Below are 144,179 nucleotides of genomic sequence, written 5' to 3' on the forward strand. Positions count from 1 at the left end.
GTCTGAGAGACATAGGGAAATAGGAGAAACTATCCAAGAACTGCACCAAGTGCGTATTGCACCTTTCATCCATAGTGCTTTCAACATCCCAGTATAGCCAGTAAAAAGCAGATGGCTCTTGGCAGATGGCTACAGACTACTGATCATTGAACAAGGTAGTGCCCTCCATTGGTGCAGCTGTGCCAGCATTGCCGCCATCTTAGATACCTTGGTCTTGGTTCTAGGAGTGCACCAAGCCGTATTGGACTTAGGAAATGCTTTTTCAGTACAGTATACCCCTGGCTGCTGAGTCACAAGATGAATTTGCCTTCATGTGGGACGGGCAGCAATGGACCTTTCAAGTGCTTCCCCAAGGCCATCTACACAGCCCCGTGATAGAGCATGTGATGGTAGCCTGAGAACTGTCCCTGTTCTCTTTCCCCACATCAGTAAAATGGGCCCATTACATTGATGACATAATGTTTAATGTTGACATGGGAAAACTTGCCTCTGCTGCAGGCCACTCTGTAGATTTTGCTGGAACATCTGTGAGCAAATGGATGGGCAATGAACCTGCAGAAAATTCAAGGCCCAGATACTGCTGTAAAGTTTTTGGGAGTCATATGGGTGCGTGACACAAGTGTTGTCCCAGAGGCTGTTACCAACAATGTGCAGGCCTATCCAAACCCTAAGAATGTGGAGGAAGTGCAAACTTTTGAGGGATTTGGGTTTGGGAGGACTTTTATTCCTCACATGGCACAGTGCATTTGTCCATTATACTGCCTACTGCCTGGTAAAGAAAGGGCACATAGGGGATCAGAGCAACAAGCTGCCTTTGAGAAAGCAAAAGTACTAGTGAAGAAGATTAAAGCTCTGGGCATCTCCAAAGCGGGGCTACAATTTGAGTTAAATGTGCCCATGACTCCGGAAAGTGTAGGTTGGGCACTTTGGCAGAAACAACAGAAAGAGAGAGAATCCCTAGGATTTTGGTCCCAGCTCTGGAAGGGGGCAGAAAACTGGTATATTCCTGTAGAACAACTGTTCTTGTCAGTGTACACAGCACCCCTCCAGGTAGAGCCTCTTATGAAGGAACAGCATATCATGGTAAGAATGTCCCTTCCTATCAAGAGGTGGATGGAGAATATGTTCCATCAACCCATCTCTACCAAGGCTCAACTTGTCACTTTGACTAAGTAGCATGCCTCTTTGCATCAGAGGAGTATCCTGTCTGCCAGCCAACTGTCTCTAGAAATGCAGGTTGTACTAGGCCCTGTAGAATATGTATCAGTAGATCCTTCAAATGCCCCCACCTCCTATGGCAGCCTTTGTGGCTTGTAGAGAGGGAAGGGGGGAAATTCCCACTGATGCCTGGCATACAAGTGGGTCTAGTCAGGGCAGACCACCCACATGGACTGCAGTCACTGTTCAGCCCAACACTGACACCATCTGGATGAAAAGAGGAAAGAACTGAATCAGCCAGTGGGCTGAACTCAGAGACATTTGGCTGGTGATCATCACTCATGAGCCTTGGCCATTAAACCTTTGCACTGACAGTTGGGCTGTTCTAAAGGGGTTAACCCTATGGCTTAGACAATGGGAAGAGGAGGTGTGGGTGATCACCAAGGTGTGAATAAACCCTTATGGGGTCAGGATATGTGGAAAGACATTTGGGTTTGCCTGCAAGAGCCTGAGGCAGTCCTCACTCTCTTCCAACTCCCAGCTCATAAGGTGCTGACACCCCTTGGCAATCAGGAAGTTAGTGCCCTAGCCCAGGTGTGATCCTAGCAACGGACCCTTCAGTAGACACAGCAGACTGGGTGCATAGGAAGAGCGGCCACCATAGTACCTGGGTGGGATGGTGTATTGCTGAGGATGCCAGATTGCTCTTGAAATACAGTGACTTCATTAATGCAGTAACAGCATGTCCTGGGTATTCTAAACAGTGCCCAAGGCAATTGCCATAGGAGTCTTGGGGCCATCCACCAGAATTCCCAACCAATGAGAGATTGACAAATTGATTATATTGGTCCCCTCCTTTTGAGTGAGGGTCCTAAATATGCCTTGGCTTGTGTGAACACTGCGCCTGGCCTAACCCAAGCTTTCCCCATCACCATGCAAACCAGGCTGCCACCATTAGGGGATTAGAGAAGCTGAGTACCATGTAGAGATACCCTCATCCAGTAGACAGTCATTGGGGATCATATTTCAAAGGTCACAATATACAAGACTGGGCAAAAGAGCATGACATTGAATGGAGGTTCCATTTCCCTTGTAACCTATAAGTAGCAGGGTTGGTAGAAAGGAAGAATGGAAAATTAAATCCGCAAATTAAATAACTAGCTGGTAAAACCACCTTGGCCAGGGGGACTAAAGTACTATCCCAGGCTTTAATACATTTGAATGATCAACCAGTAAGGCCTGTTGCCCCATATGTCAGACTAGGGACCCCTACACCCAACACCATAAAGATATGGAGTCTTGGGAGATGGTCATTGTCCCAACTCTCACCATGGATCACTGTGCTGTGCTACTGAGAATACTCAACTCCACCACGCCTGGCAAAGGTAATCTACTGGAATTTGCAGTGGGTGAGTTACACCCTTGGGTGAGCGGGAACTACTCAATATCCACTTGGATCCCATTGTCCTGCTGCAAGCTGGACTTGTTGAAATGCACAGTACCTAGAATGGAACATACACTACTGAAAGAGGGGAGAAAGTGAGGGCGCCTGTCTGGAGCATCCCACACCCAGTCCATCTCCATGCCTGAAGTGCTGCTTCCCCAGCCAACACGTATGGTATGCACAACCAATTCCTAAAGCTGCTGCCATACTAACATCTAAGGACTGGGCCACAAGTGTAATTATTATAGAAGGGGAAGACCTTCCCATACAAGTTCCTATTAAATATCTATCTTTTTGACCTTAGACTCCCTCTGCTGCTGTGGCATCCAGTCATGGAATGGGCACCTAATGATAATACCTTTCTACAGTGGGCCTCCTCTTAGTAAGCCTGGCAAAGGAATCCATCCAACTGTTGAGTATGTGGTCAGTTGCCCCTCTCTAGCTCATCAGGATTGCCATGGAGGGTATCACCACTCCAGGAAGGGGACTGGAAGACACTAGAGCAATAAATTAATAATAAGCTAGGATTAGGACTCTCAATTAATCTGATATTACCAATACTGATCCAGAAGCCTGGCCTGTGTCACGCACTATTAATAAGGCTAGGTATGGGTATTCTTTTTCTGTCGATCAAGCTACCTAGGCAGCCCATCAAACTGCTGACCAGAAGGTCCTAAAAATACCACCATCAGAGTCATGGGTGGCTACACTCATATTTGGGATGGATTCATGTGGCTTACCCTGGGTTCTGGACATTTGTACACTAGTGCACCCCTATGTTGGGGACAGAAAAATCACTCTAAACAGAACCAATCCAAGGGTACCAGGGATATGAGCTAGATATCACCAGAACTGTGTAGTCATTCTGTGACATGAAAGAATGGTGACTGGTTTGGCACTGACTGGTTGCACTAGCCAGGTATTTATTGGGTAGCCCTGAATGGGATCCAGTAGTTGTGTGGCAGAAATCTCTGGGCTGCTGCACCCTGGGTTTTCCCTGGACATAGGGGACAATCTGCCCCATGGTAACAAAAGTTGCAAACCACCATCTCCTCAAGGCCAGGTGGGCATGTTCTGTTTCCTACTGGAATGATCGTTTGGCCACCATCTCTGTTCCCTCCGTTGGCCTAAAGGACATTAATAGCACTCATAGAAGGCCTTACTAAATTCACCCAGAAAGTCTTAAATGATAGATGACAAAGTCTGTTCTTACTGAACACTGAAGTGTCTCTAATGAGAAAATCTGTCCTCCGAAATAGGATGGGCTTGGACATTATTACTGCCTCTCAAGGAGGCATCTGTGCCATTATCCAAACAGAATGTTGTGTATTCATACCTGATGAGTCCGCTAATACATCACCTTTATTAAATCACATGAGAACACAAGTGAACACCATGAGTGACCTGACCCCCAGCCTAGGGGACCTAATAAATCAGTGGTTCAGATCCTGGGGTGGAAAAAATTATTACTTATTTTGGGAATTATTATCTTAATCTGGTTTTTCTCTTGCATGTGCCTGTACTGTTGCTGTGATATCTGCCTGCAGGACAACCAGATAGCTACCAAATGAGCCACCTCCATGGTAGTAAAACCTGCTGACTGCTCAGGGCACAGTATGCTGGGGGCGGGGGGTCGGGGCTTGTAAGGCCAACAGCTGGTTGATCTTCTAGCCGGACCTGGGCAATTGGAGGCTCCTTACCCGCTCCTCTGTCCTTAAAATGTACGTTCTGCACTAGGAGCTGCTTCAAGGACGCAGCCTTGAGACAGTCTGTGTTACTGAGACCATCTGGACTGTATACAAGACTGAACACTGTTAAGGCCTCTATATAAGCTCTTAAGATTCTGTTGGGCAGGTGCAGAGACCTACTCATCTTACAGCCACCTGCCTACCAATCTGGAGTGGCCCTCCTCTTTCTCCAGTCTCTCCTTGCCTTTCACATACATGGGCTAGTTGTGAATTTCACCCGGAAAATCCCAGGCTTGCAAACCCCACCAGGTCAAAGTTGTACATGTCTCCCTTCACTTCCTCACCCTGATGATGTTGTAAACATAAAGAAGCACCTTGAATAGAATATTGTAAACAGCATTGCATCAATGGCCCCTGTAGTCATGGCCTTCATATTGGAAAGCATCTGCATTTTTAGCCTTGCTTCAATAATCTTTGTCAGCGTCACAATCTCCCAGAAAACCGCTGCATCCAAGGACTATTTTGTTTGTTAATTTGTAACATTTGGGGCTGTCACAGGTGTGAATTGAGAACCCAGTCAGTCAGTATCAGAAGCAACAATTGAAAATCTTCCCCAGCAATTGCCAATACAGTAACTCCATTGAAAACGCAGGGTGAAATGCGCAGTTGCAAGGGGCCTGCGGGCCTGTGAGACTCTAAGGAGGAGCGCGGATCTGCGCACAGGGAGGGCAACAGTGGCCAGGCTCCTGCTTCCTGCTCTGGCTCCTGGTCCTGTGGTCTGGTTAGAGCCCGACTCGGAGCTACTTTTGACTTCTTTCGGATCATAACCTTCTCTGGGGAATCTGAATTGCCTCAAACAGCAATTCCCCAAATTTCCATTTGGTATTCTCCAATGCAAATGCCCATTCACCAGGATTTAGAGGTTAAGTCATGCATGTGTTTTCAGAATTTCAGTCAATATTTTGGTGGCATTCTTTTATTTAAGGGAAGCCTCTGCTGTAAAGGTTAGTTCCAGCACGCCTAGAGTGTTTTGGAAAAGTAAGAGGTGTACCAAGACAGTGTTGACTCCTAGTCAAGGCATGAATTGTACTGATTAATAGTGTTGCTTTTCAACCGAGGGGCCATGATGAGTTTCTGGTGGTTTGTAGTGGCTTGTGAGGTGGTGTTTATCGATAACAGTGAGAGGCTGGTTTACACCTGCTTTAAGTGAGACCCCCGAAGGGTTCTTCCACTGGGGCTGGTTACTTCACAAGAATATGCCTAGATTAGGTCCCCTGGTTTTTATATGTTCTGTGTCTACCTTGGTGGTTTCCAATTTGAGAAAGTACATCGACTGCAGTCCTGCAGATGGAGGACAATCAGAGGTAGCTCTTGGCTTCTCCTGATCTATGCTATGAGGTGGCCTTTCCTTGAGATTCATTTCCTTACTTCAATGCCGCTGCTATTTTGTATTCTTTTCTGGCTATAACCTTTAGATTCTTAAGCATTATCATTGCGAGTCCTGTGAGAGTTCTTCAGAGACTGAAACTTGTCTGATTGCCACCGTTAGTGAAGCCTCCAACAAGAAAAACAAAGAACAAAAATAAATAAACCAAAAAAGACAGAAGAAACTGAGGGAGTGCAAGGAAGAGAAAAAGCAACAAAAATAAGGCAAAAAATCTCTTAACTCATATCCTCAAGAAGAAAAGGTGTTTGTTTATTCTGTCCAAAACAACAGACTTAGAGGTTATTTGAAAAAAAAAAATTGTAGAAAGTTTGGGAGATAGAGGAAATCTAAAAAGGAGGAAAAAAGGCAAAGCAATGGAAAACAGTGAAGAAAAGATACATATGTTTAAAAGTTCTAGAATATCAGAGAAGATGGGGTGGGAAAATTGACAAAGAAATAATTCATGAGAGTCCCTAGAACAGAAAAAAAAATTACTCCATATTGAAAAATTATTAACTGAGTACCAGCCCCATGAATTAAAATGTTCCCAACCAAGATATACCATTATCATGCAATTTTGTAATACCAGAAATAGGAGAAAAGTTTTCAGAGGGAAAAAAGAAAACACACCAAAACACAGGATTATGTGATTATAGTATTCTAGCAATACAGAGAAAACTCTAAAATATTTCTGAAGAAATTTTTAAAAAGTTATTTACAAAGAATGACTTAAAATTACAAAAATTTCAAAACATGTCTATATTTGTAAGTCTTGAGCATAGGCATATGCCTCCAAAAATGTATCAGGATTCTTTTTCATGATATGAAGCAAGGTGTTATGCAGTTGTTTTAGCGTGTGTGTGTGTGTGTGTGTGTGTGTGTGTGTGTGTGTGTGTGTGTAAAATGCTTCATGAAATTGCATGTCGTCTTTGTGCAGGGGGCATGCTAACCTCTGTATCATTCCAATTTTAATATATGTGCTGCTGAAGCAAATATTTAGGATTTTGATTAATATAAATACTAATAACTAAAATAATCAGAAAAACTATTTTAAGTGTTGCAAATAGGGATCACATATTACTGCAATAGGAGAGACAGTAAATCTTTCTAAATCACTAACTACCCTGTGCTGGACCTAAGGACACTAGAAAGTAAAATGTTGATGTACTGACACCTATTTAAGTGTTAGATGTTTAGAAAATATTAAACATTTTAATTTAAAAAAAGGTAAATTGTGGAAATTTACTATTTTGATCACTGCAACACATGATAGTGACTGGATATCATCCCTGATAATTAAGGGTTTCTATATAACAGTGAAATGTAATCACAAAGAACAGCCATCACAGGAAGCAGAACTTGAAAAAAGGTATTTATCATTATATCACTTGATTCATTCCTATGTTATGCAATCTTGGTACCCGTGTGCCAGAGAATTTAGCGTCTACATTTCCAAAAAATATTTTGAAAGTCACTACGAATATTCTGGGTTTTATTCCCTCTCAAAGAAAGTCATCTCTTTCCTTTTCCTCTTTTTTATATTGCATGATATGCACCTTGGTAGCAGGGAATAGAGAGGAGAAATATGTTTCTTTGCTGTTAAAATAGAGACTCTCATAAACAATGTGTTTCTATGGCCATAGTGCCTGTGCATGTGCCAGTATATGTGTGTTAACCTCATCAGCGTTTAATCCTTATCTGTACTGTAGGAGATTACTTAGTACAGGATTTCTTTTTATAACCTCATAGAAGTGAGTTTTGAAGGAGGAATAATTTTTTTGTGTTATTTACTGCATGCGGTGCAGCTCAGTAAATAAATTGTACACAGATATAGTTTATTATATAAAGGAGAACTCTATCCACAGCAAAGATGACTACACTGGCGTGCTCCGCACTAATCCCTCATGATTTTTGTATTTGTGCCAAAGTACTTTTGGTAATATTTATTGAGAGGGAACCACATGGTATTTTAAATAGAGTCATGGGAATTTGTCCCATTATACAGCTGAGTGACTGTACAAAACATCTATCAGTAGTGACCACAACATAGAATATTGCATTATGGCATCAACCCAAGACATTACATTTACCTAATCATTGACTTCACATTTATCTCAATCTATTTCAAGACAAGAAATGAAATGTTTGCTGCAAAATTACATTTCCTGCAATTTCTGATAAAGGAAGGAGATGAACTTTGGAGCAGTTGTTTTCTAAATGCATTTTTAAGACATGCTATATTGGGTCTTGAGTTCACTGATTTGTATTGGACCAAAAGGCACAGGTTGAAAGGGGACAACTCTCCAGTAGAAGAGAGAGTTGGAAGGAGATTGCTTGTTCCCTGAATCAGAGACCTCAAGCCAAATTTAAAAACCTGCTCAGAGAGCAAATTTCTTTTGATTCCTTAAAATAAAATTTCAAAACCCTATAAGGGAAGTGACATCTTATATCTTTTGGGACATTTTAAAGAGGAAAATACATTACTTCAGTAGATAGCTCAAAGAACTGGAAATGGGATATAGGACCTTTTACCCCGGGTTACCATATGATGAATGCCACCCAGGTTTAAAATGATCATAATTCTTTCCGTTGTGTTGCACTGTGGTCATTTAAGGAGTAGTCATAAGATTTCATCAAGATAGAAACCCTTGGATTCCTGGATAGGAGGCTATCATAGATCATTTATTTTGATTTCCGAACCTGAAAAAAAACTATGCTAGTTGTTTGTGAGAATATATTGACTTATCGTAAAGCAGAATAAAAGGCAAAACTCTCCCCAGCTTAGCATTTACATTTTATTAATGAAGCATGCAAACATAAAGCCTTTAATTGTTTTATCCCCAGCTAAAATAACTACACATTCTCTTTCCATTCACTAAATCAAATCCATTTTTTAATTCCATTAAACTATTTACTTCAGTATTATCCTGTGGAAATAAAATGCATTAATAAAAACAAAGTTTAATTCTTGTCTCTTAATACCATTAACTGTTTTTCTCATCCTTTTAGCAGATAAAATGTAGATAAGAAGGCAAATAATAATATACAGATAGCATTTTCTCTTCCCTTTTCATAATTTTGGTAGTTATATTTCTCCACCATTAACGACAATGAGTTTCCTGTTTTTTGGTTTTGGTTCAGTGCTTCCCTTTGGAATTCAATTTTAAAACATTTATCAACATAAAGCATCCATACAAATGGGTTGCATGGAAATTCCAAGCTATTTTGAAGAGAACCTGAGAGGTTCTTGTGCAGTCAGTAACCAGTCTTATCCCTATCTTGCTTTCAAGCTATTGAATTCAGGGAATGGTTGTGTCCCAGGAATCTCTCATCAAGGGATCTTGGTTTTAAGAGCATCTGATGGGACTAATCAGTTATTCTGTGGACGCCTTCTATTCAAAGAATCAGGTCACGCACTACTCTGGCACAGAGAGTTGCTTATTTTTCTGGAGAAAGAATGTTAGAAAAGAAGTGGTAAAAGAAGAAAAAGAAAGAAAGAAAAACAGAAACACACATACACAAACAAAACAAAAACCTTACAATGTTCTCCTTTTGAATAAATCCAGGGTTATTCATTTGATTTTGAATTCAAGATGCCATGGTTCAAAAAGTGTTTATTTTTAAATTTTTTTCCATTTCTCTCTCCAAATTTTAGAGAAAATAACTGGCTTTAAAATGGAAAATAAATTGTTATTGGCCATGTCAGACTTGTAAATAATCTACTCAAAGGCTTACAAATGGATGGAATGCAAATTCCAAGCTATTTCAAAGAGAACCTGAGAGGTGTTATTTTAATGATTTATAAAGGAAACTGGTGTGATGATATATTCAAAATGCATCTGAGCCTCTCATTTCTTCAGTCTCCAATATTCAGACCTTCTTTCCCTCCTTATCTTTCTTATTCTCTTTCTTCCCTCTCTCCCTCTCTCTCATTCTCTCTTTAATGCTCTGAAAGGAAATCAGCATGTTTCTGACTTTCCCATTATTGCTTCAGTTTTGGGAGGAGACTAGATGATAGATATCCTACTGATTGTAAAAATAGAGTTTAAATATGTAGAGTTACAAGCAGGTTGATATCAATAAATTATATTCCTGAAGAGCCTAAGCACATAGCAAACTAGAGTGCTGAACAAATTTTAGGTGATGGTGTTGAATTTCATATTTAATGGTGGAGTCATGAGTTTGAAGCTGGTAAAATTTATAAAGATCATACTCTAATTGAATGTGATGATTTCAATGTGTAATTCATCATTTCACATCAAATCTGCATCCCAGAAGACAGTCTATATCTATGGAAAAACATTATTAATGGGTAAATATGAGATTAGATGATCAGAGACTACATTGTACCACATGAAGCTATCATAAGTGATAACTAATAATGTACTATATGCACTATACTTTCTTCTTCAGTTTTTTAAAAAATTTTTATTTATTTTATTTATATTTATTTTTGGCTGTGTTGGGTCTTCGTTTCTGTGTGAGGGGTCTCTCTAGTTGTGGCGAGCGGGGGCCACTCTTCATCGCGGTGTGCGGGCCTCTCACTGTCGCGGCCTCTCTTGCTGTGGAGCACAAGCTCCAGAGGCGCAGGCTCAGTAGTTGTGGCTCACGGGCCTAGTTGCTCCATGGCATGTGGGATCTTCCCAGACCAGGGCTCGAACCCGTGTCCCCTGCATTGGCAGGCAGATTCTCAACCACTATGCCACCAGGGAAGCCCCTCTTCTTCAGTTTTGACTGAGATTATGTAGGATGTGTAAAGATATTAATGTCATCTACAAATAAACGTATGGAAATACTTCTTTTTAGCATGTTCCATATGTGGAGTTACTTTTGCGGTGGTTTTTGTTTTGATATTTTGTTTTCATTTAAATGAGTTTAGCTCTTAACCTATTGGCACTCTACCTTAAATTATCCATGATATTGACTCAAATCCACATTTTACATTGTGTAAAACAAATCAATGACAATCTACACCCCCCCACCTCTGCCTCAAGATTAGGGTAATTCCCTTTGTGGCTTACATCATCATAATCCTCTCTGGCTCAGAGCTTCTTCTTCAACACATTAACTTCATGGATCAACTCAGTATCCTATCCATGCTTCCTATTCCACACACACTTGGATGTAAACTGTCCACTCGTGAAACTACACACACAATCTCATGAGGTATTTGTGTGTGCTGCATAGTTTACTGATCAATTTAGGAAATGGTAACAACATCCCCCACATTGTCTATTTCTGACTAAATAATAGCATTTGTTCTAAAAGTAGGTTTTTTTCCTCCCCAAGTTTTCACTGGTAATTATTCATTTGCCATGCTGCTCAAATAATGTCTGTCCTCATGATACCTTTTTGATTGTTTTTCCTTCCTTTACTCTTCTCCCTTTTCACGGTGGAGAAATCATTAGAGAAGCAAACAAAAGATTCTATTTATTTCTCATGCAAAGGAATTTAGTACTCCCTCATTTTCCTCTGTCCATCTAGACTGTGACAATGACCCTTTTCTCCATCAAAGATGTTTCTAAGCAAGGACAGTTAACCCTCAGGACAATTTCTTATTCTGTTTTTTCAATATTGTAAGTATTTATATAGATAAAATGTGAGACAATGGAATCTGTTACCCATATACAGTCCAGTTTGTCAAGATCATATCTTCTTCCAAGAATATAAGAACCTGGTAATCACACTCAGCAATTTGTCACTGGTTGGTCTCTCACCAAATAACATGCAGTTAATTATTATCCTGAAATCAATTTTCTTCCAATCCCAAGTATATGGGAACACCACCAACGGAATTTTTGCTAAATTCACATGTTAGGATGCTGATGACTTCAGTGGTACATTTTTTAAAAATTTAACTCCTATTATGTGCCTACCAAAATATGAGACACTGAGATTATAGCAGTGTAGACAAAATCACAGAACATCTCTCATAGAGCTCACTAACAGAAAAGTTAGATCTTTCTCAAAGCTGTATCCTTCTGGTGATTTAGCTCCCAGTGTCCTAAAAATTGATGATTTCAGGGCCAGGGAGCTTCAATTTGAAATCTTGATATAGCTTTTGAATATTTCCCAGCACTAGTTGAATATAAATAAATAATAATACTGCTAAATACACCACTGGTATCAGTACATTACCTGTATGATGAGATCCCCAAAAGATCACTAGAAAAATATATTGAAGTATATCTAAGTTTATTACACTTTCTGCAGTAAGACAGAACATTTTGAGATAGTTTTAGTAGTGTCTCAGGAGAGGGTATGTATAGGATTTTTAAAGCCTGGGCTAGGTGACTACATGGTGACTCTTCTAAATTGAGAAACTGGTTGGTGTTGATAGAGTTTGTGAGATAATTGCTTTGGATTGGAGAGCAAGTGTCTTTGAGCAAGACTTGAAAAGTCACTTTTTATAAGTAAGTTATTTTAGTTGCTTCATAGTTTTCCAGGAGTATATATTTCATGGAGCAGGTAACTAAGTTATTTTTGTTTATTTTCAATATTATTTAGCCTAGGAAAAGTAGTGTATGCCCAATATCAGCCTTGTATAATACAGGACTCAAATTATGTTGTTTCAGGTTTTGGCTCACTTAGGAAAATAACATATTAGAAAGGTCTTAGAACATTTTTAGACATTTTTAGTGAGGCATATTCGTGAAACTTTTAATTATGATAGATTTTGCCTTTGAGACTTTATTTTGCTATATACTTTAGTGATATAGGACCTAAAGTCAACACCATTTACTTCAGTTGGAAAAAAAAAAAAAAATATATATATATACACACACACACACACACACGCATACATATATAATATTGCATAATACATAATATATAAATATTTATGTATAACATTTATGTATTAAACATATATGATTTTCCTTTCTTGTTTTATTTCTTTGGGGGGGAGGATCTTTCCACAGTATTGTACCAAAGATCCTGCAGCCCTACTACTATCAAATTCTTTTCTTTATAATTAATCCTGCATGTTTCATCTATGGCGAGTCATTTCGGAAAAATAAACTCAACATTATTGAATACATTTTTACCTATGTTTTTCCCTCTTCATGAAGTGCCCTTCTTTCTCTGTGTGCCTAGTTAACATTTTGTTATCCTTCAAGACTTACTACAAGCATTTCATTCTTAGGGAAAATTTTTCTAATGACTTAAGACAGAATGAATTTTCCCTAATCAAATAGTGCATTATAAATAGTTTTGGAAAATTCATAGTTTCCTAAGGAAAAAAATACCTTAACTAAATGATCAATAAACATGAGATACATTTGTTGGTAATACAAATAATGGCAAAAAAAAAGTTTTTAAAAATTCATTTGTCACAGATAAAGCAAAGAAGGGACGAGATGGTCTCATAGAAACCAAAGGTAGAAAGCTGCACTGGGATAAATGAAACTAAAAGAAAACCTGTTTCAAAGTGTCAAAAAATGCAGGATAGAAAAGTACAATGACAGTGAATTGAACATAAAGTTTAGAAGTTTGAGGTAATAACAAGTTTGTCAAAGTAGCTTAAATGTAAGGGTGGAGATAAAAATAGGATTTAAGGGGGCCAAGGTGTAATTGAGAAGAGAGGAACAATTATAGACCACACTCAAAAGGTTGGGTGTGACAGTGGAGAGAAATTATGTAGAAGGACCCATAGTTAGGGCTGGGAGCTCTTTTGCTTTGCAGGATGGGAAAACAACAGATGGAATATTTATAACTTGGGAGGGAAAGAAAGAAGGTAAAATAGTTGTATCAAAATTCAAGAAGATGTAAAATGAGGTAGTAATGAGGTAAAACATGAGTAGTAGTATTATTCTTGAACTGGAAAAGTGGCATAGGTTACAGAGATGGGGAGAAAGAGGGAAAGAACGGCTGCAGATGTAAGTAAGTGCCTGAATCAAGATTAATATATATGTGAAGATGGATGTAAGGCAATCTGAGAAAGAAGTGTGTGCTGGCTGAGTAGGAGACTTAAGGGAAGGAGGTCTGGAATAGCAATTGCAATAATAAAAGTTGCTCATCAAGGATAATTAAAAAGATTGGTAAATTGCTTTGAGAGGTCAACTAAGTTCAGAAACTGAGAATTTATAATGGCAACAAAGTACACATTTCTGTAATTTTTATCAGAAGCTCTTAGAATATGAATTGATTTCAGTTAGAGAAAACAATATTTTAGGATGGAGATCTTTTTGAGGACATTTTTGCATGTGAGACACAAAATCAAGGGCGGAAGAGAGTTAGGATGTTGGTGAAATATACTCAGCCAAAGGGGCTAAATTTGGGTACGTGAGTCAGCTCTCCCTGTGGTAACAAACAGCCCCAAAATCTTAGTGGATAGTGGCAACAAGCTTTTAAGATTTGCTGACAGATCTGCGGGTCAGCCTTGGTTAGGCTCTGTTCTACTCTTTATCTTCTTAAAAGAATCTTCTCTAACATGGCATTTGTCATGGCCAGTGACATCTCATTGGCCAAAGCAAGCCATTTCACATGGTCAAGCCTGACCATGGGATAGGTTAATACACACATCCTATAGGGAGGCCTGGAAAATGTAAGATATATAAAACTGTTCAGGGAAGGGAGTGGATAATTGGGAAGAATAATAAAATGTATCACATTGAACAGGAGCGATGTGAGGCTTAGTGGTAATTTATGGGTTAAAATAAAATGAAGTGGAAGGGGACTGAAGATTAAAACAATAATGAGTTTAAAGAGAAGAAAGGACTGAGGCAGCTCAGAGATTTATATTGGATGGTAGCTAAAGTTTCTGACGTAGACAACATTCTAGACCTTTCCACTGATGCTAAGTGGTCTACCTCAGAAACATTAGCTACCATCCAATGAAAGGTCTAGATTGAGGTCTTGATAAAACGTTGCTGAGGTAGTAAAATGGTGGTGGATTTTATTAGGGGTAATTGTGTGACTAGAATTTAGGGTTGTCACCATATGAATGTTGAAAATATCTAATTTAATAACAAAAGCAGTAGGGGAAAATAAGTCAGTGAAGTTCCTGAACCTCCAGGAAAATGGAGGAGTAGCCTGGAGGGGTAAATAAACATCTACATGTAGAGCAGGTGTTGAAGACTTCCAGTTTTCATTTTCTGCAAGTAAGGAGCTTCAAAGTCTCTACTCTGTCCTAACAACAAATAAAAAGCTAAACAGATTGAAAAATTAACAACTTTTCTTGGATCCTTAAGAGAGGGGAGGACACAGGGCAAACCACTGCCCTGAGAATGGAAAGACAGACCTGCAAATACAGCAGGTCTCACCTTACCAGGGCAGAGACTCATGAGCAGAAACTGCTGTGGGAACCAGCACCAGGAACCAGTACCTGGGTGAGGACACCAGAACTGTAATTGATGAATTGCTGGAAGCTAGGTGTGGACAAATCTGAGAGTTAAAAAATTCATGAGCTAGTGGCATAGTCTTTATTTAAACGATAGTATAGCTATATTTCTCCTTTCTTGAATTGTCTGTATCTCATTATATTTAAGGATGGCAAAATATTTAAGAATTTTATACAGTAAGCTCAATAAATACTTGCTATCAAACAATAAAAAAACAAAATCATGAGGACCCACTGATCACCAACCCCCACAGTCTTGTGAGGTTTACCACTAGGAGCTCAACGAGATTCCCACAATAAATATCAGAGAAAAATCCCCTCAAACCGCCTGCTGGAGGAGGCGAAAAGGAACCATTTTGAAATAAGCCAGAGCCCTCGGCTCTTCTCAAAAAGGCTTGCCCTCAGGGGAAACTTGTTAACCAGAGCCTAAATGGCTAGGATATGATCTGAGACTGACTTAGCCGGGGAAGGAAAGTACCCAACTCCAGGCCATTCTAGCCATCCTCTCTCACCTAAGGGGAGAGAAAAAAAAAAAAATTAAACACTTGTGAAGTTCAAAGTCCAGAGGCATAGGCTCACTAAGAGAATGAGACCTAATCATAGGACTATAGGACCCTTCCTCTCCCCCCACACATCACCACCATATTACTAAAAAGCTATTTATAACAGTTCCTTTTACCCAGTACATCATGTCTGGCTATCAAGTAAAACTTTACAAAACGTACGGAAAGGCAAAAAAACACAATGTGAAGAGACAGAGCAAGCATCAGAACCAGATGTAGCAGGGATGTTGGAATTATTAGACTAGGAATGCAAAACAACTCTGATTAATATGATAAGGGCTCTAATGGATAAAGTAGCATGCAAGAACAGATGAGTAGTATAAGCAGAAAGATGGGAAATCCTAAAAAAGAACAAAAAAGAAATGCTAGAAGAAATCCTAGTATTGTAGGATATGTAAGGGTCAAAAAAGAAAGATAATAATTTGGGAAATTGTTACACACACACACACACATATATGTGTATATATATATATATATGTACACATATATATATCATATGGATAGAAAACAACTCAAATGTTAAAGTAAGAGGTAGCAAAACCTATTAATTCAGTTTCTTATTTATATTAAATTTGGGTCAAGTCTAGATTTAGTTCCCCTTTACTTTCTGGTTGGCCTAAAATATATGTAAATGGACATGCTGGAAGGAAATAGTCATAAAAGTGGGTCTGAGAGAGGACATGTGCTATTTCAAATAGGATGCACAAGGGATGTACAAGGTTAACACAAGGGAGATTAATACAAATGATCACTATAGAGCCAGTCTAAGCCAAGTCTCTCCACTGGAAGAAAACCTGCCTCAGAGAGATATTATTGTTTGAAGTTATTCATAGCAACTTTGAATGTACTCAGGAAATCAAGGCAAGTTTTAGAGTTTTTCTCAATATTTTTACTAACATTCTAAGGTTATTTTATATCAAAACGAGTTTCAGCTCTCAGTGTTCTTTTATAAGTTAAGCAAACACTGTAATGTGTATCTTGGAAAACTTTGAAAATCCTTGTCCAAGCTTACAGCTGTCTAGGCAGACTGTGAGCTTTTAACATCACAAATTACGTAACTTATTTTGTTTTAGAAAAAAGATCTTAATAGTATTACAATTCATGGGTACTGGCTTGGTTCCATTAAGTTTTTACAAAACTTCTTCAAATACTTACTAGTCACATACTCATTAAAAAATCAGTTCCAAACAAGCATCCAACATAAAAGACACAATAGATATCTGTTGCTGCTTAACAAATCACACCAAAAATTAATGGCTTAAAAAACTTTTTATTATATCATAGTTTCTGTGATTCAGGCATCTAGGCATGGCTTACGTGAGTTCTTTGCTGTAGTCTCTCACAAAGTTGCAACCAAGGCCAAAGTCTATGGTTTTATCTGATGACTCAACTAGAAAATGGTCTAATTTCAAGCTCCCACGGTAGTTCTTGGCAGCATTCAGTTCCTAAGGGTTGTTGGACTAAGGACCTCAGTTCCTCAATGGCTGTTGGTCAAAGGCCCTTGTAGTTCATTGCCATGTGGGCACTTCCTGCATGGTAGTTTGCTTCATCAACCCTGTAAACCAAGAAGGTAATGGAGAAAGTCTGCTAGCAATACAGAAGTAACAATCTTTTATAATACAATCACAGAAATGAGATCCTTCTCCTTTGTCATAGTCTATCGGTGAAAAACAAGTCATATGTTTCACCAACACTCAGCACATGAGTGTTGGTAAGGACATAAGTACTGGGAGGTAGAAATCATTAGGGACCATTTCAGATGTCTGCTTATCACATACCTTTCCTTAATTTTATTTATTTTTTACTTTCTATTTTTATTTTTTTCCAGCTTTATTGAGATATAATTGACATATAACATTGTGCAAATTCAAAGTATACAATGTAATGACTTGATATGTGTGTATATTGTGAAATGTTTACCACAATAAAGTTGGTTAATACATCCATTGCCTCACATAGTTACAATATTTTTTCTTGTGAGAACATTTTAAGATCTACTCTCTTAGCAACTTTCAAGTGTGCAATACAGTATTATTAACTAACTCATCATGCTGTACATCATATCCACATAACTTATTCATCTAATAACTGGAAGTTTGTACCCTTTGACCACTTTCACCCATTTATCACCCAACCCCCCCAATCCGCACACACACACCCCTGGCATTTACCAGTCTGCTCTCAGTTTCTATAAATTTAGGATTTTTTTTTTAAGATTCCGCATATAAATGAAATCATACAGTATTTGTCTTTCTCTGACTTATTTCACTTAGTGTTATGCCCTCAAGGCAATCCATGTTATGGAAAATGGCAGGACTTCCTTCTTTTTGTGGTTGAATAATATTCCATTGTATATATACCACATTTTCTTTATCCATTCATCTGTCTGACACTTTGGTTGTTTCCATGTCTTGGCTATTGTGAATAATGCTGCAATGAACACGGGAGTATGGATATCTTTTTGAGATAACGGTTTTGTTTCCTTTGGATGTATACCCAAAAGTGGAATTGCTAGCTCATATGGTAGTTCTATATTTAATTTTTTGAGGAATCTCCATACTGTTTTCCATAATGGCTGCACCAATTTACATTCACACCAATGAACAAAGGTTTCCTTTTCTCTACATCCTCACTAGCACTGGTTATCTCTTGACTTTTTGGTAATAGCTATTGTGACATGTGTGGGGTGATATCTCATTGGGGTTTTGATTTGCATTTCCCTGATGATTAATGATGTTGAGCATCTTTTTGTGTACCTGTTGGCCATCTGTACGTCTTTGGAAAAAAGTCTATTCAGATCTTTCACTCATTTTTTAATTGGATTGTTTTTGTTTATTTGTTTTATTTTGGTATTGAGTGGTATGAGTTTCTTATGTATTTTGGAGATTAACACCTTATCAGCCATGTGATTTGCAAATATTTTTTCCCATTTCATAGGTTACATTTTAACTTTATTGCTCATTTATTTTGCTGTGTAAAAGTTTTTTAGTTTGATGTAGCCCTACTTGTTTATTTTTGCTCTTGTTGTTTGTTCTTCGGGTGCCATACCCATAAAATCATTGCCAAGACCAATGTCAAAGAGCTTGTCCCCTCTGTTTTCTTCTGGGAGTTATGTGGTTTCAGGTCTTACATTTCAGTCTTTAATCCATTTCATATTTATTTTTGTGAGTGGTCTAAGATAGGGGTCTAGTTTCATTCTCTTGTGTGTGAATATCCATTTTTCCCAATACCATTTATTGAAAAGACTATCCTTTTCTCACTGGGTATTCTTGACACCCTTGCCGAAAATCGGTTGACTGTACATGCATGGGTTTATTTCTGGGCTCTATATTTCTTTCACTGATTAATATGTATGTTTTCATGCCGGTACTAAACTGTTTTGAATACTGTAGCTTGTAATATATTTTGAAATCAGGAAGTGTGATGCCTATAGGCTTAGTGTAATGCATATAGGTTTATCACCATGATTTTTGTTCAACATATGATGTTATTTAACATTGGCTATGAATAGATCCAATTTATTAGTACATTTAAAGCAGTCTGTCTTTGGGTTATATATCCTGTATTCCAGAAAAGGTAAATGCAGAGAATAATTACAATGAAGTACCTTTGTAAAGCACCATACGTATGAATAGCTCAAAGCACTTTTTATTGCATTACCTGATTAATCTTTGTGGTATCCTACTGAGTGAGGGTGGCAGGAATTTTATTTCTCTTTTATGGATTTTTTAAAAAGTGAAACAAGAACTTTAACTTCCAGGTGCTTTCTCCATAGCATATCTATGACTGCTTGAACTAAAAAGTGGTAGGCAAGCTTAGATCTCCTATACAAAATACTTCATTAACTTATTAAATCATACTTTCAGCTAATAGTTTTGAGTGCAAATGTACATTATATGATTATTAAAATGAAGGATCTGAAAGAAACCTACAATCTAACAGAGAAAGGTCTTAAATATTTGGCTAAGTGGGCTTAAATTGGGGCTGACATAATAAAAGCTGCAACCTAACATTTTATTTTATTTTTTATTTTTTTTATAGATCTCTACTGGAGTATAATGCTTCACAATACTGTGTTAGTTTCTGTTCTACAACAAAGTGAATCAGCCATATGCATACATATATCCCCATATCCCCTCCCTCTTGAGCTTCCCTCCCACCCTCCTTATCCCATCCCTCTAGGTCATCACAAAGCACAGAGCTGATCTCCCTGTGCTATGCTGCTGCTTCCCACTAGTTAACTATTTTACATTTGGTAGTGTATATATGTTGCTGCTACTCTCACTTCACCCCAGCTTCCCCCTCCCCCGCCGTGTCCTTAGGTCCATTTTCTATGTCTATGTCTTTATTCCTGCCCTGCCACTAGGTTCATCAGTACCTTTTTTTTTTTTTTTTAGATTCCATATATATGCGTTAGCATATGGTATTTGTTTTTCTGTTTCTGACTTACTTCACTCTATAGGACAGACTCTAAGTCCATCCACCTCACTACAAATAACTCAATTTCGTTTCTTTTTATGGCTGAGTAATATTCCATTGTATATATGTGCCACATCTTCTTTATCCATTCATCTGTCTATTGACATTTAGGTTGCTTCCATGTCCTGGGCTATTGTAAATAGTGCTACAGTGAACATGTGGTACATGTCTCTTTTTGAATTATGGTTTTCTCAGGGTATATGCCCAGTAGTGGGATTGCTGGGTCGTATGGTAGTTCTATTTTTAGTTTTTTAAGGAACCTTCATAGTGTTCTCCATAATGGTTGTATCAATTTACATTCCCACCAACAGTGCAGGAGGGTTCCCTTTTCACCGCACCCTTTCCAGCATTTATTGTTTCTAGATTTTTTGATAATGGCCATTCTGACTGACATGAGGTGATACCTCACTGTAGTTTTAATTTGCATTTCTCTAATAATTAGTGATGTTGAGCATCTTTTCATGTGCCTCTTGGCCATCTGTATGTCTTCTTTGGTGAACTGTCTATTTAAGTCTTCTGCCCATTTATTAATTGGGTTGTTTGCTTTTTTGATATTGAGCTTCATGAGCTGTTTGCATATTTTGGAGATTCTTTGTTATTTCATTTGCAAATATTTTTTGCCATTCTGAGGATTGTCTTTTCATCTTGTTTATGGTTTCCTTTGCTGTACAAAAGCTTTTAAGTTTAATTAGGTCCCATTTGTTTATTTTTGTTTTTATTTTCATTACTCTAGGAGGTGAGTCAAAAAAGATCTTGCTATGGTTTATGTCAAACAGTGTTTTTCCTATATTTTCCTCTGAGCGTTTTATAGTGTCTGGTCTTACATTTCGGTCTTTAATCCATTTGGAGTTTATTTTTGTGTATGGTGTTAGGTAGTGTTCTAATTTCATTCTTTTACATGTAGCTGTCTGGTTTTCCCAGCACCACTTATTGAAAAGGCTGTCTTTTCCCCATTGTATGTTCTTGCCTCTTTTGTCATAAATTAGGTGACCATATGTGTGTGGGTCTATCTTTGGGCTTTCTATCCTTTACCATTGATCTATATTTCTGTCTTTGTGCCAGTACCATACTGTCTTGATTACTGTAGCTTTGTAGTATAGTTTGAAGCTGGGAAGCCTGATTCCTCCAGCGCCGTTTTAATTTCTCAAGATCGCTTTGGCTATTCGGGGTCTTTTCTGTTTCCATACAAACTGTAAAATTTTTTGTTCTAATTCTGTGAAGAATGCCATTGGTAGTTTGATAGGGCTTGCATTGAATCTGTAGATTGCTTTGGGTAGTATAGTCATTTTCACATTATTGATTCTTCCAATCCAAGAACATGGTATATCTCTCCATCTGTTTATCTTTGATTTTTTTCATCAGTGTTTTATAGTTTTCTGAGTACAAGTCTTTTGCCTCTTTAGGTAGGTTTATTCCTAGGTATTTTATTCTTTTTCTTGAGATGGTAAATGGGATTGTTTCCTTAATTTCTCTTGCTGATTTTTCGGTGTTAGTGTATAGGAATGCCAGAGATTTCTGTGCTTTAATTTTGTATCCTGCAACCTTACCAAATTCATTGATTAGTTCTAGTAGCTTTCTGGTGACATCTTTAGGATTTTCTATGTATAGTATCATGTCATCTGCAAACAGTGACAGTCTTACTTCTTCTTTTCCAATTTGTTTTCCTTTTATTTCTTTTTCTTCTCCGATTGCCATGGCTAGGACTTCCAAAACTATGTTGAATAAGAATGGCGAGAGTGGACATCCTTGTCTTGTTCCTAATCTTAGTGGAAATGCTTTCAGTTTTTCACCATTGAGTATGATGTTTGCTGTGGGTTTGTCATATATGGCCTTTATTATGTTGAGGTAAGTTCCCTCTATGCTCACTTTCTTTTTTTTTTTTTTTAATTAATTAATTTATTTTATTTATTGGTTTTTGGCTGTGTTGGGTCTTCCCCGCTGCGCGTGTGCTCTCTCTAGTTGCAGTGAGCGGGGGCTACTCTACATTGTGGTGCGCAGGCCTCTCACTGTGCTGGCCTCTCCTGTTGCGGAGCACAGGCTCTAGGCACATGGGCTTCCGTAGTTGTGGCTCGCGGGCTCTAGAGCACAGGCCCAGCAGTTGTGGCGCACGGGCTCCATTGCTTCGCGGCACATGGGAACCTGCTGGATCAGGGCTTGAACCCCTGTCCCCTGCATTGGCAGGCAGACTCCCAACCACCGCGCCACCAGGGAAGCCCTATGCCCACTTTTTGGAGAGTTTTTATCATAAATGTGTGTTGAATTTTGTCAAAAGCTTTCTCTGCATCTACTGAGATGATCATATGGTTTTTATTCTTCAATTTGTTAATATGGTGTATCACATTGATTGATTTACATATATTGAAGAATCCTTGCATCCCTGGGATAAATCCCACTTGGTCATTGTGTATGATGCTTTTAATATGTGGTTGGATTTTGTTTGCTAGTATTTTGTTCAGGATTTTTGTATCTATGTTCATCAGTGACATTGGTCTATAATTTTCTTTCTTTGTGACATCTCTGTCTGGTTTTGGTATCAGTGCAATGGTGGCTTTGTAGAATGAATCTGGGAGTGTTCTTCCCTCTACAAATTTTTGGAAGAGTTTGAGAAGGATGGGTGTTAGCTCTTCTCTAAATGTTTGGTAGAATTCACCTGTGAAGCCATCTGGTCCTGGACTTTTGTTTGTTGGAAGATTTTTAATTACAGTTTCAATTTCATTACTTGTGATAGGTCTGTTTATATTTTCTAATTCTTCCTGGTTCAGTCTTGGAAAATTGTACCTTTCCAGGAATTTGTCCATTTCTTCCAGGTTGTCCATTTTATTGGCATATTCTTGTTTGTAGTAGTCTCTTATAATCCTTTGTATTTCTGCAGTGTCAGTTGTGATTTCTCCTTTTTCATTTCTAATTTTATTGATTTGTGTCCTCTCCATTTTTTTCTTGATGTGTCTGGCTAAGGGTTTATCAATTTTGTTTATCTTCTCAAAGAACCAGTTTTAGTTTCATTGATCTTTGCTATTGTTTTCTTTGTTTCTATTTCATTTATTTCTGCTCTGATCTTTGTGACTTCTTTCCTTCTACTGACTTTGGGTTTTCTTTGTTCTTCTTTCTCTAGTTGCTTTAGGTGTAGGGTTGGATTGTTTATTTGAGATTTTTCTTCTTTCTTGAGGTGACTTGTATTGCTATAAACTTCCCTCTTAGAACTGCTTTTGCTGCATCCCATAGGTTTTGGGTCATCTTGTTTTCATTGTCATTTGTCTCTAGGTACTTTTTTATTTCTTCTTTGATTTCTTCAGTGATCTCTTGGTTATTTAGTAGCACACTGTTTAGCCTCCATGTGTTTGTGTTTTTTACAGTTTTTTTCCTGTAATTGATTTCCAATCTCATAGCATTGTGGTCAGAAAAGATGTTTGATATGATTTCAATTTTCTTAAATTTTCCGATGCTTGATTTGTGACCCAAGATGTGATCTTTCCTGGAGAATGTTCCGTGTGCACTTGTGAAGAAAGTGTATTCTCATTTTTGGGTGGAATGTTCTATAAATATCAATTAAATCTATCTGGTCTATTGTGTCATTTAAAACTTTTGTTTCCTTATTTATTTTCTGTTTGGATGATCTGTCCATTGGTGTAATTGGGGTGTTAAAGTTTCCTACTATTATTGTGTTACTGTCGATTTCTCATTTCATTGTTGTTAGCATTTGCCTTATGTATTGAGGTGCTCCTATGTTAGGTGCATAAACAATTATAATTGTTATATCATCTTCTTGGATTTATCCCTTGATCATTATGTAGTGTCCTTTTGAAATGTTCATTTTTATGAAGTAAATAGGGAGGGAATCTCTGAAGAGCTTTGTGAAAAAGCACTCCCTGGAACTTTGTCTTAACAACCTCTATCCAAGATTTTTTATCTAGACAAGGCTTAAGGAGATTTGGTCTGTCGTCTTAATTCAAGATATATTTAGCAAGCCCCTATAGCGGCCAAGCTGCTGAATATAGAAGTAAGTGAGACTGTCTGTTCCTAGAAAATATTCAGTCCCATAGGGAGAATGAAACAAGTACTTAAACATCTGTAGTATGTGACACATAATAAACATCATTAGAGAGGTGAAACAAGGTGCTCTTGAGGTATAAAGGAGAAAGAAAAGTCATGTATTGGCTGCAAATCAAGAGATATTTCAGAAAGCTAACTCTTCCTGAATGACAGGTACACCCGTGAATGAAGCCATTTGTCTGTGTTATACCCATGGTGATTTGAATAAACAGAATTTCAGCATGCTCATATGAGATGGATGTGAGAGGGCATTCCCCCAAAGGAAAACATTTTTTTTAAAAGGCAAGAATAAACATTTACTATGCAACAATTACTAGTCATGTAATTTACCTTGAGAGCAAATACATGGAAAGAATCTATCACCATCAGGAAAAGATGATTTTGAAGGACTTGTAATACCAGATTTACTTCTGCTGCATTATATATGTATATATGTATATGTGGTTCATCACAAAGCAATTTATAACTAATATGTTAAATAATATTATTTTTTATAATGATCCCTTCATAGTATCTAATTGCTTTATTTTATATTGCATTTTCAGTCTTTGTTATCCTAATGATCTTCTAACACCTCACCTTTACTATCAAGACACTATTTCTTCTGCTTTCAGTTTCACTGTTTACTCTGGAGGCTTGGTGCATAACTTTCATTGTGCACTTCTCTTCAGTGCCCTCCTGGCTAGTATTTACTTTTCCCTGGGTACCCCATCTTCTTCCTTTTGATTTACTCTTTCAGTTTGCTTTTGTACATCTGCAAGTAACTTCCCAGTTAAAGATGGATAGCAGATAAGATTTCTTATGTTTAATCCTGAACTCATACTTTAAAATTTTATTTTAGTGGACATATAACTCATAGGGAAAATTACTTACGTTTAAAGCTTTAGAGTCGTTTTCCATTTTCTATTGTCTTTTAGTATGCAGTTTTTCTCAGGCAAACTGATGCCATTCTTACTTTTGTTCAGTTTTTGTTTTCTATCTCGGTATTTATTTTTGTGGTTGTTTTTTCTTTCCTTTCTGTAAGCTATTTGTTATTTTTTTCATCCCTGGTATATGGAAAAAAAAATCACTGAGATTTTAGTTGAAGTCATTCTGTCCATGTGTTGTGTGTATGCGTGTGTATACTTAATCCTTTTCTGTGCTTAGTGGTCCTGTCAATTTTAAGGCTCCTGTCACTTTTTGTTACTGTAAAATTTTCTGCTATTAGTTTCTTATAATCTGTACTATATTTTCTCTTTTCAGGAATTCCATTATTTGTCTATTTGACAACATGGAGTATACCTTTATGTCTCCCACATTTTCAGTTTCTTGTTTTGCTCTAAATTCTACAAGGTTTCCTTAATTCTTCTGTCACTTTTTCAGCTCTCCTAATTTTGAAGGGGTATTTCTTTTTTTTGTAATTTTTTTTCCTGACTTTTCATAGAACCCCATTCTATTTTTTATGAATACAAAATCTAGAATTGTTCTAAGGATACCAATTAGATATAGTTTTTTTTTTTCTCTCCAATGTTTGAAATATCATTCTTTCATCTGGGATCAGAGGTTAGCTTTCTTATTTGTGTTGAAAGCTTTTTTCACATGTTTGGTGATCCTGGCAGACTTCAGCTAGTAATATGCTGGCAGGAATTTAGCTATTATGTAGGTATCCCCAAACGCATAACATGAAACATGCATGGAGACTCTATAACTGTGACAGGTATCCCATCATTCTGTTTCTTCTAAGACTATTTGTTCAAACTCTTTAGAGATGACTTATTTTGGATCTGTATGGTTTTCCTTGTAATTGGACTAGAAAGACTAGGTCAAGAGTGGGTGGACCATTGCACTTACATGCACTCAGTCCCTCAAGTTCCCACCCCCTCTTCTCATACCTACCTCTGCCGTCGCTATATTTCTGGAGTCCAGCATTTCTTGATATTCTTCAGGGCCATTCTACTATATCCTCTGCTACTGTTAACATTGTTTAAACCTTTGTTTTTATCAGTCCACTCATCTCTGTCTATTTTTTGTCTTCCAGAGAAGTTTTAGAGTTTCTTACCCACATCCTACATATTACATTCTGTTTATTGATGTATATACTTTTCTATTTTCTACTTCACCCTTATTATAGTGTATTCTTAAGTGGGACAGATTATAAGCATATGTTCTTGATTTACCTTCTTAAATCATAAGTTGACACCATTGTTTTTCTTTTTTAATCAGGGAAGTGATTATTATCTGAGATGTGTTTTAGAAAAATAACATAGTAGTGTGCAATATGGATTGGAGTGGGTACAGGGAATATAGATTTTGAAGTTGAGTCTACTCAGTGTGTCAAAAGAGATATAATAAGGATGGGAACAGGGGAAATGGAAAGGTAGAGCTTTTTAGATTTGAATTTATGGAATCTATCAACTTTACCAATGTGCTTTGGACCATATTTTGCTGGTCTATAAGTGCTGGAAGTTAAAGAAAAAACAACATATCAAATACCATATAAGACAAAATAGAAAAAAAGCTACATGATTAAAAGTCTGATTTTTTTAAAACCATTTTATTGTGAAAAAATATAATATATATTGAAAACTTTATGAACCTGTTAGTACAGTTTAACAAATTGTTATAAACTGACCGCTTGTTCTAATTACCATGAAAACATAACAAATAAACCTAAAACTTGCAGTCTAAAATATCCGTTATTATGCTTATGAATTCTGTGAGCAAGGAATGTAGACAGGGGCACCAGGAGTTGGCTTTTCTCTGTTATACTGTGTCTGACTTCAGCTAAAAGGCTTGAAGGCTTATTCACTCATGAGCTTGGTGATTAATGTTGGCAGTTGGCTGGATGCCTCAGTTCCTTTCCAATAAGACCTCTCCATGTAGTCTCTCCATGAGGTCCCTTTTCATGGGCTAATTTGAACTTCCTCACACCATAGTAATTGGATTCCAAAGGCAAGTATCCTGACAGAGAGCAAGGCAGAAGTTTTATCCTATTCATGACTTAACTCACTCCGTATACTACTTGTCTAAGCAGTCACAAACACCCGTTTTCTATTAGAGGTGTTAGTCACAATGGAAGGTCATAGAGGTTAGTGTTGCCATCTGTGGAAAATATCACCCAGATCAAGAATTAAAACATTGCTAACAGGGTATAATCTACTTCTTTATCTTTCTTGATACCAAATTTTTGCATTGCCTTAGAGGTAATGACTGTCTTGATTTTTATAGTACTTATTTACATTTCTTTAAAATTTTGCTACCTTTATGTTTATCAATAAATAAATACTTTACTTTTGGCTAGCTTTTAGACACTATGTGTATAAAATCATATTGCAGTTATTCTTTTGTATCTTGTCTTTTTAAATCAACATTATGTATGTGAGAGCCACGTTGTTGCATGGAGGTCATTCTGAAGGTTACTGTGTATTAGAGTACATTCAGCTCCAGTATTAACCATAGCTGTCACCTTTTGTTTACTTCTGGGGTACCAGCTAATAATGAGCTCAACATGAGGCATCTGATGGCCCCCAACGGCCCTCATCTGGATGTGATCTTGGCCTGTGTCCTATGCGCAGGGTGTAGGAGACACCTAGCCAAACAGGACTGTATCCCTGAGGCCTCTGCTGGAGCAGGTGGGGCACTAGAAATGGTAGGGGTGGTAGGGACTGGCAGGTCTGAATTGTTGTTCTAGTTGTAAGGTTTTCCATAGGCCAACCAACACAGCATTGGGTTGCTAGTTTATCTTTTTAGCTTGGGTTCCAGTAGCAATGAAGTCAAACCACATTTGCTTCCTGGTTACCTTTACTGGACCCTTTACAGCAGATTGGGATAGGCTTTTGGCTTCTTAAGCTCCCTCTGTCTCAGGTCTTTCCCACAGCCACCTGTACCTATTCCGGGGATTTGTCAGTTTCCCCCAGATCAGCAATGAATTGTTGCACCATGTATATCTTGTTCCACAACTGAGCTCAGCATGGATATCAGCATCCCATACCAGCTACTGACGGTGGACTGGAGTAATTTGGCTTTCATTCCTATAGTGAATGTGGCCCAATCAGGGCCTTCAAAGACAGGGGTATGGATGGTCTGTCTCATTCCCAATGCCCTTAGAGTTTGTCATACCTCATCTATAGATTTCGGGGGTCCCACATGCCTGGAAAGATCCCGGTCATTGGGCCAGGCTGCCTTGCAGGCTAGAATGATACAATCTATAAGGGAGAGAGTCCCTTGAACTCCCTAAATGCCATCCAGGTGCTGCTGGAGGGCAGGGTGTGTGGTGATGTTGCTCCTCCTCTGTCTTCTGCCTGGTCAGAGAAATGCCGCAGCTCCCTGTATCCCACAGGATATCCCATATCCCCAGGTATGCACTAGCCGTACCTGGTACTTTCCCTGGTCTTTTGTTGGAACTTGGCAGCTATATCAGTAAGCTCAGCAAGTATATATTTTCTCATCATGAATGTTTCCTGACTCTTAGGCTGCCCTGCTGGCTGGGGTTGTTGTCTCTGGGCTTTTGCTTTCCTTCGTATTAGGGATCAGATGGCAGGGGGTGCTCCATTTGTTTCACTGTCGATTACCACAGCATCCTTCTCTTTGTTCTTCTGACTTTCCCAGAGATTCCACCTCTTAGCATCCCAATCAGGCTTTGTAACAAATGCTCAGATCTTAATCCAAGGCAGTTTGTATCCCCCTAATTTTGCAAACGACACACTTATTATCCTACTCTCCCACTTTGTCTGCCAGCCCTGAAGCTGGCAGAGTAGTGGACAACTTCAAGTCCTTCTCTAACTTCACCTCTTCCAACTTTCTAACTTGAGCTTTAGCCTCTCATTGGGCATCGGGTGTCCAGCTGAACTGCCCATGGTGAAGGCCAGCCCACTGTTGCAGCCATTGGTTTCCCTTCTCTGCTATAGTGTGCTATGTGCAGTTCCTCAAACAAGTGTATTAAACCAGCTGGCATTTTGGGGGCATCCCCGAATTCACATGGTGACTCATGAGCATCTAACATTCAGGCCACCTCTCCCCACATAGAGGTCAATGGCCAACTCAGGATTTCACTCCTCAGATGCCTCTTTCCCAAGACCCATTTCTTCAGTCTCCTGGCTGGCTTACCAATTGTTGGTTCACAACCTCACAAGTTCCCTGGGGGAAATTCAACAATGGCGTTCATATACGAAGAGACCAAAGGAAGAGGCAGACTGCTCCAGATTGATAGGGTGCAGTTTTATTAAGCAAGGGAACTTACATATGAGACTTGTCTTGGATGGCTGCAAGATGAATTGATCTCTGCACCCACTCGCCAGATTCTTATGAGTTTTATACAGAGGCCTTAATGAGATTAAGTCACATACGTGGGCCAGATGGTCTTAATAACACAGTACTTCCTCAAGGCTGTGTCCTTGAAGTAGCTCCTAGCACAGGAACAATGTGCAGACTATACACTCCAAGGACAGGGGAAGGGGCAAGGTGCCTCTGTTTGCCCAAGACCAGCTAGAAGGTCATCTGGCAGTCATATCCTCTTGAAGATCTCGATGACCTCCTTCAACAGGATCCTAGCAGAGAGATTCCTTCAAGTCTGGAGGCTCAGCAAATACCACACTACTGCTTCTGCTTGACAACCAGGTTGGTTTTAAGAACACACAGAATGTGGAGTGTATCCCACTGTCCTTAGAGCCATGTGGCTGGTGAGAAACATTTTCATTTCTGCAACTGAGTGGGATGTGTACACCAGAGACTCACTTAGGATCTGCACTCTGACCAAAGAGAGCATCAGGAAGGAGACTGTTCCCCTGAGGAAGGATTGATTTGTGTGCTGTTATCAATCAGTTCAAAACTGGTTAAGGACTAATTTGTTTTATTAAAAAATAAAATCTGAAATACTCATTTTGTCACAAACAAACAGAATATATATATATATATATATATATATAAATATCTCCCTACCTAGGAATATATTAGCTTGGATTGGTGTTTTCAGCAGAGGACAGGGAGAGGGATTTGGAAACTCACTGTATAGTGTGTAGAATTGTACTTTATCCCCCTATTTTCAGTGCCCCTTTGTTGCTTTCATCCCTCTTTTTGGTAAACCTCAGTTTGGGTCCCTCTAGTTCATTTCTTTAGACCGAGGGTTGGCAAACTTTCTTCTGTACAGGGACAGATAGTAAATATTTTTGACCTTGTGGAACATACGGTCTCTGTTACAACTACAGTTGACCCTTGAACAATATGGGTTTGAAATGCAGTGGTCCACTTGTACAAGGATTTTTTTTTTCAATAGTAAATAACACAGTACTACACGATCCATGGTTGGTTGACGTGGATCTGTGGATACAGAGGAACTGTGGATACAGAGGGTCAACTATATGTTATATGTGGATTTTTGACGGCACAGAATGTCAGCACCCCAACCCCTGCATTGTTCAAGGGTCAACTGTACTCAATTCCACAGATAAGCAGCCATAGACAATATGTAAAAGAATAGGTGTAGCTATGTTTCATTAGTTATTTACAAAATCAGTGCAGGATAGGTATGACCAGCAGGTTGTAGTTCTCTGACTTGTGATCTACAGTATAAAACTCAAATTTTCTGCATGATGAGAGAGAAATAGTGTATGGAATGTAGATGGAAGGTTAACTTCTTTTCCACATCCCACTCAAAATCTGAATTTTAACCTCAAACTCACTACCACTTTCCTACACTTCCTAAGCCTCTCTGAGGTTCTGCAAGAAAATTTGTTTACGTCCTATCAGTTTATGCCCATGTAGGAACTTACGTATTCTCAGAAGTTCTCGGAAGTTATTTGTTGTGAAAAGTCAGTAATTTCTCATATACCTGTTTTCAGTCTTTGCAAAAGGTAAAGGATACAAAACAGACTACTTTTATTGACTCTTTTTTATTTTATCTCTTGCGTTTACCCTTTTGAGTTTGCACTATATACCTGTGCTGTATTTTATTAGAGTAATCAGAAAGAAGTAGAAGGAAGAGCACGTCTTGTCTTCTGCCAGAAGCTGACCTCCTCCTCTCTGAATCCAGATTTCTACTGGATAACTTCCGCAACTTTCAAGTGTTAATTTTAGTATAGTAATAGCTATTCAATGATAATCTAATCTCTTTATGAAGCTCTTTTTTTAAAAAGTGAAATTGTATTGAATGCATGGTGAGCGTGACATTCTGCAACTATTTATTTGTTGTAACTGAATCATGAATGTTGACATTGCCCCTTATCCAGAAGATTTTCTTAATCTTTTCTTCTTTTAGAATGGAATAAATATAGCAAACATGAATAATAACTAGAGATTGAGGCCTGTGTGGCTTTTTTTCTACCTAGTTAAAGAAGATAAATTATTATAGCTACACTAGATTTTGCAAAGGCGTGTGTTAATAATCAAACCAATTTGACTCAATTTGATAACTACTACTGTAATAAACAATGGACTGTTCCAATTTATTTATTATTATTATTTTTTTTGGTATCGCTTACACCATGATATTTTTTGACTTAATTTTTAAAATAAAATATTTCAGATTGTTCACCTTGGTTATCATCTGGATATAATCTAAGTTTATATAATGAAGATTGTGTATTAATTCTACTATAATTATCAGTTGTTTAATTTTTCAATATCTTTACATCTTATAATTTTGCCAATAGGCTTCTTACCACCAAAGAATATTAAAGAGAAACTAAGACTGAAAATAAGATCCTCTAATTTTTTTTACTTTCCTCTAATAAGAACAGTAGGATGATATTTCAGAATATGAACAAGTACCAAAGTTTAACTGTCCACAGGAGTTTATGTACATCTTGAGGGTTTGTTTTTCCATTTTAGAGCAATAAGATAATTGTATAAATCAAGTTTAATCCAGTCTATTTCCCATCTTTACTGGTGTAAACTAGGGTGACATAATGTGTCTAGTTTTATTCTATCCATTTTATTCTGCTATATGGGGAAAAAACCTTACATTAAGGTATATTTATGATCTAAAAGGAACTTTTCCATCTCAGCAAGCTGTAGGGGCTGATAAGTCCTTCAGCTGGTCACCCATAAACCATCGTGCAGTGACAAGTTTTCTCTCACTGAGATATTCTGTAGCAATCTGCACAGAAGCCAGTGCACTATAGAAAGACCTGAGAAATGGTAAGCTCAATCATAAGACCAATTGCTCTCATGGTAAGAATCTGAATAGAGACCCTAAGTCTAAAATCATTGAATTTTATCTTGGCAGCACACACATACATTGATGGATGATTTACTGACCTGCAGTATAAACTAGACATTATACCATATTCTTATTTTTCTTATGAAGAGCCTAGGGCCCAGTAAATCTCCTGAGTTATTATACACATTTCTAAGAAATGTGTTCATTGTTTTCTGTAAAACTAAGCCTATAGTGTAGGCAGAAGATAATTGTATCCCATACAATATTACTCCCAACCAAAGAGGTAATCTTAAATGAAAAATATTAAGGTAATTAGTTCACTCTCTAAGTTTCAGAGGTTTTACCACTGTGTATCCATCCTATCAAGCAGAAATGGTTGACCTTATAGAATGGTGGATTGACCTACTAAAAGTTATATTGGGTGGGCCAAAAGTTTGTTCATTTTTTTCTGTAAGATGGCTCTAGTAGCACTTAGTTGTCTTTAACTTCATTCGAAAAAATTTTGTTAGAGTGTATGTGGCAGCTGTCATATCAGCGTGCATTTAAAAAAAGGCTTATCAAAATTGGTGAATTTTTGTGTAGCCATTTTAATATTGAAGATGGAAGAAAAAAAGCAACATTTTTGGCATATTATGCTTTATTATTTCAAGAAAGGTAAAAACACAACTGAAGTACAAAAAAAATTTGTACAGTGTATGGAGAAGGTGCTGTGACTGATTGAACGTGTCAAAAGTGGTTTGCGACATTTCATGCTGGAGATTTCTTGCTGGACGATGCTCCATGGTCAGGTAGACCAGTTGAAGTTGATAGTGATCAAATCGAGACATTAATTGAGAACAATCAACGTTATACCATGTGGCGGGAGATAGCCGATGTACTCAAAATATCCAAATCAAGCATTGAAAATCATTTGCACCAGCTTGGCTGTGTTAATCTCTTTGATGTTTTGGCTCCACATAAGTTAAGCAAAAAAAAACCTTCCTGACTGTATTTCCTCATGCGATTCTCTACTTAAACATAACGAAAACGTTCTGTTTTTAAAACAAATTGTGATGGGTGATGAAAAGTGGATACTGTACAATGTGGAACAGAAGAGATCGTGGGCCAAGCTAAATGAACCACCACCAAGCACACCAAAGGCCGGTCTTCATCCAAAGAACGTGATGTTGTGTATATGGTGGGATTGGAAGGGAGTCCTCTATTATGAGCTCCTTCCGGAAAACCAAATGATTAAGTCCAACAAGTACTGCTCCCAATTAGACCAAGTGAAAGCAGCCCTCAGCGAAAAGCATCCGGAATTAGTCAACAGAAAACGCATAATCTTCCATCAGGATAACTCAAGACCGCATGCTTCTTTGATGACCAGGCAAGAACTGTTACAGCTTGGCTGGGAAGTTCTGATTCATCCGCCTCATTCACCAGACATTGCACCTTCAGATTTCCATTTATTTCAGTCTTTACAAAATTCTCTTAATGGAAAAAATTTCAGTTCCCTGGAAGACCGTAAAAGGCACCTGGAACAGTTCTTTTCTCAAAAAGATAAAAAGTTTTGGGAAGATGGAATTATGAAGTTGCCTGAAAAATGGCAGAAGGTAGTGGAGCAAAAGGATGGCTATGTTGTTCAATAAACTTCTTGGTGAAAATGAAAAATGTGTATTTTATTTTTACTTAAAAACCAAAGGCACTTTTTGGCCAACCCAATATTAATATGCTTACTGAGGGTGGACGAATGTCCTACAAATTCAGTATATGCTTTGAGCTAGCAACCAGTAAATAGTTTTCTTTCTCCTCTTAGTGTAAAATATGAGTCCAGAAACCAAGGGTAAATGTGGGAGTGGCTCTCTATTGATTCTAATTATCACCAATGTTGCTTTCCATCTTCACAGGGTTAAATACTGTTGGTCTAAAAATTTTACTTTTCAAAGAATAATATATCCACTAATATAAACAGTGTTTTCACCAGACTGCATACTGAGACGACCACCTGATCCCTTATGACATTGAACTAATGCAGAGGTACAATGTACTGCAATATTCCTATCAGTGATTAACATTAGTTTAGTTTATTTTAAAGCATATCTTCATTTACCCCTCCTGATCTACTCTTCAATATCCCTACTCTTCACTCTGTTCTGGGATGCTGAATGGTATAAACCACATCAATAATCTCTGATTTCAGGTTGGTTTCAGCCAATGGAAGAGTCCTGGCAGAAGATCCCAAGGTTGGGTATTTGTGTCCCAGAACTCTCCCTTTAAGATTGCCTCATGCTAGCTACTCCCCTGTACTAAAGGTCACTACTTCTTTGGAGGCAGGTGATCTTACAGATCCTTTTCAGTTTATATTCATTACATTCCTTTGTCCTCTTGACATGAGCATGGTAATAGCTCAATTGCAATTGAACCACAGGTTAATGTACTATTTTACTTGGAGTTGTCAAGCAAGGGTAAGCATGTCTTCATTTGTTTAAGTATATTTTGTTGAAACGTGGTTACATCATATTGAAGAATGCTGATACTGTAATTGTTATTTGGAAGGTAATGTTATTTGGGATGTAAATATGGATAGAAGGAGCTGTAGGGATGCTTGTAGCCAAGGAGGTAGAATGTGCCTGATTGTCTCTTGGCAGCTGGGCAGCAAAGTCCCTCTTCTGCACTCTCTACATTATCACAAAAAATGAAAGATTGGGAATTATGTTCTCAGAGCCCTTGCTAGCAAGAATCTAGGTTAGATTCTGCAAGATATTCATTTGAGATTTGGAAGGCAGGAAAGAAGCAAAAACCATGTAAGAGTAACCTCTAGCAGTGGCAAGCATGGTCCCGAGCACTGGTGGACGACGTGCATCTTATGGGAGCTTCCTGGAGATTACCTGCTTTAGTTCTGCGAGTTGCTCTGACCTAACTGTTGGTTTTCTTGTGGTTACTAAAACTCCCCAATTTCATCAAAACCAGCTGGATCAACCTTCTTGATCATCATTTTCTGGTCCTTCCAACATTTTTGGAAGCATCTAATTCTCTCCATTATATTTTTTTCTGTGTGGAAGGCATAGAGTAGTTTCTATTTTCCTGAATATTCCTGATTAATACAGCTGATATATATTTCCTTTTACTATGTATACACATATATTTATACATACGTGTATGTGTGTGTGTGTGTGTGTGTGTATATATATATATATATAACCAGAATAAAGGCACTAAGGAAGATGAATTATTTATACTTTCAATTAATTCATGGTATGCTGTGAATAGAGAAATAAATTATAATGCCATGTTAGAAGTATGCCTAGGCTCTGTGACTGACTAGAAGATAAGACCAGTGTCAACTGAAAAAAATGCACTATGTGAGAGTTGTGAGTTAAGTTTTATTTGGGGCAAAATGAGGGCTATAGCCCAGGTGATAGCATTTCAGATAGCTCTGAGAAACTGCTCCTGGGCAATAGTCCTCATTTTGTCCCAAATAAAAATTAACTCACAACTCTTACATTGTGCATTTTTTTTAGTCGACGACACCAGTTAGAATACTCCAGTTAAGAAGTATCAGGGAGGGTTCACTCCAGGTGAGTTTAAGCTAAGTCTTACTGTATGACTAAGAATTAATCAATTGAACAAGAACTAAAGAGAGCCTCAGTAGAGGAAGACTATGAGAAGTGTGACATTGAAGGAACAGGAGCCTAATGTGTGAGAACTACATGCATTTTGATGTTGCAGGAACATTTTAGAGTGGTGAGAGATGATGCTGGGCCTAGGTCATGTAAAGATGTGTTGCCATTTTAAAGCTCTTGGAGTTTGTCCTATATGTAATGTGAAACTAAAACTGGAAGTTTTCCAGCTGGAAATGAAATAGATGGATTCAAGGCTCATGAATTAAGCATCATCACAGGTTTTTCTTATAAGCGTGTCAGCAAATTGTATCTTGCTATTGTTATATTTATTTTATAAAAAAAAAAAATCACTACCTACAGGACATGTTGATTGTCCCTTAAAATATTGCAGATTAATTTATATATGAGTAAAGGGCTCCTTCCCTAACTATACTATAAATTAGGAACTGACTGTAGTTATGAAATATGATGGCAGCACTTAGACTTTTCATTGGCTAATTAAATTTAAGTTCTGTTTTTGAACTTTTGCTCTACTTGGCCATTCATCACAATTATAGCAAAACATTCAGAAGGGAAACAGTTCTAACTTGAAAGCTCTCACAGGATACTAAGTTACACTTCTAGACATTCAATCTAATTTGTACATGAAGTCATTGTGAAGACTTTCTTAATCATTTAAATATTTATATATCATAAACAAACATTATTCTTTGATTTTTCTTCTTTTCACTCATGCAGACAGAAGTAATCTGTTTTTCACAGAATATCTAAGAGGTAAAATAAAATCTTAAGGCTTTAATTTTTTTTTTTTGAAAATTTGTACATGAGTGGGTAGAAACACATCGTTGATTTTTCCATTAATTTTTTAAGTTGAATAATAAGCACATAGGTTTAAAGGAAGAATATTTAAAATACTGATATCAAATCCCCAAATTACATTTCTACACTAAAACTTATTTAAAAATCACTGGCTATTGTTATCTGGTTACTTAGAAAGTGATCTATGAATATTTCATAAATACTATTTAGTTTAGTTTTATTACTTACCCCATTCATAAAGTTTCATTTCCAAAAGAGATATATAATTTAGTGTTTATGCAAATTCGTACTGATCCAATTTTTATTAGTTGGAGAGGTTTCATATTAAATTCTACTTAGTTTTCTGTAATAACCATATAACTCATTAAATTTATTTATTTGGATAGCTGGTTCAAGGTGTTAGCAAAAGGCATATGGGAGGCATTTGACACCTAGTGTCATGTATGAGAGGTTGTTAATTAAGTCATGTCAAAAATACAAACATGATTTTAATTTTGAAGAATCTGGTGTTATATTCTCTTTGGAATCAATTTATGCATTAACCTACTAGAAAAATAATTGCATTGTGTAGATTAAGAGATTGAAGCAAAAATCATCCATATGAAAATATTTTCAGGATAAGCATTATAATTCTTCTGTTTGACAACATAAAGATTAGGCCAAAACTTGGCCATCATCCTGCTAATATGTCTCACTATAATTTATAGCTCTGTCTAGGCCAGTGAGTTGAATAGGTAGATGTCATCTATCTGGTAAAACAGAGTCAGCATTAAGAACACTGTTATATTTGGAATACTATTTTCAAAATTAAATTTTCTATACTCATTCTTGGCAAGCCCTTACTTTTCTTGGAAGCAGGCAAAAGTGGTTATGTATTAGCATGAGAGTGAAAGTGGAATGCAGAAATGAAGGTCTTTGCAGAGAACAATCAATAGAAATGAGGTAACTGAATGAAAATCAAGGGTTTAAGCTATCAATTCATCAGTAGATTTCCCTTGGTAGTCATGGAATTTAAAGTTTTGACCTTCAATATAAATTGTTCCAAATTGAGAGTTAACTGAGATCCTATTAGGAAAAAGTTCATTATACTGTCTCTGTGTATATTAAAAACATACACATGCACAAACTAACAATATCTTAATAACCTAGTTACATGAACAACTAACACAACTAACTTGGATATAATATTATGTAATTTTGTTTTATCAATAAAATAAAGGACCAAAATTGATATAAGGAAAAACACAAATCAAACTTTAGATTTGTTTTTATGTGGAGTAATAATATAACTCCCTTTGCCTTCCAAGCCAGTGCAATATCATCTTTAACTTTATAAGGAAAATGTTTGATTTTCTACAAATATTTTCTACAATTGAGTCAAACTACCTTTTCAATTTACTTTTTTATATCTTATCCTAGTTTATCTCATGTTACTTACAGAACATTCTTAGAAGAGTTTCTCTAATTAAATAAATCTTATTGAAATAACTTCATTTGGGGGAATAGGCCCTTCCTTCTTCCTGAAAGCACTGTATTTACTCAAATATCTAATGTGCATCTAATTTGTGGAATGAAATATAAGATGATATTTCTGCCACACAAATATTTCTCTAATCTGGCTGTCATAGTCAGATATAGCAGTTCTGAAATCTAAAGATTTAGAAGCAGCAATTTAAGAGGTGCAAACTGATGAATTAAATGTCCACATTACTATGTTTTGCACATATTTAACTATTTTGTCAAGATCTTAGAAATATCACTACAAAAATATATCATCGATAGGATTTCTGGTAAATGGTCAATCTGACCTACATGTTAGCACTCATGGCTCAGGTATTTCCTAGCCCAATTTATCAGGAAACACATGTAGATAAAATAAAACTATGCTATAAAATTGGGCATATTCAGTCAATATTTTTAAGCATCCAACTATGTATCTTATTATAATTAATACTCAGTTACTTTCACAAATTTTGAGAGTCAAATGTTATCTGGTGACTCAAAGCACAAGTATAATATTTTTGAACACAGAGATGAAAACACAAAGAAGTTAGTAGAAAATTTTTAAAAAGTAACATTTCTGGAGCTGATAATATTTACTGTGGTAGAGGCTTTCACATGATACACCTGACACGTAATTATAAAGAAAATTCCATACAACATAAAGAAATGCGGTTGAAAGTCAAATTTTTTAAGAGTTTGATGGCTCAAACTATAATATAGAACAATAATAAATACATATGTTTCTATATATTTGACATAACCATAATTATGTTTAAAAACTGAAAATGATAGACAGATTCTGATGTGAATTTCTAGTTTTCTGTCATTTTACATAAATTATTTAAAACACTCACATAGGAATAGCGAGGAAATGGCATTTCTTCAGTTTAGGTCTTCTGTGTTCTGCTCATCAACTTCTGATAGTCCTGAACTGTTGTGTATAGTATTCTTCATACATGTCTGGTTCATTGTTGAGTCCTCAGGATTTGATAGGAAACCTGGAATATAGACTGCACTTAATAAATATGGTTGAGTGACAAATTCAAATTTGGAAGTGGGTGCCACTTTTCATGTTGAAAGTAGCATAGTCTCAGTCATTAGATCCATAATTATTCAAAATGTATTAAATAACTTGGTTTTTATATCTGATATTTCTAAGGAATTTTAGTTAATCTCTGCAAAATGCATGTCACTACCTACTCAATATATAGGTTATGATTGTATTTTCTATCTTTTTGCAAGGAATTAAGGTAAATGAGTTTAAATATGTGATATTCTTTGGCCAGAGCTTGGCAAATATTTTAATTGCTGCTTTTTACTAATTACCTTTGACCTGAGCATGCTGGATCCTATGTTTGTGCACAGTGATGAAGGAGCAGAGAGTTGCTTTATTTTTTGTTTGTTTGTTTTGGTAAGAAAGAGTAAGTTCCTGAATGGGGTCTTAGCAGAAAATGGATCGACTACTCGGTAAAAACATGGATTCTATGAAACTTTTATTTTGCTCATTGAAGTCAATATTTTTGTTTTTGCTTTTGCTTTTCAGTGTAAAAATGGTTGCTGCTGCTTTGTATTGAGCAACTGGTGCATTAAATCACACCAGTGATGGGCATCTTGTATAGAATGAAGACTTACCTCCCCAGGAAGGGATTCTTATACTAACCAATTATTCATGTCATGGCATCAATTACCAATTCATTCTCTAACAGCATTATAGTGCAGGACTCAGGGTAGCAGTCCATATTATAACCTTTTTGGTTACTTTGAAATACTCTTATCTGCTTCAGATAAATTAGTCTTGATTCTATTTGGAGGAAAAAAATGGAATTTATGGAATCTCAAGCTCATTCCCATCTTGTCATTCTATGATAAATCATGTTGGTTACAAAGCCAATTGTCCTCAGGGGGCAAATATAAAATTGCTCTACAAATATATCTGAACCATGCATCTCTTGCTTCCAATAAATGTTTGCTTTTTAAACTCAGTCTCAATGTAGATGTTTTTCAGAGATGCAAAGCAACCTATATGTGTTTGTTAGTTTTGTAAAAACTACCTCTATTCCTTATTCCTTTAGTAATATACTTATACATCAAGTGGTATAACTAGGGCATTAAAAAAAAAAACCTTCATATTCTTTCTTAATCAGAGCCTTCAGTCTTAACCAATATATTTGGAATTGAACCCTGTAAATTTTTTCAAACCCTGTATTTTTAACCTGTTTCTTTTATCTCTATCCTAACTGCTTTAGAAGAAAATGAGACTCTTGCTCTGACAACCACCTTACCAAATTAAAACAACAACAAGAACAACAGACCTCAGGCTTTGATTCTCTTTACGTAAATAAGAACACCAATTAGTAACTTTAACTGATATGGCTCAGTTGTAAGCCATGGCTAATGTGCTCTAAAATTACCATAGTTGGAGTTAAAGATATTGTAATTCTATAAATAAAAAAGAAATAGTCTTACCTATGCTGATTTTCTAATATCCATGTAGGCAGTGCTTTGGTTTGGGACTGACAGATATATATATTTCTACCCTAGTTTCAATACCCTGGATGTGTGATTTATAATAATTTTTGTGGGAATTAACTTAAAATACTCTAATTTGCCTGGCATACATTTTTTTATATTTTACTCAGAAAACCATAGTTGTTATTGTTGTTCCCAATTATTGAAGCCATTCTCTTCCACTATAGCCACAATGATTGCAACAAGAAACTATTAAAATGACATGTGTTTTCTATTTTTGCAGTGGAACAACTGTCACTAAGAATAATGTCTATGAAATACAAAGTACAGTCAATGCTCTCAATAAATCTATAATCCAGTCATGACACAAGTAAATATCTGTATGTCAAGTGACACAGGAAACCACCAACACAGAGATTAAGAGACGGGAGTAGATCTTTGTGAACCTGAAGAGTAAGATAATAATACTAGCTAACATTGAGGACTCTCTCTATATTACCATACTTTAAAGACCCAAAGAAATAAAGCTGAAATATTAGTTCTCAATTTACAGAAATGGAAATTGAGGCTTAGGAAAGCTAATTGTCTTATCCAGAATCCCTCAGTTACTGAGCAAGATTTGGAATACAGGGAGTCCAATTTAAGAGCTTAGGTTCTTAATAATCACAAAATAGAACTTTTTTTTGGTTCAAGATTTTTAGGCAACAAAGGCGGCTTCAAGAGCCAGAACAAAGCAATAGTATGCTTGAACATGTGGTATTGTGGGAACAGTGAAGTCTCATCCAGTGACAGGGGAGATTTTAGATTGGGTTACTCAAGATGGGAATGGTAGAAATAGCCTGAAGACACGTTTGAATTCAGACAACAGAAGAATTTTTTCTAGCCTCAGCCAAAAATATGCACACAAGTATATACAGTTTCAGAAATTCTAATTGAAAGTATACAGAATTATTTTGTTTATCTAGTACTTTGACATCATCTTTCTGTTACTCAAAATTAGCTGAAAATATCCATCATTCACTGTTATTCATTCAATATTGCCATAATAGTGCTAGAGCTTACTTATATAGAACCTAGATTCAGTAAAAACTGACCTATTATATTGATAACTGATAATCATAATGATTACTCTGAGGCAAAGTAATATCATAAACCTGTGGAAAAGATTTTATAACTTAGCAATGTGCTATTTTTAAAAAAACTGGTTTCTATTGGTAGCATATTGCATACAACTTGTAATAACACCATTTAAAATTGATATTCTAAACATACCATTTCCAGGCATGTTAACTATAGTTTTTGTTGTTGTTGGGATGATAAGAGAGTTTGAGTGGAGAAGGAAGGTCCTTCATATTACTATTATTTTCTTGATATCATACAGTATAGTGGGTGGTGTTAATGTAAATAGTATATATGTGGAAAGTTCAGACAGGGGTTTTCAAAGAAATAATAACCTTGAGTTACACTCTGGATGCCCTCAAGATTTAATACAACCATATGTAAGTTGAAAATATATTAACTGTATATTTTAAGTGTAAAGTGATTTCATTTTCATGAACTATTCTTGTATTGCCTTCATTGTATACCATCAGTGATTTTGGTTGTATATAATCAACAATACACTCAGCTAGTCTATTGTGCAGGCAACAGAGAGAGGGAGGGGGAGGGAGAGGGAGGGAGGGAGGACTGACTTCATAGGATTCAGTTTTATCCAAATAAGTTCTTTCCCTTTTTAATGTATGATTATCGAGATTCTTAGCACTTATTAATGCCTATGGTTTTATCATATCATGTACTCTTGGTTTTTAAATGATAAATCTATAAAATTCAATAAAGCTTCCTTAGAGTCCTTCTATGCAACACCTGTTATTTTTGATACTTGTATGGAGTTTTATATTTTCTGTAAATTATCAAGCCAAATTACTTAAGCACATCTGCTCATCTAAGATATTTCATAAACAATAAAGATGGTTACAGTAGGATGGCTAATTTCCCAACATTAACTGCAGGATAGTCTCTGATTTTAGAGCACAAGAGCAAGATTATACTTTCCAGTAGGAAATAATTTGAAGGTATTTGCAGAACAGCTTTACTCTTTGTTTCAGTCTTTTAACAGCAATATATTAGATTATAACTGATTCTTAATGCAAAAGCAAAATATGAAAATCTAATTTACATGTCAAAGCAAAGACAAGATGGGAAGAGAGGTTAAGAGGCTAAATTAATCATTTTATATTTATAATTAGAATGTGTCTGTACCTATAATACATGACAATATACATACTTTTATATGAAAATAGTGATTATATCAGATCATGAGTTTGCTTTTCTTCCAGTGAAGGGGCTTCCCCTCATTGGCTTCATGTTATTTTCACTAATGAAGGAAGACATTATTGATGTCTTCAGAGAAACTTTCTTCAAAACCAACTCCTTGAAATTTGAAACTTATCTAATCAAAATATTCCACTTTAGAAGCAGTACCCACTCATTTTATTACTATAAGCTTAATGGTTCTAGAGGAATTGCATTTAATATTCCCTTTGAATCTGATTTTTCAAAATCAATTAATTCTTAATTCTAATTTCAGTTTTTCTGGGCCATTGATTCTTTTCCTCATTAGGCTCTTTTAATCACTTGACTTCCTCAAAAAGCAACAGTTGAAGTTTCTTAGAGAAAAGTTTCCTATGAAAAAAATTTAAATGAATATGAATGTATCAACCTAAATATGCCTTCACAACTAACACTTTTTTCTCTGCATTTTTCGTGCAAAGAAGTGTACACCAGACAAACATAATGAGTAACATCTCAAATTCCTTCTGCACATATCTCTCCAACCATCACTAGCACTCTTGGAGCCACCTGGCATTTTATAAGAATATTAAATGCAATGTTAATTTTGTACTGTGTCCTGCAGTGGATGTGGTAATTTTTTCAAAACATTGAAACAGACTAGAAAAAAATTATTTTCATATACTGTCAAATGCGTGAATAACTATTTTCTTAAATGTTTGTAGTCCTTTACTTAATTTGGATAGAGTGTGTGTGTGTGTGTGTGTGTGTTTATAAATTTTTTTTACTATCTTTTTGGGACTTATACTTACCCTTCTGATTTTTGCTATATTTCTCAAAAAAATTTCTATCTTCACAAATGTTCCTATTTTGAGAACATTATTTTACAAAGTTGTTTCTAGAGCCAGTGTTCCAGAGTCTATCAAATTTAATCCAATAATCCATAAATTCACAAAACTGCCTGAGATTTGGGGACAAATAATTATTTGTCAGGCTTGAGGAGACTGACAAAGTCATTGCTAGGTGACTCAGAACACTCATTTACTCACTGATTCATTCTTTCAAAAGTTTGAGCATCTGCTATGAATTGAGCAAGTGGTTTGGATCTTTGCATGATCTTGTGGAGTCAATTATCCGTGTTAATGACATTCAGAATCTGGAGCAGCCAAAACAATATTTCTCTTCCCATCCTTCTTTCTTACCCCCTTCTTCTCCCCATAAGCACTTTCTTTTCTTATGTGTTGAGTCATAAAAAGAAATGGAAGTTTATTTGTTCGGGACTTATTCCTTTAACTGATGAATGTCATTATCAATTTTTCTTTCTTCTCTCATAGTATATTGCTGATACCTCTATTAGAGTGTTGGTTCTTAGTCCCTCTATTCTCATCATATTTTTGTTACTAATTAGTTTTATATTGGCCCTCTCCCACCAATTATAGTGAAAGCTCTCTGAAGGCAGGGTATTTTTCAAATCCAATTTAGTTTTGGTACTTGGTGCTACACAAGGGTCTCAGATGAAATGGAGGCTTGCCAAAAAAGAGTCAAAGACATAACGAGAATGAATAATACCAAAAATGTTCAAATCACTTCAAGAACACTTTCTTTGGAGGCCAAATTTCTATAACTATCATTTAAAAAATAAATATAACACTTGCCTTTTTCTAAGTCATTTCTCTGCTTTAGTATCATTTCAATCTCTGTTGCCAGGAGGCTGGTGCCCAATATTTTTTCTCTCAAGGACTGTTCTCAAGATAGAATCCCACAGATGTAGAGAACAAATGTATGGACACCAAGGGCGGGAAAGTGGCGGGGGGGGGGGGGTGGTGGTGGTGGGTGGGATGAATTGGGAGATTGGGATTGACATATATAGACTAATATGTATAAAATAGATAACTAATAAGAACCTGCTGTATAAAAAAATAAATAAAATAAAATTCAAAAATTCAAAAAAAAAAAGAATCCCGCAGAGAACATGGAGGCACTGTTGGAAGGGAATACACTCTTGATAAGGATAATGTGTCACCATTCTAAAGTAGATGTGAAACTCAAGCAGGGGGTATATCCTTAGCTATAAGAACAGGCCTCCAATTTTGTAAGTTTCAGCATTGACAAACTAGTGTGAAATGTATTCTTGAGTCATAATACCAATTTGGTACCCTCAATTTTATATGAATTACCTAATTTTTTTGAGCAACTTTTAGATAATGTGATTATTGCTTTACATAAATTATTTCATGAAATCCTCAAGCAATACTGTAAGAAAGGGATTATCTCAAGTTTCTAGAAGAAACTGACATCAAAGAGATTAAGGAATTTGCCTGAGGCCACACAGTAAGTAAGTGAAGGACTCATATTAGCGCATAGTTTTTGTTTTGTTTTGTTTTTACTCCAAATCTATGTTCTTTCTACTGATTTGCATGCTTTCTGGATTCAGACAATTTCTTTCTAAAAGTTAGTTAGATGATAGGCTAGAAGTAAAGAGGAGTTGTTGGTGTTTATACCTATATTATTATTATTGTTGTTATTGTCACTATTATTATCATTTATTTTAAAAACATATACTCTATCTATCTATCTATCTAAAATATTTAATTCCCAGGATTGAGAACCACTGCATATGTAATACAAATGTGCACACAATGTAATGTGTAAAGAACCTTTTATAAAAATTCTTGATGTGGTCTATTTTCAGAGTAGTTTTTCCAAAAAGTTGCTTAGTTATCTGTAAGCACCGTAAATATGAACAGCATTTGTTAACTCTCCCTATGGTCTGAAAGCTCAGAACCTAACTATATCAGAGTAGGCTAGGATATTCTGCAGTAACAAACAACCTCAACATCTAAGCAGCTGCACACAGCAGTTCATTTCTCACAGGTGCAAAATCCACTGTGATTCCCAATACCATTCCAAGATTTTATATAGTGACAAAATGATCCTCATTGCTTCTTGTTGCCTTTTTTAGTCACTGTGACGAGGGAAGAAATCACAAGGAGAGCTCAGCTCCACTATTTGTCAGAATGGATGTGTATTAATCAAAGGCCATTTGTTAGAACTATTCACAAGTCCTCACATAATTTCAGGGAGGCTGGGTAATGCAGTGAAGCACATAGACTATGTGGTTGACAGTACTATCTCTGCCACAGTAACTGAACTAAAGGGACAGGTTCATTTGAGTTTAATTAGAGAGAATATGCAGGAGGGGAGTTGAGGTGCTGGAAGGCTGTGTATAGTAGTACAAGCAGTAGAATTTGAAATGTCCTATATAGCTTCACTCTCCTGAAGATACAGGTTTTCAGAAGATGCTTTTTTTCCTTCCCCCCTGAATGGGCTGCTATTTCTGTTCCTGTTTTCTTTCTTGAAAAATTATGTCTTGAAAATTTTGGAGTTGTATCTATATTAGAATGAAATGAAAGCAAGCAATTTCCTCCTTGCATTGGCAATATAGCCCAAGAAACACAGCGTGCGTCAAATGGCAAGAACAGTGTATGTCAGACACGTGGGGATGAAAGTCAGGTTGTTTGACATTATTTCAATGTGACTGCCTATGATAAAAAAAGATGAGTTAATTTGGATCTCCTATATAGTACCCATTAGATGAAAGTAATCTTACGATAAAAAGCTCTGAATGCATGGAACGTTTGTGTTTTTTCCTATCCTGGTTACTTTGGCACATACCTATGAAAATATACAGAAGCACATGATTCATCTAGGGAATTTGTTGTTAAGAGCAACAGCTCTAGGTAGTTTCCAGTATATAATGGTTAATGACAGTTTATAACTTTTCCTGAGAGTCACATGTGGAGAATCTTTGGCTAGTTTAAGGAGGAGCACCATTTTGAGCAACAAGAGGAAGCACATAATTTTTTTCAGTGTCAGGTACTAAAAATCGGTTGTTTTATCTACTAGCAATTAGTTTTCTCTGCTAAAGTTAGGTGTGTTTTATGGACTAGTCTATTCTAGGGGTTGTTCTCTTTTTACAAAGTCTTGCCTTACATTTATTCCTTATTTTGCTTTTCTCTTGGTCCTGTATCCAAATTCTAATGTCCGTCCAAATTGTTCAACCTAATTCTTAAGCAATTATTCAATTCAGGTAGCTATTGAGTTATACAAAGCTTAACCAAAGAGGCCTCCTCACCTTGATGGCTGATAATCAATTGATGAAGAAAGCCAATATTTGTGTCATATAAGAATATAAATATCATATATAGTAACATAGAGGCTGAGAAAACACATTTGATAGGAGCTGTTAAGTGATTGAAAGGCATAGTGGCACGTAAACGGAACTGTAAAGGATGGTGAGATTTTTCACAACCGGAGGTGGGAGCAAGGAGAATTTTTTAGAGCAGTAACAAGGTAAGTAATTGTATAGATATGGGGAAATGTTTAGAGTGTGGGGAAGATTTTGATCTAATATAGGTCAACAAAGTCTGCATAAGAAGGCAAATTTTCTGGAAAGTATATGTTACAGCCTGTTCAGGAAGGATCTACAATTTTCATTCTAAAGGGTAAGCTCAGCCTGTAAGCAGTCAATGATTCTTGGACTATGGGTGATATGATCATGCCAGGCTCTGTGGAAATGAATTAAATGGAAAAGAAATTTAATAAGGAAAACATTTAAGAGGTTATTGAAATTTCTTGTGAGAAATGATGAGAGGTGAAATCAAATCAATAACATAAAGGAAAGGGGATGAATGTCAAAGATGTTTGTGGGTAGATGTCCTTTCTGTTTACCATAGAAGGATGTGAAGAATTAAAAGAATTGTCGATTTAAGGATAAATAATTGGGCATTTTTGGTGGCTTTGTCAAAGACAAAGCTAAAAGCACAAATAGACTACATTTTGTGGATGAATATAATGAATTTAACTTTATGTATTTCAGAATATGGGTTTGGAAAAGAGAATTACTTCAATTTAGCAAGTAGACTGGACTTTGCTTTACCTGATTAGCCATACTCAGTGAATCCTATTCCAGCAGGATGTAGTAAAAATTGTGTACATGTATGAGGTCAGATTTTTCTTGAACCAGAGGTCATCTAATCTCCTGTGTGCTAGATCTGATTCTCTTGTCCAAAACCTTATCTGACTGACCAAATTGATCTCCATTTTAGGCATACTTCTTCATATCTGAATGTTAGATGGTTTTTGAGCAATATTTCCTTCTTGACCTCTATTTTTTTCAAACTTCCTAATCTGTACCACTCTACTGACTTGCCATTTATTACCACCTCTCCACTATATCTGTCTTGATTGTTTTGGTTCTGGATTTCATCCTTTTACCCTTTACTTACCACTGCCTCTGACCCAGAAATAGGGCTTATACCTCACTCTTAGATAATATGATACATAATAAAAAAGCATAAAAGTAGAATTAAGATAGAAACAGCCATTCTGGATAAGTCTATAAGACCAATTCACTTCTTGGTAACTTTTTTTGTGTAAGTGGAAGTTATGAGTGAACATTTGGGGAGGGAATTGTCCAAAAGTCAGGGACTCATTTAGTGCTTAGTGTATAGATCAGGCATAAGAGCGAGCATCAGGGGAAGCTTAGTTATATGAAAGTAACAACTCTTCTAGTTCTCGTCAATGCCCTAGCCAGTCATTAAAGGCAACTAGTATTAATAGTCAAGGGAAAACTTAAAAGCACCATTTGTTACAATTATTGGAAATCACTGTATACCAGGATACCTAGACTCATGGCATATTAAAGTTGGTACTTATGTGTGATATTATCCTGTAATTTACTTGCAGATAGGATGGCCAATTTTAGTTTGTCGTTCTGCTGCATTATGTCTACTGCTCTATATACAATGAACAATAAGGGATGGGGTCATAAGTGTGACTTGTATTGATGAAATAAATATAGTATTTCAGCCTGAATATCAGACTTTTTTCCCTATTCTTATTTTATGATGAATTTAAAACAAACTGAATCATTTTGAGAGAGAGCGTTTCACTCCATATAGCGCATACAGTTCTCAGAGGATGGTATTTATGTTTCTTTGAATGGCAGTCAACACTGTAGAAATTTAGTTAGAAGAATTTTAGGTCAAGGATCTTGGATGTGAATGACATTGGCAGCATAAAGAAATGATCAGGGGATAAGTTTTCTTGAACTTTGCCAGTCAATTTTTAAAAGTCAGAAATCTTACAAAGAACCCTAAAGAAAGGTTTGTCAAATGCAGTTATATTCTAGAAAAATGGATGTAATATAAAACAAGACAGAAAGCAAAAGACAAGTAAGCTGAACTTCAGGTCACAATTAGTGATAAGTTTATGTTTTTGTTTTTTTACTTTCTATTTTGAAATAATTTTAGATTTACTGAAGAGTTGCCAAAATAGTACAGAGAGGTCCTGTATGCTCTTCATCCAAACATCCCTAATGTTCATGGCTCTTATGATCTGGTATATTTATCAAAACTAAGAAATTAACATTGATGCAATGCTATTAGCTAACTACAAACTTGTATTTCACAAGTATTTTCAGTAATATCCTTTTTCTGACCCAGGATTCAGTACAGGATACCATGATTCACTTGGTCATCATTCTCAGTCTCCTTCAATCTGTGATTGTTTTTCAGTCTTTCCTTGTTTTTATTTTTATTTATTTATTTATTTATTTTTGCCTTGTCACTTTTAAGGCATACTGGTATGGTAGAATGTCTCAGTGTGGGTTTATCTACTGTGTCTCATAATTAGACTGGGCTTATGGATTTTGAGGAAGGATACCACAGAGACTAGTGACCTTCTTATATCATAATATCTACATGAACTGTTACTGTTAATTTTAGCCTTTATCACTTGGTTAAGATGGTATTTCCAGGTTTCTCCATAATAGGTTTTACATTCCTGGTATTACCTTTGAAATCTTTTTAAAGATAAGTTGTGTATGTCCAGATCTTTGGCTGGTGATGCTTTGCAGGTATATATGGTCTAGAAATGCATTTTACCAGACAACGAGGACTAGACTGGTCACAGTGTTGCATTCTTTTTCATGCCAGAACTTATGTTTCAGTGATGTTTCACTGATTGAAATAATAATGGTTACCATTCATTGGTCATCTAACTAACTTTAATATGCCAAGCAACCCCAGAAGGTACACAACATTACCATCATTTTACTATGAGATATATGACCTTCAGAACCGTTTGAAATTAATGACTTAAAGTACCACTGGTAAATCTAAGCTCAACATCTGATGCTTCCATAATTTCTCACCTTTTCTCATGACGCAGTATTCATTTATTTATTTCAACGTTTAAAAAAATTTACTTTATTGAAATTCAGTTGATATATAATGTTTTGTTAATTTCTTCAGTATAGCAAAGTTATTTATGTGAGACAGTAACACTGACCAGGATTGTTAGAGAAGAGAGGGGATTAGACTCCACATTTCCACTCTCCTTGTAGGGTGTTGTTCTTTACTAAACAAAAAGTAGAGAGCCAATGCTACATTCCATGGACTTTATTGCAACATGGGTTTAGATGTAAATTGGTTCCACCCTTTAAATGGACTCATATAAGGTTTGGTATTCTTCAGCTTATTGAGAGTCAAGAGCCATTTGCAGTGGAGGCAATAATTGCATTGGCTTGATTATGGATTCTTGACACTTTAATTAGTTTAAGAACTAAACTAATTCTTAAGGACTACTCTTAAGCTCTTCTTTCCAGGACAGTAGCTTTCCTAATGGGTTGATTCTGTTTTGTTCTGGGAGGTTTTCCTCCATGGCCACATTTTGAAACTCCTGCCCTTACAATTACTTTTGCTGATACTTAATCTCTTCTTGATGTAGTTACCTAGGGAGCTTCCTGTTATTAACAATAAACCTTGGTAGCTATGGTTAATTAATAAGGAGTCAACTTGATGGCATTTTAGACAGTGGAAAAAATAAGTGCAAAGGCCCAGAAGCAAAAAAGAACACAGCTTGTGTTGGAAACAAATAAACAATGCCTGTGTTGCTAGAGGGCAGAGAGATAAGTGAAGGGTACTGTTCCAGGAGATGAATGAGGAAAGCTTGGATGTGATTGTCCAGGGTTGTATTTTGATCCTTATGTCAAGGGCAGTGTCAGACATAAAAGTTAAGCCTGGGAATAATGTGTGTGTGTGTGTGTGTGTGTGTGTGTTTTAAGGATCATTCTAACGCTTATGTAAAAAATGAATTTTCAGTTTTTAGAATAGTGCTGGGACTTGAGTTGAGTCTTTTGCAGATAAACACTGAGGAAATAATGGCACATGGACTAGTATATTAGCAATAAAGGTCGAAAAAACTCTATGGATTAAAGAGATAATTAAGATTTGAAGTTCCTAGGACTGTTAGTCAAATAGCCGTGGGAATTGAAGGGAAATGGGGTTAAAACATGATTTCAAGTTTCTAGTTGGTAAAATGGAATGGAAGGTAATGACTTTAATGGGGACATGGATTGCTGAAGTACAAGGATTCTTAAGGAAGATTAAAAACTCATATTTAAACATGTTGAATTTGAGTTGCCTTTGGGAAATTTAAGAAAGAGGATGAATTTGACTTGTTACATTTACAAGTCAAAGCAATGGAGATAAATGGTGGAAAAACATAGACTTAAATAACTGTCATCTTAATTAGGTTATTATGTATTAATCATAAATAGTAAAATCAAATTAAAACCTTAGAATTCTAAATTCTGTATTTTAGGTATCAGAAGGTAAAAATCTAGGTAAAATAAAATTATTAAACCAAAATTTAAAAAATTATGAACCAGATTAATAGCTGATTTTTAATATCTTCTGTGAAACAATGCAGTGTTTCTCAGAAAATAGTGAAATTTACACATCAGTTTTAGTCTAGGAATATTTGTGCCCTGAAAAAGGAAAAACACGTGCAGAATTCAAGTGTCTAAAAATAGAACAATATAAGATATTTTTAGGATTATAATTAAACAATAAGGGACACAAGTTCATTTGGATTAATAGCTAACTAGATAGAAAATAGATATTTGGCTATTTGATTATAAATTAAAGAAATAGTCTTTCATAAAAACTAAAACTGAATCTTAGTACAAAAACATATGATTAAGGCAAAAATTTAAAACTACTAAAAGGAATAAAGGTAAACATAAGTTAATTCTTAAAGGGACGCAAAGATAATTTCTTTTCATTAGTTTGCTCATATTTGGCCTTTTTATATCTTTCATTCTCTTGACAGCACAATGAAATGCCTTGACATCCTCTGGGCTTAATAAGATGTATACATCAAAACCCACATTGCCAGTAATATTTCTCATATTTCATAATGCAGTGTTTTAATCATAAAGGAATAATAGAATGAAGGAAAGTATGCTCTTATATAGGATGTGATGACTCATTAATTCCAACATACCAATGATTTGTATAAATCAAGGTGAATGAATATAAACTACATAAAATAACAGAGGTTAAAGAGAATTTACAGTAACTCACTTGGTGTCTAATGAATTTTTAATTCATGCAAGTTTTTTAAAAATTTTTTTATACAGCAGGTTCTTATTAGTTATCTATTTTATAGCAAGTTTTAATAGAAGGAAAATAGCAAAGGCATTTCAAAATTTATGTTGAGATACACTCAATTTAAATTAATTCATTGCACCACTGGAGCAGAAAACAGTAGGCTTTATGAATATTAGGAATATTGTCTGATTGGGTAGTATCATATATGCTACATTGTGTAGCAGGATGGAAATAAAATGAATTCAGATCCTACATAAAATGACTGTAACTATATATACAATGGCTGTTTTGATGTAACTTAAAGTGAAGCACTGTATTTTGTCTGATGATATCTTAATTTGTGTCGTAGTTTGTTTTGCTCTATGCTAAAATTCATTTGAAATAAAAGAAATAATTGGGTATCTTATACAAACATGAATATAAAGTTGAGAAAAAGATATTTTTTCTTAACAAATTATTGGCATTAGTTTGGATATTTTAAATACTATGTAAATAATGAGCATTTTAACCTATTTATTGATGTTGGTTTGCATATTTTATATACTTTCTGTACTAATACTGATTGTTTTGTAATAGAAATATTTGAGACTGTACTTCAATAATATTTGTTAAATTAAATTGAATTGCTATTGCCATAGATGTGAAATAGGTTTTGCCAAAAACACTGGCTTTTCATTGGTTATATTTCATAAATTCTACTCATTAAGTTGTGATAATGTAAGGATTATTCTACTTTTGAGGAAAATTGCACAAATGCATTTGTTTTTAGATATTTTAAAGGAATAGCTAAGAATACTAATTAAGAAGGAAAGCTAGATTTTTTCCTTCTTTTTCTTTAATATTGGTAATTATTTCTTTCCTTCTGTGTATGCGTATTCTATATTCATCTTTAAATTCATGATATTGACTGAATACCTGCTAGGTTAACATCACTTGTTTAGGTGAAAAAAAAAAAAAAAAGATTTGTAAAGTATGGAAAATTATTTACCTGCCCTTATGCACTCAATTTGCAAGGTCGTATCTTATAAACCGTAAATCTTACTATTCATTTCTTTATTCCTTCATTGTGTGCTGAATGAACAAGCAGGGCCAAAAATGGAGCTAACTTCTGAAGAAGTTTATGTATTTCTTTTTCCCATACACTGTTTCATTTTGTAGCCCCTCCTCTATCAAATCGTACAACCGTTCTCTAGTACCTATTTCCTTTTAGGTCTCAAATATCACTACATATTTGTCCCACTCAAATTACCTTTCCAAGCTTATTTCTAATACTCTTTTAAATAGAAATATTTTTCATCAAAATTTGTGACCCTGCTTAGATTTAAAATGTGCCTGTCCATGGGCAATGGCTCTCAGAGCCCTTTAAGACCCACATCATTGAAGTAATCTTCCCATCGAGAAGTCATCTCCTCCGTCTCTGAACTGCCTCAGTTCTTCCAGGCTGTCGTCTTAAGATGCTTGAACTACAACTATTCATGTACTTAGACTCATAGAAAATCAGAGTTTACAGAAATATTAGAGACTTTCTGGTGCAATACCCTCACTTTGCAGATGTGAAAACTTACATTTGCAGAGGAAGAGTGACTTTGAAATAGTAGGTTAGAAATTTGCTTTATCTAACCATCTATGTAAAGAATAAAACCTTTAAACTCAAGGCAAGTTTGCTGCCGATACCTGACATCTGTTAGTGACACAGGGCTTCATCAACTCTCAAAATGGTCCCACGTTACAAGGACAGTAGTGGGGCCACACCTTCTCAGTCAGTTCATGTTTGCATTTCTTTGAGACACAATGCATTTTAACATTATTAATCAGAGAAGATTTCTTACTTCCTTTGCAAAGTGAGAGAATAATGCCACATTTCTCTCAAAGCTCAATGTAAATGTGTATGGTTCTCTTACTCTAAGATAAAAGCCCTAAAAGCATGAGTTTTATGGATAGTACATATAAGTACATTAATTCTTCTTAACACCAGGAGATTTTTAAGGCACTACAAATACGACATTACTCTATTAAACAACTCATTCATGCTTTACCTTAGAAACCAGAATCCCTGGTTGATGAATCCATTTTAACTTCTAATGTATATGCTCCCTCTGTGTAAGGGAATGTTATATTCATTTTTAAATCCTCAATTTAATTGTAACACTATTGCTTTTAAAAAGTCAGATATCAGTAAGTTGTGTAGTAAATATGCATTAGATGACATAGGACAACAAATTGAATATTAAAAGGGATAATATATAATTTTTAGATCTATACATACACATAATACAGTATAGTATGCAATGACTATGCACAATGACTGATTTTGAGTGGATAGATGTATCCTCATGAGATACTGTAAATTATTGGAAGAACTGATCAGCTTTCATTTAATTAAATACTCTTATAAACAATAAAATATTTCAGTAACTCTGAAAGGCGTAGAACACTATTTCCATGTTCCAGGAATGTAGGGGGACCATGAAGTGTTGAAAGATGTGACTAAGAGTGTTATAGGAGGCCAGGAAATGAATGGTGAATGTATATACTTGGCTGGTATGAGAGTGTGCAGATCTGTAGATTGTGTTTATGAAATCACAGATGTTTGGAGCTGAAAGGCTTTCAGCTTTTCACCAATAAGTATGATGTTAACTGTGGGTTTGTTGTAAATAGCCCTTATTATGTTATGGTACGTTCCCTGTCTACACACTTTGAGAGTTTTTATCATGAGCATGTGTTGAATTTTCTCAGTGCTTTTTCTGCATCTATTGAGATGATCTTGTAATTTTTCTTATCCTTCATTTTGTTAATGTAGCGTATCACATTGATTTGTGAGTGTTGAATAATCCCTGGAATAAATCCAACTTGATCATGGTGTATGATCCTTTTTATGTATTGTTGCATTCAGTTTGCTATTTTGTTGAGGATTTTTGCGTCTATATTCATTAAAGATATTGGCCTGTAATTTTCTTTATTTGTAGTGCCTTTGTCTGGTTTTGGTGTCAGGGTAATTGTGGCCTCATGGAATTAATTTGAGAGTGTTCCATCCTCTTCAATTTGGGGGGAATATTTTGAAAAGAATAGGTATTAGTTCTTTTTTATATGTTTGGTAGAATTCCCCTGTGAAGCCATCTGGTCCTGGACTTATGTTTGTTGAGAGGTTTTTTTTTAATTACAAATTTAATTTCACTGCTAGTAATCAGTCTGTTCAAATTATCTGTTTCTTCTTGATTCAGTATTGGCAAGTTGTATGTTTCTAGAAATTTGTCCATTGCTTCTAGGTTGTCCGTTTTGTTAGGATAAAATTTCATAGTATTCGCTTATGATTTTTTTGTATCTCTGTGGTATCAGTTGCTATTTCTCCTCTTTCATTCCTTATTTTGTTTATTTGGGTCCTCTTTTTTTTCTTGGTGAGCCTGAGTAAAGGTTTATTAATTTTATTTATTTTTTCAAAAATCCAGCTCTTGGTTTCATTGATCTTTTCTATTGTTTTTTGATCTCTATTTTATTTCTTTCCTCTCTGAACTTTATTATTCCCTTCCATCTGCTGACTTTGGGCTATGTTTGTTCTTCTTTTTCTAATTCCTTTAGGACATAGGTTAGGTTGTTTGAGATTTTTCTCGTTTCTTGAGGAAGGCCTTTATCACTATGAAGTTCTTTCTTTGAACTGCTTTTGCTGCATCCCATAGATTTTGGAGTGTTTTGTTTCCAGTTTTGGTTGTTTAGAGGTATTTTCTGATTTCCTCTTTGATTACTTCTTTGACCCATTTGTTCTTTAGTAGCATGTTGTTTAGTCTCCACATGTTTGTTATTTTCCCATTTTTCTTTCTGTAGTTGATTTCTAGCTTCATACTTTTGTAGTCAGAAAAAAATGCTTGATATAATTTCTATCTTTTTAAATTTGTTGAGACTTACTTTGTGGCCCATCAAGCGATCTATCCTGGAGAATGTTCCATGTGCACTTGAAACAAATGTGTATTCTGTTGTTTTTGAATGGAATGTCCTATAGATATCTATTAGGTCCAACTGGTCTATTGTGTCATTTAAGACCACTGTTGCCTTATTGATTTTCTGTCTGGATGATGTGTTTATTGATGTAACTGGGCTGTTAAAGTCCCTTACTATTATTGTATTATCATCAATTTCTCCTGTTATGTCTGTTAGTATTCACTCTATATATTTAGATGCTCCGGTATTGGGTGCATATATATTAACAAGTGTAATATCCTCCTCTTGTACTAAGCTCTCTATTATTGTATAATGCCCTTCTTTATCTTTGACTTTACTTTAAAGTCTATTTTGTCTTATATGAGTATTGCTACCCCCACTTTCTTGTTGTTTCCCTTTGCATAAAATATCTTTTTCCCTCCCCTCACTTTCAGTCTGTGTGTGTCTTTAGCACTGAAGTGAGTCTCTTGTAAGCAGCATATAGAGGGGTCTTGTGTGTGTGTTTTTTTTAATCCAATCTGCCACCCTATGTTTTTTGATTGGAACATTTTGTTCATTGACATTTAAAGTAATCATTGGTAGTTATGTACTTATTGCCATTTTATTACTTTTTTTCTGGTTGTTTCTGTAGTTCTTTCCTGTTCTTCTTTTTTGTTTTTTCTTTGTAGTTTGATTCTGTGGTAGTGTGCTTGTGATCCTTTCTTTTTAGTTTTTGTGAATCTATTATAGGTCTTTGATTTGTGGATACCATGGGGTTCATGTATGTTGACCTATAACTACATCTACTTGTTTTAAACTGGTAGACATTTAAGTTCAAACACATTCTAAAAGATCTATATTTTTTACTTCCCTCCCCCACATTCTGTGTTTTTGATGTCATATTTTACATCTTCATGCTTATATTTTACTGTTTATTTTAGTTATAGTTGCTTTTACAATTTTTTTTTAATCTATGTACTGGCTTATTTAAATGATCTTCAATCTTTACTATATAATAGCCTCTCCTGTTGGAATTTTCCCTTTCCTATACGTTCTTGCTTCTTTTCTATTTAGAGAAGTACCTTTGATACTTCTTTCAGGGTAGGTTTATTATTGCTGAGTTCTTTTAGTTTTTGCTTGTCTGATAAACTGTTTATCTCTCCTCCTATTCTAAATGATAATCTTGCTGGGTAGATTGTCCTAGGTTGCAGATTTTTCTCTTCCAGGACTTTAAATATATCCTGCCACTCCCTTCTGACCTGTAAAGTTTCTGCAGAGAAATCAGTTGATAACCTTATGGGGTCCCCTTGTATATGACTCTTTGTTTCTCTTTTGCTGCCTGTAGAATTCTCTCCTTGTCTTTAACTTTTGCTATTTTAATTATATGTCTTGGTGTGGGTTTCTTTGTGTTCATCTTGTTTGGTACTCTCTGTGCTTGCTATACCTGGATATCTGTGTCTTCCTTCAAGTTTTATAAGTTTAGCCATAATTTCCTCAAATACATTTTCAATCCCCTTCTCTTTCTCTTCTCCTTCTGGGACTCCTATAAGTGAATGTTGGTATGCTGACTTTTATCCCAGAGATCTCTTAGGCGGTTGTCATTTTTCAGAATTTGCTTTTCTTTTTGCTGTTCTGATTGGGTGATCCATTATCCTATCTTCCAGACACTTAATGCATTCTCCTGTATCACTTAGTGTGCTTTTCATTCCTTCTAGTATGTTTTTTATTTCTGCTATTGAATTATTCATTTCTGATTGGGTCTTCTTTAATATTTTCTATTTCCTTGTTAACGTGTTCACTGTGTACATCAATTCTTTTCCCTAATTCAGTTAAACATTTTTGTTACCAATGCTTTGAATTCTTTATCTGGTAAATTGTTTATTTCTGTTTCATTATTTTTTAGGGGTTTTCTCTTGCTCTTTCAATTGAGAGTTGTTTCTCTGCCTTTTCATCTTGCTTAACTTTCTCTGCCTCTGTGAATTTAGGTGAAACATTTGATCTTGTGATCTTGAAGGGGTGATCTTATGTGGGCACATCCTAATACAGACTTCATGTTTCTAATGCCTTTGGAGGGGAAGCTGGATTTGTTATGGATACAAGTCACTTCTTTCCTCAGAGTGTGCTGACAGCTCTCACCTTGGTAGAGGGTGGGGCTGCAGATGGAGGGACTAGGGCTGATGCTTGGTGTGAGGCAGGACTGCTCAGTGGCCATCACTGCCCTATAGTGGGTGGGGTCTGATCCCAAGTTGCTGGAGCAGAAACCCTGAGAGTCAGGCCTAAGCTGGCTCTGTCCCTTTAAGTGTGTGTGTTTTCCCCTTCCCCACAGATCTTTGATCCAAAGAGCGGGAGTGCTGATGCAAGTGGGGCTTGGTGTGGGCTCTGGGCTTGTGTCCACTGCAGACAGTTCTGATGAACTGCCTGTGCAGGCATCCACAACTCTGCACAGATGCAACCTCTGGTGTAAGTCCCCTTCATTCCTCATAGCTGATCACTACCTTCAGCCTCTGCTGCCCCCATCCTGGTGTGGAATCTCTGCAGTGCAGGTGGCCTGTTGCAATGTTATCAGGGGTGTGCTGTATCAGGTGTGTGTCTAGTATCAGAAATCTGGGCTGCTTCACTGGAGCTGTTACCTGAAAAGTGGGTTTGCCTCTTGATGGGTGTCAAGCCAAAAGACACAACCAAGCCAAAGATTGGGAGAAGGAAGGATTTATTACTTGCAGCAAGTAAGGAGAACACCGGGGGTCTTTCCCAAGGCAGTGTCTCCCAAACAGCACAATCTGGGTAGTTTTAAGCTAAGGTCATATTCATGAAGTGGCTCGGGTGGTTGACAGAGTCCAAGCTTTAGGTGATTGAAGTCACAAGGGTCAGAAAAGGTCGACATCATCCCTTAGGTTCCAGTTGATCTGCTGGTTGAGCACTTCAGGCTAATCTTTACCACTGAAAGAGAACTGGAAGTTTTTACAACTGATATTTTTATCTTTGCTATTGTTATTTCTCTTGCCTGATAATCGTAATTTGTTTCTACATTTTTTTGTTTCCTTAAGATCATTTATTATTGAGACCTGTTCAAGGGTAAGCATTGTGGCTAGGCTTAGATCACAAAATGGCTTAGGCCAAAAATGGCTTCTCTTATGTCAAGAGAGTCATGTCTGTTTTTTTTCTCCAGAGACCCCCCCCGCCACTGCCCTATCAGCTTACAGAGCTGCTTGAGTAAGGGCCAATGATAGCTGCTGCCCCACCCCCCAGGATCTGCCCCAGAACTGGGTTGCCTCTGTGTCCCACAGTCGAGTGTTTTCCCTGGTCTTGGCTGCCCCAGATCCAGTCCCTCACTGTGACACAGAGTGAGCAGGTCTAGAGCATTTGCTTGGCTTGGGCTGGGGCAAGCCAGGAGGCAGTCACAGGAAACCCTGCCACCACTAGAGCAGATCTCTCTCCACCTGGCCTCAGGGGCAAGTCTGTGTGTGTGTACTCATGAGCAGAGTCCAGGCTTCCCCTTCTATTAGCCCCAGTGATCCTCTAACCAGACAAGGGGGCTGTCTCCCCCACATAGGACGCTGTGTTTGGAGTGCCCAATCTTTGGCTTGAACTGCTCACTTCCCAGGTAGGTGTCCACCCCTGTAATCTCCCTCTTCCTCTGAGTCCCCACCCAGGGGCACAGTTCCTGACCCGATGGCTTTTCTTCTCTTCCTACCCAACTACGTGTGCATCTTTCTTATAGCCTTGGTTGTGCAGGGGTCCTTCTGCCAGTTTGTTTTCAGTGAGAATTGTTCCATATGTAGATGTATTTTGATGTGTTCGGGGGGTGGAGGTTGAGGTGAGTTCCATGTCCTCTAACTCTGCCATCTTGATCTGTAACCGACAGGTATTGTTATTTTCCAACTCACTCTACAAGTTTTACCTAAACATTTAGCCTGTTTGCATTTAACCCAATTACTTATTAATTTGGGTTTATATCTAGTATCTTAGGATTTGTTTTTTCTTCGTCCCACTGGGTTTTTTTCCCCTTTTTCTCTCTGTGTTGTCTTCTCCATGGATTGTGAATTTTAATCTTCATCTTGTTACTATTTTTTTCATAGTTGTGAGTACTGAGTTAACAAAACTTTCTTTTTATATGGGAAATTGACCTTGAGGTAACTTTCACTTAGCTGTTTTTTCACTTAGCAGAGCCCTGTGATAGCAGTATTTCAGTTGTCAGACTAGTAAACCTCCGGCAGCTGGACTGGGGTTTGGGGAAGATGGATTAATTTATAAATATCAGGTTGGAAGACACAGGTTCGATTTTCCTTGTGTGTTGAATTACTTGTAAAGAGGGTTTTTTGTTTGCTTTGCTTTGTTTTGTTTTGTTTTGTGCTTTTGCAGGGATATGGAATTGTGCCCAAGGCTTCTTATATGGAGCCTACAGCCTCTGAGATAAAGTTGTTTCCATACTCCAATGTGTTGCCTCAAACCTAAGTCTTCACTTAGAATTGTCCCTGAATTTTTGCAAAAATTCCCACCAAAGAGGCACTACTGATGCTGCCCATTGGTATCCTTAGTCTTCTGTCATCTATCTTCCTTTACAGCTGAGTAAACTGAGCTAGGGTAGTCTATTCACATCTAGAGTGTAAGAGGTCTCGCTAATGGTATTCTAGCAGAATGCATACTGTTGTAGTTACCCCATATATTATAATATGCATCCTTGACTTATAATAATGTAATGACACCATTTATCAGATGGCCTTGGAGCATTTTAACTCCGTTTACCCTTTCTCTTTTTGCTATTTTTGCCATGCATTAAATTATGCATATATTTTAAACATTGTTATATTTGTTATTTATAGTATTTTCTTTGCTCTTTATTTACTTTCCTGCATTTGTATACCTCACTCTGGGATCATTGCTCATCTGTGTGAAGACATTGATTTAGTATTTGTGTAGTATCAGGTTTCTGGTAGTGAATTATCTCAGTTTTTAATCATGTAAAAATATTTTTATTTAGTTTTTACTTTTCAAGGATATTTTTACTGGCTGTGAATTCCATACTTGCAGTGATTTTATTTCAGCGTTACAAAGCTGTTACTCCATTGTTTACTGATTTGATTATTACTCTTAAAAGTCTATTTTTGCAAGATAGTTAGTACGGTGTTGGTCTGAAGCAAGATAATTCTTCATTAACCATACGTGAAAGCAGAAATCTGTACTCAATGATATGTGACTTTTAAGCAAAGTCATTTTTTTTTTCTTTACTTTGCCACTTAAGTTTATAGTTGGCTGCAAAAGTCCCTGACTAAGGGGGAAACAAAAGGGGCCACTAGCATATTCTTTGCCTTGCTACAGCTGCTATTTCAAATAATGGGAATTTGTGCTAAATCATTTGTATTAGGTCTTTTATGGCTCTAAACTGCCAAATTTATACATTGGGTCTATCACTTATTAGTTCTATGACACTGATCAACTTGCTAAATGTCTCTATGTCTCAGTTTACTCTTATATTAATTAGGGATAATAATAGTTTTTACATCTTGTTGTTTTTATGATAAATGATTCAATCTATGTTAACTATTTTGATGATGATGATGTTATTATAACTAAAGTATTAACTGCTGTTGATATTATATATAGAAAACTAAAGTTAATATTATCCTGTAGAAGATAGTTATATATTGTTATATAGTTATATATCCCTATACTAAGTGCAGGTGTTAATACTAGCACAGGTGTTATAGCAGCTAATTTCTGTAGATAATTTTTCTAATACACTCATACATATAATATATACTTTCACCCTAACCAAAGTTTTATGTTAATATTTCCATTTATCATTTAATAGTTTATACCTATTTCTGGTCTGGTACAGGACTACTTTTTAAAAATATTACTGTTGTATTAATTATTGATTCTATATATCTAGGAGAAGAAACCTTATGCACTTGAAATTTTTATCATAAATTAAAAACACCTAGTTTTGCATTCTTTGTATATATTCCTAACAACATTTCTGTTATCTTGTTCAGCTGTTTTCTTCATTCAGTAGTAGTTGTTTAAGAAGTACTAAGTTATGAATTACATTCTTTGATATCTTTGTGAAGTTCTGTGGTATGAGAATATCAATTCACTGCAGTAGTTATGCAATTTCTATGCATTGAGCATGAAGTAGCAGCTTTCATTAGCAGATTTTCACAGTCAAAACTGTTATTTCTCTACCGACATCTCTAATTCAAAATGCAAGCTGCTTGTTTGCAAACAGAGAAATTGGAACTTGCCAATTATGTTAATCATCAGTTATAAAAATCTCTTGAATGTCTCACGTACTAAAGAACAATTGAAAATTCACTTTTTTATGTGCACAACTATTTTTATGTGTACAACTATTTATCACATTTCCAATCATTTTGATTGAATTACAAAGGCATTTTTTAAAAAGCCATTCTTTTCAGTCAATTAATATATATTATTAATTTTTAAGAGATTTAGCTGGGTTTTGCCCCGAGTCAAATTACTTTAAGATTCCTGTAGATGTATAGAAATTATGGATTATTCTACAGAAGCTTAGATTACTCTTTGCCATCCACTATCTATAATGTCTGGCCTAAAAATATGACAGTCATAACTTAAACCTTTAAGATGTTTTAAGTCACTAATTTAGTGCAATATTGTGAAAGTTTTAGATTGTTATTCTTTCTTTAAAATTTTATTTATATATTTATTCATTTATCTATATTTATTTGGCTGCGTCTGGTCTTAGTTGCGGCATGCAGGCTCTTTGTTGCAGCGTGCAGGCTCCAGGGAGCCGGGGCTCAGTAGCTGGGGCGCTCAGGCTCTCTAGTTGTGGCACGCGGGCTCTAGCGCATGCAGGCTTAATTGCCCTGTGGCATGTGGGATCTTAGTTCCCAGACCAGGGATCGAACCTGCGTCCCATGCATTGGAAGGCAGATTTTTAACCACTGGACCACAAGAGAAGTCCAGATTGTTATTCTTTTCTAAAAGGCCAGAATAACATAATAATCTATTAATTGTCAGCACTAATGATATTACCTTAATATTTGTTACACATTAAATATCAATGGAAAATAGATTACCTTTGTTTTCTCATTATACCAAATTAGTTTTATAGCTGTCTTATTGTCTATCTTTTAAAAAGTATCTTTGACAAACAAAGGAAAATATATACATGCAGTACAATGTGACTTTTTATTAGCACAATGCCAGTGTTAATTCTTTAAATCAAAGTAAGTTATTAAATGTATGAATGCTATGGATATTCTCCTCTTTTTCAGTATTTGCTGCTTTCCTAAAAGGAAACATACTTAGAAAAATAATGCAAGTTTGAAATGAAACATTTTATATATTTCTTCCTATTTCTTTCTTTAAAAATACTTTTTTCTACCTTTCAGAAATTTCTATAATCATTGCATTACTCTGAGTAATCTTTAAGTGCTAATATCAATAAAGTAAGCTTATTGTATAGAACTTTAAATTATATATCATTCATACCATTTTCAGGGAAATTCAGGAAGCTAGTATATCATTCAGTGTATGCTGTGAAAGGATATTAGTATTATAATAGTAATAATTTCATGCTACCCATAACATAAATGAAGTAATGTATGCTGGTTTCAATGTATTATGTATTTGCTACAATAGAGATAAAACTAGTCCTTAGTACATTTAGAATTCTGATTTACAGACCCATGGAAAATGCAATATTATTTTCCTCTTCTTAAAGTAGTACTAATCAGCCCTATGCCCCATCACTTGTGAAAAACTCAGAAGGGAGTTTAGAAACTGGTGTACATTTTAGTGAAGAGACATGTGGATCTACAATCCTTTTATCTGGAGATCTCAGAGAGTTTGACCTCAGTTTTGCAGTTTCTGTACATCTAGAATGGTATCCCTCAAAAAGGCTCTAAGGTCATTGCAAACATGATTCACTGTGAATGACAATAAGTAAAGCCAAAGGCTGACTATTATTTGCAGAACTTATGGCAAGAAAAATAAGCAAGGATTGTAGGTTAGTTAAAATTCCAAAGAAATAGCAGGTCTAGGAGTATAAAACGTGACAATTCCTTATTATCTATTAAGGCATTTCCAAAATAATTCTATAGGTTGAGAACTAGGTAGAGGTTGAAAAACTAAAGTTAGATATATCATTCTAGAAATTAGAGAATATACTTCTAGAACTCTATGATTTTGATAAACTATAACCTTGGAGTAACACAAATAAATATGTTACTCTTGTACTATTGGCATATTGTCAACCCTAAAAGGTTCGTCAATTCTACTGTGCCTCAGTTTCTCCATTTGTAAAATGTCAGTCTCTCATGTAACTGTAAAACACACCCACTGCGTGACACAGTTTGTAGTAGACATATAAACGTAGATAAATAGTAAAGAAAAATCAGATCTTAAGAAGTGAGAAAAAAAGTTTGGGTCTCTTGAGGGTTTCTGTGTGTGTATTAAGCAAAGGAAGTTCAGGAAGAAATGTAAGTACAACTTTTTAAAATATTTAATGTTACATGGTAGCTTCCTATAGATATAAAGTGATGTTTTTATCAACAATTAATGTTTTAGTATTAAATATCCTCATCTTGCTTATGGAACAGAAGTGAGAAAAATAGGAAATTTTTGCAACTCTTTCCTGCTTTGAGCTTAGAACTGATTGTCTGGGGTAAGAAATCATGATATCAGATGCATATGCATATGTTTAACATGCACATGTTAAACAATGCATATGTTTAACGCAATGCATATGTTTAAGCACAAAATTATAGATGTAGGGTGGCAGTAAGGTGTTAGAGAGACCATCAGTATAATGGATATATGAATTAAATTGTAATCACACAATAAATGATAATCATAGGGAGAGGCAACTTCCTTAGGAGGCTAAATAGTGTCAAGATAGGGAAAGACTTGGGTCCAATCTTAAAGTTATTAATACATCTAAAGAAAGAATATGTATCAATAGATAGAGTGGGAGGAGAAGCATGATGGTGTAGAAGCTTAGGGAGAAAAAAGACTTTGAAAAAATGTCCTTAGGAGTGCTTTCCCAAACTGCCCATAACTGAGGGTTCTGTACCCCAAGAGTCAATAGTATCTTGTATCAGAAACACATTCCAAATGTCATTGATGTATGCAAGTTTGGTGCACTAAAATACCAATTCCCCCTACTCTGGCCCATACTTATCAAGAGATTGACAAATTATAATTTGGTTCTCCCAGTGCCTTATCTAAACAGAATGTTAGTGCTCTTCAGGAGGTAGATTTTAAGGTAAAAGTCACCACTGTTGTACATTTTAGCTTCTGTTTACTAACAACGTGAGTCAACTTTCCAAGAGTAGTCAAGTCTGGAGCTTGACAGCATTAAGTCTGTGGACCAGATGAAAACATTAACAATCAGTTCATGCAAAAAATAAACATTGGCCACCTCATGTGTGTTTGGTATTGGAGATAAAACATGAGAGAAAATATCCAAGGGAAGTTGATACTTTGCATCCTTATATTCCTGCTTCATGTTCAGAATCCTTCCAAAAATTAACATCTCTTGAAAAATTAAAACTATTGATATATTCTTATCTTAACATCATAGATTCATATCTCTATTTGTATTGTGAATTGTAGTCAGGGAATACTATTATATTCCATAAGAATTTCTGAGAGGAAGAATCATAAGACATGCCACAGTGAGTGGAGATAGAGTAGATAGAGTAACATTATGTTCCAAGTCATCAAGCCTTTTAATTCTCTAGGACAGCTTTACAGTTCACAAGTCATAGTGAATCCTTAGACCATCAATAAAGATTTATAGAAAATCACTACACAGGTACTCTGGTATAAAAAAATATATATATATATCATTCTACTTTACCACAAATCAGAGCCAGAGAGTCTGCCTCCTTATTTATTTTGCTTTTTTTTTTTTTTTTTTTTTTGAGGCCTACACTGACTTAATCCTGTTCAGAAAGGAAATCTAAATCTCTCACTACTTTCACAGCAAAGAACTGGCTCTAGAAGCTCTCCAGAGGTTGGGGCTTGACAAGCAAATATCAATAGATTTCCATTAAAAGAAAGTATTCTGTATGTGAGAACTTTACTGAAATACAGCCAATTTATCATGTTTTCCCATGCTTGCATTAGCTTATATATAATATAGTTTTACAGACATGGTTCTATCTTTGAAAATTACACATGTCCTCAACTTTATAATATGTTATCAAAGATAAAGGGATTTAATTCCAAAATTAAAAAAAGGAACATGGTCAATATATCACTGTTCAAATTATTTTTGAATTCTCTGAATTTGATTTTGTTCGTTGGCATGAAAAATAGTAAATTCTGTGAAAAATGCCCCCTCAGAAATGTTTTCACATAAGGTGTATAGTGCAGAGAGTAACTGACAAGGTCTAAATGCAGACACACAGTTAATCCCATTATGATTGGTTTTCTATTTTTAGTGAAAATGACAGTTGGTTATGCCTTAAAACTGAAATCATCATCAGAAGATATGCTAACACTTTGACAATACTTACCAATCCAGAGGGAAAGTGATATGATAGATAGAACTAGGCCAAAACCCACTCCCTAAATACGTGGTTGGTTTGGGGCTAATTAATCCCACTACAGAGGCTTGTTGTTATTGGTGATCAGTAGCTCCAAGGCACAAATAACTAAGAGATAAAGTGGGCTCCATTGTAATTCAAGCAATCGTAAAACCTTTAGGATTTATCCAGGGTGTGAGTCAGAGCAGAGGCAAATCCATGGTTCTATCAAATATTGAACAACTCGGTGGGCAGCACCCAGGATTCTGAGAGATGTTTGCATAAGAAATAGGAAGGTGCAGGTGTGTGGGATACTGGAGCCACCAAGGGCAAAGGAACCTGGCAAGACCTACCTAGTTTGCCAGGGTCTAACCAAGTGTGCAGTGCTGAGAGCTTGAGTGCCAGTCATAGTGGGGAACTATGGTATTAGCCTAGGAAATTAGGACAGTTACAGTCAGAGTTAACCACTAAGGAAAAGGATAAAAGCAATAGGAGAAATGTTTCGCCTCAGAATCTGTTCAGGAGCCTAAAGCTACCACCTGGAAAATGGACCCTCAGTTTTCTTTCAAATAGAAATGATTTGACTAAGGAAAACATAAAGGACATTTTAGGTTATTGATAAGCCAGGTAATACCAGAGACGATCAATTTGCAGAGACATTGCACTATTTTTTCCTATGATTTTCTAAAGTATAAGCAAAAAAAAAAAAAAAAAAAAGGTTGATGATAAGATTGATCCAAGGTATTGTATGCTTGGTCCAGTAGATTTAACAAGAGATGAAATTATTAATGGAATGTCTCACTTCCAATCCACCATGATACGAAAATCCTTGGTGAACTAGTGATTGTTAATAGACTTCTGCTATGAAGCATCTAACTAAATGATTAAAATGCATTAAAATCACTTGGTGACAGACTTCAATGTAGTCAAACTACCAATTTAGTTAATGCACCCTCATCCTTTATTGAACTTTTAAATTTGTACTATATACTCACTACCGGATGGCTCCACGTTGGTTAAAAAAATGGCTTGGGGCAAAAAAAATAAAGTGAAAAGTTCCATATATAGTATTTTCTCTATTTTGCTTTGCAAACCATTAATACCATAGAGTTTAAAATCTATTCTTGTAAAGGTTTAACTAAACTTTATCAATGTGTTTTGAACAATACTTTGGTTGGGGGGGCAGTTCCAAATGATGGATAGCTTTGGCAAAGACTAAAAATTAAAATTATTAACAGTATCCTTGGGAAGAATCATTCAGATAAGTTGCTACCTTTTAATCTAGTTTCTCTACTCAATAGTTTATAAATATTGTTATGAATCTTTGGAGGAAAATAAAGCTTTCCAAAACTAAGACATGATAACAATTAATTGTATTTTTAAATGTTTCTAATGTGCAATGTTTCTCTTTCAAGGAATAAATATCATTTAATTTACAAAAACTAATACTAATTTAAAGGTCAGAGACTCCACTGTTTTTTTCTCTTTGACACCTTTGTGCATTCATCTCATTGTTCGACTGTTTACCTCATGCATTCAGTAATATAAATTCCTTGGCATTTAGCTGGATCTTTTTTCCCCTTGTGGTTTGAAGTTCTTTCCCTTTTTTAATTAGATTGACCTTTTGGTTCACTTGAATGCCCTCAACCTGACAAAGAATAACTGTTCTCTTCTAAGGCAACCAGAAATGAACAGACAAAGAGTGAAAACACGGACATAAAACGAAAAATTTTGATGCAGTGATCTGGGTGTTATAATTGTATAATTGTTACTTTGTATAGTCACTAACATAGAGAAATACCCGGCTCTGCACAATTCTCAGGGCTTTAATGTGATAAGCTGCTTCTTATCTACCCAAGAGGACACTTTTATAATGTTCCTTAAAACTAATGTCATTCAAGTGTTTTTTAAATATCTAGTAACAGCTGACCTGCCTTACCTTTCTAAAATCCAATGAGTAGTCTTGAAGAAATTAAAAACGTGACTGGTTCTCATTGTCATCCTGTCATTCTGTGTATGTACATATGATAAACATACACATGTGTGTGTGCAAATACACATTTCTTCTTTTGAAAAGTAAGTTTTGAAGAACATTTGAAACTATAGCTATCTGTTGAGGTTGAATCCACACTGTCTAATTATTCAACAAACTATGAAATTCAGATATTTATTGTATACATTTCTACACATGATCCATAATGTATAACTCATATGAAATTATGAGACTAGGTAGTAACCAATCCATTTTGACTAGTGCCTATGTGTCAAAGCTTGAGACATAGAGTAGGTAAGAATTTATTCTGAAAACTTGTGTTGAATACATCAGAGCCATAGTAATACTAACACAAGTTACTTTTAATATTCTAAGATGTTGCTTTTCAGTGCACCCACAAAAAAGATCACTTTAAAAATGTATAAGATAGGTATGAACTGACTGATGCACACTCCATTATTTATGAGTTATCAATTGACAATTTAGGTAGTAGCTTGGTCAACTTGGCCCGAATACAAGAAAATATGATCATTGAATCTCAAGATAGGTAAAGCAATTATAAAAGAATAGCAAGGTAAAGGCATTCTTTTCAAATTTTTAGGCTTTATGAAATTATATCTGGGATATTGAACTGAAGATTGAAGAGATATCAGAATGTAATCTATTTTAAAAGAGTGGCATGTAGACACTGATGCCAGAGAAATACCCTATAATAGAAAATTAATTAAATTATATTGCAAGCTACACATTATAGAACACTGCAAAGCCACAAAAAATGATGTCTATGAATACCAGTTACATGGAAATACATTCATACTTTATTTTTGAGTGAAAAGAATATCAGGATACACAGCAGTATATCCTGTTATGTATCCAGTATATAGCAGTAAGGTGTGTGTGTGTGTGTGTGTGTGTGTGTACTGACATGTACATAATTTGGGTATTTATTTCACCATTATTTATAATTTGAATGTATAAAACAAGTTTAAATACTTAGGGAATAGTGTTTGTGTCAGATGAATAACTTTTGATTATAAAAAAATTATAAATCAAAGATTATTCTAGCTCTGGAAAAGAAATTGGGTAGGTGACTTAGGTGTTTGAATGGCTTTGTGCATTTTAAATAGAAACCATAGGTGACAGCACTAATGAGTCTGTGTAAGGTCCCTGTGCTGACATAAGGTAGGATACTACATGCTAACAGAAGCTGGGTGTAATCATAATAAGAGTAATTCTAATAACAACATCAATAACCACAACATAAATATGTGCTTGATTACTCTAAAGGTGATTAAAGATATTTACCAGTGATGCCAAGGCAATTCTATGGAGGTGTTATGGCTATTCAGTGGAGAAAGGATTGTCTTTTTAAGAAATGGTGCTGAGACAATCAGATAACCATATGCAGAGTAATGAATTCAGCATACCTAAAAATTAACTAAAATGGATGATAGAACTAAATGTAAGAGCTAAAACCATAAAATTCTTGGAAGAAAACACGGGAGTAATTTCTGTGAACTTGAAGTGAGCAAATATGTCTTAATGCCAACAACAAAACTATATTCCATAAAGAAAAAAAAATTAAATTGGACTTCATGAGGATTAAAAACTTTCACACTTCAAAAGATACCAGTGAGTCAATGAAAAGACAAGCCAGAGAGTTTGAGAAAATAATTACAAATCATATGTCTGATACAGTATGTGTATCTCAGAAATTTAAATAACCTTACAATTCAATATAACAAATAACCCAATTAAAAATGTAAAGATTTAAAAATTCAAAGATTTTATTAGACATTTCACCAGCAAAGGTATTCAGATGGTAAACGAGGACATAAAAATGGTCAACATCATTAGTGATTAGGGAAATGCAAACTAAAACCACAGTGAGATACCATTTCACAAACAAATACTGGCCAGATTATGAAGAAACTAGAATTCTCATCCTTTCTTATGGGAATGTCAAATGTGTCAGCCACTTTGGAGCACAATTTGGCAGTTTCATGGGAAGGTAAACATAAATTTGTCATATAAGCCAGCAATTCTACAACTAGCTATCTATCCAAGAGAAATTAAGGCCTATATTAACACAAATTCTTGTATATTAATTTTTATAGCAACATTATTTATAATAATCTGAAACTGAAAACAATCCAAATGTATATCAGTTGGTGAATGGATAAACAAAATGGGATATACTCATAAACTGTAAAGTTATTCAGCAATATAAAGGAAAATAGTACTGATGTATTCCACATGGTGGATGAACTTCAAAAACATTATGCTAACTGAAAGAAGTCAGGTACAAAATATGACATATGGTATGATTTCTTAATATGCAATGTCCAGAAAAGGCAATCTGTAGAGACACACCGTAGATTAGTGTTTGCCTGTGGCTGTGGATGGGAATGGAGAGTTACTGCAAATGGGTGGAGGGATCTTTTTGGGTCAATGGAAATGTTCTAAGGTTGGAATATGGTTACGGTTGCACAGTTCTGCAAATTTACAGAAAGCCATTGCATTGTACAATTGAATGTGAATTTTATAGTATACAAATTATTCTTAAATAAAGCTATTTTAAAAAGTGAACGAATTAAATTTTCCCTGTTCACATGATAATGATAACTTCTATCACCACTTTTATACTACATTGTAATAGAAGTTGTAACCATTGCAATGAGGCAAGAAAAATAAGTAAAACATAAAGGCTCAAAAGGAAGAAATATTGACTGTTTTAAAAATGGCATGATTAGAGTTAGATCAGTGAAAATGATAGAGTTGGGAATTCTAAAACTCCTTGCCTCCAAATAAGCAATGAATAAGCTTGCAAAACTGTCAGAATAAACTCTTTTTCAATTCTAGCATTTAATCAAAAACTTAACACAATCAAGAGAATGCTTAACAAAGAAACAATAAAACAGCTGGATTTTGATGAGAGCTCTGTGATTTTAACATACTCTATTATCATCTCTTACTCCCCAGCTTGGGGAAACCTTGAAGATGGCAGCCTGCATTCCTGGTACTGGTTGCTCTTACAGAGGGAGTAACTGACCTTATTCTCCAAATCTTTATTGTGATTGTATCTTATGACCTGTCTATTGGTTCCCTGAAAGATCCCTGAAGGGTTTGCCTTCATTTTGTCTACCTTGGACCTTCCCCAGAACTGAGATCACTTCCAGGGCAGCAAGTGTTGAAAGCATTTAAAGACAAATGAAATTAGCCACTAACACATGGGGTTTGGTAACATTTGGGGCAAACAACAGCCAGAACAAAAAGTTTAAATAGGAGGAGGCTTGGAAAGGAGATTTATGGAGGAACTGGGCTTTGAAAAGCTCCCACATGTTGTGTGGAATTTAGAAGGCCATGCATAAATCTGGACACATGCTCAGAAAAGACCTGACAGACCCTATGTTTCCACCTTTGTCCTGAAGAAATAGTGGATGACATCTTTAAAGTCCTGACAAAGGACTTTCCTAGCTAAACAAAAAGAGAGAGAACTCATTGCTAGTAGACCTTCCTTATGAGAAATGCCAAAGAGAATCCTTCAGGCTGAAATGAAAGGACAGTAGGGAGTAATTTGAAATCATATGAAGAAAAAAAGAATACCAGAAAAGATAACTCCATAGGTAAATATAAAAGCCAGTATTATTAGGTCTTTGGTTTGTAATTTCTCTTTTTTAAATATATGATCTAAAAGACAGATGCATAAAATATTAACTCTAAAATGACTTCAAAGGGCTTACAATCTATAAAGGTGTAACTTGTGACAATAAAAATATAGTGTGCGTGGGGGAGTATGAAACTATATATGAGCAAGTTTTTGTATACTATTGAAACTAATTTGTTATTAATTTAAGCAAGATTATTATAATTTAAGATAATTACAATCCCCAGGGTAACCGCTAAGAAAATAACTAAAGACTACACAGTAAAAGAAATAAGAAAGGAATCAAGATGGTGTGCACAAAAAGAGCAATTAAACAAAAACAATGGAGAAATTGATTAGCAACCACAAAAGACATAAATATATAGAAAACAAATAGTAAAATGGCAAAAGTGTTTCCTTATCAAGAGTCACATTAAATGTAAATAAATTCTCCCCTTAAAAGGCAGAAGTTGACAGAATAGAAAGAAAGGGAAAAAAAACCATAATTCAACTATTGCTATCTCTAAGACATCCACTTAAGAATGAAACATAAATACTTTGGAAATAAAGTATGGAAAAAGACATTCCATGTAATATACAAAATATATTTGTATATTTAAAGCAAAAATTTTTACAAGAGACAAACTTGATAGAATGAATCCATCTAGAACTATTAATAATTATAAAATATACACATCTAACAACACAGTCTCCAAATACATGAAATAAAAATTGATGGAATTGAAGGGATAAATAGATTGTTTTATTGGATCCCACTTTCAATAATGGATGAAACAACTAGACAAAATAACAACTAGAAGACAGAAAACTTGAACAACACTATAAACCAAATACACCTAACACATATATGGAGCACTCTACCAAACAACAGAAGATTACATATTCTTCCCAAGTACACATGAAACATTATCTAGGATAGACCATATATTAAGTCACAAAGCAAGTATCAATAAATTAAATAATAAAAGACTAACATCATACAAAGTTTCTTTTCCAACCACAATGGAATGAAGCTAGAAATTGGTAACAGAAGGAAACCTGGAAAATTTACAAATCTGTGGAAAGTAATAATTTAAAAAACACTCAGACAACCAAAGTATCAAAGAAGAAATCACAAGGAAAATTAGATGACATGAGTGAAAACAAACATAACATACCAAAACTTACGGGATGCAGTGAAAACATTGCTTAGAGGGAAATTTATAGTAATAAATGCCTACATTAAAAAAGGAAGATATTGAATCAATAATCTAACTTCCCAACCAAAGGAAATAGAAAAAGAAGAGCAAACTAAACACAAAGCAAGCAGAATAAAATAAAGATGGAGATCAATGAAACAGAGAATAGAAAGACTATAGAAGTATCAACACAACCAAAAGTTAGTTCTTTGAAGACATTTAAAAAATTGATAATTTTTAGCTAGACTGACCAAGAACAAAAGGGGTAAAACTCAAAATACTAAAATCAGAAATAAAATTGGGGACATTACTAATAGCCTTACATAAATTTAAAGAAAAGGATTTGTAGATAGTATTGTCAAAATTATATTCCAGTAAATTAGCCAACATGAAACCAACTTATTCCTAGAACCACAACGAATATTGAAACTGACTCAATAAAAATTAGAAAGTCTGAATGGATGTATAATAAGATTGAATAAATAATCAAAAACCTCCCAACCAAGAAAAGCCCAGAGTGAGCTGGCTTCACTGGTTAATTCTACCCAACATTTAAAGAGGAATTAGCAATACTGCTCAAAAGCTAGCAAAAAATAGGAAGGAACACTTTCTAACTGATTAATGTGATAATGAAGTGATTATAAGCAGCCATTATTGAAGGCACTACAAGAAAATAAATCTCTTTATCTTTTCAGTATCTTTTATGAATATAAATGCAAAAGTCCTCAATGAAATACTAGCAAACCAAATCCAGCAGCATATTAAAAGAATTACATATACTATGACCAAGTGGAACTTATTCCAAGAATGCAAGGGTAGTTCACAGTATGAAAAATAATCAATGTAGAATAAAGGAATGAAAAAAAAATGCATGACCATCTCAACTGATGCGGAAAAGGCATTTACCAAAATCTTACACTTTCATGGCATATAAAATTAAAAAAAAAAATCAAAACACTCAGAAAGCTAGGAAAAAAAGAGAATTTCTCAACATGACAGAATTTTTATGAAAAATCCACAGCTACTCAATGGTGAAAAACTGAAAGCTATCCCCATAAGATTAGGAAGAAGACAAGGATGCCTACTTTCACCTCTGATATGCAACATTGCACTGGAATTTCCATCCAAAGCAATCAGGCTAGAAAAAAAATAAAGGCATCCCAACTGGAAAAGAAGATGTAAAACTATCTTTATTTTCAGATAACATGACCTACTTATAGAAAATCCTAAAGAATCCACGAAAAACTACTAGAATTAATAAGTAAATCCAACAAAGTTGCTGGGTACAACGTCAACATACATAAATCAGTTGTATTTCTATACACTAGCAATGAACAATCTGAAAAGAAATTTTAAAACCAATTCCTTTTACAATAGCATCAAAAAGAATAAAACCCTTAAGGATAAATTTAACCCAGGAAGTATAAACCTTGTATACTCAAACTATAAAACACTGCTGAAAGAAATTAAAGATCTAAATAAATGGAAAGATACTGTATTCATGGATCAGAAGACTTAAATATTGTTAAGATGGCATATTCTCCCAAAGTGATCTACAGATTCAATTTAATCCCTATCAAAATTCTAATGGATTTTGTTGGGAATCGGAAGAGCTGATTCTAAAATTCATAGGAAACTTAGGGTGATGGATGTATTCATTACCATGTTAGTGGTGATAATACACATATGTGAAAACTTAAACAGATACAAAGCATTTTACCTCAATTATATCTCAATAAAGCTGCTAAACATGAACATGTTTTTTTCTTTGTGCCCTAAAATGTAGGAATAACACGATAGAGAATTGACTTGAGAATCAAGACACCATTTTCATAGGAGACTCTGATGTCTTGTAGTGCAGTGTTCCTGTTACTTTATCATTCTGTTAAATGTTTTGAAATTTTCAAGGGAAATATGCTATTCAAATAATTTATGCTTGACTTTATTGATACGTTTGAAATTTTAACTCTTTCAGTAATATATTCTGAATGTTACGCTACAATTAATAGTTGATATACAGCTAAAGTCTTCAGTCCTTTCCTCTATCAGAGTCACTTTGACCGATTTATTTGTGAGGCCTCATTCCCTCTGTTATCCTTTAGGTGATATGCTAATGAGGGTTGAAATGATCAAAAGTTAGGAAGAGAGCAATAAAGTAGAAGCAAAGGGGCCTGGACAGTGCCCATAGTGGGTATGTTTTTCATGCATAATCAATGATTAACTATGGTCAGAGCAATTGTAATACTAGCAAAGCAGGCTACTTCTACCCAGCATCAAACTAGTAAGCTTTTTGAAATCTCCTTTGCCATGATAAAAACCAGTGTTACTTAGTGTTATTCTTCTTTATTTTTACATAAATAATCATTTAATCTAAGGCTGATACTGCATATGGTATTTTGAGTTCTCTGCTGGACATAATGTTGTTTTTTTCTGTTTTATAGCATCTATGTAATTTACTGCTGCAGAACTCAGCAGTTATCAGAATGAGATATAAATGGTAATGACGGTGATTAACTTCCCTGCTTATATATATTGAGGTTTTAGTATCATGCTAGGATGCTTTCATAATATTCTTGACTACAAGGAACACATGTTAATTGAACTTTTCATCCAATTTCAACTAAATTCATTAGTGGAATATCAGCTCATTTAAAGAAAAAGGAAAAGAAAAAAGAATTAGAACCCTTATTTTGGAATCATAAGAAATTTATGATTATTTTAAAGTCATCTCAGAAGAAAGAAAGATTTCCACATTCCATGTTACTTTTTAATGCTTTTCTTGGATATATTATCTTATCTATCTATCTGTATTTTTCCCAAGACAAAAGACACTTCATTGTCATAACTTTGTCCTATAATATAGACAGAACACATTGTTTCTTTTCACTTTTGTAATTTTACAGACTGACCATCTTTTTTGTTAATTTTCCCTGTCATGCCCCCTGCTTCTTGCACAACCCTGTCCAAACATCAAGCCTATAATATCTTACTTTTTAAAAAGGAAGAAAATGGCTTACACAAATTATGAGATGAAAATTGTGTAATGTATTGGAGGAAATAAAAAAAAAACCCACAATGTGCTTTTTAAATTAATGTATTCTTTGGCAAAAATGGAAAATGCTAGAAGAAATTTTTACTTTTTAAAAAACTTATTTCCCCCAGGACCTTACATTTTTTGGTCACTAATTCTGACACTTCTTGCTACCTACCTAATTTTAATCCCCCCAAACCATTTCCTCCTTCCTAAAAGAAAACTGATGTGTTTTATCCCTATTCTGGTGGCTTGTGCCTCAGGGGAGACTGGCACAATCCTTTGCTCCAGGAGTAAGTCCTGGCTGCTCTAAGCTAATCATGGTGGTCCCTTTCTTCTTGCTAGTGAATGGTTAAACTGTAGGCATATAGTATCACTCCAGCTTAAGAAACATCACTGGCATTCTGCTTCAAAGAGAAGTATACAAATTAAACCTATTTCTCTTATTTTTCTTTCTCATTTCTGGAAGTGACACATAGATTTGCCAGAGTTGTCTAGTCTGAGGAAACACCTACAATTCTAAAATGAATACAACCTGGATTGAACACTGAGTTAAAGGAAGTCTAGATTCTTCCTATGCCTGATCTTCTTGTCCGAAATTTCCTTATTGTTAAAAGTTTGAACTCTTAATCTTGTTTCTTACAGCCGAATGTATCCTAACTAGTAAGCACCTACTAAATATTTTGTTAATTATAATAATAATAGTTACTCCAGGCTATTCTTAGAATTATTCTGCTGAAAAAAAAAATCACTCTGATAGGTAAAGAAAAATATGAATCTACATTCCAAATATTTCTGTAAATATATCTGTATTATTTGAATGGATTTTTGCTAAAAATTTATGGAACATCCATTTATCGGTAATAAAGTGATTACAAAACAGACACAGGTTCAATATTATTGGCAACTAAAGGGTATATAAAAAGGCAGACACAGAAAAAAGGAAAACAGTAAAAGCAAATTTGTCATAGATGTGACAGTTGCTATGAAGGAGCAGTTTAGTGTGTTTTGGGAAAGCACATAACCAGGTGCAGTGAAAAGGAGGCTGAGGTAGGGCTAGACATAATTGAGTAGATGTCTTCCAGGTAATGGAATTGGAGAGGTATGATTGGGTAATTACAGATGGAGGGAATAGGATTCATGAAGGCCTTGCGATCAGAAGGAACATGGCATACTCAAGAAATTTAAAACAAGTTTGCCAGGTTTTAGTTTGGTGGCAATCTGGCCACATGAAGTGATGGGGGAATCATGTCCTGTGCCTTCAAAAGCAGCAGTCTCTCACCGGATTCATCATGCTCTTTCACGAACTCAGGTGATTCCAATCATACCCCACTCTGAGAAATGAAACAATTTAATATATTTTTATCAAAACTATCCTATAAAAGCCTATCGGGTCTAAAAAATATAAGGCAGAAGTGGTTTGATTATACCTTACCAAAAGTCAGTGTATGCTTGTCTGCAGAACTGCTGCTGAGGGGGAGAGAAACTGAAACAAAGATGAATCAGGGTGAATCTGGAAATTGATTGAACAGCTGCTTACATAAATGCACTCTTTTTCTTATTGATAAAACACTGCTTAATTTCTTAGGGATTGGATATATCATGTGAGTAAGCCAAGTACTTCAATTACATAATTTCCAAAATTAAATCATTTCTTAATATATTGAATATTAAACATACCAAATTTATCTTCCAACTGCTAGAACAATTTTGTTATTTCACTAGAAATGAACTTTGAATAAAATATTTAATGCCTTAATGAAAATTAGTTTAAAAAGTAATTCCGTTGAAATAAATACTGTCTTTCGACTGGACTGTTTATTCACTTCAACTAAAATGTGGTAGACACAGGTATTCTATATGTGGGCGGTTATAAATTTGTCTTAAACACGTAGAAAAATATTTTTAAATGCCTGTGTGTATTTAGACGGTAAAACATATGTGAAATCAGCTGGTTTAAAAAGAAAATAGTTTCAGTGGCAGTGGCTTCAGTGGATAATTTGATGTTTCAGAGGTGATTCATTTCTGCTTGATTTCCAAGAAACCTACCCATGATCAAAATAAAACAATAGAATGTGTGAAGTCCATTGAGTGGACAGGTATTTCAAAAGGAATTCTTTGGTTTTCACATCATGAAGCTTGAAAAAGACATTTATATATTGCCTCTCACACAGCATATTTAGGGGCATCATTTATTAGATGTACAGAGGGGGTTCAAACACAAGATACATAGTTGGGTGGGATCTTTTATGAGTCCTATTAACCAAAATAATCAGGTTTGAGAATAGGAATGTGGTGGTAATGAATATCACTGGAGAATTGAATTGGGGGCATTTTTAACGCCATTAGAAGTTATCTATTCAAAATTGTTAATTTGAAGGTGCAGTGTTTCTTTCAATAAGGAGCACAGTTGGAAGGGTGACCGTGACACTTTCTGAGAGGTATTTACTACGAAACATGGTATCTCAAGAATTAGTGAGAAGGATAAAATAGGGTCTCTGTACTCTTGGCAGTGAGAATGAAGTCTTGAAATCTCTAAACTAAACTTTTCTCAGGTCACATCTGAGTACTCTCCAAAAAACACTTTTTCTGTTTGATTTAAAAAACAAAACATTTGTTTCCCTGTTTCACTAATGCCTGAAATATCAAGATAATATTTGGGGAATTTTCCATTTTGTAAAGTCAGCTAAGAATTGTAAGACACCAATATATCTCTTAGAAGCACATTATTAAAGGGCAGCTAAAATGGGGTTTTCCATTTGGGTTCCTATTACCTTATCTTTGAAAATCAGTTTAAGCAATATGAAAAACTTGCTAGATGCTTTTTTTCAGGAGGAGTTGAAGGTAATGGGAGAACATGAACTGATAAGAAGAGGTAATATAACTTGAAATTACTAAATTTATAAATGAAAGTAGGAATTTATTCTGAAATATCCAATAGATAAAAGAGGTCAAATTTATTCTTCAGCTATGAGTAGTAAATCAAACTCTGATGGAAAAATATAATGTATTCTTCTGTAAAATGATCATTTGAAATGGAGAAAGTAGCATGTCTGAAGGCATTAGTTTATTCTTAATTACGTCTGGAATGCAATCGCTTGGAAAGCTTGCAGTGATATCAGAGCAAGGATATTTTATATATTGTGACGGACTGAACAACCAGCAGGAAGCTGAGCAAAACAGTGTAGAGCCAATTTTGCCACTGAACCAATGCAAAATCTATGGGAATAATTCTTTCTTTAAAATAGTAATTCCCAGCCCAAAGTTCTGTTTCCTCTTTAAAGTGAAGAGATGTTTTAATCCTAATCTTACCTTGTCTGATGTAATGAGAGTACAGAAGATGCCCAGGGAAATGCATCATGGCTTAGAGAATTTATAATTCATAAAAGAGAATGTAACAGTTGTGATTCCTCTATGAAATGCATTTGTGCAACCATCCAACTGGAGAACTAGATGTTTTCTATATACTTATTAGAGCCATTGAAGTTAGGGTTTTAATTTGTAAATTTTAGTGATTTCATCAGAGACGAGTAGAATCACCCCAGACCTCGGGCTCCGTGAATGTGTATGTGTGTATGTGTATGTATATATTTAAATTGTTTCTTAAAAATTCTGAAATCCTTTAAGTCATATGTATCTGTGTACTAAGCAGTTTAAAGATCTCAGATATTAACCAATAATAGCAAAGCTATTAAATGAGGCAAGTCATTTCAAGTGAAAAATATCATAATGTTAACTCTCTAAAAAATGAGAACAAGAATTTGCAACATGAATGGGTTTAATATTGCTTTTTAAAAATGATGTCTGAACATTTGAGTAATTTTAATTATTATGCTTAAAGAAGCATCAATATTTAGAAGATTAATATCAATGCATCATTAACAAAAGGGCATGACAGAGAAAATCGAATGCTAATAAATATTTTAAAAGCATTACCAATGAAATCCAAGTTCCCTAAAATTACCTAATGATATAGGTTTATTTCATGAATACCCATTAAAATAATTATGATAGGATTGTACTTCTTAAATTTTTATTTCATTTATGTTTTAATTTAAGCCCGCAAGAGCCCTTTTCTTTAAGAATATTGTTTTATTTGATTAACATATTATATATGAAAAAGCCCATAAAGCTAAACTTTAAGTGGGTTTTACGTGTCCTATTCACTGCATAGACACCACAGAAATGAGTACAACAAGAATGTGTACTAGAGTTGTTTTTAAAGTGTAGAACTCTCCAAGTGTGTACAGTATTTTCACAAAGCTAACTCCTTCAGATGAAGGAAAAAAAAGTTGTAAGCTAATAGTTTTTCATTAAATTTATCTTAGCTTCTTTTATCAGGCACTGGCCTTTGTTGTAGTGTTCTTGGCATCTTTTCTGTCATGAATAACCTTACACCATTTTCTATCCTATTTAATTATTCTCTGTCTTAAAGCATAATCAGCATTAAACCAGCTGTGCAACCTTGAAGGAATACCATTTCAATAATACATTGACTTTTTTTTAAAGCACAAGGTGGCTATTAATTTTACTTGAAACTCTCCCTCATGACTATTGTCTGTACAAAGTTTTGGAAGCTGTATGTATGTGCTATTAAGTAGTACTACCCCTAGAATACTCATTATACCAGTAGATTCTCTCAGTGTCTGACACTGTGGCTGGCCAACTATGAATAGCCAGGAAAGACAACTTTTGAGGAGAAAGCATCCTTATTATTATGATGAACTGAATCATGGAAAATCTTTCTAGTAGCACAAGAAACAGACCAATTTCTAGAAAGAAAGAGGGAAATTTTTTTCTGCACATCTTTTCTACTAGGATATAAGTAGTCTATCCATTAAGATGACCTGCGTGTGAAGCACTCAATCCTGAGAGAGAGGAGTGATAATTCATTCAATCAATAGCAAAGTTAGATTGGTGGCAGAAAAGGCATTAAACACTCCCCAAAGCAGCACATTAATCATGAACATGTAGCATCTAAGTCTGAATCTTGGCCAATGATGAAGCATAGGACTTACAGTAAATGAAGTACATGGGTTTTGGCATGAATTCTAAATATCAAATTTCACCTTGCGTGACCCATGCAGCTTTATAGAATTATGAAGTTCTAAAAAATGATTCTATCATTTTTAGAATCATTCTATCCCAGAGAAGATGTCATAAAAACACTGATTATTAATGCTGGAAAGAACCTGGGTGATTCAATCCAATTCTTTTTTATTTTTTTTGAATTTTTGAATTTTATTTTATTTATTTTTTAATACAGCACGTTCTTATTCTTTAATTAACGAATGAACAAACAAACTAGGGGAGCTCAAGTGAATTACTAATATGCAGACCCTATTTCTTTTTGTAATTTGTAATTTTTTTCTTATCATTATCATCATTACTACTGTTATTTTGAACTTTGGATAAAGTTATATATTGTCACATATATATGATTTATTGTCACAGTATGGATCTTTATTAGTTAGCATAAATAATATGGCCTTCTGTTTATAACAAAAAACTCTCAAATCTCTATCCCTTAACACAAAATGGGTTCATTTTTTTCCTTATGAAAAAATCCAAACTTAGATATTGCTTGTCAGGTGACAATATTCATCCTGGTCATTTAGGATCCAAGGTTTGTTTAACCTCCTGGATTCACTGTGGAGCCTTGTCTTTTGCTGGATCCTCTGTAACAGGCAGTATGTGTGGGGAGAAGAGTGTGGAGGATCATGCAGGGGAATTTTATTAACCAGGCCTATAAATTGGGCATATCCATTGGTCACGTAGCCATACCTGACTGCAATAGTGGCAGAGTAGAAAATGTAATTTTGCTTTCTGCCTTGGAGTATAGTAGATGTTGTCCTTCAGATTCCGCCTTCAGGACCGAGGTGCTTATTTCTCCAGCTGCTTGAAGTACTGGTAGGGGTTAACTTTCAACTAATTCTTTCTCTAAAAATTGCCCTCAGGTGAAGAGATCTGACACAGCTAGTTCTTGCCCCATCCTCAGAGGCTGCCACTTCTGAGTGGTCAATGTGGGCTGTAAAGACCTGGCCAGCTTTGCCACAGGCAGGACAACTGTGAAGGGCCCTCTCAGTTCCAGTGTTTCCTATGGGATGACCAAGCCCTTTGTGGTGAATTAACAACAGTTCAACTCCTTCCTTTATAGAATCCTACTTCCTCCACTCCTACGCACCACAAACCCACCTGTAAATCTGCATCTCAGAGTCTGTTTTGGGGGAACTCAATCTCAGACAGGAAAGTAGCAGGAAAAGCAGTCTCTGCATAGCCCCTGACCTTTAATCAACAAATACCTGTTTTACTCTGCCCCCCGACATATAGGACACACTAACCTTAAGAGACAAGCCAACATCCTATCTAGTTGTTCCATCCACCTTAAAGCTTTTCTGGTGATACTGTGTTCTCTCCATCAGGTCTGGCCGTAATTCTTTCTGGCCCAGACATCAATGAACTAGAAAAAACAAGTTATCTGCCCCTAAAACATCAAATACAAGGTGATGGAGAAGGTCCAGAATGACAAAAGAAAAAATGGAAATTGAAAGACACAGCATCATAGATATATTTCAGTGTTTGATATCCTGCTAGACATGTTTTAAGAAGACTCACATTTGTGGTGGAGGTTGATGAGGAAAATTTCATCATTAGACTCTGATTTTGATTTTGGGGAGAAACGTCTTAATCGTTAACCTTAATCTCTCTAATCGAAGTTCTCCTAGGGCCTTAGCTTCACCATATATGTAGGGCCTTTCTTGTTATCCTCTGTGATAATATCTTATGTGAATAAAGTATGTCCTGACTGGGGTCTACACGTGCTTGCAGTTTACTTACTGGCAGGGTTTTTTAAGGCTGGAAAAGCCACAGGCATTTTTAGACAACACTCTCAGTTTCTTTTGGCTATATAATTCCTGTGAAAACTTGCTAACCTTCTGATCTATTTGAATCCAATCAGTTCCATGGGTCAATAAGAGCACCCATGGTTCTTTCCCAGACAAAGTTCTTAAATACACTTTACTTATATATTCTTGTTCAGATTCTTTTCCATTATAGGTTATTACAAGACATTAAGTATAGTTCCCTGTGCTATACAGTAGGTCCTTGTTGTTTACCTAATTTATACATAGTATTGTGTATTTGTTAATCCCAAACTCTTAATTTATCTCTCCCCCACTCCTGCTATCCCCTTTGGTAACCATAAGTTTGTTTTCTATGTCTGTGAATCTATTTCTGTTTTGTAAATAAGTTCATTTGTATCATTTTTTAGATTCCACACATAAGTGATATCATATGATATTTGTTTTTCTCTGTCTGATTTACTTCACTTAATATGATAATCTCTACATCCATCCACGTTGCCACAAAATGGCATTATTTCATTCCTCCTCGTGGCTGAGTAACATTCCATTGTATATATGTACCACATCTTCTTTATCCATTCATTTGTTGGTGGGCATTTAGGTTGCTTCCTGGCTTGGCTATTGTAAATAGTGCTGCTATGAACACTGGGGTGCATGTATTTTTTCGAATTAGAGTTTTCTCTGGATATATGCCCAGAGTGGGATTGCTGGATCATATGGCAACTCTATTTTTAGTTTTTTAAGGAACCTCCATACTACACTTTAGTTTTGAGTTTCCTGGCTATCTCATTCTCTGTTTTTCTCTCTCTCTCAGCTATTTAATTTTTTTTACCTATCTGATTTTCACTGAACTTTGTTCAACTTTTTTTCCCCCCATACTTAGCACTTTCTAGAGGAGAGTCTAAAACAGTTGCTTTTCCAATCCTTAATGACTTTTGATCTCTGGACATTCTCCAATTCTTTTCATACTTTGTAACATATCTTTCTAGAAACATTTTGGTAAAGGCAGCCAATAGTAACCAACACACCTTTTTATTCTGCCTTTTTCCAACCACTTTCTCTAGAGCAGCTGTCTCATTATGTATATGACTTACCTTCCAAGTTATGGCAGATAGAACTTTTGTTACAGCTCAACAGAAATCTCTAGGTTTCTGTTTTCTTTTTGTCCATTCCTCAACTATTAAACAAATGCCACACAGTTCAGTTTTTTAATGGCAGCATATCAATTACAGCTAATTTTTTGTATTATTTAGGGTAAATAATTGTTTAGGGTAAGTGGGTAAGTATTATAACAAACACCTCTGAATTTCAGTGTTTTAACATGATACGTTTATTTCTCACTCACACGAAGTACAATGTGGATATTTCCAGTCTTTACACAGTGCTGGACTTGGTCATCTAGGCATTTAGACTCCGTTCATGTTTTGCGTTTGCTATCCTCAGGGCCTCAGAGGCTTCTGATAGTTTGTCTGCCTCTGGCTGGCAGTTAGGGAAAGGGAAGACGTGGACATTACTTGGAGGAGTTCTTAATAGGCTACATCTGGAAGTGATGTACTTCAAATCCAAGGACAATCCTTTGGCCACAACTAGGTCAGATAGTCACATCTAAGTGTAAGGGAGGCTAGGAAATGTAGTCTGGTTTCCCCAGCAGGCAGTAGAAACACCTTTCATAAACACAGAATATCTGCTGCAGAGTCTTACTGTCTATGTATTGCCATCTATGTATTATAAAAAGCATTGTAATAAAAACTCTGTAACAAAGATCATGTGTCATCACTGTCATTGACAAATTTCTTGAACACCCAGAGATAATCATTTTATTCCTCAGCAGCAATATTCTTATACTGTAAAATAAGATATGCAACATATTAGGAAAGTTATATCATGTTAAAAAATTCTTCTGGGACAACTCTGTAACTTTATCAATTGGTTAAGGACAGGGACAAGCAATGTACTCGTATCCAAACAAAATGACTTTTGCAAAAAACTATTAACTCCTACAGTATATAGATATGCAAAACCAAATTTCACTTTGTTTCCTTTCTCCTGAAATGCACCCTATAATTACATTTAATAGTCAGTAAGTAAATACCATGTAAACTGGAGTCGTCTTTAAAGGAGAGAAGCAATCACATATTCACACTGTAATGATGGGGTAGTTACATGGCAATTACCAAGCCATTATATTGTCTTTCCTTTAATTTAGTCAACTCCATCTCCTAATCTTGTTCAGGCAAAATGGTTGAACTAGATAACTTTTAACCACCAAAGTATATATTTCTTAAAGCAGCTGTCCTTGGCATTTTTGTAATTATTCTGATGGTTGTTTTCCTTATTTTAATAATTTGGGAAAAGAACATTTTAGACATCCATTAAGCAATTATGCAAATCTACCAAACTGGTCGTTTAAAAAATATCCTGATCATAATAATTATTCACCTTCACTATTGAAAATTAAATATTAAATTATGTATAAAGAGTATGAGAGAAAATTCCAAAATACAAACTTGTATAAAAGTAAAGATTAAATTATAAAAAAATCCTTTCAGTTATGTGGAGTGACATATTGCTTTTAAACTAAATTTTTAATTGAAATATGATGTGTATACAAAAATGTACAGTTTATAATTTTATAACTTGAGTAATTTCCATAAATTGAACTTACCCCTGTACTATTTCCTCACATCATGAATAGAGCATTACGAACATCACAGAAACCCTTTTCATGTCCTATTCCAATCATCATCCTAAAGTTAACTTCTATCCTGATTCTATTGCTATAGATTAGTTTTACCTATTTTAAAATTGTAGAAAGTTAGAATTATACAAACTGTAATATGGTGGATACAGAATTATACAAACTGTAATATAGTGGATGTAGATTTGTGCTGTCCAAATCTCCCTTCTAGTCTAAGGCTTTTATTATCATGGCTCTCAAGACTATCTGCTGCTGACACTTCCCATATGTGCTCCTCTCAGAGAATTGTCCTTGGAGGAAAGAAGCTGCATCACCCAAGATTATACATTCTCCAGGAAGGCAACATACATCTAATACCACGTGGGGTACAATAACCAAGCCCCCTTACCTCAATTTGGGACCAATATAAAAGGCCATCTCAGCTCCAGAGTTCTCAGTGGAATCATCACAGATTTCTGTTGCAACATATTGCAGTAGAACATCTTCCTGTACTCAGACTAATTTCTCTCAATCCCTTCAAATATTGTTTCTGAGATCATCCTCCAAGAAACTTCTGTCTCTGCCTTAGAGACCATTCCAGAGAACACATCTAAGAGAGTTGGTCAAGGGAGTGTTTCCAAGAAGAAATCTCTAAACTGAGTTTTTGAAACTGAATTATCTGCTGGCAGGCTGACAGTGAGAGCCATTATTGAAAGTAGGTGGAATACTGATAACTCCTGGTATACACTGATAGTGTAATTAATTGTCAAAACTCCCATCAGTGGTGAATGGGATAGGAGAGAATGCACTAGTCATTCAGTGCCTGGTGTGTTAGACAAGTATGGGAGAAGGACTAATTTAGAGTACTGTGGAGTCGAACTGCTATTGCTGGGTAATCTCATGGCATTGAAGACAGACAATGAAAGTCTGAGTTTGATTAATCACCAATTAAGGCTAAGATTGAAAGCCAGAGGGCCTCTTTGGCAGCTTGGAGACTCATCTCTTGCAGTTGGATGCAGAAAGAGCTGAGGTTGAGGCAAAACGCTAATAGAAAGGGAAGCAGAACTCCAGATACGGTGAATTCTCAACCCATGTAGATCTCATAATCCAAGGTTAGGGCCCTTTATTGGGAAGAATAGGGACCACGATATTTTGGCATGAAAACATCTGGGTCAGTTTACTTGAGAACTTTGAAATGCTGAATCTCCATTATTCTTTGGGTCTTATCACATTTAATATCAGCTTGTCCAGATGTGGGGCACATAAGGGAAGAAGGAGGAGGGAGGCTTAAAAGTTGTGAGCAAACGGCAAAAAAATGAGTCAGGATCCTCATTAAAAATATTGAACTTATTCATTATTGATTATTTGTTATTTTTAATGTCCATGTTAGATAGGAATAATTGGAGCATCTGTAGGTCATTAGTTGATTTTATAGTCCAAGACTCGCTTGAAACCTTTGTATAATTTGATCAATGTCAGTTTTGCCCAGTCTTCAAGAGTTTTCCACTGACCCTGTGGTATTTTCAAGGGTTGCTTTCCGAACTCATATTTTTGTCACTTCAGAATGGTGAAACTGCTAAAAATCCACTGGTTTTCCTTTTATTTATATTTAAGTTTTGATATTTAGAATATTAAATTCTAAATATAGAAAGATCCTCTGGTTGGTCTTTGTATATTTAGAATTTGGAATATGCCTTACGGAAAAAGCACCAAAATAAAAGACTCATGCTTCTGTGCCTCTCTTCTCTTTGGGATCTTGACCCATATGTATCAGATGCTTCTGTAGCCCAGAACTCCATTTTCTGCTTTCCAAGTCTTATAAGGCTCCAAAAGACTCTGCAGGTTCGTTTTTTCCTCAGCAGCAGCCTTCTGCTTAGATTTGCCAAAAACAGGCTGTTTGATTTCCTGTTTTTTCGAGATCTTAGCACTTTAAATCTTTGCTTTCTCAGCAGGGCTCCAAGAGTTTTTTCTATCGTTATATCTATGTATATCAAATATCAATCTGATTGTTTCAGTGGGAGTGTTGTACTTCTACAAGTTGTTCATTTTAACTAGAAAAGAAAGTCTCTCATTGACGTTTTGAAATTAAAATTCCACATTTTCTGTTTAAGCCTAGATACAGAGAGAAATATGAAGACAAATATTGTGTCTAAAAAGTAAATGAGTGAAGTCAAATGCAGTTTATACAAAAAGCTATATTAAGTTTGGGCAGTTGTGAATTTTGTTAAGCCCAGTGCATCCTTTCTCTATTTCTCTATTTGATATTGTACTGCTACCCATTTTGTAAATAAATTTCTTTTTCCTAACCAACTAAATGATTTTCAGATAATGTCACGATGATTCTATTGGTTGAGTTCAGCTCCAAACTTTTTCAATCCAAGTCTTTATGTTTTAGCATTATCTGCAGTCAGATGTATGTTTAGTGTATTTTTACACTGTATTTTATTATCCTGAAAGTTAGTGAATACATCACCTAATGTAAAATATGAGTTGTTTGTGAACACTATAACTTATTTCTTTAAACCATTTAGTAAAACATTTTGCTTAAACTTGAAATATATTGTACATTTATAACTCTAACAGACTGCATTTTCTACCTATAGAATCATATCACCTACTTTTAAAAAAAACTTTCAATTCATATATAATTTTTTGTGTGTTCCCTTAGAGAATGTTTGATCTTGTTAAGTAGAATCAATTGTCAATTACAGCAGAAAACCAAATGTTTTATTGTGATATTTTTTATATTGAAAATCAATGTCACAACATAGCACTACCTCATGGAATGTAGGTACATTTTGTGTGCTTCATGGGTCTTTTGAGGTAAAAACATCCCTAAAATTATTGGATATGTTTTAGACCTCACAGCTTTTTTGTTCAAGATGCATCAATATATTTATTATCTTAAGGTCTTAAATATGTACGATATTTAAATTACAGCACATATATGTTAAAGATTAGAAAACCTTAGTAAGAGCAGTGAATGAGATTCTAAGGACTTGAGAGAAGGTATTTTTTTTTTGTTTGTTTTTGTATTTTCTCTTCAATTATTTTTATTTATTTAATTCTCATTTTATTTTATTTTATTTTTGCTATTGAAATTGAAGCACAGGTGTTTTGTTCCTGTTGTTACACCTAGAAAATTAAGCTTTGCTTTTAGACCTTGAAAATAAAGCAGGAATAAAGTAAATTTAAAAGCTGCAGGGTACCATTAGAAATAAACAGAGGAATGTTAAATGTTGATTAAAGATCAAAGAATAGTAGCAGAATTAATTATGTGGAAGCTGTGAAATCACTTATAAACTACATAAAGCCAAGCCAAGGGAATTGGAAACTTATTACTAATTAATTCTTATAATGCATTAATAAAACAGACAAGGCACATCTTAATATTTTGGTGGAAATTTGGCTGTAGTATCCAAATTCATTTCTGAAAGGTATATGATTCAATTGATTAAACCCTAAAAAACTGGCTTTAGAACATGCACATCCAAATGGAAGATGTTGCAATACAAGTGTAAGTGCTACTGAGTTACGAAATCTGGGATTGTGAGGGGGTTTAAATGATATGAATGTAACAGCATAGGTATAATGAAGTGTGCCAATTCCAACAACTCTATGGGGAAAGTAGAGTAAATCAAACCTAACCAGCAATTTTTGCAGAGCGAATCATATAGAACAAAATGAGAGGCACTTAAAAAAAATTTAAAGACAACGTGAGACCATGCATTTAGAGGCTTTAAACAGCTCCTTTCATTCTATATGTTTAAAAATCTTAAGTATGTATAAATTATGCTTTCTGTTGTGTGATTTAATTTATACAATGACAAAAATTATGTATATAATTAGCTAGTTTCTGATTCCTGGATTTCACTCTGATGAAGAGATTGTAAATGGTTATACTTCATGTTTATTATTCATTAATATTTTATCTTAGAAATATTCTGCACATTTCATAGAATCTTAAGCTTGCCTCTTCTGGAATGGTTTTATACCTTGTTGTTTAAAGGCAGCACTTTTGTCATATAGCTGGACATCAGCAAATTTTGTTTGTTTGTTTATTTTTTTTAAATTTATTTATTTATTTATTTTTTGGCTGCATTGGATCTTCGTTGCTGTGCACGGGCTTTCTCTAGTTGCATTGAGCGGGGGCTACTCTTTGTTGCGGTGCGCTGTCTTCTCATTGCAGTGGCTTCTCTTGTTGTGGAGCACAGGCTCTAGGCGTGCGGGCTTTAGTAGTTGTGGTACGTGGGCTCAATAGTTGTGGCTCGCGGGCTCTAGAGCGCAGGCTCAGTAGTTGTGGCACTCGGGCTTAGTTGCTCCGCGGCATGTGGGATCTTCCTGGGCCAGGGCTCGAACCCATGTCCCCTGCACTGGCAGGCGGACTCCCAACTACTGCGCCACAAGGGAAGTCCCCAGCAAACTTTGTAGAAACAGATTTTTAAGACTTGCTTTTACTTAGTAAATATATTTGAATGCATATGTAAAAGTTTCTTCCGAAGTTCTAAGGGCTCAAAAACAATAATGATAAACATTTTATTGAAAAGTGTAAATATGCAATTAATATTTTGAAAAATACTCAACAATAATAATAATGACCATCATTTAACAATAATCTAAAAGATTCACAAAAGTATAATGTGTATTAGTAGTCCCAGGTTTTGTTGACTGCTAGAAACATCAACAGGTCAGAAGTTTTCACTTACAGAACACCTTATGGATTGAATCTACTGCAAGCCTCATGGAATCAAACCATATCTAGATGTCCAGTATTAAAACTCTGATTTAGGGGAGGATACTGAGATGGTGGCATGGGAAGCAGTTTCCTCTTCCCTTCAGTTGTGAGAACTATAAAGTGAATACTGTGGGGTTGTCTACCAGCACATACATTAGAGCAAAATGGAGGTGGTTATTTGGGAAAATAATAAAGTAAGAGTTTGTACATCCTGAAATGGAAAAATCAGTGTCAAGTGACGTTTATACTGACTACACAGAAGTAGCCAATAATCAGGGAAGCTGCCGGGCACCATATTAGAAAGATGACATATGGAAATTATGTTTCTTGGTTTGATGGAATATGTACACATAGCACTTAAATTCATCATACTTTTCTTATGGTACATGCGGGGATGGGTAATAAAACTCTCTCTCTGTCTCTCTTCCTTTTTTTTCTGTGAGGATGAGGCATTTAAATTCTTTTATTCAATAAACAGTCATTGATCCAGTCCATGAAGATCTTGTTCTAGGTTCTGAGTTTCAGTGGTGAAAAAATAGTAAAAGTTCCTGCTGTTATGGACATTGCAATCTAGTATGGAGAAAGGTAATAAACACATAAAAATAAATTCATGAAATACATTTAGATAGTGATAAGTGCTACCAGGAAATAAAACAGGGGGATGTGATAATGTCAGAATATCCTCAATAAGTAGGCATCTCTATAGGACTGGTTACAACATAGGAGCAAACTTTCCCCAGGAAGTGAAGAGAGACAGAGACAGAGACAGAAGTAGAGAGGCCTCAGTGTCTTTCATAACAATCTCAATAGTACTGTTTCATCATCTCTGCCATATCCTATTGGTCACATAGACCAACGCTTTTACAGTCAAATGTATGAATGCCAGCAGGCAGGGATTGCTAGGGGACATCTTGGGAACTGGCTGCCACATACAGTAGAGGTCAAGGAAAATGGAAAGTGCAAAAAGGATGCGGGAATCTTTTTTTTTTTTTTTTTGGCTTCGCATGGGATTTCTCTAGTTGCAGCGAGCGGGGGCTATTCTTTGTTGCCGTATGCGGGCTTCTCATTGAGGTGGGTTCTCTTGTTGCGGAGCAAGGGCTCTAGGCGCGTAAGCTTCAGTAGTTGTGGTGCGTGGGCTCAGTAGTTGTGGCTCACGGACTCTAGAGCACAGGCTCAATAGTTGTGGTGCATAGGCTTAGTTGTTCCGCAGCATGTGGGATCTTCCTGGACCAGGGATCGAAACTGTGTCCCCTGCATTGGCAGGCAGAGTCTTAACCACTGTGCCACCAGGGAAGTCCAGGATGTGGGAATCTTTTGATAATTTATTTTTATTTCTGAAATGTGGTTATGTCAGAAGCAAGACTAAATTAAGAGAGAATACATGCGTGATCAAGAAATGGAAACAATGTCTGTAAACTGAAAACTTGACTGAAATGGAAAGATGAAGCATATGGTAATTGGAAGGTAAAGAGAAAGAAAATATGAAACTGTAGACAAAAAGTCATTGGAGAGCAAGAGATTAAAAAGGTTTGTGAGAATGAAAAATGAGGGAGCTAGGTGTGGAGAGAACACAGAGGTAAAACATTTAGGCATGGATGGAAAGGTGGGTACTACTCCCTGTGTGAATGCAGGGATTATTAAAGGATAGACACAAAGACTAAGATGTTTCAGTATGGAAAAACAGATTGATGCAAGAATTTATACACTGTGATCTTCAAGTGAAATAAGGGCTCTCAGAGTAAGAACCCTCTAAACCTGGGTTCCAGACTTAATAACAACAACACTTTTTTTCCCCCAAGACTACCAACAGTCTCAACTTCATGTTTATCCTTAAACTCTGACTAGTCTAAGCACTGAATAAAACAAGTCATCCGTTTTCACCTTTAATACTGAATATTTTAACGTTGCTTGACATTGCTGACATTGCTAGAGAAAAGTGCACAACCTTGAAACTGAAGCCATAAATCCATACTTTCCAGACATACCTGGGTTCTAAGCACAGTCATAAAGATCTTTGTAGTGCCATAGGTTCTTTGTAAAACCCGTTGACACCATTTTTAAGTCCACAGAAACACTGCCTCCCTCCTGTAAAGGCAATATTCATACCTCATATTTTAGAGATTAAAAATAATGTCAGAAAAAAGAAAAACACACTTCCATCCCCTTTACTTCCTAATCATACCTATTCTACTTTTTCATTCTGTCATAGAGACTACTATCTCTCATTTTTCAAAGCTTATATCTATTCTTTCCTTCTGCCTCCTACAAATCTTTTTCAGGAAATTTACACCCCTAACTACTTACATTATTCATTAATATTCATTCATTCATTCTCATCCCCCCCCTCCTCCCTCCATCCCTCTCTCTCTCCTTTCCCCCTCTTGCTCTCCTTCCTTCCTTTTCTCTTTGATCCTTGTTGTCTGTCTTCCCTCTGTCTTTGTCCCAGTTCTTGTATATAAGCATTCTTTCATAATGAAAACAACCAATCAACCAAGAAAAAGCCTATCAAAATCCATTTCCTTACAAAATGCACCCTTCCTTTACCACAACATCATCTTGAAATAATGTTTATACTTATTTTCTCAGCCTTCTCACATTACTCAGTGGCACACATTTCTTAAGACACTAATGTCTGGCCATTACACAAACAATTTTACCCAGTCCCTTTTAAATTATATTCAATATCAACTTATGGTTTTTAGCTTTATATAAAATTATACTTATTGATTTATATAAAATGTTTAGCATATCTTACCTCTCTACAGTTTTTGACAGTATTGTCCATACCCTGAGTTTTACAACGTGTTCTCCCTTGGCTTCTGCAATTCATTTCTTCTGGTAGCGGCTGATTCTCCTACTACATTTCTTATAGTCCCTGCCTTTGCAGGTCATCCTCGTTAAATGATGGGCTTCCTAGCCATTTTTAATTTGATTACTTTTTATTTTTACTTAAACTCTTACTCAACAAATCTTTAATGGCATATTATTAACTCTAATAATTTTATTTTTTATTTCAAAGCTGGGCACTCTTGAATCAGTATGTCTTTCTCTAAACTATACTGAATTTCAGAATGACATTATTGAAAGTTCACACAAATATTTCCATATAGAATTCCCATTTAGAATTACTTTAATTCAAACCTTTATTGAATTCATGATTTACCCTTCCAAGATATAATGTAATAAAAGTAAATTCTCTTGTCAGCAAGCTCCATTATCACTTATTCTCGTCTCCTTTTTTCTTATCATAGTCCAACTTCATTGACATTTTTATAGTTGTTTTCTCAAATCTATTAATGAACTTGCTCTTGAATATAGATTCCCCCCTGTACTACACTGCCACTGTTTAAATCATCACGGATTAGCCTTTACTTGAACTAATCCAAGAGAATTAATTATCAGGTCTCTTTACCAATAATCTCTCTCCAAACTGGCTTACCATGTACTATATGGCCAGATTTCTTCTTAAAAGAAAACAACAACAACAACAAAAAACTAGAGGTGTGTATACCAACCAGGTTTAACTTATATGATTATCTGTGCCATAAAAGATAGCATAAATTCTTTAGCTTAATCAAGAGACCCTACATAATCTCTCTCCTAACTTACTCCCATGTGTCACACACCCTGCCCTCTTTTATACCTTGTGTTCGTCAAAAATGTTTCTGAGATATAAAAAGCTCTTTAATGACTCAGTGTTTCTGGTCTGTCTTACTGAATGCTCTTCTTGATTTCACTTTCAACTTGGAAAATGTTTGCATGTCCAAAATTCTTTTTGAAATGTTTTTCCTTCTGTTATTTTCCAAAACATACTAAGTTTTTATATTCTTTGCAACAATTGCATTTTACTCTTCTTGTCTCCTGAGAAACCTGATTGAAAATCAAGATATGCTTCCTGAATGATTTAGACTGGGCGTGTCAGCAGAGCTGGTGGGATAAATTTGGCAGGAAGTTTATATGAGGACTGGTATGAGGGCCTTGGACCTTGTGAAATGTAAATTTATTTGAAAAGAAAGAGTTCCGCACATTTAGAGTACTACACCGTATCTTTTTCAAATCCCACGTTAACTTCAGACCATTGCTATGAGTTAAGGATCTATGCTGCAGAAAACAAAGATGACCTGTCTGTTTGGAACATTCTTTAGTTACATCTGTCCTCCAGTTCCATATTTTGGAAGTATGTTCCTTATTGCCTCCAGTTTATTTCCCAATTTCCTTTATCACATTATCCTTAGGCAAATTGTTTCTCTTGACAGACTTTGCTTATCTAAATATTATTAATAATAAAGACAGCACAGCATGAAGTGCATCCATTGATAGGTTAGTAGACAAGAGAAATATAATGAATAAAAGTTAGGTAAATGGTAAAAATAAGACACATGGAACTTTTATATAATAAAACAATCAGATAAATACTACTCCCTATCATAAAACAGAGAATATGACTCTTAATAAAGGCAATGAAAAATATTTGATAACCGAGAAGAGAGAATATATTAGGAAGTAATAAATGTTTTCACTTTCGTGAAGGATACCTAAATTTTAAATAAAGATATAAAATAAGTGAAACAAATTAAAAGCAATAAGGACTAGAAAGGATACACCTTAAAACTGAGTTAAGGAAAGAAATGTCACTTTTGAAAAATCATGTTAATTTGCAGTAGATAACGAATGAATGAATGAAACCCAAGAGATGGTAATATATAAAGACGTTAGGCAAAGGTGATACAACTTAAGACATAAGTGAAGTTCCTGAAAATTATTAACACTACAAAAGAGTAGTTATAGTCATTAGATTAAAATTTGAATCTCCCAGATCAAATGGCATACTGATGAAAGAGGAATTGATAGAGGGCTGTAAATATTTACTATATCCTTATATAGTATTGAAGTAGTAGAGTAAAATAATGTATTCTCTGGAAATTTGGGGTGGGCAGGGAGGCCTCTGCTTTCAGTTATCACCAAGATAAAGTTTTATGGGTATTCAGGTGAAGACACATTACAAAAAATATAGGAAAAAATCTAGTTTGTCTCAGTACTCTGCACTAAACATTCAGCATAAGATGAGTGAGGAGCAATGTCTTACAAATCTTAAGAGAAAATAAGCATAAACTAAGATTTTTTTTTGGCCTCACCAAGTTCTCATTCAAATATAAAGAAGACAGAAAATCTCAAACACATAATGTGCTTGGACACGACAGCATCCAAGCACTCCTGACAAAAATTGAAATTTTTAAAATTCCGCCAACTGATGTAATATAAATTAAAATAAATCAGGGATGATAAAACTATGGTATGAAAGGACTTTCCGTAAGCATTGAATACATTTAAATATATAACAGAATGGAGTATGATATGTCCTATCAATGGGAAACTAGTTAAATAAAATATGGCAAAATGAAATATTATGCAGACTTTACAACAGTAAAATAAATTTTTTCTCACCAGTATGGAAAGATATGTAGGCTAAATTGCTAAGCAAAATTTCCTCTTTCTATAACCTATGAGTGTGGGTGTTTGAAATTCCACCATATGTAAATGATCTTTATAAGCATTTGTATTAAAGTGACATAATCTACTCACTGAAACAGAAAGTGGATAAGGAACAAAACAGAACAGAACTTTATGATTTTCTGTGTAACTGACCAAAGATAGGTATTTGAGATCAACAGAAGGGTCATTCTCTACATGGTCATTCAGAGAGGCAGGCTATTGCAGTCTTTACCTTCCTCGATGTATATTCTCCATGGTCAACGTAAGCATTGCTACCCTAACCTGGCAGAGGAAAAATAACAAAGAGTACACCAAATGGTTTTATGGGCTATGGCCTGAAAGTGACACACAACACTTCCACTACCATTTCTTGATAGTAATCAGTCATGTGGCTACACATACCTGTAACAGAGGCTGGAATGTATGTGCAAGAAGTGGAGAACACAGCAGAACATGTCAGTTTCTTCCACAGCATTCAGGATAAGTAAATGAGGATTAAAATATTGAGATATTGAAATCTGATCAAAATATGTTTATCAGCTTTCCTTTTTAAGGTTAGAGGGGAAGAGAATATTCAGGCCTAAAGATGCATGAGGAGTGCTGTTCTGGGAGATGTGACAGAACACATGAGAAGGAAAAGTTGAATAGAGAGTTCAATTAAAATTTTACCTATTCTGGGTTTTGCTGATGCTGTTGCTGCCACCGGGAGACATACCAGCCTTAGTCAACCTCACCGTATTTTTTCTACATCGCCATCAACAATGAGTCCCTGGACAGTGTCTCCTTTGAGCTTTCTGAAGACAAAGTTCCAAAGACAGCAGAAAGCTTTTGTGCTCTTAGCACTGGGAAGAAAGGTTATCAGGATTCCTGCTTTCACAGAATTATTCTGGGGTCTATGTGCCCTGGTGGAGACTTCCTATGCCTTAATGACACTGGCGGCAAGTCCATCTATGGGGAAAAGTTTGATGATGGGTGCTTCATCTTGAAGCACACGGGTCCTGGTATCTTGTCTATGGCAAATTCTGGGCCCAACACAAACAGTTCCTGCTTTTTATTTGCATTGCCAAGACTGAGGGGTTGGTCTTTGTCAAGGTAAAAGAGTGTATAAATGATTTAGAAGCCATGGAGCACTTTGGGTCCAGGAATGGCAAGACCAGCAAGATCACCATTGCCCACTGTGAACAACTGTAATAAATTTGACTTAGGTTTTATCTCAGTCACCAGACCATTTCTTTTGTAGTTCAGGAGAATATCCCTCCACCTCCATCTCCTCTCATTATACTATAACTTTCGTGCTCTTGCTACTGTTCCTTGGGTTCCATATTTTCTTTATCCCCCTCCAAGTCTAGCTAGATTGAAGAGTTAAGTTTATGATTATAAAATAAAAGCTAAACAGCAATTTAAAAAAATCTTACCTATTCTGCAGTTTTGTCCAAATCTGATCAAAGAATAAAAGTATCTTTCAAATACCTTAGACCATTTAATATACGCAGCTTTGTGAATGAGCTCAATCATTTGGCTATATGAGGAAGGGAGTTGCTTGATCCTTTGCATAGTACAAACAAAAATTCTGAAATAAAGACATTGACATTTATCCAAATCTGTGTTGATATTCAAATGCTAAAACTCTTTTTATTTACACTTGATTTTCCTCCTGTGAATGGGTTTTTCAAGTACTGTGTTTAAATATCAGGTCTGATCCCTCACTAAACTGGAACTTATCCTGTAGGGAAATGATTCTTTCTCTTCACCTCTCCTTATGGTAGGGTATTGTCATTGCAGTCAGTATACTTGATGCTTAAAATCCTCATTTCCTTACTCCTTTCTTTGTCAATTATTCTACATATCCATGAAACTAAAATTGTTGCATAAGATAGTTTTGGGCCCTGTATGTTTAAATATAAGAAACCTTTTCTGAAAAATATGGTTTCAAGTACACCACCAACTTGAGATTTAACGAAAACATTAATGCATTTTACATTTTATCATGTTTATTACTGTCTAGCACCTTATTTACGATAAAGAATAATGAGTTGTAGAGATATCTATTAAGGGATTTCATGAGAAATGACTTCATTTTCACTATGAGACTAAATGTAGGCAGCAGCACAGTATTGTTCAGGATAAATGACTGTTTGATAGGCTGATTATACCAGGAGGAATAACCTTCTCTGTAGTGCACAAAGATTCTCAGGCTCAGAAATCCAGCCAAGTACAAGTAGGAATATCCCTGAGAGACCTTTTCTGGCAATGGATGAGAGCTTTTTCCTTTAGGACGTTCAGAGGTCAGTGCTTACAATTTCACCAGTAACCAATGTCTATTTAAAGTGTCCCTTGTTAGTGAAATGATGGTGATTTAGATTCTCCTCAAATTTAATTCCAAAAGATAGGAAGCGCTGTCAGGAACAAGTAAAAAAGAATAAGGCAAATGTACATGACAGTGTAAAACTGAGCACAAGTTCTTCTACTATATACTTATAAAGGCTTCACAAATAAAAATGTATATGATAGTCAAGTAGAAATCAGGCCACGGAGCTTAAAACTAACAATATCCTGTGTGCTGAGAATCATCTCCGCCCTTTCATTTCTAGCAGTGGTCATCCATGTGACATAACTCTGAAGGATTATTTTTCACGTCTCTCTCTTTGTTCTCTTAATCTCAGACTTTGGGATACTGATGGGTAGAACTGGTGATGAGTAAGAGAATGCATATAGTGCAAACTTAGGGACAATAAACAGTTATATAATAATAATGATATTGAAAAATTGTACTATTCCCAAGATTCACATGTACATATAATCCCAGATCATTTTTAGAGTCACTTAGCTTACTTTTACACCTTGGGGAACTCTGGGATAAACAGGAATTTTTTTCTGCAACTTATTAGAAGATGTTTATGTGCATTTTGGGAGCTAAAGATCAGGGAGAGGGCTAGGTAAGGAGTTAAGTGAATTTGGAGCTGTTTTTAAATCACTCTAGATATAGTAGTGAATTCAAATGTTATACTGCAGAAAATTTAGACAGTCTCTTCAGGAAATGTGAAAAGGCTGTTTTAGTTGAGGACTCCATCTTTCTTACTGCTACCCAGGTGACATATGCATCATTTATACATAAAATACAGAGTTACCTTTTAATTTTTAAGTGAATGATAACTGGAAAAATTTTAATGAACAAAAATATGTGTGCATGTGGCAGAGTCTCTAAAATCATTAATAAAAGACATTTTGAATTGAATGTAGTTATCTGCTGTACTTGATAGAATAGCAATTTCTTATGTGTCAGTCCTCAAATCCATATTTCCTTCAACTCTGGAATCATTACAAATGAGACATTTTACTTCATCTGCCTCCTGCTTCCACACTGAGAACTGAATGAACATTTGCCAAGTAGCAGCAGAATATTATTGTTTTAACACACATATCCTTATATTTGTCTATGATAGTTCATAATCTTTTACCCAGTTTACTGGTCACAGTTATAAAACCCGTCTTCAGTTGTACATTCTCTATCTCTCTCTTGTTCTCATGTTTACTCTTTACTGGCATTACTCTATGCTTTCCAAATCCAAGTGAATCTATTTAAAATACTTGGGCCAGGCACATTTTCAAGCTGTTGATTCTCTCTGTACTCTTCATGTAGAACAAGCAACATAGACATATTGTCCGTCTATACAAAACAGGGTTAAGTCAGAATGGTTCCTTTGTAAAAGACTTATTTATTCAATGAGAAGTGATCTAGGTTTGTCAGAAGAACCCAGAAATCACACCGAATGAATAATTCTTCAGAGAATTCCAAACTCTTTTGTACCTCAGCATGTGTCTGAGGTCAGGGGCACTATGATCTCCAGCTCAGGAAAGAAGTCCACCTCAGACTTCTCAGAATTACTGAGTGATGATGATCCTTTAAAATAATAAGCATGGGGAAGTTTTAAAATTTCTACCAATTTAATTAAGATATCTTTCCTTATTCTTAAAATATAAATCATATTTGCAAGAGGTACACTTTTTATTGGGAATTTAGACAGGAAATTTCATAAATCTTTTCAAGATTTTATTTTCCAAGTTGGGTCTTCTAAATGCATGCCATTTTCCCAAGCCTTATATAATTTTTGTAAAGTATTATCATAGGTTTTCTATTTTGTTCTTCACAAGTTTGGAATTTGGGAAGGCAAATGTCATTCTTTCTATTTTACAGATTAAAAAATGAGACACAACTTAAATAGTTTATCATTGGTCATATCTAGAAAGTACTTATCCTGATTCTTATTCAGTGCTATTAACTATGTAGTTATTTTCATTTCATATTCTGGGATCTTATTTATTTGGGTTCACCCATGCATATTTTTGTTTTAGAAAACTTGTACAAAGATAAAATAATTTTAAAGATTACTTAGTCATTTAAAAATACCTATTTAAGTGCCTCCTGTGAGGAACCATGGAGACATACAGGAATAAAACAGAATATAGATTAATTTTGGCTAGGATATATTTCAGTTAAACACAAGACAGAGAGACCCTTTAGGAAAGTTTTGCCATACTCTTACTCCACCTAGCAGAATATTCCCATCATTTGCAGTATGAAATATGCCTTGGTCAAGGCCCTGCCAGTAATAGCAGCAGAAGAGTGTGTTGTGGATATTGGTTCAGTCTCAAACTAAACTCCTTTGCTTAGAGAGACTAATTTTATTTGTTCTTTTGTTTGTTTTGTGGACTCTTTGTACCATCTTTTTATCATTTAAAATCTGGAAGGTATAAAAATACGTGAACCCATTTTGTACATTTCAGCATTACTCAAGTTCTGAAGCTTTTAGTCATGTCATGGTGTCCATGAAATATGTGATAGATGCGCTCTTTCCTTGAGCATCATATTTGCTTCTGCAAACATATCTCAAAGTATAAGGAATTTGTAATTTTCAACATAACTGACAGGACTGGCAGACACACTTTTCTCAATTGACTTGGTACATGTTTTGTTATACATAAATTATGAAAGCAGCATTTATTTCTTTACAATTTTAAATTCTCAGAGCAGCAAAACAGATTATAACATAGACTAGTTCAAAATTAAATGAAAATAATATTTAAAGTATTTTAGAATGAAGCACTTTGCATTTTATTGTTGAAAGTACTTGAAGCAACAGAAATGATGAAGTTTGGTAGAAATGCAAAGCCGATAAACACTGTAAGTTAAAAACAACAATTTGTGCTAATAGTACACATACTGCTTTCAATACACAGTGCTAAGCTGCCTTAACATCAAAGAGTATTCTGCTTTGTAGATTCAAGGTAGTAAACTGTTTTATGTTTCAAGTTTCAGCTTGGTGCAAATTGAATCAACTGAGTTGCAAAATCAAATTTATCATAAAAGTGGTAACTGACCATTAACTACAATGTAATGCTGTAAACATGACCCTATTGTGAAACTACAAGACAGCCTGTTCTAGAACATGACAAACAGTTAGGAGGAACAGGAAAAGTCATTGTATTTGTCACTAGGAACAAGAAAGATAAAAGGAACATGATCCTGTGCTGTTTCGTTGTTTGCTTCACAGTTTTAAGACACGCACTATGCTCTTAATGGCAAATGCCTAGAGGAATGGTGCCTTCATTTTACATTACAGCTATGTATGTTTAAGAGATTGTATCGGCATTTTCAAGGAGTTGCTTCTCTATATTAGATATTTTGTTTTAAGTGCAGCAAAAGGCCAAGCTCAAATTCATTCCTAATGAGCCATGTGTTAATGTCAAAGTCTCTGCTGTCCAGTCAAATGCCAAAGAACACATCTGACTTTATAATGAGCCAAACAGTTGTCTCTTCATAATCTCAGTTAGCCTTCTGTTAGATAGCTGCATCCAAAATTTATAACACAGTGGTGGAGGTTGTGGCTGGGATGGCTGAAATCCAATCAAAGATGTAAAACTTCTCATATTGTGTCAGTATTATCGCCAAGGCTTTACCATTCAGTCTCCACGTTGAATACACTGACCCAACGGATTCCAGATGGAATGTTGCCTGAATCTGATCTACTCTGTACACTAGTTGAGAAGAGATCAAAACCAGATGACAGGCATCAAGGCAACCAGCCAGTGGCGGGGTGGTTGGAATGTAGGTAAAAGTTTGAAATGACACTGCCAAACTTTTCTTTTCCCTGGAGGACACTCTTTCCAGTTGACCAACTAATTCCGCATACTTCTAGGCTCTAAATTTTGTTTGGTTTCTGATTTGACACTTGCTGACATCCAAAAAGTTTAATGTTTATCTTGGCTATTCTCTACGGAATATGTTATACCTACTTAACATGAAAATGAATGCCTTTACATAGTCATGGGTAATGAAAAGGATATCAAGAAATAAGAGGGTTTTAGGATGTTTTGGATAAAGTGTCATACATACACATTACAACTGTGCGTTGAAATCAGATAATTCAGGGAAGTCTATAAGACTGAGGAACATTTGTATTATATTTTTGTTTCATTTCCTAGTGAGTTATATAAGTTCCTAGATTGATTTTTTTCAAGTATTTACTCTTAAGTGTAATAGTGAAATTAGAATATTCATACATTAAGATCAAAAATATTTTACTTTAGTAGTGATAGAAATACATCAGAAGGAAAATGAGATAAGTAGAAAAAAATAACATTAGAAAGAAATAGAGTTAAATGTTACTGTCTTTGATGAGATTATAAGAATTATTATCTAACTTTCTTGGATTTTCCAAATTGTCTGTAATGAGACTGCATTTTTTAAAAGTTTCAGTTGAAGTAGATGAATATCCAGCTTCTGGCACCGCACAAATTAAGCCCCAAGTGTGTTCTGCTTAGTGAAAGGAAGGGGAAACATATTAAAATAATGTCACTGTCTGAATACCCTTGCTACATGCTTTAGGGTGTTAGTTTTGGGTTTTTTTGCTTGCTTTTTAACAAGCTTTATTTAAACATCTTTTAGTAATAGACTTAGCAACTAAAGTGGTGGTTTAAATAAATACAATTTCTTTTAATGTATTTATTGATAAACTATATCATTTAAAACAATATCAAATATGTCAGGTACCTAGGAATTACTATAACAAAACATGTGAAAAACCTGTACGGTAAATTTATAGAAATTGACAAGCTAATTCTAAAATTGGTATGAAATTGCAAAGGAGCAAAACAGCAAAGGTGGATTTGAAAAGGGCAAAAGCTGGAGGACTTACACTGTCAGATACCAAAACTAATTACAAAACTATTGTGATTAAGACAGTGTTGGCAAGGAAGAGAATATGATCATTGAAAAGATCGATTTGCTTCAAAGCTAAAAGTGGAAATTGGCATAGTGATGCATCTACAGATGGGGAATAAAGAAGAGCGAGAGAAAGCAAAAGCAAGAACAAGAGAGAGCTTCACAAATCTCTGTCTTTGGCTCTAATTTCTTTCTGGAATTACAGATGCATGTACCCAACTATAACTATAACATTATTTACCTCAACTTTAGCATGTTCTAAAGAGAACTCTTTGTTTCTGTCTACTCTTCTCCCAAATGTATGTCTATCAATTAGTAAATGGTTTTACAGTGCAATTCAACCAAAAATATGGGCATTATCCTTATTTCCTTTACTATCCTAACTCCATCCTCTGTCTAGTTCTATCCTACCACTGCCAACATATCAAAACTATGTTTATCTCTTGCATAAAACAAAGCAATAGTTTCCCAGTTGATGTCCTGATTCCACTCTTGTCCACCTCCTTACAGTCTATTCTCAGCATAACAGACACACATTTAAAAAACATAAATCACACTTCTGTACAAAAATAGTAATAATGGTAAACATAAGAAATAATTGGCTCCTTTCCAACCTCTGTGCATTCTTTATTTTACCTACTATATTGCTGCACACAGAGTCACTGAGATTTTTTTATTCTTTTTCTAATTCTGTGAAGGTTTCTACCTTAAATCCTTTGAACTGTCTATATCTTTAACCTGTAATGTCCTTTACCTTGATCTTTGCTTGGCTGTATCCTTACTGTTATGACCACAGTACATGCTAATTTCTCTACCTGTCAATCCATTTCAAGTAAAATCCTGTATACCTAGGCTATTTAATTTTCAATATAATACTTATCATAAACTGATATTTATCTACTTCTTTATTTATACAACACCCAATAGAATGTAAACTCCTCATAAACAGGACCCTTGTTCTTAACTGTGTCCCTGACACCTACAGTAGTGCCTACCATGTGTTAAGTTTTTTGCATTTATTGTTAAAAGTAGAACGAGTGATGGGTTGCAAAGAAAAGGCATACTTTGACAAGACCAATGATTGGATTAGGGCTAGAATTTTAGTCCTGGAGTAAATAGGAAAAAGAGTCAAAGCAAGATAAAATATTAGAATAGCCACATTGAGAAGAACTAGTAAAATAATCACAGGTGGAAGAGACATGTAATAAGAATATACAACAACAATATTCTCCTTGCATCTATAAAAGGAAGATTACTTTTCTTTTCACCAACACAGAAAAGCTAGAGGTTGTGGACATTTTTTCCCTAGTATTTGCACATTGCAGACCTAATGTTGGTGGCTATATTTCTATCTTCTAAACCTCAACGTTTGCTAGAACATTAATGATATTGGTCTCATTGGGGTTATTAGATGATATCATGAGTGAGGTCTGTAACTCAGCTAAATATATTTTCTCTAAGGGAAGTAATACAAAGCCAAGAATATTAAAATTTTAAACATTTAAATTGAAGAATTCAGTATGAATGAGGCCCTCATTGTTCCATATACTGGGTAGGAAACTAAAGCGTCCCAAACGTTAAGTATGAGCTTTAGTTTTATACAATACACTGCTTTCAATACACAGTGCTGAGTTGCCTTAACATCAAAGAGTATTCCGCTTGCTTTGTAGATTCAAGGTACTAAACTGCTTTATGTTTCAAGTTTCAGCTTGGAGCAAATTGAATCAGCTGAGTTGCAATTTTTTTTTAACAAAACCAATATTTAGATTGACTGTAAATTTTCAAGGTGTTTTCTTCTGTGTGTTCCCAGAACCTTAAAATAGTGCCAGGTACTTAGGAAGCAGTCGATAATTGCTCATCAGGAGATTTATTTGCTTTTTGAATGGAGCCAAACTGGTATATATTCAACTGCAAAGTTATTTTTGACAGTGGACAAACTTCTCAGCTGTTTATCATGTTACTTGACTCATGCCCTCTCTCAGCTTCCTTCCATGGGAGGAAAGGCACAGTACGTAGAGATGATGCCAATGATATCAAGATTCTCTTAGGTAGGTGAGTAGTTTCAGGATCTATGAAGAGTCTGGGGCCTGTGACTGTTTCATGGATGCCAGCAGAAAACACAAGATGCTTTAAAAGGCCTAGATCCTTTAAAAGGCTTTATGTTTTTTACAGTGTGGATAGAGGAAAACACTAAGCCAAATTAAGAAATGCCTAGTGGGAAACTGGATTACCAGTATTTCATAAAATCATGTATGGAGCTGTATTTTGATATTTTGCTCAGGTCAATTTTAACATTTCAGCATGAAATTCTGGTATATACATAATTGATGAAATGAAATAGAATTCACCCATGATTTTTTTTTTCTTTCTCATTGATATTTTCTCTGCAAAGGCAGATGCCAAAGGGGAAATTTATAGTGTTTGTCCTCTTTTATAAATTTTTCTCAGATTGGAACAAAATAATTACAATTTTTCACATATTCTGAGTAGCTGCATTGGTATAGGACCTTGATACCTGTAGTTTTTACCACCATACTAACCTGATTCAATTGTATTAAGATCCTGATTTGTCCTTTTGTTCAGACCTAAACAGATGTAATAGAATAGAAGAATAGAATAGAATAGAATAGAATAAACCTGTTGTTTATTCTAACTGGAATTTAGACAGTCAGGATGCCCTGCTTTAATTGAATCTCCTTTGCAACCATAATAATGAAAAATAGTATACAGTAAACACTACTTATTTTCTTTTTATTATAAAAACCATAGCCTGTTCAATGTATTTTTATTTACTGCTTATATTGTCACTATCTAATTTATTCTAAGAATTGCTGATAAACCCATTAAATATAAATATTAAAGCAATAGAAGAATAAATGTTTTAGGATAAGCAGCATTCTAACTATGATTCAAAATTATGATTCAGTGTTCATAAATTAAACTTTTCCCTTTAGGAAAAAAGGGTTGTATTGTGTTATGGCAATGCAATGTAAATGACATTAAAAATATGGTTTAGATTTACGATCTAATGAATAACTTGTAATAGAAGACAATTAGACCTTAGCTTCAGTTGTAAAAGTATAGGAAAGATAAATAATGATCAAGTACATCTAAATATGTGTAATATTTTATCTAGGACTATAATTGAGGATATGATAGTACTGTTAACCATAATAAGAATTGTAAATTACTGTCTTTGATTTTCTTTTTTTCTTTTTCTTTCTTTTTTTTTTTTTGAACGGTTGCTCAATAAATGTTTATTAATATATTTAGGCACTTTATTTTTTTTAACATCTTTATTGGAGTATAATTGCTTTACAATGGTGTGTTAGTTTCTGCTTTATAACAAAGTGAATCAGTTATACATATACATATATCCCCATATCTCTTCCCTCTTGTGTCTCACTCCCTCCCACCCTCCCTATCCCACCCTTCTACCTGGTCACAAAGCACCGAGCTGATCTCCCTGTGCTATGCGACTGCTTCCCACTAGCTATCTATTTTACATTTGGTAGTGTATATATGTCCATATATACACTACCACTCTCTTGCTTTCTCCCAGCTTACCCTTCCCCCTCCCCGTGTCCTCAAGTCTATTCTCCAGTAGATCTGCATCTTTATTCCCATCTTGCCCCTAGGTTCTTCATGACCATTTTTTTTTTTTTTTTTTTTTTTTTTTAGATTCCATATATATACGTGTTAGCATACGGTATTTGTTTTTCTCTTTCTGACTTTCTTCGCTCTGTATGACAGACTCTAGGTCCATCCACCTCACTACAAGTAACTCAGATTCGTTTCTTTTTATGGCTGAGTAATATTCCATTGTATATATGTGCCACATCTTCTTTATCCATTCATCTGTTGATGGACACTTAGGTTGCTTCCATGTCCTGGCTATTGTAAATAGAGCTGCAATGAACATTGTGGTACATGACTCTTTTTGAGTTATGGTTTTCTCAGGGTATATGCCCAGTAGTGGGATTGCTGGGTCGTATGGTAGTTCTATTTTCAGTTTTTTAAGGAACCTCCATACTGTTCTCCATAGTGGCTGTATCAATTTACATTCCCACCAACAGTGCAAGAGGGTTCCCTTTTCTCCACACCCTCTCCAGCATTTATGGTTTGTAGATTTTTTGATGATGGCCATTCTGACCGGTGTGAGATGATACCTCATTGTAGTTTGGATTTGCATTTCTCTAATGATTAATGGTGTTGAGCATTCTTTCATGTGTTTGTTGGCAATCTGTATATCTTCTTTGGAGAAAAGTCTATTTAGGTCTTCCGCCCATTTTTGGATTGGGTGGTTTGTTTTTTTGATATTGAGCTGCGTGAGCTGCTTGTTAATTTTGGAGATTAATCCTTTGTCAGTTGCTTCATTTGCAAATATTTTCTCCCATTCTGAGGGTTGTCTTTTTGTCTTGTTTATGGTTTCCTTTGCTGTGCAAAAGCTTTTAAGTTTCATTAGGTCCCATTTGTTTATTTTTGTTTTTATTTCCATTTCTCTAGGAGGTGGGTCAAAAAGGATCTTGCTGTGATTTATGTCATAGAGTGTTCTGCCTATGTTTTCCTCTAAGAGTTTGATAGTGTCTGGCCTTACATTTAGGTCTTTAATCCATTTTGAGTTTATTTTTGTGAATGGTGTTAGGGAGTGTTCTAATTTCATTCTTTTACATGTAGCTGTCCAGTTTTCCCAGCACCACTTATTGAAGAGGCTGTCTTTTCTCCATTGTATATTCTTGCCTCCTTTATCAAAGATAAGGTGACCATATGTGCGTGGGTTTATCTCTGTGCTTTCTATCCTGTTCCATTGATCTATATTTCTGTTTTTGTGCCAGTACCATACTGTCTTGATTACTGTAGCTTTGTAGTACAGTCTGAAGTCAGGGAGCCTGATTCCTCCACTCCATTTTTCTTTCTCAAGATCGCTTTGGCTATTCGGGGTCTTTTGTGTTTCCATACAAACTGTGAAATTTTTTGTTCTAGTTCTGCGAAAAATGCCAGTGGTAGTTTGATAGGGATCGCATTGAATCTGTAGATTGCTTTGGGTAGTGTAGTCATTTTCACAATGTTGATTCTTCCAATCCTCTTTTTTACTTTTTGCCTAGCAATTGTTTTCATATTCCCATCCTGTTTTATTTTCTATACGGAGATAATCCAATATGAATTTCCCTTCTCATATGGAAGATACAAATATTTGCTAAGAAATAAAGAGTGAGATCTTACTAGCTCTTATATAATACTCATGTAAGTTTACGGATATGTATTTATTTAATCGCCATAAATATTTATGTGCTTACCATATACTTTTAAACCAGGATTCAGGTACATTTTCAAAGTATCAATATGATTTTATAATTATTTCCTCTTTAAACTAAGAGCACTTAGTATAAATATTACTCTCAAATATACACTAATGCAAAAATTCATTTAGTAAGATTAACTGAGCAAGATAAATGATATTTAGTAAGTTTTTTGCATTTAATGCTGTTAACAATTGTTATTGTACTGTAGTTTCAATAAATACACTAAAGCTCATATTTTAAGGTGAGATTTAATATAATGTGAGCTATACTTCATGAAGCATATTTTCAGCTATACCATGAAGTATAGCTCATATTTTACAAAGCATTAAAATTCAATCTAACTACTTTATGGGATGAATTAATCACTTAAGAACCATGATGTGGAATATCATCCAAATACTCTTCTTCCTTAGAATCAAAGGATCAGCCTTGGCAAAAAGGTTTCAGATTATGTGCAGCACTTAAATATGTGATACATAAGTTTGTGGCTGCCAAGTATAGTTAACAATTCTTGACATATTTAATAAGGATCTCAACCTAGATCTCAATTAATGTTATATACAATAACAACTATAGAAAATTAAAGGAATCCACTTACCTTGTGATTGGCCCCAGACTTAAAAGACCCTGTCATTTCCTGATAAACTTACATAATAACTGAAGAAAAGAAAATAACCTTCTACATATTTCTTCCTTCTTTCCCGAGAGAGGCATCAGTTCCTTGTAGAATGAGTCTTAAAAGTTGGTATTGAGCTGTCAATATCTGAAGTCTATTTGCTATGGGATTGTCATGGATATTTCTTCTAAACCCATCCCAATCACTGACTACCTCATCTGTGCTGTGTTTTTGAACTCTATCTCAATGAATGCCCAATCTATTCCCTGAACTACCATGGTTGAAAGCTGAAACCCTGGATTAGACTTCCCTTATTCAAATCTCTGGTCTGCCTCTTAATAGCTATTTGACTTTTGGTGTTCTACTTTATTTCTCTGCATCTCAGCTTTCCTATTTATAAGAAGGAGATAAAAATAGTATCTAATTGCTATATTTGAATGTTTGTGTCTTCCTCAAAATTCATGTGTTGAAATCCTAACCTCCAAAAATCATGGTATTAGGAGGTGGGGCCTTTGAGACGTGCTTAGGTCATGGTGGTAGAACGCTCATGGATGGGATTCATGCCTTAAAAAAGAGGCTCCAGTGGGATCCCTTGTCATTTCCACCATGTGAGGACACAGTGAGAAGGCTGGAAACCAGGAAGAGGACTGTCACCAGAAGGCAACCATGCTGGTGACTTGATCTTGGAGTTTTCAGACTCCAGAACTGTGAGCAATAAGTTTCTGTTGTTTGTAAGATACACAGTCAGTGATATTTTGTTATAGCAGTCCTAATGGACTCATACACTAACTAATAGGTTGGTTATGAACATAAATGAAATAAAACATATAAAGAACTTAGAAAAGTGCCCAGCATATGCTAAGTACTCATTAAATGTTATTATTATCCTCTGCTCCATTTCCAGCTGTTTGCTAAATAAAGATTCTTGCTCTGCATAATTACTATCATGTAATGATACATGATCATGTATTATTTACTCACCTGTATAGTTCTTCATGCCAAAAGATTGGGCTTTGATAGTTCTATCAAATTCTGCCTATCTCTCATTAAATTGTACAAACTTTGAGAGCAGAGCTTATGACACATTTATTTTATCCTCTTTGTTGGAAACCATAAGCTTTTTTGATTTTGTTTTGCAAAAATAAATATAAATGAATAGATCCTATTTATGATGGACATGTTTTTAATGATCAAGTTAACTTAATGGAGTGGATGTACATCTCTAGGTCAAAGTTTCCTGAATTTGAGCTATCTGTTAGAACTAGTAGTTTTTAATTTTATAATGTGGAAAAGATAGAAAAATAGAAATATACAAAAATATATGCATGAGTTATTATACATTCACATATTTAATAGCTCTGTTCATTAAGAGGCACTAGAAACAATGCCACCACAGTAATAATGAGCATGCTTATTCCCTATATCTTAATTTCTAAACACCATTCTTCAATAAAAGGAACAAGTTACTTTGGAAAAATGGTTAATTCCAGTGGTTAATTTCTAGAGCAGAGAAAATTCTAGATGAGCCTGGAATTTCTTGTAGGGTCAAAAAGTAAGGACATGTTAAAAAAAAAAAAAAAGATGGGCTGGAAAAAATTGAGCTCAAAATGTATAGTGATAGAGAGGGCAGAGAGCAGAAGCAAGAAGAACTACAATCCTGCAGCCTGTGGAACAAAAACCACATTCACAGAAAGACAGACAAGATGGAAAGGCAGAGGGCTATGTACCAGATGAAGGAACAAGATAAAACCCCAGAAAAACAACTAAATGAAGTGGAGATAGGCAACCTTCCAGAAAAAGAATTCAGAATAATGATAGTGAAGATGATCCAGGACCTAGGAAAAACAATGGAGGCAAAGATGGAGAAGATGCAAGAAATGTTTAACAAAGACCTAGAAGAATTAAAGAACAAACAAACAGAGATGAACAATACAATAACTGAAATGAAAACTACACTAGAAGGAATCAATAGCAGAATAACTGAGGCAGAAGAACGGATAAGTGACCTGGAAGACAGAATGGTGGAATTCACTGCTGCGGAACAGACTAAAGAAAAAAGAATGAAAAGAAATGAAGACAGCCTAAGAGACCTCTGGGACAACATTAAACGCAACAACATGCGCATTATAGGGGTCCCAGAAGGAGAAGAGAGAGAGAAAGGACCCGAGAAAATATTTGAAGAGATTATAATCGAAAACTTCCCTAACATGGGAAAGGAAATAGCCACCCAAGTCCAGGAAGTGCAGCAAGTCCCATACAGGATAAACCCAAGGAGAAACACGTGGAGACACATAGTAATCAAATTGACAAAAATTAAAGACAAAGAAAAAGTATTGAAAGCAACAAGGGAAAAATGACAAATAACATGCAAGGGAACTCCCAGAAGGTTAACAGCTGATTTCTCAGCAGAAACTCTACAAGCCAGAAGGGAGTGGCATGATATACTTAAAGTGATGAAAGGGAAGAACCTACAACCAAGATTACTCTACCAGGCAAGGATCTCATTCAGATTCGATGGAGAAATCAAAAGCTTCACAGACAAGCAAAGGCTAAGAGAATTCAGCACCACCAAACCAGCTCTACAACAAATGCTAAAGGAACTTCTCTAAGTGGGAAATACAAGAGAAGAAAAGGATCTACAAAAACAAACCCAAAACAATTAAGAAAATGGTCACAGGAACATACATATTGATAATTACCTTAAACATGAATGGATTAAATGCTCCAACCAAAAGACACAGGCTTGCTGAATGAATACAAAAACAAGATCCATATATATGCTGTCTACAAGAGACCCACTTCAGACCTAGGGACATATACAGACTGAAAGTGAGGGGATGGAAAAAGATATTCCATGCAAATGGAAATCAAAAGAAAGCTGGAGTAGCTATACTCATATCAGATAAAATAGACTTTAAAATAAAGAACGTTACAAGAGACAAGGAAGGACACTACATAATGATCAAGGGATCAATCCAAGAAGAAGATATAACAATTTTAAATATATATGCACCCAACATAGGAGCACCTCAACACATAAGGCAAGTGCTAACAGCTATAAAAGAGGAAATCGAGAGTAACATAATAATAGTGGGGGACTTTAACACCTCACTTACACCGATGGACAGGTCATCAAAAATGAAAATAAATAAGGAAACAGAAGCTTTAAATGACACAATAGACCAGATAGATTTAATTGATATTTATAGGACATTCCATCCAAAAACAGCAAATTACACTTTCTTCTCAAGTGCGCAAGGAACATTCTCCAGGATAGATCACATCTTGGGTCACGAATCAAGGCTCAGTAAATTTAAGAAAACTGAAATCATTTCAAGCATCTTTTCTGACCACAATGCTATGAGATTAGAAATGAATTACAGGGAAAAAAAGGTAAAAAACACAAACACACGGAGGCTAAACACTACATTACTAAATAACCAAGAGATCACTGAAGAAATCAAAGAGGAAATCAAAAAATACCTAGAGACAAATGACAATGAAAACACGACGATCCAAAACCTATGGGATGCAGCAAAAGCAGAAATAGAAAAGAGAAATAGAATAGAATAGAAATAGAAAAGAGGGAAGTTTATAGCTATACAAGCCTACCTCAAGAAACAAGAAAAATCTCAAGTAAACCATCTAACCTTATACCTAAAGGAACTAGAGAAAGAAGAACAAACTCAGTTAGCAGAAGGAAAGAAATCATAAAGATCAGAGCAGAAATAAATGAAATAGAAACAAAGAAAACAATAGCAAAGATCAATAAAACTAAAAGCTGGTTCTTTGAGAAGATAAACAAAATTGATAAACCATTAGCCAGACTCATCAAGAAAAAGAGGGAGAGGACTCAAATCAATAAAATTAGAAATGAAAAAGGAGACGTTACAACAGACATCACAGAGATGCAAAGCATCCTAAGAGACTACTACACGCAGCTCTATGCCAATAAAATGGACAACCTGGAAGAAATGGACAAATTCTTAGAAAGGTATAACCTTCCAAGACTGAACCAGGAAGAAACAGAAAATATGAACAGACCAATCACAAGTAATGAAATTGAAACTGTGATTAAAAATCTTCCAACAAACAAAAGTCCAGGACAAGATGGCTTCACAGGTGAATTCTATCAAACATTTAGAGAAGAGCTAACACCCATCCTTCTCAAACTCTTCCAAAAAATTGCAGAGGAAGGAATACTCCCAAACTCATTCTATGAGGCCACCATCACCCTGATACCAAAACCAGACAAAGATACTACAAAGAAAATTATAGACCAATACCACTGATGAATATAGATGCAAAAATCTTCAACAAAACACTAGCAAACAGAATCCAGCAACACATTAAAAGGATCATACACCATGATCAAGTGGGATTTATCCCAGGGATGCAAGGATTCTTCAATATACGCAAATCAATCAATGTGATACACCATATTAACAAATTGAAGAATAAAAACTATATGATCATCTCAATAGATGCAGAAAAAGCTTTTGAGAAAATTCAACCCCCATTTATGATAAAAACTCTCCAGAAAGTGGGCATAGAGGGAATCTACCTCAACATAATGAAGGCCATATATGACAAACCCACAGCAAACGTCATTCCCAATGGTGAAAAACTGAAAGCATTTCCTCTAAGATCAGGAACAAGACAAGGATGTCCACTCTCACCACTGTTATTCAACATAGTTTTGGAAGTCCTAGCCATGGCAATCAGAGAAGAAAAAGAAATAAAAGGAATACAAATTGGAAAAGAAGAAGTAAACCTGTCACTGTTTGCAGATGACATGATACTCTACATAGAGAATCCTAAAGATGCCACCAGAAAACTACTAGAGCTAATCAATGAATTTGGTAAAGTTGCAGGATACAAAATTAATGCACAGAAATCTCTTGCATTCCTATACACTAATGATGAAAAATCTGAAAGAGAAATTATGGAAACACTCCCATTTACCATTGCAACAAAAAGAATAAAATACCTAGGAATAAACCTACCTAGGGAAACAAAAGACCTGTATGCAGAAAACTATAAGACACTGATGAAAGAAATTAAAGATGATACCAACAGATGGAGAGATATACCATGTTCTTGGATTGGAAGAATCAATATTGTGAAAATGACTATACTACCCAAAGCAATCTACAGATTCAGTGCAACCCCTATCAAATTACCAACGGCATATTTTGCAGAACTAGAACAAATCATCTCAAAATTTGTATGGAGACACAAAAGACCCCGAATAGCCAAAGTAGTCTTGAGGGGAAAAGACGGAGCTGGAGGAATCAGACTGCCTGGCTTCAGACTATACTACAAAGCTACAGTAATCAAGATAATATGGCACTGGCACAAAAATGGAAACATAGATCAATGGAACAAGATAGAAAGCCCAGAGATAAACCCATGCACCTACGGTCAACTAATCTATGACAAAGGAGGCAAACATATACAATGGAGAAAAGACAGTCTCTTCAATAAGTGGTGCTGGGAAAACTGGACAGCTACATGTAAAAGAATGAAATTAGAACACTCCCTAACACCATCCACAAAAATAAACTCAAAATGGATTCGAGACCTAAATGTAGGACTGGACACTATCAAAGTCTTAGAGGAAAACATAGGAAGAACACTCTTTGACATAAATCACAACAAGATCTTTTTTGATCCACCTCCTAGAGTAATGGAAATAAAAACAAAAATAAACAAATGGGACCTAATGCAACTTAAAAGCTTTTGCACAGCAAAGGAAACCATAAACAAGATGAAAAGACAACCCTCAGAATGGGAGAAAATATTTGAAAATGAATCAACAGACAAAGGATTAATCTCCAAAATGTATAAACAGCTCATGGAGCTCAATATTAAAGAAACAAACAACCCAATCCAAAAATGGGCAGAAGACCTAAATAGACATTTCTCCAAAGAAGACATACAGATGGCCAAGAAGCACATGAAAAGCTGCTCAACATCACTAATTATTAGAGAAATGCAAATCAAAACTACAATGAGGTATCACCTCACACCAGTCAGAATGGCCATCATCAGAAAATCTACAAACAACAAATGCTGAAGAGGGTTTGGAGAAAAGGGAAGCCTCTTGCACTGTTGGTGGGAATGTAAATTGATACAGCCACTATGGAGAACAGTATGGAGGTTCCTTAAAAAACTAAAAATAGAATTACCGTATGATCCAGCCATCCCACAACTGAGCATATACCCAGAGAAAATCATAATTCAAAAAGAGTCATGTACCACAATGTTCATTGCAGCTCTATTTACAATAGCCAGGACATGGAAGCAACCTAAGTGTCCATCAACAGATGAATGGATAAAGAAGATGTGGCACATATATACAATGGAATATTACTCAGCCATAAAAAGGAATGAAATTGAATCATTTGTTGAGACGTGGATGGATCTGGAGACTGTCATACAGAGTGAAGTAAGTCAGAAAGAGAAAAACAAATATCGTATATTAACACATGTATGTGGAACCTAGAAAAACGGTACAGATGAACCAGTTTGCAGGGCAGAAGTTGAGACACAGATGTAGAGAACAAACGTATGGACACCAAGGGGGGAAAACCGCAGTGGGGTGGGGATGGTGGTGTGCTGAATTGGGCGATTGGGTTTGACATGTGTACACTGATGTGTATAAAACTGATGACTAATAAGAACCTGCAGTATAAAAAAACAAAGAAACAAAAAAAACAACTAATACTAAACTTTCTTTGGGTTATTTGTATGGAAATATGTTAATATAAATGTTTCAGACAGTACATGAAATTTCTAAAAATCTTATATGTTCTGGTATAATGTTATGTCATAATTCTAGTTATTACTTTAAAATGTATATCTCAGAAAAAATATCTTAAAAAAAAGTGTATAATGATTTTGTTGAATTATAATCCCTAGTATAAATTAAATATCCATGAGTGCATGCTTATATAAAGTACATCATAAACCCTGTAATTTGGTGGATTTAAAAAGACACAATATCATTTCTGTGTTATTCTTGCCAAAAATTCATACTTAGTCCAATCATGAAAAAACACCAGAAAAATCCATATTAAGGTATTTCTACACAATAACTGAAAAATATTCTTCAAAAGCATCAGTCATGAAAAAGAAGAAGGACTGGATGAAACTAAGGAGAAATAACAACTTAATGCAATGTGGGGACTTGAGTCAAATGCTGAAACAATAAAAGGACCTTAGTGGAAAAATTTGGTAAAATCTGAATAAATTCTAAAGTTTAGTTAATAGTATTACACCAAGGTTAAATCTCTATTTGTGATACTTATACCATAACTTTATAAGACGATAACATGAAGGAAATCTGGGAGGGTTACATAGAAAATATTTATATTACTTTTGCAGCTTTTTGTATGTCTAAAAATTAGTTCAAAATAAAAACATATATGCAAGCCATGTATCTGATAATAGGTTACTATCCAATATATAAGGAAATCATACAACTCAGTAGCCAAAAAAACCAAAAAAACAAAAAAACACATAACCCAATTAAAAAATAGACAAAGGACCTGAATAGACATTTTTGCAAAGAAGACATACAGATAGTCAACAGGTACATGAAAAGGTGCTCAACATCACTAATCAGGGAAATGCAAATCAAGATCACAAGAATATGTCACCTCACACCTGTTAAGATAGTTATTATCAAAAAGATAAGAGATAACAAATGATAGGGAGGAAGTAGAGGAAGTGGAACCCTTGTACACTGTTGGTGGGAATGGAAGCTAGTACAGCCACTATGGAAGATGGCATGGTGTTTCCTCAAGAAATTAAAAATAGAACTACCATATGAAACAGTAATTCTACTTCTGGGTATATAGTCAAAGGATATAAAACCATTTCCTTGAGGAGACATCATACCCCCATATTCACTGCAGCATTATTCATAATAGCCAAAGTACTGAAATGACCAAGGTATACATCGACTGATCAAGAAAATATGAGGAAATATATATAATGGAATAATATTCAGCCTTAAAAAAGAAGAAACTCCTGTTATTTGTGGCAATATGGATGAACCTGGATGGCATTATGCTAAGTGAAATAAGCCAGACAGAGAAAGATGAATACTGCATGGTATCACTTATATGTGGAATCTAAAAGAAAGGAAGGAGGGAAAGAAGGAGGGAAATTGAATTCATAGAAACAGGGTAGAAAAATGGTAGCAGGGGCTGGGGTGGGGTGGGGAAGATAGGGAGAAGCTGGTTAAAGAGCACACACTTTTAATTATAAGATGAATAAAGTCTGAGGATCTAATGTATAATGTAGTGACTATGATTGATGACTGTATTATATAATTGAAATTTCCTAAGAGAGAACTTAAATCTTCTCACTAAACAACAACAACAAAGAGGCAGGCAAATATGTGAAGTGAAGAACGTGTTAACTCTATGGGGAGAATCCTTTCACAATTATATAAGTATTTCAAATTATCACATTGTACACGTTAAGTGTCTTACAATTGTATTTGTCAATTATACCTTAATAAAGCTGAAAGTTTTACTCCTGTTTAAGGAATGAATAATCATTAATTATAGAGCTGTTAGGAAGTTTCAAGTCCTGTGTCATATTCAACTTTGATTAGTCAGGATAGACTAGGATAGATGCTTTACAAATGACTACAAGTTTTTAATGGCTTAATATAACCAAGGTTTATTGCTCACTCATTGTCTTCTACAGGCCTTACCAATTCTCTATGAAAGTCGCCATGGGATAATACAGATACCTAGGCTGGTGGAGGCTTTGCCATTCTGGGTGGGTGCACTATTTGGAATATGTGACATCTTTTGTCAATATGGCGTGGGACGAGGGAACATGATTGCTAAAACTTGAAAACTAAATTCTTTACTTCTAAAGTGATATTTGCAACATTTCATTGGTCCCATAGCCACATCTAACATCAAAAAAAGACAGTGATGTTTAACCCATCATGAATTAGAAAGTAAGAGAAATAATATACTAGTAAACTTTTATCTCAGGCTCAAATTACTCATGAATTAGCCCTGATCATTTTTCAGCGAAGAACACCTTCTGCTGTGGGTAGAGCATCATCTTGGAATGAGATCCTAACTTCTCCGCATAATAGCTGTGACATTGAACAAGGTATGTAATCTTTCCCACCCCTGTTTATTGCTTTGTTGAATGATGATGGTGCTCTTCCTTTTGCAGTGCTCTTATGGACATTAATTGAATTAGTGTATACAGATCTTCTGGTACAGTTACTCACATATTTAGTAAAAATATCTTTAATAAATTGAGGAAGTATTGTGAGTCTGGACACATAGTTGCACCAGGGTTAAGATCTGATTTGTATTAAGCTCTTCAATCAATAGTCCCTGATCTGTGAAAAGAGCCATGTGGTGCTTATATCCTGATATTTCCCTTTTCCTGTATGCGTGGGCACGTGTATATGTGTATCAGACGTTGATGATAGGATATATATTTATATATATTCATATATGTATATATCTCACTGAACATAGGGAAAGAGCATGAGTGCCAACTGAAACCCCAGATTCTTCCATGATATTGTTGGAAATTGAAAATCATAAAACCCCACGAGAAGATAAGTTATCTCAGAAAGGATGAAGTAATATATCTTGTTTATCCTGTAATTTTTCCTCCGTGTAGAGCTGTTTCCTATCTTTGAAACTGGCAGATATCATGGGAGTCTTTAAAAAACTTATCCAACTGAGTGGGATAAGTTTTATATTCTTATAAAACTTATCCCACTATATTCTCATTTCCATCATATTTTTTATGATGGAAATCATAAACAATGATTTCCATTTTTTGATGGAAATGATTTCATTTCCAACATTTTTTTCATAAATATCTTCATTTATTTCAGCCAAGATCTCAAAAACAATAAAACCAAATTGTACCAGAAAATGTCAGCAAAAATTATCCCTCTCTTAGGAAGTCTGTAAGATTCCAGAGTGACGGGGTGTGAGCACAGCTTTGTGTGCAGGAGCACATCATGCTGCCAGGTGTCCTCTGGAGGTGGATATCTAGATGAGGAACAAGGGAAGAATCCAACTCTAGGATCTTGAGCTGTGTTAAGACATGGTCACCTCTTGGGCTGGAAAATTAAGACGCCAATTCCAGAGATGAAGCTGTTCAAAAATGGTCTGAGTTGAAGCTTAGCCATAGGTTTGGAATTCTAGGAAGATTTGGTAGTTGTATTCTTGGTCCTGATCTCTGAATTATAAACAGTGTTATTTGGTTAGGCAACAGAACTGTGAAAAGAAGGACTACAGCAGAAAAGCCAGTAGTTGGTCAGGAACGTCAAGCATCCACTTTCCGTGTCCTTATGCATCACAGGTGCGGCCAGCTGTGAGCAAACCAGGTTCATTTCTCCTTTTCAGCCATCTTCATTAGCCGATGCTCTAAGTCTTGATTTATATCTCATTTCCATCATATTTTTTAAACCATAGGTCATTCAACTTTTCTAACACTCTGTCAGCTAAAAAAATTCTGTCTTAATTTATATTACTCTGAGACCTTAGGATCTATCATTTGGGTGTGGTAAGGCATTAAATTTTATGTCCAAGGTATCAGCTCATTGATTTCCTGGGTATGCCTTGCAATTAGGAAGTTGCAGACTACATAAAAAATTCCATAGAATACAAATTTACAAAGTTGAAATGAATAATGTATCTTGTGAGGATACATGGATATAAAGAAGCAAATATGACTATTTATTCACTACTATTATTCACTTATTCAACAATTAGTTTTTTAACCACCTATTATGGGCCAGGCACTGTTAAGTATATTGCAGATACATTTGGAAACAACCAAAATAAGCTCCCTGTCTTCTTGGAAGAGAGAGATAATAAGTACATAAGATTATAAATAAGATTGTTTCAGAGAGTGACGAGTGCTATGAAAGATGTCAGAGAGGGTGATTGGATAGGAAGAGAGGGAAAGGAGAGTTATCTTTAATAGAGTTTAGGTCAGGCTGCTTTGAGGAGGTGACATTTCAACTGAAAACTGATTAATGAGATAGGTTCAGTCATGTGAAGATCTGCGGAAGAGTGTTCCAGGCAAAGGGAACACCTAGTCATGCTAGTGAAATAAAAATGACCTTATTTGGATGAAGAGTAGAAAGAAGCTCTTTGTTCAGTGTAGCTGGAACAAAATGAGAGAAGAAAATCTTAGCAGGAGATGAAATTAGAGGGGTAGGAGACATATTTTGAGAAGTCTTCTTAGTTGTGATAAAGTGTTTGGGTTTATTTCTAATTATAAGAATATCTTAATTCGCCTAAACCTCATAGATAGATTGATAGACTAGTAGATAGATAGATGGATAGATAGATAACTGATACATAGATAATAAATAGATAAATACAACTTTAATTAAAATAAGTAACATGGAACAAAACTGCTTTTAAAAAAAGAAACTTTCACAGTCACTAACTTTGACATTATCAATGGTCAATGAACTGTGGCCCCTTCATATCTTTAAAGTTCACCACGTGTTCTGGCAATTATTTTCCTACCTTGCCAAATTCAGCACTACATGCTTCACTGTTTCCCTTACATATTAATAGAATAAAACACCTGGATAATTTTGCTCTTGGAGTCTTGGCACCACTGTTATTCACTATTGAATAGTGTCGACTGAAAAGGATATGACCTGAAAATCTACATTAGAAGCCAACAATATCCATGCATCATGCTCATAAGCTTGTTAATGTATGCCAATACTTATCCTAAAAATGCTGGCTCCCTCCCTGCCCAAATGAGGGCATATGGTTTTCATAAAAGTTATTAGTACTGTATGCTGAACTACTAGGTCATTGTTTTATTTATTCAATAAGCACTTATTATAGCTAAATATATCTGATACAATACACCCTTTAGAATACTATAATGCAGAAGAAAAAAATAATATGGTAAGTTGCATAGTAAAGGTATTACAAATTTAGGTGTGGAGAAAAGCATGTGGCAAAGTACATTATAAAGATATCTACAAATTCTATGAGGGTATAAAGTAAATATCTCCAGTATTGAAAGAAGAATTAGAGAATCAACCTCAGGAATTCAGAAAACGTAAATTTATTTGTATCTCTAACCCCTTTCCCAGTGAGAATGTTGGATCCTGTTAAGAAACACACACACATAAAGTATCTTTCATAGAGTACTTGCTCAGTAAATATTTGAATATATATGTAAATATATTTCAGTTGTTGTGCTAAGGCCTCCCCTGACTGGTGCCTTGCCTGCCTTTTGTAATGCCCAGTTATACCCTTGTTTGTATTGATCAAGACCTTGTTCATCTGATCTCTTGCTCAACGGTGAAGTCTTATCTACATTTTTTGGCTGTCTGCTTGGTATTGCCTTCTATTTAGGATCATTCATATTCACTGTTAATGTGCTGGTCTAACTGACCATTCAGATCTCTTGAGACATGTTCATATTTCACACTCTGATTTTGCTGTGGCCGATATGGTGAGGTCTAGTGAACACATTTTGTGATGTGTTTCCTGTTTGGTTACTGGATGGTTTTGGCTTAGAAATTCTGTTTTATTTCTAGCTTCTTGTCATACTAGTGTTAATTATGGGTACTAGGCAGATACCTTGAAATGAAACATGTACATAGGTCCTTTTACCCAAAATAAACACTTGAAAAACATGATTTTGATACATTTATTAATTACAATATTTCTTTACAAGCCATTGTTAATTAGACTACTTGTTTAAGATTTTATTCTTTTCTGTTAAAAATTTAGTTGGACTTATGTAATGGATATAATTCTAGTATAAAGAGTTTAATTCTGTAATTTTTTTCCTCTGCCATTTTAATAAAAAATAATTGTTTTTACCTCAGCATTCGTATCTATGGCAATCCTTATTATAGCACTTAAAATATTGTAAGTAATCTGCTATATACCAATATTAACTCATAGATTGTAAGGATCGTAATGGTCATCATTCATCCATTCTAGCTGTACAATACAGAGTGTTATGTTTTTCTGGAACATAAAATGTGCTCAGTAAATGTTGGTTAAAGTGATGGATAAATTTTAAAAAAACATATTAAAACTTCTGTCAACATAGGTAACAAAGTAACATGACATTCTATCTTTAAAAATAGCAAGTTATTTTTTTTTAGAACTTCAAGGACAATAATTCTTTCTAAAGACTAGGCAATGTATTACTTTCTAATCTTTCATAAATACTGATATTTTCAACTATTTATTACAACTCACATTGTAATTCTCTTAGGATTTTCTGATAAATACCATCCTGTCCTAATCGTTTACTATAATTTCTCATCTGGATTCGTAATTTACTTCTTTGAGAATTTTGACTTTGGAAATTGCATATTCTGTTTTCCTTAATATACACCTTTGGCATAATGATTTCTGTATTTCATATTACTTTAAAATATAAGGCATATATGCAATAGTTTTTTCTATAGTCTTAATTCTTAATTCTCACCATTTTCTTGGTGTATTAGGGTATATATAAAACATCACTTCTTATGATATTACTTCCCATATATGGTTGTTCTTTATGCAATATAATGTTGTTAAAATTCTTTCTGAGCATTTAATTTTCTTCATTAACTTTAATCTTTATATTTTGTGTTTTTACCCATTCTGTTTTCTTTATTTCTAAATGTCATAAACATGCATTTGTATGTGTCTTTCTTTGTTTTGTCAACAGTCTTTTTCTTCAGCTTGTTATCTATCACATTGTATATGGGAACAAAATTTACACCTTTCTGAATGATATCATTTTGAGCATTTAAAAGTACCATGCATGAGCTATCCCTTTCTTACTCTGACAGTTTTCTGATTTCCAAAAACAAAAAAACAAACAAACAAAAGAAACCCCCAAAACCCCCCAAAAAACAAAAACAAAAACAAAAACAAAACAGAGAAAGAGAAATCAGAAAACAGGTAGAATATTATTTATCATCACTTGAGACTCTCAGGAATACCTTAATCCACAATAACTAATCTTGACCTTGAACACCTTTTTCTTTAACATCTTTATTGGAGTATAATTGCTTTACAATGGTGCGTTAGTTTCTGCTTTATAACAAAGTGAATCGGCTATAAATATACATATATCCCCATATCTCCTCCCTCTTGCGTCTCTCTCCCACCTTCCCTATCCCACCCCTCTAGGTGGTCACAAAGCACCGAGCTGATCTCCCTGTGCTATGCGGCTGCTTCCCACTAGCTATCTATTTCACATTTGGTAGTATATATAAGTCCAAGCTATTCTCTCACTTCGTCGCAGCTTACACTTCCCCCTCCCCATGTCAAGTCCATTCCCTATGTCTGCGTCTTTATTACTGTCCTGCCCCTAGGTTCTTCCGAACCTTTTTTTTTTTTAGATTCCATATAGATGTGTTAGCATACAGTATCTGTTTTGCTCTTTCTGACTTCACTCTGTATGACAGACTCTGGGTCCATGCACATCACTACAAATAACTCAATTTCATTTCTTTTTATGGCTGAGTAATATTCCATTGTATATATGTGCCACATCTTCTTTATCCATTCATCTGTCGCTGGTTGCTTCCATGTCCTGGCTATTGTAAATACTGCTGCAATGAACATTGTGGTACATGTTGCTTTTTTTTTTTTTTTTTTTCCATGTCTCTTTTTGAATTATGGTTTTCTCAAGATATATGCCCAGTAGTGGGATGGCTGGGTTGTATGGTAATTCTATTTTTATTTTTTTAAGGAACCTCCATACTGTTCTCCATAGCGGCTGTATCAATTTACATTCCCACCAACAGTGCAAGAGTGTTCCCTTTTCTCCACACCCTCTCCAGCATTTATTGTTGATAGAGTTTTTGATGATGGCCATTCTGACCGGTGTGAGATGATACCTCATTGTAGTTTTGATTTGCATTTCTCTAATGATTAGTGATGTTGAGCATTCTTTCATGTGTCTGTTGGCAATCTGTATATCTTCTTTGGAGAAATGTCTATTTAGGTCTTCTACCCATTGTTGGATTGGGTTGTTTGTTTTTTGGATATTGAGCTGCATGAGCTGCTGGTAAATTTTGGAGATTAATCCTTTGTCAGTTGCTTCATTTGCAAATATCTTCTCCCACTCTGAGGATTGTCTTTTTGTCTTGTTTATGGTTTCCTTTGTGGTTCAAAAGCTTTTAAGTTGCATTAGGTCCCATTTGTTTATTTTTGTTTGTATTTCCATTTCTATAGGAGGTGGGTCAGAGAGGATCTTGCTGTAATGTATGTCATAGAGTGTTCTGCCTATATTTTCCTCCAAGAGTTTTATAGTGTCTGACCTTACATTTAGGTCTTTAATCCATTTTGAATTTATTTTTGTGAATGGTGTTAGGACTTGTTCTAATTTCATTCTTTTACATGTAGCTGTCCAGTTTTCCCAGCGCCACTTAAAGAGGCTATCTTTTCTCCATTGTATATTCTTGCCTCCTTTATCAAAAATAAGGTGACCATATATGCGTGGGTTTATCTCTAGGTTTCTATTCTGTTCCATTGATCTATATTTCTCTTTTTGTGCCAGTACCATACTGTCTTGATTACTGTAGCTTTGTAGTATCGTCTAAAGTCAGGGAGGCTGATTCCACCAGCTCCATTTTTCTTTCTCAAGATTGCTTTGGCTATTCGGGGTCGTTTGTGTTTCCATGCAAATTGTAAAATTTCTTGTTCTAGTTCTGTGAAAAATGCCATTGGTAGTTTGATAGGGATTGCACTGAATCTGTAGATTGCTTTGAGTAGTGTAGTCATTTTCACAGTGTTGATTCTTCCAATCCAAGAACATGGTATATCTCTCCATCTGTTTCTATCATCTTTAATTTCTTCCATCAGTGTCTTATAGTTTTCTGCATACAGGTCTTTTGTCTCCTTAGGTAGGTTTATTCCTAGGTATTTTATTCTTTTTGTTGCAATGGTAAATGGGAGTGTTTCCTTAATTTTTCTTTCAGATTTTTCATTAGTGTATAGGATTGCAAGAGATTTCTGTGCATTAATTTTGTGTATCCTGATACTTTACCAAATTCATTGATTAGCTCTAGTAGTTTTTGGGTAGCATTTTAGGATTCTCTATGTATAGTATCATGTAATCTGCAAACTGTGACAGATTTACTTCTTTTTTTCCAATTTGAATTCCTTTAATTTTTTTTTTCTTCTCTGATTGATGTGGCTAAAACTTCCAAAACTATGTTGAATAATAGTGGTGAGAGTGGACATCCTTGTCTTGTTCCTGATCTTAGAAGAAATGGTTTCAGTTTTTCACCATTGAGAACGATGTTGGCTGTGGGTTTGTCATATATGGCCTTTAATATGTTGAGGTAAGTTCTCTCTATGCCTACATTCTGGAGGGTTTTTATCGTAAATGGGTTCTGAATTTTGTCAAAAGCTTTTTCTGAATCTATTGACATGATCATATGGTTTTTCTCCTTCAGTTTGTTAATATGGTTTATCACATTCATTGATTTGCATATATTGAAGAGTCCTTGCATTCCTAGGATAAACCCCACTTGGTTATGGTGTATGATTCTTTTAATGTGCTGTTGGATTCTGTTTCCTAGTATTTTGTTGAGGATTGTTGCATCTATGTTCATCAGTGATACTGGCCTGTAGTTTTCTTTCTTTGTGACATCTTTGTCTGGTTTTGGTATCAGGGTTATGGTAACCTCGTAGAATGAGTTTGGGAGTGTTCATCCCTCTGCTATATTTTGGAAGAGTTTGAGAAGAATAGGTGTTAGCTCTTCTTTAAATGTTTGATAGAATTCGCCTGTGAAGCCATCTGGTCCTGGGCTTTTATTTGTTGGAAGATTTTTAATCACAGTCTCAATTTCAGTGCTTGTGATTGGTCTGTTTATATTTTCTATTTCTTCCTGGTCCAGTCTAGGAAGGTTGTGCATTTCTAAGAATTTGTCCATTTCTTCCAGGTTGTCCATTTTATTGGCATATAGTTGCTTGTAGTAATCTCTCATGATCCTTTGTATTTCTGCAGTGACAGTTGTCACTTCTCCGTTTTCATTTTGAATTCTAATGACTTGAGTCCTCTTCCTTTTTTTCTTGATGAGTCTGGCTAATGGTTTATCCATGTTGTTTATCTTCTCAAAGAACCAGCTTTTAGTTTTATTGATCTTTGCTATTGTTTCCTTCATTTCTTTTTCATTTATTTCTGATACGATCTTTATGATTTCTTTCTTTCTGTTAATATGTGGTTTTTTCGTTCTTCTTTCTCTCATTGCTTCAGGTGTAATGTTAGGTTGTTTATTTGAGTTTTTCTTGTTTCTTGAGGCAGGATTGTATTGCTATACACTTCCCTCTTAGAACTGCTTTTGCTGCATCCCATAGGTTTTGGGTCGTCGTGTATTCCTTGTCATTTGTTTCTAGGTATTTTTTTATTTCTTCTTTGATTTCTTCAGTGATCTCTTTGTTATTAAGTAGTGTATTGTTTAGCCTCCATGTGTTTGTATTTTTTACAGATTTTTTTCCTGTAATTGGTATCTAGTCTCATAGATAGTGGTTGGAAAAGATACTTGATATGATTTCAATTTTCTTAAATTTACCAAGGCTTGACTTGTGACCCAAGATATGATCTATCCTGGAGAATGTTCCATGAGCACTTGAGAAGAAAGTGTATCCTGTTGTTTTGGGATGGAATGTCCTATAAATATCAATTAAGTCCATCTTGTTTAATGTATCATTTAAAGCTTGTGTTTCCTCATTTATTTTCATTTTGGATTATCTGTCCATTGGTGAAAATGACGTGTTAAAGTCCCCTACTATGATTGTGTTACTGTCAATTTCCCCTTCTATGGCTATTAGCCTTTGCTTTATGTATTGTGTGCTCCTGTGTTTGGTGCATAAATATTTACAATTGTTATATCTTCTTCTTAGATTGATCCCTTGATCATTTTGTAGTGTCCCTCTTTGTGTCTTGTAATAGTCTTTATTTTAAAGTCCATTTTGTCTGATATGAGAATTGCTACTCCAGCTTTCTTTTAATTTCCATTTGCATGGAATATCTTTTTCCATCCTCTCACTTTCAGTCTGTATGTGTCCCTAGGTCTAAAATGGGTCTCTTGTAGACAGCATATATATGGGTCTTGTTTTTGTATCCATTCTGCCAGTCTATGTCTTTTGGTTGGAGCATTTAATCCATTTACATTTAAGGTATTTATTGATATGTATGTTCCTATTACAATTTTCTTAATTGTTTTGGGTTTGTTATTGTATGTCTTTTCCTTCTCTTGTGTTTCCTGCCTAGAGAAGTTCCTTTAGCATTTGTTGTAAAGCTAGTTTGGTGGTGCTGAATTCTCTTAGCTTTTGCTTGTCTGTAAAGGTTTTAATTTCTCCGTTGAATCTGAATGAGATCCCTGCTGGGTAGAGTAATCTTGGTTGTGGGTTCTTCCCTTTCATCACTTTAAATATGTCCTGCCACTCCCTTCTGGCTTGCAGAGTTTCTGCTGAAAGATTAGCTCTTAACCTTATGTGGATTCCCTTGTATGTTATTTGTTGATTTTCCCTTGTTGCCTTTAATATTTTTCTTCGTGTTTAATTTTTGATAGTTTGATTAATATGTGTCTTGGCATGTTTCTCCTTGTATTTATCCTGTATGGGACTCTCTGTGCTTCCTGGACTTGATTGACTATTTCCTTTCCCATGTTAGGGCAGTTTTCAACTATAATCTCTTCAAATATTTTCTCAGTCCCTTTCTTTTTCTCTTCTTCTTCTGGGACCCCTATAATTCAAATGTTGGTGTGTTTAATGTTGTCCCAGAGGTCTCTAAGACTGTCCTCAATTCTCTTCATTCTTTTTTCTTTATTCTGCTCTGCAGTAGTTATTTCCACTATTCTATCTTCCAGGTCACTTATCCGTTCTTCTGCTTCAGTTATTCTGCTATTGATTCCTTCTAGAGAATTTTTAATTTCATTATTTGTGTTGCTCATCGTTGTTTGTTTGCTCTTTCGTTCTTCTAGGTCCTTGTTAAATGTTTCTTGTATTTTCTCCATTCTATTTCTAAGATTTTGGATCATCTTTACTATCATTACTCTGAATTCTTTTTCAGGTAGACTGCCTATTTCCTCTTCATTTGTTTGGTCTGGTGGTTTTTTACCTTGCTCCTTCATCTTCTGTGTGTTTCTCTGTCTTCTCATTTTGCTTAACTTACTGTGTCTGAGGTCTCCTTTTCACAGGCTGCAGGTTCGTAGTTCCCATTGTTTTTGGTGTCTGCCCCCAGTGGCTAAGGTTGGTTTAGTGGGTTGTGTACGCTTCCTGGTAGAGGGGACTAGTGCCTGTGTTATGGTGGATGAGTCTGGATCTTGTCTTTCTGATGGACAGGTCCACGTCCGGTGGTGTGTTTTGGGGTGTCTGTGACCTTTTTATGATTTTAGGCAGCCTCTCTGCTAATGGGTGGGGCTGTGTTCCTGTATTGCTAGTTGTTTGGCACAGGGTCTCCAGCACTGTAGTTTGCTGGTCATTGAGTGGAGCTGGGTCTTAGCGTTGAGTTGGAGATCTCTGGGAGAGCTTTTGCCATTTGATATTACATGGAGCTGGGAGGTTTCTGGTGGACCAGTGTCCTGAACTCGGCTCTCCCCCCTCAGAGGCACAGGCCTGACACCCAGCTGGAACACCAAGACCCTGTCAGCCACATGACTCAGAAGAAAAGGGAGCAAAAAGAAAGAAAGAAAGAAAAAAATAAAATAAAGTTATTAAAATAAAAAATAAAAATAATTATTATAAATTAAAAAAAATTAAAAAAGAAAAAAAAATAAGAAAGAAAGAAAGAAGAGAGCAACCAAACCAAAAAACTAATTCACCAATGACAACAAGCACTAAAACCTATACTAAAAAAAGAAACAAAAACAAAAAGAAAAATGGACAGACAGAACCCTAGGACAAATGGTAAAAGCAAAGCTATACAGACAAAATCACACAAAGAAGCATACACATACACTCTCACAAAAAGAGAAAAAGGAAAAAATATATATATGTCTATATATATTAAAAAAAAAGGATGAAGAGAGCAACCAAATCAATAAACAAATCTAACAATGATAATAAACTCTAAATACTAAACTAAGATAAACATAAAATCAGAAACAAATTAGATGCAGAAAGCAATCCCGAAGTCTACAGTTGCTCCCAAAGTCCACTGCCTCAATTTTGGGGTGATTCGTTGTCTCTTCAGGTATTCCAGAGATGCAGGGTACATCAAGTTGATTGTGGAATTTAATCCACTGGAGATTTAAGCCGCACAGCTCCTGGGGTTCAGCTTTAGATTTGGCCCCGCCTCTGTGTGTAGGTCGCCTGAGGGCGTCTGTTCCCACCCAGACAGGACGGGGTTAAGATAGCAGCTGATTAGGGGGGTCTGGCTCACTCAGGCCGGTGGGAGGGAGGGGTACAGAATGCAGGGCGAGCCTGTGGCGGCAGAGGCCAATGTGACATTGCAACAGCCTGGGGTGCACCGTGTGTTCTCCCGGGGAAGTTGTCCCTGGATCACGGGACCCTGGCACTGGCGGGCTGCACAGGCTCCCAGGAGGGGCGGTGTGGATAGTGACCTGTGCTTGCACACAGGCTTCTTGGTGGTTGCAGCAGCAGCCTTAGTGTCTCATGCCCGTCTCCGGTGTCCGCTCTGATAGCCGCAGCTCGCGCCCGTCTCTGGAGCACGTTTTGGTGGTGCTCTGAATCCCCTCTCCTCACACACCCCGAAACAATGGTCTCTTGCCTCTTAGGCAGTTCCAGATTTTTTCCCGCACTCCCTCCTGGCTAGCTGTGGTACACTAGCTCCCTTCAGGCTGTGTTCATGCAGCCAACTGCAGTCCCCTCCCTGGGATCTGACCTCCGAAGCCTGAGCTTCAGCTCCCAGCCCCCACCCCCCACCCCCCACCCATCCTGGTGGGTGAGCAGACAAGCCTCTCAGGCTGGTGAGTGCCAGTTGGCACCGATCCTCTGTGCTGGAATCTCTCCGCTTTGCCCTCTGCACCCCTATTGCCGCACTCTCCTCCATGGCTCCAAAGCTTCCCCACCACCACCCTCCCCCCCGTCTCTGCCATGAAGGGACTTCCTAGTGTGTGGAAACTTTTCCTCCTTCACAGCTCACTCGCTGATGGGCAGGTCCCGTCCCTCTTCTTTTGTCTATGTTTTTTCTTCTTTCTTTTGCCCTACCCAAGTACGTGGAAGAGTTTCTTGCCTTTTGGGAAGTCTGAGGTCTTCTGCCAGCATTCAGTAGGTGTTCTGTAGGAGTTGTTCCACATGTAGATGTATTTCTGATGTGTTTGTGGGGAGGAAGGTGATCTCCACGTCTTACTCCTCCGCCATCTTGAAAGCCTCCCCTGAACCACCTTTAAGGATAAGAAAGAAGAAAGACATTTTTGATATTACTTACTAACTGTTGACTTTGTTGTCATGACAACTATGTGCTTATTTTTGTTTACCCTCTCCCCTTTCCAATTAGTACAATTAAAACAACTATAATGCATGGAATATAGTAGTGATTAAAAATGGGTAGGTTTCAATATAAATATAATGTAATATAAAATCATATATTAACTAATATTGGACAGTCTCCAAGTGAGGCCATAACTTTATTAGCATTATCCTTTCATTTAATTTTCCTTAAACGTTTTCTAGGATGATTTGGAGTCAACACTCATAGCTATCAAACCAACAAACAAAATTCTAATAATGAGAGTTCCAACTTCTGGAATGTTTTAGACTTTACCCACCAAGATATTTGAGTTTGTCTTTTATTACTTTATGAGGGCCAGAGCAGTTTCTTACTCCTATACAACCATGACCTCAGTGTCTAGGTCAGATCTTGTTATGTATTAGGTTCTAAATAAAAGTTATACAATAATGAATATATCTGGATATTAATAAATGGTATAACAATCAGAATTCTTGTTTTAATTTCAAACATTTAATCAGGCTTGTAATTGGAAGATAACCAATCTGTAACTAGTATATTGCTGTATCTTCTATGATTTACCATCAACAAATATGAAAACAAATTAAAAGGATATGATTTTTAGTTACTCTTTTACATCCTAGAACAGCAATCCCCAACCTTTTTGACACCAGGGACCAGTTTCATGGAAGACAATTTTTCCATGGGGGTTGGTGGGGGAGGGATGGTTCAGGCAGTAATGCCAGCGATGGAGAGTGATCTAGAGTGGCAGATGAAGCTTCCCTTGCTCCAGTTCCTAACAGGCTGCGGACCACTACCACCAGTCCGTGGCCCAGGGGTTGGGGACCCTTGTCCTAGAATCTTCAAAAAATTTAAAATTCTGTGTTCCTTAAGTTTATTATCAGTTTGATTGAATACTTTATCAAGAAAAAAACAACAACAGAGCATTCCTTGACTTATTTCTCAAGGAGCCCAGGGACAAAGGTTCTCTTTTTTTATTCTTCTTCCAGTTTTATTGGGATATAATTGACATAGAGCACTGTGTAAGTTTAAGGTGTACAGCATCATGATTGGACTTGCATACATCATGAAATGATAACCACAATAGGTCTAGTAAACATTCACCATCTCATATAGGTGCAACAGTAAAGAAATAGAAAACAATTATTTTTCTTTGTGATGAGAATTCTTAGGATTTGCTCTCTTAACAACTTTCACATATAACCCACAGCAGTGTTAGTTATATTTATCTCATTGTACATTACAGCCTTAGTCCTTGTTTATATTATAACTGGAAGCTTGTATCTTTTGACTACCTTCACCCAATTCCCCCTCCCCTCACCCCTCACTTCTAGTAACCACACATATGAATTCATTTTCTATGAGTTTGCTTGATAAATCCAGTTTCCATCTGCCCCATCATACAAAAGATGTTACATAACTATTGAATATACTACCCACACTGTACATTTCATACCTGTGACTCATTTGTTTTGTAACTGAAAGTTTGTACTTCGTAGTCTCCCTCACCAATTTCTCTTCTTCCCCCACCTCCTTCCCTCTGGCAACTGCCTGTTTGTTCTTTTTATTTATGACACTGTTTCTGTTTAGTTTTGTTTGTTCATTTGTTTTGTTTTTTAGATTCCACATATAAGTGAATCAAAATTTTTCTTTCTCTATCTGACTTATTTCACTTAACATAATACTCTCTAGGTCCCAAATAAATAAATCAGAAATGAAAAAGGAGAAGTTACAACTGACACAACAGGAATGCAAAGGATCATAAAAGATTACTACGAACAACTATACACCAATAAAATGGAAAACCTAGAAGAAATGTACAGATTCCTAGAAATGTACAATCTTCCAAGACTGAACCAGGAAGAAATAGAAAATATGAGCAGACCAATTACCAGTAATCAAGTTGAATGGGTAACAACAACAATAACAACAAAAAACTCCCTACAAACAAAACTCCAGGACCATATGGCATTACATGTGAATTCTACCAAACGTTTAGAGAAGAGTTAACCTCTATCCTTCTCAAACTATTCCAAAAATTACAGAGGAAGGAACACTTCTGAACTCATTCTACAAGGCCATTATCACCCTTATAACCAAACCAGACAAATATATCACAAAAAATTAGAAGTCAGTATTGCTGATAAACATAGATGCAAAAATCGCCAACAAAATATTAGCAAACTGAATTCAACAATGTTTAAAAAGTATATACACCATGATGAAGTGAAATTTATCCCAGGGATGCAAGGATGGTTCAATATCCACAAATCAATTAATGTGATATGCCACATTAACAAATTGAAGAATAAATGTTATATGACCATCTCAATAAGAGAAAGCTTTTGACAAAATTCAGCATCCGTTTATGTTAAAAAATTCTCAACAATATGGGTATAGAGGAAACATAACATAATAAAGGCCATATACAAGTCCACAGGTAGCATCCTACTTAATGGTGAAAAGCTGAAAACATTTCCTCTAAGATCAGGAATAGGACAAGGATGCCCGCTCTTGCCACTTTTATCCAACATAGTATTGGAAATCCTAGTCACCACAATCAGACAAGAAAAATAAATAAAAGGAATCCAGATTGGAAAGGAAGAAGTAAAACTGTCACTGTTTGCAGATGGCATGATAACATACGTAGAAAATCCTAAAGGTGCCACCAAAAAACCTACTAGAACTTATTGATGAATTTGGTAAAGTTTTAGGATACAAAATGAATGTATAGAAATCTGTTGCATTTCTATGCACTAACAAGGAACTATCAAAAGGAGAGAGATTCTCTTTTAACTTTATTTGCTTTTAACTTTCTCTTTTAACTTTGTTTATATCTTCAGTTTGCAGATATCAAATGTTCTGCCTTTTGTAGTCATTTTGTATTATACTATGGAATGTTTCCTTAGACTATTTTATGTAGACTTGTATTTTAAAAGACAACAGTGACTAATAAGACATGGATCAAGTATTATAAAGGGCCATAATTTAAACCTACTCTGACTAAAAAGAAAAGAAAATAAATCACATATCAGTGAAATTTAATGTTCACACACTCCCTGAGCCTAATAAGACTTTAAAAGTGAGAACTGAGAAACTAAATATAGAAAATCAAAGTAAATTTTATGAATGTTTAGAAACAAAGATTATAAAAAATAAACTTTTAGTCAAGTGAAGATTGAAGATAAAATATCAATTATTTCCCCATATGGAAGCAGTTGAATTTTTAGGTACAATTAATTAAATGTGACATTTTATCATAAGTCCATTCTAAATTTTATATTCCAAAGGAAGGATAAAATTGAACTAAATGTGGAGAAAGGTGTAGTATCACATAGTAGTTATGTTATAGTAATTATAATATATAAAATTATAGAATATTCAATATCTCATTTGAAGAAATATGTATGTACCATTAATAGTATAACAAAAAATTATACAATGTAGTCTAGTAACTCATTTAAGGCTAACCACAAAGGCATACCACAGAGTTTTAAAACCAAAGATCTTTGTTATTTAACTATAGAGTTTGAAACTCAAAATGAAACATTCTGCAGATTTCATATCTTCTGCATTTTCATGTTTACTGAAATACCACGTATATTCTAGGACAGTGATATACAAACATAAAAACACTTTCGTCTTCCAAAATTCTAAGTTGTAGAGGTGATTTGGTTGAATACAGTTTCTTTAAATTGGTTTTGTTGAAAACAAATAGATTTTTACAACAATAATAAAAATATGTGCATGGGAAGTATGTTTCAAGCACAAAATGCTAAGATATTTGACTGTCTCCTTGAATTCTCCTTTTTTTCCATGCTTTAAAATAGCAACATTGAATTTAATTCCATAACTTGATATCATAAAATTAATACATGCTCTTTTAGCAATACAAAAGACTTAGAAAGTTCTGAAGAAAAATCTGTCAGTTGTTTTTCTCATCCTTCTTCCAACACACCCACACTCTATCTCCAAATCTGCCTTATTATGCAGTCACTGTTATTCTGGTTTATATAATTCTATACATTTCTTTTAGTATACAAACATCTACAAACATTTATGCACACAATATTTAATTGATATCATATACTTATTTTCAAGCAATAATATGTTATACTCAATTAGAAATAAACACCTATTGCCATGGCAGTAGTTATAATGAAAGTCTGTATTTTTAATTCAAAGAACACGTTTTCCCAGTTGCACTCCCAATAATTCCTTGTAAACAGTCAGGAAGAATACTTACAATTTATTACTTCTGCATAAATGACTGCTTCTGTTAGAGAACAGAAAAAATAATTTGCTGAAATAATAGGTATGCTGGTGCATTGAAGAAACTTTTAGGCCAAAACTTAAAATCACAAAGGCAGAAAATAGAAAAATTAAAGCTTAGCCACAATGGTTATCAACATTACATGTTTTTACTTGAAGGCGTTGAATTGCTGAGCAATTGCGTATGCAGTTCTTCCAAATTCAAAGTAACTACATAAAGAAGAATCTACACAGAGAATAGGAGTTTCTTTTTAAAAAAGTACATGATATGTGCTTTAGATTGTAAAGAGTAAAATGTTTATAAAGTTTGTAGATATTAAGACACATTTTTTCATGTAGCAAGTACATGGGAAAATAATATAATTTCCAGTATTTCCTATTATTTCATTTAATGTTTTAAGATTCCAAAATAATAACCATGAAGAATAGGGGGATCTATTTAACATTTAAATATTTGGAAATGAATAAACATTTAAAAATTGTTTAGCATATGTATATACATAGAGACTTAAAAAATAATTACATTGAAAAATTTATCACCCTCCCTAAATGAATACCTTCTTTGGAGTAATACAAATGGCTAATGATAAAAAATAGTGTTTTCCTGGTTCTATAACTCTAAATTGACTTAAGAAATAACTTTGAGAATTCTTATCCCAAAATAGTCTTTATGTTTTCATAAATCTTTAGGAAGCTTCCTTTTAGAAAGGGAGTATGCATGGAAATTATAAAAGTAAACAAACAAACATGCATACATAAATAACTAAATAACAAGTATCATTTAAGAAGTACTATGTGCCAAATATTGAGGAATATAAAGGGTGATGTGGGGGACAGGGAAAAGAGTCTAAGCTTGGGAAGCTGAAACAGACAATGTTAGGAGATGTAGATGGAAATGAACAAAGTATTCAAGGCTTTGCAAGTCCTACTTTTGATAAAATCCTCAATCTAATGCAGTGTTATCATTAATATCACACATCACTGGGGGATGTTACACACATAATTCTTTGTAGACCTTTCAGAACTCTTTTTTTGGCAGTCATTTTAAGGAAGAGGTCACGACCCAAGAACATGATACATCAGTCTCTCACTGCTACAGAAACATTGGGCAGTGTATATACATCAACAAAAGCAAATGTTTGACATAAATTTGCCTCTATTTTCCAATTCTCCATATTCAGCATCTTCCCTACTCAATCAATTGGTGGTTTCTCTTTCTAATAAACTCACTTTTGATAAGATGTGAGAGATGATGTATGTCACCCATCCCAGGGACATTTTTTTTTTTTAAATCAGAAAACCATAATAGTAATGATTGTTCCAAACAATTTAAATTTCTGAACGAAAGGAGTTATTCAGTTTCTGTCTGCTCAAATTTCTACAAGTTTCTATATTATAAACTTTCTCGACCAAATTTTGTAGTAAAGTAACTTAGTCATTCCTACCAAACAAGCTTAACTAATGCATAAATAAATCACTAAAGGTAGATTTCAATCTGTTGTGTAGTTTAAAAAAATATGTAGAGAAAGGACTCTTTACAGAATCCCTCAAATAAAGTCTGTGAAAGGCTGGCTATTCTCAAACTGATAGGGTCAGTCCATCTTGTTTTCTTTTGAGGGATCGGTTATAAAAACAGGGCATTGTAGTTGAACCAATGGACTCAAACTGGTTTCATAGAGTAACCACAGTTCAAATCTATAAAAAAGTAGTTGAAGCAGAATGGGGAAAAAAATAATGACAGGTCTTATTACTGAATTTGTTCATGGAATGAAGTGGTTCACATTATTTTCCTGTTTATATAAGATAATGATTACACTGGGACAGGGTGTAGGTGGGCTTAGAGAGGAACGGTATTAAGATGTCTCATTAACTCTGTGTATGGTTTGATTAAGGAAAATAAAATATAAATCACTTTCCTTCATTACACAACATAATCCTAGGGAAAAAATGTTATGTTGGAGCAACAGAGAGCTTATGTCTTAGCAAAGAAGAATAATCAAATTAAATATTTACAATTCCACCTTCTAGTTTTCATAAATAGGAAAAGATATGTCATAGTTATGACTGATTTCATTTTCAGAGCAGCTTCACTTTTCTGAAGTTTTTAAGTTAGGCATATAATTAACATTTTATATCAGCCATATCGCTGTACTTCTATGGCTCACTAGGGTAGATACAGGGAAAGAAAAATAGATTAATGGGTACATAGAGCGATTCTAGTATTCACTGAGGTTTCAACACATGCTAGCCCTGTGGCGGGCACTTCAGAAGGTGTGTAGCATGTAGGCAGGAAAAAAAATGATTAAAATGAAATTTCTGCTATCAGAGAACTTTTGGTTTAATTCCAGTAATAGATGCATCCAAATATGCAGGCTATTGAAGTACAGAGGAGGCCGAGATGACATAGTGTAATGCCAATAACAGAGCTGAACAACCGCCTGGGTTCAGGTTGGAACAGTAGCTTTAGAGTATGTGCCACTTTATATTTACTCCCTGAAATGTAGTTTGTGTCAGTAAGTTTTACATAAACTTGAAATAGGACTGTACAAGTATTAAAGGTCATAAGAAGTAATGAATAGTAGCAGTAGTAGTAATAATAAAAGCAATTCTGTATGACACTTGCAATGAGATAGGCTTTGTTCTAAGTAGTTGTCATATATTAACTCATTTAGTCCTACGTTATGGGATGATCACTATTATATACCCGCCCTGCAGATGAAGGGACTGAAAGGAACAACAACAAAAAATCGTTGTGCAGGATTACAATCCTGAGATTTAAGCAGTAGGACTTCAGTGTCTATACCATCAACCACCATTCTAAACCTCCGCTTAGTAAGATGATTGAGGCAGCTACATTTAATATTCAAACACCTTGAGTAAGCACATCTAAATACCCTTAAATATATTATTTTATAATTATGATTTACACTAACTAGTTACTGGTAGATCAAATATTGTCCTGTTTTAAAGCACATCCATTTTGTGTCCATATAACTCCTGGGCTACATGAACTTTGTTACTTTTTCTCAGTTTCTTGCATATGGTTCCATTCTTCAATCATGTATTGAGGATTCACAACATTGAAAGTGCCATGTTTTATACTGGTGAGCAAGGCAGGCAGTCCCTGCCCTCAAGGAGTTAACAGTCCAGGAAAAAGCAATAAGAAAATAAAAGTACTTAGAAGCCGATTTGCCAAATGCAATGACAGGAGTATACATGGTGGTTATCCCACCCAGCATGATTTATTTGGTGCTTGGCTTAGTGTAAAGGAATATTAGTGCTTGAGTTTTTCCAAAAAAGGCAATGTATGAGCTAAGGTTTGAATGCTTATAGAATTTAAGTGGGTATAGAGTAGGTAGTATAAGGAAAAATAGGTAGCAAGAAAGACCAGCAGGAAGAGGGCCATGAGAATTTAAAATCTTAGAAATAAGAGACAGCACGATGTATTCAAGAAATTCTGAGACTGAGAAAGTACACAGTAAGGCTCAAAGATATTCTTGTGGTATAAAGTAAGGAAACCCTTGAAAAAGGATGGAGGCCCAATAAAAAGGACACAAGAGCCAACTTGAAAGGAATCCCACTGGCCAAATCTGAGACAATTTTGACAAGCGAATACATAATATTAGTAAAGGAGTGTAACTATAGAATAAAATAAGATTCCATGACTCAATATTGATATATATTAATGAATAAATAAGCAGAGATGGGAAAACTCTTCCTCAAAGTATAATTTCAAATAATAAATGTAGAATGCATGATGGAATTAGAAAAATCACTATTCAGAAAGTGCCATAACAATACTGGTTTCAGACAAGATTCATCAATGGATGTTACATTTAATGAGCAAAAATATTATAACAAGATATTTACATATTCTCAGAGTATATCCCCGTAAGTTATTTATTAATTCAAAGAGAAAATAGAGAAGGCTGACAGCACGAGTGCAGTGAGCAGTGTGTACATCACCTGCAATGGGACAAATCAATGTTATATGCCTCTTGATATGGTGCACCTTGAGGGATACAGCGTCACTTCTGTGCTCTATTTGCCAAAAATCCATAATCTGTATCAAATCAACATGAAACATCAGACAGATCCAAAATGAGGGACACTGTACAAGATGGTCTGTACTCTTTAAAAGTATCAACATCATGAAGGATACTTAAAGAACTGTTCCAGATTAAAGAAGAATAAAGAGAGATGAAAACTATGTATCAAATGTGATTTTTTTCTAAAATTGTTTCAAAATAGTAGTAGCTATCGTTTACAGTGAGCATCAGCTCTCTGCTTAAACTTAATGCCTTTAAGGTCACTTGCAATGCCAAAATTTTATGTTATTTCCCGTTAAAGGAAAATGAAGTATTTCTTACATGTTAAAGTTTTGTAATTTCTTATTTCACTTTTGCTGCCTATTTTTCCCCATCATTGCTTTATGAATCAAAAAGTATAAAGTATTTAATGGTGTTTATAATAAAAGAGAATGTAATAAATTACATATTTCACATATATACATTCTACATATTTTACACATATACTGCATGCATAATTATATGTATTATATGTACATGTGTCCAAAATTATTATACACACACACACATTTGTCAGCCAAGGGAGAAATGAGAAATCTAAAAGGATGCCTAATATAGGGAATATATAGTTAGTGACTGCAGGAAAATTGTGGACATACAACAATTGTAGCTGATTGATTTTGAGAAGAGAGATTAGTAAAAAAAAAAAAAAAAAGGAGTAAATAATGAAAGGGTTTTTTGACTTCCATCATTAATGAGCCATAGTTCCATTGTTAAAGCAAAACATCTTAGAGACCCACAGTTTGGTTTCCTGTGATTATTTGAGCAGGGAAATAACCTCCTTTGAAAATCAGTACTCATATTACTCTTCCCCTCTAATAAAACGGTATATTAGAATAGGAATGCTAGAATTTGTATGGTAAGTATTAAACTGCAACTTAATATGTATTAAAAGCAAGTCCAGGAAAATAAGAATGTACAGGCTTATAGATGGCTAACCTCTCTGTAGCAACAGAAGAGTCTATCAAAGATGTTTCATCTTATGTATGCCACGGGTGCTACTTTTCCAAACCAACTGTATGTTTTGAGGATTTAAGAATATAACATCAATTAGGAAAAAAAAGGAAGAGATGTAGAATTTTTTCCTAAAGCATATACATTGTTTTAAATGCCCACATTTCTCTGTGGTACCACATCTAAGTTGCTAACTCCTATTTTCATCTCAGCTTAGATTATGTATGAAAAGCAATATTTTTAAAAAATGAACTGAATCATTGTAATTGAGTGTGTGTGTGTGTGTGTGTGTGTGCGCTCATGCATATATCATGCATATGTGCTGAATATCTTTGATTCAGAATAAGATAAAATAATTTATAGCAGAGAATAACTTTTTGTAGCTTAATGTCAATCTGCTCATATTTGGATATGATCTTGAATGACACAATAACTCAGGCAATGCCCAAGACAAAGGTGGATAGATAATAGATACAGACATTGATATATTCTTTCACATTCAAGTAATTTATCCAAACTTTATATGGTTTTGAACATTGTAAATATATAATATGCTTTATTACACAAAGGATGTCATCTAAAATTTTAAGTAATCAGTTATATAATGATTATTGTATATGAAAATCTGAGGAAGACACTATGCCCTGCCCTCAGGGAAAAAGAAAAATTATGTTCCCTAACTTCAATTGCATCCATTCTAGTGGAATGAAGACGTACTAGACTAGTATAAGCACACAGCCCTCACCTTTAACTGAACTATGATATTGAGTACTGATTTACCCACCTATTGTCTAATAGAAGTCAGAGTTTGCATCTTGTAGGTGAAGGTTATATATAAGATAAGGTGGAATAAGTGGGTGCAGGAGAAGAAAACCTATGGGGAATGTGAGAATTGCTTATGTAGAAGTTTCAACAGAATATTTCACAGCATATCTTGGATACAACATTCAAATGGTTCATTTGCTTTGTCTTAGACCTCATCTGACAATGGCCTTATCCCTACTCTACTATTTACTAATGGGGTTTGGGGGGCAAATCACTTAACCTCTCAACCACAGTTTTCACATCAGTGAATTTGGGATAAGAATGGTTTCAGTCTCATAAGGTTGTAGTGTGGAGTTAAGGAAATAATATTTAACACACAATACAGAAAATGTACTGAGAAGGATACTGCACATAATACATTTTGTGTCTTGTCTCACCTAACACATACACAATAAATGTGTACGTGCATTACGTACAAACACACACACACAAACACAAACACACACCAAGTTGCTTTCAGGTCCCTAAACTTATAAAATAATGCTTAATAATTATTTTTATCTCTGTTAATGCACATCACTTAAAACATATCACATACCAGCCATATTCATATCTCTGTAAGTGGGTAGAAATGATCAAATGAAGGGAATAGTTTTGCCTGATAGGGAGAGTGGGGGAGGGAAACCTTTGATTTTCTTTTGGATTTCAGACTAAAAGAAAACACTAATTATAGGATTGCAAAAAATAAAAACATTGTGTGAGTAGGCATTATCTTTAATGAATTAATTGCTTGAACAGTGAGGGCAGTATCCAGCTTTGATGCATTGGCAAATGGTTTGAATGAGCACTGAGAAGACTAAATGGAAGGCAACCTGAAAAGAATACAGGAACTTGAAGCCACAAACACCTGTTAACTACTCTGAGCAACTTCAATGCTGTTTATGTCATTTGGTTTGGCACCCTTTGAATACATGGCATCGAAACTGTTTCCTGCCAAACGATCTAGTTAAATGAGTGTACTGTGTTTTCTATCCCAATTAAAAGCGAAGGGTTGGTGGCATTTTTATATCTTTACAGAGCACTTCCTTTTTTATCTAAATACCTAAAATTGAATTCTGTTTTTCTCTCATCAAAAAAACTGTAATCACAGTATCTTAGGCCAACACCTTTTCTTCCTTTTCTCCTCTGACCACCTGCCCGACCTATTTTCTTATTATTGACTATTTGTTATTCAGTTAAGGAAGATTGTTAGCAGTGCAGCCCAGAAACACTTGGTTCTATTTAAAACAAAAGGCTACTGTTGAATTCAATGTCAGAGCTGAGGTTTATAGCATTGAAGAATTGCCTTGATAAATGGCCCTGACATTACAGTTTCCACGACTCCACCTTCAATGTCATCACAACAGAGCGTAAGTGTTAAAGTATGGCCATCGCTACCTCCCCAAAACATATTAACTTGATGCTTACTCTATCTCTCGATCCCATAGGCACAATAAATGGAGAAAATAACACATTTACAAACTGATAAAATCCAGCAAAGCTAATAAAATCAGACACTTTATAGCTCGGCTAATCGTGTCCTCTGAAGGACATCAAATAACACGTCATGTACTGCTCAGGGGAAAATCAAATTAGGTGCAGCAATGTCCCTTCAGAACTAATGCATTTGAATAGACAGGAGCTATTGTAGCTAATCAACGTGTATTGTAGGCGCTTTATCATTAATACAGTGTTTATGTTAAGTGGGCATTATGCAGTTTTTTATGAAAAGGAGGAAAGGTTTTCCTTAAACTGTTTGCATTCTGAATCTTTTTAGTTTTTTCTCTCTTGATTTTATCTTTAATAAATGTGAGTGTCACAATGTGGTATGCATCCCTGCAAACAGTGCTCAAAAATCACTTAGCTCTTTGAGAACTGACCAAGTTACTCAGCTTCTAGAGATATGGTGCCTTCCATTTACCCCTCTTCCTATCCCCAACTCTAAATGATCACTATATCATTGGCTTAGGAAAACATAAAGGAATGTTTGTAACACATAGAACCAAGTATCCTGCCCCAGAATGTTTAGCTCTGTCTTAAACCAAAGTCTATACAGGCAAAGAGTCTATATTCTTTATTCTCTAAATTCTTGAGTTCAGAATTAATATTCTTTTAGTTGTGTGCCACCTCTCTTCCATCAAAGCTTTAAATTACATATGAAAAATCGAAATGCCTATTTACAAGGAAGACAGTTAAGAACTCCCAATACTAGAAGTTACTCCTGGAAAGAGGTTGTTAGAGTTTAGGAAGAAGATCTGGGAGTAAAGGTCTTAGAGACAACAAATCGAAATTCTAAGGTAGGAGTCAGCAATCTATGGCTTCTGAACCAAATCTCTCCTGCTTGCTATTGTAAATAAACTTTTATAGAACACAGCCACAGTTAATTTGTTTTTTTTAACATGTTGTCTGCGGCTGCTCTCACATAGTTGTAATTGAGACCATGTGGCCTGCAAAGCCAAAAATATTTATTATCTGACCTCTTAGAGAAAAAAATTTACTGACCTCAACTTTAAAGGCATAGCTTTATAGATGTTGTTAAAGAAAAAGGGTGAAAGCAAATTAAGAATAAGTTCCCTAGTGATAATAAGGCCCATATATTTAAGTGAAATTAAATAAAATCTTTGTCACAAAAAGTCCAGGCACCAGTGAGTCCATACTGATTTAAATAATTTGATAAATGAGTGGAGAGAATAGACAAGTCTCCTGTGCAGGAGAATTCCAAATGGTTTATACAGATACTTTGCCCTTAAGGAGGCAGGACATTTACTTCCCATTCCTTTGATGTGAGTTATTTATAGCGACTTCCTTCCAAAGAATACAGTATAGAAAGAAGGGGGGGAAAAAAGAGCAACTTTACAGTAGGAAACCTGACAACACTACTTCATTCATGTGATGAAGGTCAATATCAATGGTGCTAAGTCATGTTGCTAGTATGTACCCTTGATATAATGTAATGAAAGTGACATTTTATCTCTATGATTTTCTCTC

General features: G+C 35.2%; 2 pseudogenes; one reads left to right on the plus strand and one right to left on the minus strand.

Moving 5' to 3' along the window:
* Positions 1–6,608: 6,608 nt before the first annotated feature.
* LOC133086114 (U6 spliceosomal RNA) lies at positions 6,609–6,708 on the minus strand (annotated as a pseudogene).
* A 21,389-nt stretch (positions 6,709–28,097) lies between these two features.
* On the plus strand, positions 28,098–97,676 carry LOC133084686 (peptidyl-prolyl cis-trans isomerase A-like; annotated as a pseudogene).
* Positions 97,677–144,179: the final 46,503 nt, after the last annotated feature.

The sequence above is a fragment of the Eubalaena glacialis genome, chromosome 2 (genome assembly GCF_028564815.1).
Source record: "Eubalaena glacialis isolate mEubGla1 chromosome 2, mEubGla1.1.hap2.+ XY, whole genome shotgun sequence".
In the NCBI taxonomy this organism is placed as follows: domain Eukaryota; kingdom Metazoa; phylum Chordata; class Mammalia; order Artiodactyla; family Balaenidae; genus Eubalaena; species Eubalaena glacialis.